Raw genomic sequence first — 134,900 nt, 5'->3', positions numbered from 1 at the left:
TACTTCACTTCTGGTCACGTGGAAGGGGTCACCAAGCAATTCTCTAACAGCTCTGTGGACACCAGCTGGGTATCTTACGATTTAATTCCATTCTGGCACTACCGATGTGAAGAGAGCATCCGATCCCACAGGCCTCAGGCTCAGTCCCACAAGACTGTCCCCACTTCAAAAGCCTGTGTCAAGTCCAGCTCGTCTCCTGGGCTTCTGACCCATTGGTGGAAAAACAGAGGTTCCCACGACCCCCTCCTCAGGTTCCATCATCTTGCTAGCGTGACTCACAGAACCCAAGTTTATTATGAAGGACACAACTCAGGAAGAGCCAGGTGGCAGGTTTGCTGGGGGCAAGGCACGAGCATGGAAGCCTGTGTCCTCTTTGGGGGTGCCGCCCTCCCCGCATCTCTGTTTGGTTCCATCTTTTTGGTTCTTCATGGAGGCTTTATTTACTATGGGGTCATGGTCCATGACACCATTGGTGGTTGGTGATTCATTCCACCTCCAGCACCTCCCCTCTCCCCAGAGGCCCGGCGTGGGGATGGGGTAGGCTGAAAGTTCCAGCCATCTAATCACGTGGTTGGTTTCCCTGGCAACCAGCCCCCCATCCTTAGGTGTTTTCCAAAAGTCACTTCCTTAACAAAGTTAAGTTTGGTTGAAAAGGGCTTGTTATGAGTAAAAGACGATCACTCTTACTACTCAGGAAACTCCAAGGGCTTTAGGAGCTCTGTGCCGGGAAAGAGTATAATTTATTATAAATCACACCACTTGTTTCAGGCAGAACTCCATCTGTGGGACACAACTCCCAAAGCTCCCATAGGACTTCCTGTGGAACCAGAGGGCAGACCGCCCCCTAGTGGGGCTGGCTAAGACCTCTGGACACACCTTCTTTTGGGAGGTGGGCCCAAGGGAAGGGAGGGAGACCCAGGGCAATCCTGCGATTGGAGGTGCCCAGAATCCTAGAGCTGTCCCTTCTGGCTTAAAGAGCTGTCCCTTCTGGCTTAAAGGAGCTTCTCAGCTCCTACCATCACAAGCAGGAGAGGCCACTGGGCAGGTCTGTGCCAAGCAGGAGAGGACTATAGCAGCTCTGACACCGGAGCCCAGTCCTGAGCAGAGAGAGAAGAGAGAAGGTTATTCAAGGATGAGAAGAGTAAACATTTTCCCTGCGCCCACCTGCCCTGTCGTGCCCAGGAATGGCAGCGAGTTCCATGGGTCCTTCTGTCCCCACCTACCATGGCCTAACATCCCAACCTGCATGTCCCACACTGCTTCACCCTGTGGTTCCTTTCTCTGACTCCCTCTATCCTTCTCTAGCTGCCTGCAGTCCATCTGTCTCTTCTACCTTACCTCTCCAAACCCGGGGGGATTGCAGGCTTCCGAGCCCTGGCAAGACCTCGCTGCCAGCTTCAGGTGAAGCGGTGGCTCAGCCACAGCCAGCTGCTGAAGCTTTTCCAGGTCATTCTCTCCACCCATGGGATACCCGTTCACCTCCAGAATCACGTCTCCCATTTGCAGCCCTGCCTGGGCAGCTGAGCCTCCTAGCGTCACCTGGTGGCAAAGAGAAGGGTCACAGAACATGGGATACCATGGAAAAGTTGCTGGATTGTTCTAAGACCTCAGGAGGGAAGCAGATGAAGGCTCATCAGGAGGCAAATGATTGGAAAGACCCAAGGTCCATGGGGCATAAGTCACCTGGGAGATGAAGATTCGAGGCTCACTGGCCACACAGCTAAGTCGGAAGCCATAGCCACCGCCGGGCGCAGGGTATAGGGAGCACTGGCGGGAGCCGCCTGGGACAAGAGGCACGGCTGTGTCTTCAACTGGTAGGTCCTTGGTTTCAACCAGAGAGGCCGAGCAGGTTTCCTGCGGGGAGGCAGGAGCCTCTGTGCTCTCCAAGAAGAGAAGTGGGGATAAGCGAACCTGAAAGGAGGCAGATAGAACAGACCTGTAGCATCTCCCTCTGCCTGAGCCCTGCTCCATTCCTGCCCACACTCCAGCCCCCGCCCCCGCACTCGCACCATGCTGAAGAAGCGGTCAGCTTTAGGGTCGACAACAATGAGGGAGACACAGGAGCCCTGTGCCCGGATCCTGGCCACCGTCTCCTCATGGCCCAGCCCCTCCACACTTTCCCCAGCCACAGCCACCAGCCGGTCCCCAGCCTGCATCCCGGCTTTCTCAGCTGGCAGTCCTGGGTCCACCTCCCACAGGAACTGTCCTGGGACATAAACATCCTCATCGCTCCTCCCCCAACCCCGGCACCACCCCAGGCCACTGTGGGCACACGGAGGAACTGATCCAGGGTGTACACAGGAGGAGGAGGGCGGAGGCTCAGGGCTGGGGTTTTCTGTGCACCATGTCGTGCTTGCCCACCCCCAAGCCACACCCTCCCGACCCATCTCTGGGGCTCCCACTCACCAGGACGACCATCAAGACCTTTCTCCTCACGAAGCAGGAACCCAAAGCCCTGGGACCCTTTCTTTAGGTGCAGACGGCGGGGCCTGGTGGGCAGTGCCCAGCCCTCTGCCAGGGGTGCAGCCAGGGGCATTCCCAGCTGGCGACACCGTTCCTCCACCTCTGGCCCTGCCACCAGCAGGGTCACTTGGTCTCCACTCTGTGAAAGCTGTGGGGACCCAGTGGGGCATCAGCGTCAAGCACCTGGGTGGGGAGGGCAGAGGCAAGCGCTCCTCACAGCCCCAGGAGTGAGGCAGCAAGGTGGGGGAGAGCAGAGCCTAGGACCAATTGTCAAGGGAAGGGTGGCAGGAGGCAGAAGGTCAAATTCAGATGAGGTGCAGGGGGGAGGAACCGGCTGCCTGAGGCAAGGCTCTGGGGCCCAGGTGGGTGAGGATGAATGGGGAAACATACAGCCATACCTTCCTGCTGAGCTGGTGATAAGTGAACTTCTCCACGCTGACCCCGTTCACTTCCAGCAGCCGGGCCCCAGGGGGCACCCCTGCCCGCTCGGCTGCTCCTCCAGTGCTCAGCACCAGCCAGAAAGGACCCTGATGGCCTGAAGCCAAAAAAAAAAGCAAGTTTCGGTCTGCTGTCTGCCCAGAACAGGGCTGAAATCCCCCTCCTGACCTCCCTCCCGAGCCCCTAAGCTCACTGTAGGAGACACTGAAGCCAAAACCACCCTCGTCTTTCACTACGTGGCACAGTCGGGGCCGGACCCCAGGGCCGAGAGGAGGACAGAGGCGGGCGCTGTTCCCCTGCTGAGCTCGAGCGACATCATGCACGTGCTGCGCCAAGACGGTCAGCAGCACGCGGGGCCCACTGTCCCGGATGCAGCGAACCACCTAAACCGAGGGGGCGTGGCATGAGGTGGGGCCCGCCCCTCCTGCCAACGCCCCCTTCCCAGAGCCTACATTTTACTTTCCCTGGATGAAGCTGTCTGGATACCTTCACTCAACCATCCCCACCTGGACAGCCCCAGATCCCCGGAGGCGGGGGAAGCAGAGGCCCGCCTATAACCAGGGAGGGGCCCCCTTGGCTCCTCTCTCCCCGAGGTGCTGTGTAGCATCCTTGGATTCCACAGGGAGACCCCCCGGCCCAATCTCACCACAGCGTAGTCTTCACATTCCACGACTCTGTCATTCACCCCCAGGATCCGGTCCCCTTCCCGAAGGCCCTGGTACTGGGCAGAGGTGCCTGGGTCCACCCTGCACACCACAGGCCCAGCCCTGCCCAGCTCCTGCAGGTGGAAGCCAAAACTCCTGCCTTCCTCTTTGCTCAGCAGACAGAAACGAGGCCGCTGCAGGCGCTGGAGATCTGAGGGGGAGGGGGAAGGCAACAGAAGAGGGGGAGGGAAGGGGATAGGCCCAAGTACAGGTCACCTTGACCTGGCCAACCCTGCCCTTGTGATAGGGCACTGGGCAGGCTTTTACCCAGTTAGGTGTTGGACGGTGAGACTAAATACCACGTGGGCAGAGTGGCTTGGACAGAAGAAAGCAGCCAACGCCCTCCTACCTCCACGCAGTTACTCCCCACCAAGGCTGTTATCAGAGGGAGGCAGAGTGGAGTGGTTACCAAGGAGATAGAAGGCCTGAGGAGCTGTGGTATCTCTGGGGAAAGGGAATGATTGCCCAGGGCAAGGGGGTTACCTGAGGGGTCGAAGTCTTCAGCCAGAGAGAGGACTGGATTATCAATGCCCCACTTTGGGTTAAACTCAAACTTCCTGCAAGGAGGCGAGGGATGCAGGTAGGAGCGAGCTGATGACATCTGGACTCTGGTCCCAGCCTCTACTTGAGGGGCGAATGGCAGCTGAAGAGCCTCCCCACCTTGGAGTCCCTCTGCTCCCAGCCCAACCCTTCCCAGCACCGCAGGGCACTTACCGAGCTGTTAAGGAGGCTGTGTCCCGGAGACCTGCTGTGCAAAGAAGGGATGAGGGGAGGAGGGCTGCATTCTCTCCCCACCCCACTCCTCTTCCAGGGTCATTCACTAAAAGGACTCAGGGGAACCCCCACACTCAGGGCTTGCTCCCTCCATTCTGCTCCAGAAAAATCTTCCCTTCCTCTCCCTTCCCCTTCTCCTCCTAGTCCCTGGCACAGAAATCTGAACATAGCAGGACAGGGCGTGGACCAGGAAGGCAGACCTCTCCACTCACCTCTTCTCTCCTAACTTGAGTCTATTTGCCTTAGGTCTCCAAGTCACAACATCAAGTACACTCTGGTCCCCGAAGCCTCTACCTCCCACCCTGCCCTCTCACTGCCCTAAAGCCCCCACTAGAGGATTTCTCCCGGCCTCCTACCTGTAGCTGCCTCCATAGTTGGACCAGCGACCCAGCGCTCAGGGTAGGGACAAGGTTCATCAAAACCAGCTGACCCTCCCACCAACCCTGCCACGTCCCGCCTCCTTAAAGACACTGCCTTAGAAGCAGCAGGGTAATGGTTAACGGGAGGACAGTCTTATCCTCTGGGGAAGTCTGTGTGTTCCTCCTGCCCCCATTCCTGGGCCCCGGACTTCCTCCGGAGACTCTGCTGCTGTCCCAGCTTCTGCTCTGGGCAGACAAAGGCAGATGGCTTGCTGGTCACTGTAATTCCGAGCCTGGGATAAGTATGTTGAAAAAGGTGATAGGGGTCCTAAGGCCCAGCATGGCCTCCCCCCACCCCCCAGGATTTTGTTCATGCCCCCCACCCCCGCCTCAGCCCTCACTGCCTCTGAACCTAGCACCGGTAACAGAATGTGGTCAGTAGTTTACCAGAACGACCAAACACAGTACCCTTTCCTGAAAGCACCAGGCAAGGAGGAAGCCACAGTAGATGGAAGACACAACTTTTTAATGGAAGCAAGGCACTGCACAGGGCCCTTGGAGCACCTGAGCACAGGTGGGGTGGTGAGGAAGGAGGTGTGAAGGGGAGAAGGCACCAACATGATTGGAAAGTGGCAGGGGGCATCTTGGGCGTCCTGGACAAGCAGCAAGGCAGAAAGGACCTGCCCTCCGACAGCGGGAAGGCTGCACCTTTTGGCAAACGCGATTTAAGAAGTGCGCCCCCTGGTGGCACAGTCAGACGCTCCAGAGAGTGGAGAGGCAAGGTTGGTAGTGCGCCAGGGCAACTGTCGGCTTGAAGTCTTTCTCAGTCTTCCTCTTGAATGGAGATGCCTGTTTCATCACCCTGGAAACTCCAGACCTGGAAGCCATGGATGGACTTGCCCCAGGACAGCAACTGCCACAGGTGTGCTCCTCCCTTTACCTCCAGCCCCAAAGGAGTCTTTCTGGAAGTAGTAATGCAAACCAGGAGGCCACAGAGGGAAGGATCTTGGGGCCAGGGGTCACACCGCTAGGTGACTGCTGCCCCTGCTTCAGGTTCCAGAGCCTCCCAGCTGCTCCAGGAGGACCCTGACCTCACCCTCCACTCGCAGCAGCTGGGCCTTGCGCCAGGGGTTAAGGGTGGCCCCTCGGCTGTCTTCCAGATCACGAAGTAGAAGGTCAAGGTGGCGGCGGACGCGGCCCCGATCCCAGCTGTTGAGGTTCCGCTGGACTTCACTTAGGATCACTGACCAGTACTCAGACACTGCTGTCCCCTCTGTCAGCGACACCACGACCCGAGCACCCCCTTTAGCAGTGCCACCCAAGTCCCGCAGGGCCTGGCGGCCCTCTGAGCTCAGCTCATTGAAGTAGAGGCTGGAAGAGAGAGAAGAGAAGATACCGCTCAGCGGAGCTCTGAGACAGAGGAGAGGGGGTATGGGGCAGAGCAGAGAATTCTCATAACTCATCCCCTGGCTATAGAACTTAATGGGGCAGGTGTCTGCAGTGAGCCAGACATGGGGGCGGTGGCCAACAGGGGGCAGGGATGACATCTGAATTCAGCAGGACCAGGGATAGTAAGACGGGGCCACCAGGATCCTAAGAGAAACGGTAGTAGGGGACCAGGGCAGGGTAAAGGCCAATCACAGACGGGCAGGTTGGTTCAGAAGCTGGTCCACAATCGTTAGAAGGCAAGGAAAGAGGACAAGCCCTACCATAGGAAAAAACAAGTGGAGACCAGGACCTCCCGGCCAGGGTAGGGGCCAGACTTACTGCAGCAGCTCCAAGGAAGGGTGGTCCCGGGCGGCTTGCGCCAGGGCCAGGGCTGCTGTGTCGCCAGCGCTGTTGTAGGCCACGTTCAGCTCCTGTAGCTGTTGATTCCGGTCCAGCTGGGCGGCCAGCAGCTGCAGGCCCTCGTCCCCGAGGCCCGTGTGCAACAGGGACAGGTGCGTCAGCGAGCTGTTCCCCGCCAGCCCCTCCACCAGCTGGGCCACACCAGCCGCCGTCAGCGGGTTGTTGGACAGCCTACAGCCACATGCACCCCAAGGAGATGAGGGCCTGTGGCAGGGCTTGCCACAGGACTTGCCTCGGGACTTGGACCCAAAGCACACACAGCGTGGGGTGGAGGGGAGCCCGGACACAAAGAAATGTGGGGGATGGGAGAAGGGAAGGAAGAAGCAGGGGGTATGGCACACTGCAGGGGTGGGAGAGCTGGGTGGGAGACGGCTTCTCCTCCTCCCTTGACTCCCCACTCTTCATGGTTACTATTCCTCCTCTTCCTCCTTTTCTTACCTCCCACGCAGAGGCCCCTGCCCCAGGGCCCTCCCCCTTCTCATTCACCTCCCCTTCCTCTAACCTAGGAATTTACTAGGAGCCCAGGCTTCTGGGCTCCTAGTAAATCAGCCAGCACTTTGGAAGCATCTACTGAGCACCCAGCATTAGGGTCATCCTTTCAAGGCAACAGGGAACATTCTGGAAGGGCATCAGTGGCACTGTTACCAGGCAACCAGCCTGGGTATTATCCCACCCCCCGCCAGCACTGGGTTTCTGAGCACCTATTCCTGGAAGCATTGTTCATCTACCCTGCTGTTTGCACTGGACCTGGGGAGAGGGGGCAGGCCAGGGTCTAGGCTCCCACCCCCTCTACCACAGCATGGGTGGACCAGTGGCAGGCCTGAGCTCACCCTTGACCTCAGCCTGCCACCAGGATGGGGGGGAACCTCCCTCCGGCTCTGCTTCCGAAACACTTACCGCAGGGTGGTAATTTGGCACTGGTCATGCAGCAGCAGGTCCCGGAGGACACTGCAGGCTTCGGGGCCCAGGCTGTTGAGCTGCAAGCTGGAACAGGAGGTGGTCAGAGGGGAGGGGAGAAGCAAGGAAGGAGCTCAGCATGGAGCCGGCCCACCCACGGTGCCCTCCCTCCCACTGCTCGTCACCTCCACACATACAGGACTTCTTCATCCCACCTTTTGCTCCTTCCTCCCCACCTCTGGCCTCATTAGCACCTTCTCTTCCAGCCTCTTCACCCGCAACCCTCTCCAGCCTTCAGGGGTCCTCACCCCAGCTTCCGAGCACGCAGGAAGACAGGCATGAGCGTGTGCAGCCCGGCGGGGTCGAGCTGACAGGAGGCCAAGTTCACCTCATCCAGCGCATGCCTCCCGCTGCCCAGGACGGCCGCCACCACCGTGCACTTGACGGGAGTCATGCGCACCCCCGCCAGGTTGAGCTGACGCAGGGAGCTGAGCACCTCGGCGGAGAAGCGCTGATTCTGGAACTCGTAGTGGAAGAAGAGGTGGTCAAGGAGCTCGGACGGGGGCAGCACCTGCCGGCCCAGCTTACCCAGCTTCTTCTTGATGGCCTGGGCATTCTCCAGGGCATCCAGGGTCTTGATGGGGCAGCCGAGCTGAGCCAGCACGGCCCGGTTTTGTGCAGAGAGGAGCCCCCCCATGAACATGGGGAAGAGCTCGAAGACCTCGTCCTCGGGAGGCTCGTCCGGGTGCCGCCGCGGGCCCTCCACGCCCAGGATACTGGCACCCATCTGGTCTAGGACGTCATCGTTGTAGTAGTCCTCCTCTCGGAACATCTCCAGCACCATGGCCTGGGCCACGGCCTCGCGGCTCTTACCAACCACACGCCCAAACACTCGCGGCACTACCTGGGAGAGCACACAGGGAAGGTGCTGTAGCCTCGCGCCTCCTGCTCAGCCTTGGAAGCTCAGCCCAAGGGGCAGCTCTCCCTCCCTGCTCCAGCCTCGCCATCCCTCTCAAACCCGCAGTACCATTTGTCTGATCACATTACGCCCCACCCCCACCCCCATAGCATCTGCTCTGGCTCCCCACTGCCCACGTGGACTAGAAAACGGGTCATGATTTGGCCCCAAATGGACCTTTCCAGACTCCTCTCTTAACACTTGCATCATACCCTCGTCATACCATCAGGCCCTTAGGAAATTCTTTTTCCCCAAACGCCCCTTACATTGGCAAGCCCAGTGGTAGGAAGGAATTAGCATCTGCGATGCCTTTTGTTCCGTACCAGGCTAGATGCTGTGAAGACACGCCCACCCTCTGCACCACCGCAGTCATCCCAGCAACGATGACTGGCTTCCCTTCTGCTCCTTCCAGGCCCTGCAGGATCTGGCCCCTGCCAGCCCCACTGTCTCCTTCTACAGACCTCTCACACTCACGCACTCTGCTTCTGTGCTTTCAGCTTTTCTCATTATTAGGATTTTTTTTTTTCGACAGTACCACAGTTCTCTTCCTTCAAAGCTGTACTCTTCCTGGGGTGTTGTCCCCCCCAATTCTTCTCCCAGTAGTAGGGGATCAATCAATCCTCCAGGGATCAGAGTAAATGCCCTTCCTGTAGAGAGATTTCCCCCCCCGCCAACCAAACCAGCTCCCCACTTACACACCTTCACAACACTAGAATTTGTCTCTCCAGGCCCTTAGCACACCTTTAAATTACATGGTTATGGTGACCTGTTTGTGTTCTTACTAGAGGACCAGAAAGGGCAGAAACCCAGGGTTCTCTTCACTGTTTCTTCCTCAGACTCTAACACAGTGCCTAGCACACAGCAAGGGCTCAAATACTTGTTGGAGAAATTAATGTTTGGGTTTGGGACATCAGCTCCCAGCCTGGGGTTGGGGCTGAAAAGCAAGAAGGAGCCCAGACCTCTGGCAAGGAGCCACGAGGCTATTTTGTGGTCTCTTCTCTAATGACTGACTGGTTTTGGGTTTTTTTTTTTGTTTTGTTTTGTTCTTCACATTTTATAGGTGAGGTTCCTGCCATGGAGATTCAAGTGCTTCTCTCTCAACAGTCACCTGGTGACAAGATGAGGAAATGTCACGTGGTGAGGGGGATTCAATAGGGCTGAAGAAACAGATGGGACTAGTCCTCTGCTAGGCAGAGCTCCCTCCCAGAGGGCCTGGAGCTGTGGTGCTAACCATAGGGTGAACCCTGTCAGGAGACCACAGCCTCTTGCCGTGATCCAGAGCAAGCAAGCCCGTCGTCAAAGGGGTGGGCTGGCCTCAGCAACGGCCATGCCCCCATCTGAGGCAATGGTGGCAGAAGGGGTAGGCTGCCTGAGCCTGTTTTTGAGGTTTAACAAACATTGAAATAGAAACTTCCTATGTGCCAGGTCCTGAGGATGAACACATTTAACCCTCATATTAGACCCATGATATACATTGTATTATCCCCATTTAACAGATAAGGACTGGAGGCACAGAGAGGTTAAGTAAGTTGTCCAAGATCACATAGCTAGGAAGCGGCAGAGCCTGCATTTGAACCCACATGGCTGGATTACCGAATCCCTGATCCTAACCCTATGCTTTGTTGCCTATAAAAAAGGAAAACTTGTTAAAATTTTGCCAGCACTGACCAGGGCTCTGCTGCCTTAAGACAAGCTAACGAAACATTCCTAGAGAGGACCAGGGTTACCTAGCAAGGCACGGAAGCTGAACAGCAGGTTTGGCTGAGAGAGCACAGGGTTCAGAATCACAAAACTAGGATCTGGACTCAGATCCTAGCTCTTCTACTATCTGAGTGACCTTGGACAAATTACTTAGCCCCCGTGAGCCTCAGTGTCTTTATCTAAAAAGGAATCATAATATTTCATTTACGAGGCACTGAGAGACATTACTGGAGGGTGCCTCCTTCCTCTCCTCAGAACCCTAGCGCATCCTCCCTGTTCAGAACACAGTCCCCGGGCTTGTAATTGGGATCCTGGAGCAGGCCTGCACTATCCTAAGCCAATTACCAATGCCATTTATCCTCCCGGTATAAATGAATAAAATGGCATCTGCTTTATAAACCTGTCTCTGGTGATTTTGTTAGGATGAGTCATCATTCCCAGAGTCCAACCACCTCTGGGAGAACAGATACAGTGGAGTTTCTGGGGCCCGCAAAGCAGAGCACAGACCCCAGACTGTAGCAACTCCGGCCTCCCGCCGACAAAGACAAGGAGAAGAAACACAAAAAGACAATCGTCATTAGGGTCACAGGACTGTGTGGAAAGGCCTTGCATCCTCCTCCCACCTCCAAGCTCTGCTCAGCCTGTGGTTTCTCTCTCTCCCTCCCTTTGGTCTCAACCCCATGAAAAGCCAGATTGCCTAAATCTGAAACCAGGGTCCGGAAGACGGCTATGCAGGAAGTAGCAGTCGCCTCCTGGGAGGGGAGTAAGGGGTGAAGGGGGAATACGGGGGCGCAGACAGCCTGGCGTGCTTGGGCTCTTACCTTGAGCAGGTTGAAGAGCAGAGGCAGGGCTCGCAGGGGCAGAAGCTTGGCCACGATGCCCAGGACCAGACTGACGTCCTCCCCGACACGGCCCACGAGCTCGGCCACCTCCTTGCCCACCCGCTGAAAGGTCGTCTTCCGCAAGCCCAGCACGATGTAGAGGGCGGCCAGGTACTCCTGCATGGCGGGCACGGTGAACACAAAGGTGCCCCGGTGCCCTGGCTCCACGCATGGAGCCAGGAAAAACCGCAGGGCATCCCGGCGGAAGACATGCAGCAGCTGGAACTCTTCCTCCGTCTTGAGGCCGGCTTCCAGGCAGCCGCGGACGTCGTCTTCGGAGAAGTAGGTCTTGCGGGAGGACACCCCCTCGTAAGCCAACTTGCCCATGGTCCGGGCAGCGTAGGCCATGAGGGACAGGTTGGAGGGGTCAGTGCTGTCCAGCGTCTCCCCACTGAAGTTGAGACGCAGGAAGCTGGTGTAAATGCTGGTTAGGGTCTGCCCAGGCGGCGTGGGGGCATGCAGGAAGTGCAAGGTGGCACACACCAGCCAGCAGTAGGAGGGTAGAAAGCAGGCGGCGGCGATCTGGTGGTGCCCCTCCAGGTTGCGGGACAGCATCTCCACCAGACTGTCCCGCTGAGCCAGCGTGGCCGAGATCCCTGCGCCCCCGGCGCCTGTCCCACAGTCCGGCTGGTTGAGGCGGAGCTGGAAGTAGAGCTTCTGCAGGTTGGTGTCCGAGAAGCCACAGATCTCGCCATATCGGCCCACGTATTTGCTGGGGATTCGGCCCACGGCAGAGGGCCGGGTAGTCACCAGAATGCTGGCCTGGGGAACACCCGGTTGAGGGTTAGGAAGGACCTCCGCATCCTGACTGCCTCACTCCTCGGAAAGCCCCCGCAGACCGAGTGTCTAAGGATGAGGGTGAGCATCATAATCCTATGACTGAGCCCCAGCTGGGACCCCGGGATCTAATCTGATTGGGACAGCTCCAGGAGGGAAGGAAACAAGCTCAGGGAAGTTAGGGACTTGCTCAAAGACACACAGCAGGGATGTGGCGGGGCAGGTCTGAACTGATGCAGAACCAGTGCTCCCACACCAGTAAACACGTGGGCTGGGGACACCAAAGTCCTTAGGGGACAGGTCAGGGGCAGCGGCGGCAGGGTGGGCGGTGAGGACACTCACCTCGGGCAGCATGTATTTGCGCAGCAGGTTGACAATGATGGCAGCTGGCGCCTCTGGCTTCTCGGGGTCACTGCAAAGCCCTGTCCCCGCCAACCGGAAGTCGAGGTTGAGCCGTTCCAGGCCGTGCAGGACAAAAAGCAGGCGGGACCCAGCAGCAGCCATCAGAGGCAGGATCTCCTTCAGGGACGTGTAGCGCTGAGCCACAAGTTGGCACAAGGACGCTGGGGCAGAGCCCAGGGAGGACAGGTCCTCGCAGGAGAAGGGGACAAGCAGCTCGAAAGCCGGCAAGCGCCCGTAACACCAGTCCAGGACCATCTTGCGCACCAGCGTGCTCTTCCCCGTGCCCACTGTCCCGTACAGCACCACTGTCTGTACCCGGCGCCCACAAGCATCGGGGTCAAAGAGCTGGGACAGGGACAGTGGGGGGAGCCCAGCGGTGGGGTGTTGGTGCTCCAGCGCCAGCTGCGCCGGCGGGCGAAGCAGCTCATCTGGGGTGCTCTCGCGGATCACAGGGTCTACGTGGACTGTATCCAGTGCAAAGGTTGGGCCAAACTGGCGCTCTTCTCTGGGCAGCCGGCTGAACCACTCAGCCAGATTCCGGCGGTGGTACTCAATGGCTTCTGGATGGGAGGCAAGGGGAATGGGTCAAGGAAAAGGGCAGGAAGGGCAGGAGCTTAAGGCTGGTCAGGCCACAGAGCAAAATGCAGCACCAGGACACAGAGACCCAGGATGGGGCTGTGTATATAGGACTCTCCCAGGAAGTCTGGAAGCCCCCATGGCAGAAAGGAGCAAGTCAAGAGACCAGTAACACCAAACCTGGGTTGAACGGTTATGTGGTTGTGTGTGCAATCTCCACTTGCCTGTTAGACCCAGTTTATTGAGAGTCAGGATGATGTACCCCTCCCAGTGCTTTGTACATGGCAAGCGTGTGGGTGTGCACTGCACAAGTGTTGCAGGAAGGGAGACATGGATGGGTGGACAATGGGGCAACAGGGGAGGGTTTGCCCACTGATGGATGATGGCAGTGGGTCCTCTATGCCTTCTTCTTCCTGCCTTCTTCTCCCTCCAGACCCAACTCCCAACCTCCCCATCCCCTGCCCCTGGGATCCCAGCCAGCCCCTCCCCTCAGGCCAACCGAGCAGTCAGTCCCTTTACCCGATGCAGAGATGCCCTGGAACAACTTTCCACGGCTTCTGGACGTAGGACTACTGCCTGTTGAGCTTCCACGGTGATGTACAAAGGCCCTAAGAGCAAGGAGAAGGAATGAGCTGGGGGTTGGCTCCTGGGCTCAGCCTCTGGACAGGCTCAAAGCCCAGGCCCATCTGAATTGCTGGACTTCTAGCTTTCTGAGATCTAGGCGTGACTCTGGACATCCAAGTTGAGAGCCTTGTCTGACTCTCATACTCTTCCTGGGGACTGAGGTCTTGCCCCCTGGAACTCAGGCTGGCCACTGCCAGGATCCACCCATTTCCCCCCCCAGATCCTCCCTCTGGCTGCCCACTGTCACTTACACTGTAGATAAAGTAAACCAACTTCCTCTGAGGCCTGGAAGCTGACTCTGTACCCTCCTCACTCCCAGAAAACCAACCTCACCCCGGGGGGTGGGAGTCAAGTTCTTGCCAAGTCCTGACCCTTCCCAGGCTGTGCCCAGATGTGTCCTGAGGCCTCACCTAGGGAGCCCAAGGGGCAGCTTCCCTTTAAGGGGCCAACTCCAGTGGATCAGGAAGGGGATTCGTTCATCTATACAGAGAAAGGGAAAGAAAGAAAGAACATTCAGATCCCACCCACATTTCCCCACCGACACACAGACTTCACATCTATGTCAAATCTCCCGTCACTTGTTCTCATCGCATCATGTACTGCCCCTTTGTAGCAGTTACCATGCAATTTTATATCTCGTGTGATTATTTGATTAACATTCATTTCTGCCCTACCCCCCTCCACGAGAGCAGGGACCACATCTGTTTTTATTTATAATTACATACTTAGAAGTTAGCACAAGGTCTGGCACATAGCATGCACTTAATAAATATTTGTTGAATGCAAAATGAGATCAGACAAGTGATCCTAGACTTCAAGTAGCTATGGGGACGCTTAAGATCATCTAGCTTGACTCCCTTAGTTTAGGATGAGGAAAAAGTGAACCTCAGGCAGGTGAGGTGACTTGCCCAAGGCCAGCAGCATGTGAATGGCAGAGCTAGGGCCAGAACACCTGGTGTCTGGATCCCTGCTCTCTTGAAGACACCATCTGGACTCTGAAAGGAGAGGCAGAAACAGAAACCCCTGCTTCCAGCTCACCTGCAGACTGGAGCGCTCCTCCCAGACCAGAGCCCCACGAAGCCCTGGGCAAATAGCGGCCCCACCTCATGGTAGGGAAGAAGGTCAGAGCTCAGGGCAATTAGCAGGCCACCTTCTGTCCTGTTCCTCTGCAAGAAGACTTGTGTGAAGGGACCATACACACACACATACACACACCTTCCCACCCCTACCTCCTTGTGAGGCTGCAGAAAGGTCTTCCTCCTCAGGGAGCATCGGCCTTTTCTTAAATGTCAGCAGTGCCAGTGCCCTGGCCTTGCTGGCCTTCAGACTGACTCCCTCTCCTATATCCCCCACTTTCCGGATGCCAATTTATCTCCTACCACCTTTGTGTCTCCCGCTGAGCCTCCACAGCTGCCTTGCTCCTGAGTCCCAGCCCCGGTGCCCTGCTGCTTTATTTAGGTGTCCTTTTTTTTCGCTTGGCAGCCAGCAAGCTCAGATGAGTCCTATGTTCATTTTCAACGGCTTTTCTGAACCTACATTTTCAAGTAACAATTATCCACTCTCCTCTGTGTTTTTTTCCCCCCAGCTATCAGGTCCTGTTAGCTGAGTTTTAATGATTTTATCATCTTATCTTCTCTGTGACTTTTATGTCAGATGCCTTTGAGGTTGGCATAAATAATAAATAAATGAAAGAATGAACTTCCTACTTGACATGTCCACGTGGCTATCCTGCCCATGCTTTAAACTCTGCACATACACTCCTCATCCGCCTCCCCTTTTTGTTCCTTTACTGCCTATCTTCCCAATCACACATTTATACTAGGAACCTGAGCTCTTGGTCTTCAAACCCTTTCATGCAGCTGCAACAGTCCTACTGATCCCTTCTCCCAGTGCTTTGCCAGCCTGGTCCTACTGCATGGTCCTATGCCCCTCCTGTGCTACCTTAGGCCCTCTGTGGACTTCTGGGGACCCTCTGTCTCCTTCCGGGCCTCTGCCTTCAGTCTTGCCCCACCCCATTGCAATCCCTCACCGCCCTCCATCACCTCCCTAAAATCCTAGGTTACCTGTAGCGTCCAAACCCCCTGCCTGCCCACATAAGCTATTTTTTGGAGTTTGCCCCCAACCTGTACTTCATTTGCCAGACTCCCCAAATTCATGCTTACACTTTACTGACTTTGTTTATACACTTGGACTTGGAATGGCCTTACTCCCCTACCAGAATGCTACACAATCTTTTAAGACCCTGCTCAAAGGCCCCCTCCCTCGGGAAGTCTCTCCTGATGCCCCTTACACAGAGTGCTGCTATTTGGCACCTGGTCTCCACGGAGAAGTGGCTCCTCAAGGGCAGGACAAGCTCTAGGAAAATCGGCTGCCCTGAGCCCACCCGCCAGCAGGACCAACCAGTGGAGGGGCTGCGGCTCCAAGCAGAGGTCCCAGAGGTTGGAGAAAGGTTAAGAGAGGGCCCTGGGAAGCTGGGAAAACCAGCACAGTGGGATCAAACCGGCTCCCTGGCCACTGCCTCAAGATGGGACTCGCCGCGGGGCTCTTGGGTGGCTCAGTGGGTTTAAGCCTCTGCCATTGGCTGGGGTCATGATCCCAATCTGGGATGGAGGCCCACAAAGGGCTCTCTGCTCAGCCGGGAGCCTGCTTCCTCCCCCCCCACCCCTCTCTCTCTGCCTCTCTGCCTACTTGTGATCTCTGTCTGTCAAATAAATAAAATCTTAAAAAAAAAAAAAAAAAAAGATGGGACTCGCCATGAGGGTGGGGCGGTGGTGAAGGCAATTTCCCAAGTCACCGGAGCTCAGCGGGCCAGAGAGGAAAGGAGGGACGCCGAGTGTAAGAAGGGTGCAAGGGCTGTGCTCCCAGGGGTCCAGAGCCCCCCTCCCCCTCCACACACGCACAGACTGGATCCCAAACAGCTCTCCCCGTTCCCGCTGGCGTCGGGGCCCAAGGGGGTAGGCGGCCGGCATGCCCACCGCTCAGCGCACCCGTTCGATCCTCCGGGTCCGGGGGCGAACTCCCCGCTGCACGCGCGCCCCGAGCAGCGGCCCGGTCGGGGGCGAGGGGCGGCGGAGCCGGTTGGGCCTTCCCCCGCGGCTGCCGGCGTCTCTCGCTTCCTCCCAGAGGCCCCGGCGCCGCGCGTCCCGCCTGCCCCGCCCGCCTGCGCGGAGCCCGGCCAGTGCTTGCAGCCAGCGCCCGCCGCGGGCAGCGGGGAGGACAGCCTGGCGCTGGCGACCCGCGGAGGCAGGGCTCGGAGACCGGGGCGGGGATTTCACGGGCTGTCCCCGAGTCGCGCCCGCCCTCTGGGGCCGCAGCCCTCGATCCAGGCGGGCCCCGCCGCGCCCAGCGCCCTCCGCAGGTGACCCCGCGCCAGGGCCAGCCGGTTACCTCCCGTCCAGGGCAGGGCTCGCTGCTCGGCCCATTGTGCAGATGGAGATGCTGCGGCGTACCGGGGTGACCTGACGTGCCCAGGATGACCTGAGGTGCCCGGGGTTGACCTAATGAGGAAATGGCAGGGCGGGAACTAGAGTCCCTGCCTGGGTCCTCCTACCTCGGCACCCCTCCCCCCACCCCTCCTGAGCCACCTACCGGTCCCCAGGACACTCTTCCCGCGGTGCCTCATCACCCCCTCAGCCTACCTCCTAGCAGAGATCTGAGTCAAGACCTTGTTGGGTGCTCCCTCCGTACCTGGCGCTCTTCAGACCCCCAAACCTCTGTGTGTGGCTTCTGGTCACTTTGACCAAGAAAGGAGCAAAAATGGGGCTGAGGGAGAGTTCCCACCCCAACCTGCTCTTCTTGTCTAGCACCCAGTCACGGCCTAGCCCTGGGGCTTCCTGGTTCCCAGAGCCCTCACCCTTATCCCTCTGCTTCCACACAGGGCACACCCAGGGCCCACGTCACCCATGGAACAGCCACCCACCGCCCACAGCCAGGGCATGCCCCACATGCAGACATAGGTGTGTAGTGAGCACTGAACGGAGGTGTGCAGTGGGGAAGCTGTAGAGAGGCACCTCAGGGAAGGGCTGGGAAGAGGGCTCTGTGATCTCTACTCCCCATCCAGATTGAAGACAGAGTTGATATTTCGTTTACACTTGAAGGTGTGTTCATTCAAGGAGTTCCTACTGAGCTACCGGTGGAAAGGTATGCAGGGGGTGCCTGGGTGGCTCAGTTGGTTAAGCAGCTGCCTTCGGCTCAGGTCGTGATCCCAGTGTCCTGGGATCCAGTCCCATATCGGGCTCCTTGCTCCACAGGGAGCCTGCTTCTCCCTCTGCCTCTGCCTGCCACTCTGTCTCTCTGTGCTCACTCTCTCTGACAAATAAATAAATAAATAAATAAAATCTTTTTTTTTTTTTTTTTTTAAAAAGAAAGAAAGGCGTGCAGGGTCCAGACCATAGCTTCCCTCCAGCCAAATGATGGTCCTTCAGAGGCTGATGGAAGGAAGCCTTTGGAAAGGCTGGGGGAGGAAGCTACTGATTCTGGAAGAGCAGGTGACATTTGAATTAGATCTTAAATAAGTCTGGGAAGGGGTGGGCCACAGAGGGCAGGCACGACTCAGGGGGACAGCCCAGGAAGTTCCCACCCTGGTCCTGTTCCCTGTGGATCCCAGCTCCTGGGTGGCTAGAGTTAAGCATCTGCCTTCAGCTCAAGTCACGATCCCAGGGGCCTGGGATCGAGTCCGGGGATCAAGTCCTGCATCAGGCTCCCTGCTCCTTGGGGACCTCTGCCCCTCCCCCTACTTGTTCTCTCAATCTCTCTCTCTCAGTAAATAAAATCTTTAGGGGCACCTGGGTGGCTTAGTCAGCTAACGCCTGCCTTTGGCTCCAGTCATGATCCCAGGGTCCTAGGATCCAGCCCAATGTTGGGCTCCCTGCCCTGTGGGGGAGTCTGCTTCTCCAGCTTCTCCTTCTGCCTGCTGCTCTCCCTGCTAGCACTCTCTCTCTGACAAAGAAACAAATAAAAGCTTTAAAAAATAATAATAATAATAAAATCTTAAAAAAAAAAAAGAAAAGTCTGGGAAGGGAAGGGCATTTCCCGACAATAGGGGGACGTTCTCATTTTAAGAGAAGCTCTGAAAGGGGAGTAGAATGGGATGAGGAGAGGGGAGAGAGATAGAGCAACGCTATGAATGGGGTCTCAAGGAGACATTTCAGACCTGGGGGTCTTCTAGGTTCACTCCACTTCCCTAGCCATGCAAGACAGACAGGCCTCCGGCTACAGTTACTGGACATGGCTCAGAGCAAGCAGTTCCCCTCCCCGTCCTTAGTGGCTTTGACAGCCATGGAGGCTTTATTAATAACATATAATTTGGCCTCTTGCAGACAGAAGGACTGTGAGTCACGCTGTGGGCATGTGCTCTCTCATCTGACCTCAAGATGGGGCGTCGGGTCCCATAGACCCATAGCATGGAAAACGGCCTGCATCTTCCCTGTCCTCCAGCCCCTCGCACAGGCCCTGACACAGAGGGTGGCTACAGGGAAGGCAGTGATCTCTGAGTCCTGGGGGGTCTGGCCCTCAGGGAGAGGGGGCCCATTTCAAAGCATGCCAGGCCTGGGTATCTGTGCCACACCTCTGTGGGCCGATGGGGCCGGTGGGAAGAAATCGCAGGGGGCTCCCAGCAGCAGGAGCAGTGTCTGGAGCACTTGCTCAAGTCACTTTTCCAAGCCTTGGTTTTCTTCTCTGTGGAAGGAGGAAATGATAATACTCATCCTAGCAACCTCTTGGGGTTATTGCCCGAATCCAAAGAGCTTTCCCTGCAAATGCAAGAGCCACTCTACAGATGTTCTCTGTGCCTGGATGGCCTTTGCTGGCTCCAGAAAGGCTGTTTGTCTCCTCTTGTTCCCAGGGGCACTTGCAGAAGTGTGAATTTATAAATGTTTTACTCTTTTAGGAGTATTTACATTTTGAAAGAGAAAGTAAAGAGGAAGAATCTTAAGAAAGATTACTTAACGGTGGGATTTTGTGCCCATGGCCTTTAAAAAGCCATCTGCAGGCATCACTGCAGAGACAGGGTGGCTCCCGGAATCCCCCCGAAGGAGCTAGAGTTCCAGAAGTTACTACTCTGACTTCTTCCCACTAGCACCCTAAAGCCCTCATGAGAAAGCCCATCTCCAGGCAGACACCCCACCTGTAAAAAATGGGACCCTCATCTAGCCCAGGACACTTAGCTCTGCGTGTACTGCTAGTCAGGTGGAGGCCACGTCCCCCCTTCAGTCCCCAAGCTTCAGGATCAGTAAGGAAGAGGGTGAAACAGTGCGCTGCTGTTCCTTGGGTCATCTTGCTACCAGCCTTCAAGGACTTCTGGACAATTGCTTGCTCCAAACCTCAGACCACCAACCCATCTGCAGTCCTGGTGGCCAATGGCTTGGCCCTGCTAATGGTGACCCCGAGGGTGAGAGAAGAGAGGAAGAAAAAGAGAAAGCTGGGGTAAGCTCAGTGAGGTCCCTGCCATTCTCCTCCTAGAGCTTTGGCTCCAGGATCTTTCCTGGTTCTCACTGCCTTCCATGACCACTGACTATAACCCCACTATGGATACAACCAGGGCTCCGTGAATTCTGAAGACAGAGACGTGTATCACTCCGCAAGAAGAGACCCATGTGAAGATCGGATAGTCCCACGCAGAAGAATGAAACTGGACCATTGCCTTATACCACACACAAAAATAAACTCAAAATGGCTGAAAGACCTAAATGTGAGACAATAATCCATCAAAATCCTAGAGGAGGGGGCGCCCGTGTGGCTCAGCGGATTAAGCCTCTGCCTTTGTCTCAGGTCATGATCTCAGGGTTCTGGGATCAAGCCCACATCAGGCTCTCTGCTCAGCAGGGAGCCAGCTTCCCCCTCGCTCTCTGCCTGCAGCTCTGCCTACTTGTGATCTCTGTCAAATAAATAAATAAAATCTTGAAAAAATCCCAGAGAAGAACACAGGCAGCAACCTCTTTGGACTCAGCCACAGCAAATTCTTGCTAGACACTTCTCTAAAGGCAAGGGAAACAAAGGAAAAAAGGAACTATGGGATTTCATCAAGATAAAGCTTTTGCACAACAAAGGAAACAGTCAGTGAAACCAAAAGACAACTGACAGAATGGGAGAAAATATTTGCAAATGTCTTAACAGATAAAGGGCTAGCATCCAAAATCTATAAAAAACTTAATCAAACTCAACACCCAAAGAATGAATAATCCAGTCCAAGAAATGGGCAGATGTCATGAACAGACATTTCTCCAAAGAAGACATCTAAATGGCCAACAGACACATGAAAAAACGCTCCACATCACTCAGCATCAGGGAGATACAAATCAAAACCACAATAAGATACCACCTCACACCAGTTAGAATGGCTAAAATTGGCAAGTCAGGAAGCCACAAATGTTGATGAGGATGCAGAGAAAGGGGAACCCTCCTACACTGTTGGTGGGAATGCAAACTGGTGCAGCCACTCTGGAAAACAGTATGGAATTTCCTCAAAAAAGTTGAAAATAGAGCTACCCTATGACCCAGCAATTGCACTACTGGGTATTTACTCCAAAGATACAAAGGTAGTGACCCAAAGGGGTACATGCACCCTGATGTTTATAGCAGCAATGTCCACAATAGCCAAACTATGGAAAGAGCCCAGATGTCCATCAACAGAAAAATGGATAAAGAAGATGTGGTATACACACACACACACAAACACACACACGCACGCACGCACAGGACTATTTTGCAGTCATCTAAAAGAATGAGGGGTGCCTGGGTGGTTCAGTGGGTTAAGCCTCTGCCTTTAGCTCAGGTCATGATCCCAGGGTCCTGGGATTGAGCCCAGCATCGGGCTCTCTGCTCAGCAGGGAGTCTGCTTCCTCCTCTCTGCCTGCCTCTCTGCCTATTTGTGATCTCTGTCTGTCAAATAAATAAATAAAATCTTTAAAGAACGAGATCTTGCTGTTTGCAATGACATGGATGCAACTAGAAGGTATTATGCTAAGTGAAATAAGTCAATCAGAGAAAGACAATTACCACATGATCTCACTGATACGTGGAATGTAAGAAACAAAACAGAGGACCATTAGGGAAGAGGACCATTAGGGAAAAAATGAAAAAAGACCAAACCAGAGAGGGAGACAAACCGTAGGAGACTCTTTTTTTTTTTTTTTTTAAGATTTTATTTATTTATTTGTCATAGAGAGAGAAGCGAGAGCAAGCACAGGCAGACAGAGTGGCAGGCAGAGGCAGAGGGAGAAGCTGGCTCCCCGCCAAGCAAGGAGCCCGATGTGGGACTCGATCCCAGGACGCTGGGATCATGACTTGAGCCGAAGGCAGCCGCCCAATCAACTGAGCCACCCAGGCGTCCCAAGAGACTCTTAATCATAGGAAACAAACTGAGGGTTGCTGGAGGGGAAGGAGATGGGAGGAATGGGGTAAGTGGGTGATGGACATTAGGGAGGGTATGTGATGTAATGAGCCCTGGGTGTTATATATAAGACTGGTAAGGGCATCTGGGGAGCTCAGTTGGTTAAGCATCTGTCTTTGGCTCAGGTCATGATCTCAGGGTCTGGGGAGCCTGCTTCTCCCTCTACTGCTGCCCCTGCTGTGTCAAATAAACAGATAAGATCTTTTTAAAAAAAAAAAAAAGCGGGGGGGGGACGCCTGGGTGGCTCAGTGGGTTAAAGCCTCTGCCTTCGGCTCAGGTCATGATCCCAGGGTCCTGGGATCGAGTCCCGCATCAGGCTCTTTGCTCAGCGGGGAGCCTGCTTCCCTCTCTCTCCCTCTGCCTGTCTCTCTGCCTACTTGCGATCTCTGTCTTTCAAATAAATAAATAAAATCTTAAAAAAAAAAAAATTAAGGGGCACCTGGGTGGCTCAGTGGGTTAAGCCGCTGCCTTCGGCTCAGGTCATGATCTCAGGGTCCTGGGATCAAGTCCCGCATCGGGCTCTCTGCTCAGCAGGGAGCCTGCTTCCCTCTCTCTCTCTCTGCCTGCCTCTCCATCTACTTGTGATTTCTCTCTGTCAAATAAATAAATAAAATCTTTAAAAAAAAAATTTTTAAAAAAAGACTGATGAATCACACTCTGAAACCAATAATGCATTGTATGTTAATTAATTGAATTTAAATAAAAAATGTTTGAAAATGGGGCATCTGGGTGGCTCAGTGGGTTAAAGTCTCTGTCTTCAGCTCGGGTCATGATCCCAGGGAGCCTGCTTCCTCCTCTCTCTCTCTGCCTGCCTCTCTGCCTACTTGGGATCTCTAACTGTCAAATAAAAAAATAAAATGAAAATGCTTAAAAATAATTAAAAATTTAAAAAAAGAAAAGAACATACCCATGCCACATACCCAGGGCACCCACTCAGCTTACAGATCCACCCTCATCAGCGCCATTGGCCAATGCCAAGAATGAAGAGTCTGGAGGAAGGAACACCTGGTTACCAGGCCTGCTTTCACCTCTATTAGCTAAGTGTCCTTGGGCAAGTTACTTAACACATGTCAGTTTTCTCATCTCGAAAATGGGTGGTCATGAGGGATAATGCAGAGTGGGTATGGGACTCTACTGAGATCATGCACACAAAGTATTTGCAACGTATAAAGCATAACACGAGTATTTCCTGGGATGTACACTCACTTGCTTGACATTTACTAACTTGCCACCCCCTGCCACAAACTCTCTAAAGCTCACAGACTTCTCTCAAGTGCTCTGAAGACCCACCACAGACCACAGGGCCACGAGCCCCAGCCGGACCCATTCACACACTGTATACTGTATAAATATAGGTTTTATTAATAATGGGCAAAGTCCCACAAATACAAGTGGCATCTCTGGGCGGTGGGGAGAATCTGTGGCAGGGTAAGAGAAGGGAGAGTGGTGTGTACACAAGAAAAAGCAGTGGGAGAGCCCTGGGGGAAGGGGAGATCAGAAGTGGCGTGAGTCTGGACCTACCACAAAAGCCAGACGTGCTCTGTGTCTGTCGCTCTGGTGCCCCGGGGTCACCTCGGCTGATGGGAAGGTAGGGAGGGTGTGCACAGACCCAGGCAGGAGCTTGAATGACCAGCAGACGGCTGGGGAAGGGGCGGGAGAGTGAGAATGCCAGCCTGATGCACAAAGGAAGGGCCACAGGGTGGCAGTGGCCAAGGCCAACTTTTGCCCATGCTTGTGCTTGTGTTGGCTGCGGAGCTCCAGGGAGCTAGTGCCCTGTGCCATCCCTGACTTGGAGGGGAAAGGAGACTCGGGGGGTAGATACCCCGGGTCCCAGGACACCCTGGGCGGCACAAGCCTCATCCATGCCGTCAAAGCTGCATCCCCAGAGGAGGTGGGCACTGCCCTCCCTATGGCACCCACTGCCGCCACCGCCGCCACCTCCACCATGCCACCATCACTCCTCCTCGGAGCCATAAGGGACAGCATGTGTGTGTCGGGCTGAGATTGCCTGTTCGCATGTATGCGCCTGTAACTCTGGGGAGGGGAGGGAGTGTCGCAGGACTGGGCAGGAGAAGCAAGAAGGAGGCTTAGTCTTCTCCTGCTCATGCCCCAGAATAAAGTGCATTCTCCGGTTCCAGTAGCAGGTGGGAGAGAAACACAGACATTATTGCAGCAGTGCCACCAGACCCTACCCCCCACCAAAGGGGACAGGGAAGGGGATGGGGCATCCTAGGCCCCCAGGCCTCTCCAATCCCCAGGATTGGGAGGAATGACCCAGACAGAAAACCCAGCTTCTGTTCCAGCAGATTGCCCAAATCAGATAGGTCTAGGGGTGGGGAGAAGGTGAGGAGGAGGAAGAGACTTCCAGAGCCTTCCCTGCTCCTTTCCAATATCCAAATGGGACTTCCAGGGGACCCCACCAGGGCCCAGCCCTGGAACCCAAACCTTAGATCAGCCCAGTTTACAAACACTTGTGTGGTGGGGACCCCCAGAGGGGGCCACTTTGGTCAGTTGTAAATGGGGGCCCTGGAGAACCTGGGGCTCCCAAGCAGACAGCAGAGACAGGGGATGAGGTGGGGGAAGGAGGGTGGCAGCCTCCTAGTGGTCTTTGCATGCAGATGTTGGAGAGAGAAGGGAAGAAACTATAAATTGCATCAACTGGGAAGACTCCTGGACATGGTGGGGAGGGCTGGAGCCCCCCGTGGCCACGACCATAGCCACGGCAGGGAGTGCAGTCCAGCAGCCAACCCGGGGAGGAGCTGAGAGAGGAGAACGTGGCTGCAACAGCAACCCGTGCCAAAGTCTACAAGGTTAAAAAAGTCCCAGAGGGCTGGGGCTGGGGGCTTCCGCTGCGGGGGCTGGGGCACAGGCCAGGGCGAGGCTCTATCTCTCTGACTTGACCCGGTAACGGAGCACAAGGTATGCCAGCAGCCGCAAGGCCAGGAAGAAGATGCCCAAAACCAGGAAGTCCAGGTAGAGCTTGGCATCCTCCACATCCAGCGCTCGGAGTATACTCTGCGGGTTCTGGAAAGGGCAGTGTTCCTCCAAGCAGGTCAGATCACCTCGATCCATGCCATAGATGGTCAGAATCACACCCTCAAAGCCATACCTGTGCACGTGGGGACATCAGAGCTGGATACAGAGCATAGGGTCCCTGTTCCCTGGGCAGACTGCCGGGACCCAGCAGCCACTCTGTCCTCCCTGGAGCCTGGGCTCCGGCAGGGAGGAGCAGTGATGCCCGGTGTGGGCCGCGGCACTGACCTGACATAGGAGAGGTAGGAGCTCCACTGCAGGTAAGTGGGGATGGTCTTGAAGCTGACAAAGAAACCGGAGAACAAGAGGACAGGGATGGCGGTAACTGGGCCCACAAAGGTGGCCACCTGGATGGGAAGGAAGGGGACCGGGCCATCACAGGAGTGACCGGGACAGGGGTGGCCCTGTGGTTTCCCAGAGATCCCTTCCACTCCTGATGTCAGCCTCTGCTTCCTCCCACCAAACCCCATCCCCTCCCCGGATCCCCAAGGGCCAGCCCTCCCACCTGGAGGGAATTGGAGGCAGCTCCAATCAGCAGCCCCAAAGACTGGGCCACCAAGGCGGTGGCTGCAGCCAGGGCGGAGAACAGCAGGAAGCGGCTGGTTTCGGCCGGCTGGCCTGTCATCCAGTAGATGATGCTGCAGTATACCATCGGGCACACCACCTGGGGAGTGGGCATGGGCCTGAGCAGGGGCACCAGCCAGGGCCACAGAGGCCAAGACCCTCCATGCCACCCTCCACGCCACCTGGGCGGAAACCCCCGGAGCACTAGCTCTTCCTAGAGCGTCCATGCTTGGTCCCGCTGCCCCCATGCTTGGTGTGTGCTGGCCCCCCCGGGCTGGTGTCTGTCCCCTTGTTTCCTCCAGTGACACCATTTCCACTGGACCCCTTCTGACCAGTTCAGTCATGGTGACATCTCCATATCTGAGCTCCTAAACTGGACCAGCTGGTTCTTTACACTGCTGATTCATTAACTCTGCATGTGAGCACATGTCATCCCCCTCTGAGCGGTCAAGTCCAGGGGGCCGGTGACCAAGCCTAGCGCGGACCATCGTGCAGGCTATTCCTTGCACTAGGCACCCAATCAAGAGGCCACCAGACGCCGAGGTCCTGCTGTGCTCTTCTCGGGAGGCCATGCACCGCAGCACGGTGCATCACCCGCCCAGCTTTTTCTCATTTGCACACAGCTGCCCTACAGATTACTGGTGGCCTCAGAACGTGGATCGGGTCGGGGGGAGGGGAGGCTAGTGCAACAAAACCAACCCAAACCAGCTAACGCTTATCAGGCACTTTCGCACGTCCCAAGCGTTAGCCCAAGTCCTTCACGTGTATCAACTCATTGACTTCTCCCAAATAATCCCGAGCTGGATACTCTCATCATTCCTCTTGATAGATGGGGATGCGGAAGCAGTGAAAGGCAGGCAGCTGCTCCGTGTCTTGCGGCTAACAAGTAGCGGTAAAGCTTCAGCACCCGCACTAGCTGCCCTCCATTGCCTCCGATAAGATCCAAAGACCCAGGGCACCTGGGTGGCTCAGTGGGTTAAGCCTCTGCTTGTGGCTTGGGTCATAATCTCAGGATCCTTGGATTGAGCCCCACATCGGGCTCTCTGCTTGACAGGGAGCCTACTTCCCTCTCTCTCTGCCTGCCCCTCTGCCTACTTGCGATCTCTCTCTCTCTGTCAAATAAATAAATAAGTAATCTTTAAAAAAAAAAAGATTCACAGACGCATTCATAGGGCTATTATTTTCATCACTGTCTGTCTGTCATTGGTTGTTCCCATGAGAACATCAGTTCCACAAGGTCAAGATCTCATCTGTCTTATTCATTGCCTGATCTCCATGCCCGGCACAGAGCCTGGTACACGGTAGGCACTCCCCGCCTATTTGTTAAGTGAGGGGAAGGAAAAAAGAGGACACGGCAGGTGACAAGGTTGAAGGAGGCAAGCAAGGTATGGGAGAAGCCAGAGGGGAGGGAGGAAGAGGCTTACCTGAAAGGGCACGTCGGCCATGGTCTTGGCCAGGTAGTACGCTTTGAGGCTGTACCAATAGTTGAGATGCTCCCTCATGAAGACCGCCATCTCTAAGGGGACTGAGGACACAAGCAGGTGAGGCGCTGCTGTCTGAGCCCCTGACCCTGACCCCTGGTACCCCCCCAACCCCGCCCCCCCCCCCCCCGCCCAGGGCAGCTCAGCTCACAGGTGAGCACGGTTGGCATAAGGGCGGCAAACATGAGGAAGAGCATGGAGAAGAAGAGGCAGCCGGTGTTGTTGAAGACCTTGCTGGCATCGTTACCAATGTGCAGGTAAAGGAGACCGATGAGCACGCCGATGACCACGTGGGACACAAACCTCAGGTGGGTGAGGACCTGGTGAGGAGAGGGGATGGGCCACAGGCCAGGGATGGGCAGACCAACTGGGGTAGGAACTCAGAGCCGCCCTCACAGACACACAGACCCATGGGTGCCTTGGGAGATGGCTGGCTGGTGGGGGTGGGGGGGCTTCTCCTCCCAGCTGCTGAGATCCTATGCCCCCCATAAGCCAGGCAGGCCTGTACTGGCCTCCTCTCCCACAACATGATGCCTCACCGTGTCCCTGAGGATGGACAAGAAGGTCCTCTTGAAGAGGATGCAGAACTGTGTGAGGGTGCTGGTGGCAAAGGTGTGGCTTTCAATGGGGTCCACTTCCTGGGGAGAGGACACTGGGTCAGGCAAGCCTACCCCGCCCACCCACTGCACACCCAGCTTGGTAATGGAAAACCCTCGAGCCCTTCCCCAGGCCAGGGCTCCTCCAGGCCCTTCCTGGATGGGAGACTCTCCACCACTGAGGTATATGCCTGGAAGCTGGCCTCAGGGTCATGCATTAGAGCGAGATTCAGTGAGAGACGTAGGGAGCGAGTAAAAACTTGAGGGAGAGGAGAGCGCAAGGACGTCGAGGACACTGTGGGGGCTAAGAGTAGGCCGGTCACTCCTCTTCTTGTCTTCACTTCCTCAAGAAATATTTACCCGAAGGCCACAGTGCTTTTCTGCCCCCTGTGCCACAATCATATTAAACAATGATCATAATGGTGGCAACAACTACAGCCAGCCCTCCTGGGTTTTTTGAAGCTGGCATCCAGCTTGTCAGTTCAGATGAAAGAATGAACACTGGAGGTCACAGGGCCCCCGGGCGCAGTGGACAGACCAAGGGACCTGTAGGAACGCGACCCCGCTAGCTTCCAAGTGGCTCATCAGCACTACCCGAAAGTCATGATAGCCAGATGGACCAAATGAAACCCTGAGCATAAAGAATAAGAGTATTTTTCAGGAGGCAAGACTCTTGAGATGGAAAAAACCTCTGGGGACCAGATGAAACAGCACCGAGCGCCTGCTGGCATGACCAGCTTCTCAAGAGACCTCTGCCCCAAGTCATAGCCTGAAAAACACCCTTGCTTGTGAGCCACTGGCGAGTGTGGGACTTGGGAGAGTTATCTCCCCATTCTCCAGGTGGCCCTACACCTTCACTGCACAAACCCGCTGTCTATTTGTACTGGCTTGCTGCACGAGCTCTCCTTCAGTTCGGGGACGTTTTCCAGGGTCGTGGTATCTCATTTAGGAACGAGAACTGGCATCAAACCAATATCCACTGTACCAGCCCCGGTGCAGAGATTTACGTGATGATCTGGTTAGTTCTCCCAATAACATCAGAGCTCAGCATCATCACCTCTGGCCTGGAGATGACAGCAAGACCCATGAGCCACGAGGCAAGAGATGTAGCATTGGGTCTGCTTACCAGGTGGCCCCGTGCCGGCACTGAGGACAACACACTACAGATGCTTAGTGAGAATTTGCTGAACATGTAAATGAAAGGAGGTTGAGCAATGTGACCAAGGTCACACTGCAGTTCACAGTAGGTCTAGTCCAAGTTCTGAATTCTTCCTAGTCCCTAATGGTTGTGATGCCTCTGGGGGGACAGCCTCTTAAGCAGGGCCATCATCCAGGGTCCCACCTGCCCGCCCCCACTTTTCCCTCTCTGCCCTCTCCAGCCTTACTCACCTGAGGACAAGGAGGGCACGGGGTGGGGACCTCATTCTTCTCAGGGCTGCTCTTCTTCTCGGCCATGGCACAAAGCCCATTCTGCACTGCCCTGAACAGCATGGGGTTCAGGTCTCCATACTCTCCAGAGGCCACCTCGATGACTGGGAGACACAGAGCGGAGTGCGTGGCTAAATCACTCCTTGGTTCCCGAGGGCAAGCCAGCCCCTCCATGAGTGAGACCTCCCCAAGGAGACCTAGGCATGGGAGCCGACCCTCCCGAGTTGGCCCACCACCACAGCCCAGCCCCCCTGCCCTGCCACTCACTGAAGTCAGCCGGGTTGTGGTAGGTAGGGCAGTGTAAGCCAAGCCCCTTCAGGTAGGGGATCAGGTTGGTGACCACGCCTTTGAAGATGCACTGACCCTGGCTCAGGATGTAGAGCTGAGGTGGAAAGGGAGGGGTGAGGACAGCACCACCAGTGGACTAGGTGGGCCCCACCAGCCCTTCCCCCGATGTCCCTCCCTCTCCCCGCCATAGGCCAGTGCCCTGGGAAGCCCGGAGCCACTCACCTTGTCAAACATCTCAAAGAGCTTGGCACTGGGCTGGTGGATGGTGCAGATCACTGTGCGGCCCCCCTGGGCCAGGGACTTCATGAGGGACACCACTTGGAAACAGGACGCGCTGTCCAGACCACTGTCCAGAGAAAGGTGGCGGACAGGGGGTAGGCGGTGAGGTGGGCAGTGCCAAGTGAAGGGAGTGCTTGAGGTGGGGCAGCTGCTCCGAAGGGGCTGGAGCTGGCAGGAAGGGAGTCCCTCTGGCTACCTGACAGCCTGTCCACGCTACACGGTGCCAGCCTTTGGAGGTACCAAGAAGCCCAAGCACCATTCCACTTAACAAACAAATATTTGTTGAATGGCCAGCACTGGGATGACCATGATGGATGGCTAAGACATGGACTCTGGTCTGGAGGGAGAGAGAGAAGCGCAGAGATCAATCGAGATGATGTGGTGTAGAAACACGGGGCGGCGGGGGGCAGAGGGGGGCTTCAGCTCTGCGGCACGGGGCTTGGGGGTAGTCAGAGAAGCTTCCTGAGCACGTGTGAAAGAGGAAGGAGTTGAGTCAGCTGAAGGTGGAAGGGCAGGCATGGTGGCGAAGGGCACAGACAGAAGACACAACATGTGCAAAGCTTAGAGGCATGAAACACATGGCTGGCCCAGGGAATTATAAGCAATTCGGTGTTATTAGAGCATAAAATACAAGCCAGCATGAAGCAAGATGTGAGGCTGGGGAAGTAGGTTCAGGCCGGGACCTCTAAGTCTTCTGACTTTGTTCTGAGGGCAAATGGGAAACGCTGTGTGTTTTTAAGGGGGGGGGGGTAGGGAATATTGCCAGACTTGTCTCTTAGAGAGCTCTCCCTGGCTGCAGCTCAGAGGGAGGACTAGCTGAGAGAGACTGAAGACGAGGGGGTAGGAGTCTATGGCAGAAATGCAGGCGAGAGCTGATGAGGTCCAGAACTTAAGCCCGGGCACTCGGGATGGGGGTGGGGCGAATCTGAGAGACAGAGGAAGGGGGTAGAGTCAGCAGGACTTGATGACGGATTGGCTGTGGGGAAGAGAGGGAGAGGGAGGCATCCATCAAGGAGGACATAGGATTTCTGCCTGCGTGAAGGATGGGGCTGCTACGGCAACAGGATTGGCAGGAACGAATGAAAAGAAGCCCTTATCTTGGCTCCGGAAGGCTGCTGTGCACGGACTCTGGTCTCCAGCCGTGGAGAAGATGTAGCCCTCCTGCCCTGGCTGAGGGGGCAAGGGGAGGCGGCATGCTGGTGGGAGAGGAGGGGAGAACTACCTGGTGGGCTCATCAAAGAACATGACGGGCGGATTGTTGACCAGCTCCAGGGCGATGGCCAGGCGCTTCCTCTGCCCCCCGGAGAGCAGAGCTGTCCTCGTGTGAGAGCAGGACATCAGGCCCAGTGCTGTCAGGATCTCCGTCACCTGGCCCGGTACCCCACCCACCCCAGGTCAGCTTCAGAATCTCCGCTCCTCTCCACCCCCACACCACCCCAATTTAAAGAAGCATTCCCTTGGGACGCCTGGGTGGCTCAGTTGGTTAAGCAGCTGCCTTCGTTCGGCTCAGGTCATGATCCCAGCGTCCTGGGATCGAGTCCCACATCGGGCTCCTTGCTCAGCAGGGAGCCTGCTTCTCCCTCTGCCTCTGCCTGCCATTCTGTCTGCCTGTGCTTGCTTTCTCCCCCACTCTCTCTCTCTCTGATAAATAAATAAAATCTTAAAAAAAAAAAAAAAAAAAGAAGCATTCCCTTAAGCCCACTTGGCCTCCAATGTCCCAGCCTGGGATCCAGTCTCCCACCCCCTGCCCCCAGCAAACTTAAGGCTCTAGAACTCTAGAAGCACAGGAAGGGCAGCTGTCCTGTCCTCACCCCCTTCTCTTCCCCACTCACCAGTTCCTTCTTCACTTCTTGCTTCTCACTCAACTTCAGGTTAGCAGAGACCTGAGGCCCAGAGAGTAGGCAGGTCAGGTAGGAGTGGGAGGAGGGCCCCGCCTTGTCCCCTTAGCCACCAACCGAGGAGGATGGGCATGGCAGGATGGGGACGACAGGCAGAAGCAGGGGTTGGGAGAGGGAGCCGGCCCGCCAGCCCTCACCATCATGGCTTCCAGCACTGTGAGGTGAGGCAGCAGCATGTCGTCCTGCATGATGTAACACGACATCTTACGGAAGGTCCTCAGCTCCCGAGGCCTCCCGTTGACCAGGATCTGCCCCTTCATTCCAGACTCCCTGCAGGCACATTGGTCGCAGATGGGGAGCGGGGGGGTCAAGGCCACCTCAGAATACCTTCTGAGCTCCCCGGGGGATCCTTCTTCCTGGCTCCTGCCCCCATTCCACCCCGCCCTCGTCCTCACCTGTACCCTGCCAAGATGTTCATGAACGTGGACTTGCCGGCGCCGGAGGGGCCCATGATACCAATCAGCTCCCGGCGGCAGAATTTACCAGACAGGCACTTGAGGAGGGTCTTATAACCTGCAGCGAGGGAGGAAGGAGCTTGTGAACAGAGTTACAGTGAACAGAGGCAACAGAAACTCTGAGGAATGGCCCTAGCGAAGGAGGCAATTCCCTCCCAGGTGGGGAGTGGCGATTGATGACGATGGAGAAACACCTTCTGAGTGGCACTGAGATTCACACCATCTCCACCTGTCCCCCTAGAAGGGGCAGGTCCCAACATCAATGTACCAGAGGCCAACATTCTCCTGTAGGCCAGGAGAAGACCGCCACACCTGTGGATGGGCATGGAGAGGGCATCAAGTTTGTAGATGACTCTGCCCCCCCTCTATAAATGCAGTAGTCACTCTCACTCCCTCCAGGAAGATTTTGCCAACCATTGGCCTGAGCAAAGTGGTTAAATGTCCCCTGTGTTTGCACAGCCCCTGCACACACCAGCATGCTTGCTAGTTGCTGTGCCCGTCCCTCACCCCTGTCCCCCAGCCTCTTAGTATGTGAGCTGCTTGGGGCTAGAACCCGTGTCCTACTCATTGTTGTGACCTCAGCAGACTGTCTGGCATGTACTAGAGGCTCACCATGGGTTCTAGGAGAACGGGTTCTCGGAACATTTGTTTCATTCTGAAAAAGCCTTCTTCTTTGCGCTCTCTTGGCCCAGGAGGCCTGTCTCCACAGCCCCCAATATGGCCCGGTAAAAATCTCATGATTCATTCACTCCTTGGGGGAGGCAGCATAGGCATTAAGAGCACTGATTTGGAGTCAGGTGGATCGAGGTTCAAATTCTGGCCCCACACTTAGCCAGCTGTGGGACCTCAGGCAAGTCGCTTAACCTCTCTGAGCTCCAGGTCCCTCATCTGTAAAATGAGGATGATAGTACCTATCTCATAGGGTTGCTATAGAGATGCAATGAGATAATATATGTAAAGCATATGACACAGTGCTTGGCACATGTGACATTTTATTATTAATTATTATTATTAATTAAGGTGGCATTTTATTATTAATTCTATTTGGCAAACACTTATTGATATCTACTACATCCAAGCTCTGTCCCATACACTGGACAAAAAAAGGAAGAAGACACATTTCCTGCATTCAAGAAAGTCATGGTCTAGGTAAAATAATGGGAAACATCTATGGATCTGAGGAGAGATAAAATAAGGTTAAAACAGAAGCACAAATAATGTACAATGAGGATAAAGAAAACAGAATTGAAGAGGGTTGGAGGGACAAGGGAAAAATCAGGAATGGCTTCATGGAAGAAGTGGCATTTGAGGAAAGTCTTGAAGGATGAGCAGCAATCAAAAATGGAGAGGGAAGTCAAGGCTCTCCAGTCCTTGGGAGGGAGAGCTCTGCTACATGAGAGCATATCTAGAAGCGGAGGTCAGAGACTACATGGCGTCGCCTGGGGAAACAAGGTGGTGGAGAGGAAGATGGGAGCCCACCAGGCAAGCCTTGCCTACTATGCTTACTATGCCTACTATGCTTACTATCCCTCAGTGAGGCAGGAACACCAAGCTCTACTGGAGGTTTTGCTCGCCACCATCGTCCTCCGCCCCTCCACAGAGCTCAGTGTCCTCTCCCCTCTACCTGCTTAGCAGAGACAGTGAAGGGATGTGACTTTCACCCTCCCTCCGCAGCACCCAGTTGTCCCTCTGAACACATCCATTCAGCAGGAGACTCAGTTGCTGTCCACTGTGGGGTCCCCATCACACTGGCGGCCCAGATGATGCTACTTCTTCCATGAAGCCATTCCTGATTTTTCCCTTGTCCCTCCAACCCTCTTCAATTCTGTTTTCTTTATTCTCATTGTACATTATTTGTGCTTCTGTTTTAACATTATTTTATCTCTCCTCAGATCCATAGATGTTTCCCATATTTTTTACCTAGACCATGACTTTCTTGAATGCAGGAAATGTGTCTGCTTCCCTTTTTTGTCCAGTGTTTACAAACTCATTACTTCCACTGCTGCTATAGCAACACGGAGGAGCCAGCTGGGACCCAGGGACATCCAGTGACTCACCCAAGGTCACACAGCAAGTTCTTCCCTGGGGGAGGGGAAGTCATAGGCTCCATCCCTCGGCCTCAGGGATTATCACCACCAATCAGAGAGACGTGTGGTTGTGCACTCCAGCAAACACCTTTCAGAGCCACTGACAGGAAGTGATTTTTTTGGCAGGAGAGGAAATAGGCAACAAGGAACCTTCCCTTCATTTAATCAGCCAAGCACCTGATTGAACACTGATGCCTAATACATGTATCATCTTACACTTGCCTCTCACCAAGCATTTTCACAGATAACATCTCAGCTAAGCTTCACAACATGCCTGTACGGGGACGATTATCATCCCTGTTTACAGATGAAGAAAGTGAGTCCAAGAGAGGCCCAACGTCATCCAGTGGACAAGCGGCTAGGAACCCAGTCTTCGAACACCTGCTGGTCCCCAGCTTCTCATCATGGGAAAGACCTGTCAGCCCTTCCAGGTAAAAACACACCAGAGGGGGCGCCTGGGTGGCTCAGTGGGTTAAAGCCTCTGCCTTCGGCTCAGGTCATGATCCCAGGGTCCTGGGATTGAGCCCCACGTCGGGCTCTCTGCTCCACAGGGAGCCTGCTTCCTCCCCTCTCTCTCTCTGCCTGCCTCTCTGCCTACTTGTGATTTCTCTCTCTCTCTCTGTCAAATAAAATCTTTAAAAAAAAAAAAAAAAAAAAACACCAGAGCTCTGGTCCCGTCTCTGTCAGTAACTCTTGCAGTTTTGTCAAGTCCCCTAATCTTTGAGGATCTCCGTTTCCTCATCTATAAAATAAGGACAGTAAGATCTCCTCCCAAGGCATAATAGGGTTATTGTGACTATTGAGTGAGACATTTAATAGTAACTAATGGGAAAGTGTTTTGAAAAACAAGAAACATCATGTATAATTAGGGGAGACCGGTGGCAAGTCCTTACCTGGACAAGGCAGACACCACCCTCTCTCCACATCCCTTGCTCTTCCTCTCTGCCTACCTCTAATGGCTTTCCGTCCTTCAGGCAAGGGGAGAGGGACTCCAGTGAAAAGACAAGTCAAAGAGAGAAGGACAGTGGGCTAGGAAAGGGGCAAGGGACAGAAGAGATAGCAAAATGGACAGTAGAGAGCAGGGGGCTGGCAAGGTCGAAGGAGGGAAGCATCCAGTCAGGGATGCCAATCTGGCTGGTGGGTTGAAGCAACCAGTCCCTATAGCTACATTTCTTTCTTAGCTTCTTAAAACTTATCTCCTCGGGCACCTGGGTGGCTCAGTGGTTTGAGCCTCTGCCATCGGCTCAAGTCATGATCTCAGGGTCCTAGAATCGAGCCCCACATGGGGCTTTCTGCTCTGTGGGGAGCCTGCTTCCTCCTCTCTCTGCCTGCCTCTCTGCCTACTTGTGATCTCTCTCTCTCTGTCAAACAAATAAACAAAATCTTTAAAAAATAACTTATCTACTTAAAACTGAGGAAAAACAGGGCTGTAAGAAATATGGCCACCTCTTCATTTGCCCAGAGCCGATCTCAGGGTCCAGAGGCTGCTCTGGGACAGGGGCCCCTGCAGGGGGCCCAGAGGCCTCAATTGCCATTGGCTCAGGCCCTGTGACCTTTTGGGCACTTGTGAGAGAGCGAGGGTGGGGAATGCAGAAACAGCTCCTGCTCAGCCTTGCTCAGAAGCACCCCAAACTTATTTCTTAAATCTCTGAGAACAATGACCCAGCTCCACCCCTGACCCACACCCAGCTCTGGGAAAAACAAAAAACAAAACCAAAAAAACCCTCAGCTTCTCTATTCCCAGCTCAAGCTGCCCAGGGCAGGAGGAGGCAAGGACTCCAGGGTCTGGTGAAGGTTCCAAGGACCTCAGAAAGTTCCAAGAGCCCAGACCTTACCCACGGGCGCTGATGAGAGAAAAGAGGAGGAGATAGGAATGCAGCACCAGGGACGTTAAGAAGGAAAGAACAATCCACAGAGAGCTGGCAAACCTGGCTTCTGGTCCCAGTTCTGCCACTAATTTGCTGTGTGGCCCTGTCAGGTGACTCAAGTTTCCTGGACCTCAGTTTCCTTACTCGTACCATGGGGATGTCACCCAGCCTGCTAAACCTTCACCCTCCCTGCCTCGGAGGACTTCAGCAAGAATGAAGTAAGATGACAGGAATGAGAACATCTTTTAAAGTTAGCAGTGTCGGGGCGCCTGGGTGGCTCAGTTGTTGGGCATCTGCCTTTGGCTCCAGTCATGGTCCTGGGATTGAGGCCCACATCGGGCTCCCTGCTCAATGGGAGGCCTGCTTCTCCCTCTTCCACTCTCTCTGCTTGTAGTCGCTCTCTTGCTCTCTCTCTCTCTCTCTCTGTCGAATAAATAAATAAAATCTTAAAAAATAAAAATTAAAAAAAAATTAACAGTGTCTATAGGTACAAGAATACTGCTAAGCCCTGAGGAAGGCCGAAACACAGCCCGGGACTTTCTCGTGCCAGGCCTCAAAGGCAGGAATTCTACCTAAAATAAAAGAAACTCCTCCAGGACAACTTAGGGACCAGAGGTTGTTGTCATCTTGGAGGAGGAAAACTTCAATCGACAGCTGAACCTAGTGTCCCACCTCAGAGCTCACAGGTGCAGGGGAGGGGGGAGGCGGGGAGGAGTGGGGGTGTAGCACAGACCTGGCGGGTCAGCTGCGTGCATAGCTCGCGGTGGGCTGAGATTTCAGCCACACAGAGCATCCTGGGGCGGAACTCGGGCAACAGGGGACACCCAGACCTCCAGCTTTCTAAGAAACAACTCCTGGGGGCTCCACAACTCCCCACCAGGCTGCTCCCTTACCCCGTTTGCGCCAGCAGGGCCCTTCCCGCACGGAATAGGACAGCTCCACGAATTCGATGTCCACCGCTGAACGCTTGGGTAGGTGGGAGAAGCGTTGAGCTTCGGTGATGTGGTTCTCCACCTTCTTCAGGTGTGTGGTCAGCATTGGGGGCTCCGCCCCGTCCTCCAGCGCCACGGCCATGGCCACGGCCCCGGGTCCCAGTCCACAGCCCACGGCCTCCAGCGCCTTCTCCGCCATCACGTTGCCGGCCTGCAGGGAGAGGGCCTGCTCAGTTCGGGGCAGACCCCCAAGCCCTGGCTCAAAGCCTCCTTGTTTTCTAATGCTCCCCACCCCCACTGCCCGCCTCCTTCTCAGGGCAGACCCGCTACTGGGAGCACCCCACTTCCCACCGCCAGAGCATCTGCCCACTCCTGCCCCCCACTCCCGTCGTAGCTACGCTCAGTCTCGACCTCTCCTCGGTCCAGGCAGCCCCAGCTCCAGTCTGGCCCCAGCCTGGCCCCGGCCCAGCCCCTAGAAGCCCTCACCCGTTCGTTCCCCCCTCCCCGTGGCGGCTCTAATCTCCTTACCCCGCAGGCCAGCAGCCCCTGGGGACTGAAGGGTTGGGGGGCGGGGAGGAGGGCAGGGGCGGCCGGCCGCGACTGCCCGCTAGGAGGTCAGGGTACCCGGGTGTGCGCAGGGCAGACCCGGGAGAAGGCGGAGGAAGAGGAGGCTCTGGGCCTCGCGCTGCATCCCCCTCCCCATCCCCGGGCGCGTCCTCTGACCAGCCCCTCCCGCCGGCTCCCCTGCGCCCGCGCGTCCGGGACTCTCCCCAAAGGCGGGCGCACCACCGGGACTCGCGACCACCGCCCTCCGCCTCCACCTCCAACTAGTCCCCGGGGGCGGGTTCCCCCTTTCGCTATCTCCCGCATGCCTAGTCACCTTGACGCGCCCCCGGGCCGGTGAGGACCGAGAAGCTTGGCGCTGCCGCGGACCGGGGATGGAGACTCCGGGCCCTCCTCACCTGCCTCCGGATGCGGCACCCACGGCCCGGCTCCCGGTCCCGGCAGCGCGGGCCGGGGCGGGGCCGGGGCGGGGCGGGCGACCGGGGAGGGCCCGGGCCTCAGGTCCGCGGAGAGATGACAACGCTGGGGAGGGGCGATGGGGGCGCGCCCCAACTCGGCTGCGCACAGCCGGTTTCCAGAGCGCGGTGCTGGGCGCCGCGTCCTCCCGAGCCCGCCGGGCGACTGCGCTCTCCTCCCAGCTACTGCTCGCCCGTCCGGCTGTTCTTAAAGGGCCCACGCCGCCCCGCAGCCGGTGGGGGGCGAGCACGGCGAAAGGGACAGCAGTGCCGGCGACGCGGGGCCAGAGCGGGCGCAGTGTGGACCCCGGACTGGGGGGTTGGCGGCGAAGGGCCGACTTGAACACAGTGAGGGCAGGAGAACTGAAGTCGCTCGGTGGGGACAGGTCCCTGGATTACAGACAAGACGATGGTGGTGTGCGTACAGGGAATGGGGTGGGCATTGGGGTGCAGACGCCATCCTTCCCAAGGGATTGTGAAGCTGTCAGACTGTCTGCACCACTCCCCCATCAGTTTTCCCCGGTTCCGGCCCTTGAGCTCAGGCTTCCTCCAGCGATTCCCCAAACTAGATAAAAAGGCTTTGAAAGCTGGAGTCTCGGGAGAGCGTCCTCCCCTTTCCCCACCCCATTCTCCCCATTCTCCACTTCCCTAACTAGTTAAGAAGGGAAGGCCGGTGGACCCCGCTTTGGGAGAGCTTGCAAACAGCTGGGAGGTGACAGTGGTACTTAGAACTCAGCCTACTCCAACTACAGACAAAAGTCCTTACTCTCCCAGGCAAATTCAGACCTTTAAGACAGGCACACGCCTGATGCTGGACGCACAGATGCACCATGTCGATGGCACCTGGCTCACAGACACTGCCTTGGGCATCTTCTAGTACACATGTCATGCTCTCCCTCAGCCCACAAGCCTTCAAACGCAGGTTCTCCAGAACACTCTGGGGCTTTCCCCTGCTTTGCTCCTTCCTCATGCCCCTCTTGGCCCCCGCCTGCCCAGGCTGAGTCTTCTAGGGGTAAGTAGGTTAGCCAGTTGAGACACATGGCCTGAGCTTTTAAGTTCCCACCTGTCACAGAGCAAAGACAGATGGGAGGGGAGGCCGCTGGGGCTGCTGCCACCTCCTTACTGCAGCAGCTGAGAGGTTACCAGCAGTCAAACCTCTCCCCTGCTCCTCAGCCCCTCCTCCTGCCTCATCACAGCCTGGAAGCTGGCGGCCCCTGCAGGACATCTCCAGGCTCCGCCCTGTAACTGTGAGGGTTAGTGTGTTTAGGATCCAGCCCTTCCTACCTTCCTCTCATTCCCTGCCTACATCAGCACCATCCCTCAAGACCAAAGTTCTCACTCTCGAGATGGACCCCCGTTCTCCAAGTTAACCACCCGAAGCGACTCCCCATCCCCAATGGTTGCATTTACCGAGCAATCATTATGGACCTGGCATTGCCTGATTTAATTCTCATCATGCCCTTAGGAGGCAAGCATTACAGCCTCTCTTTGGAAATTAAAAAACAGGGGCATAAGGAAGTTGGTTAAGCAATGTCCCCGAGAGTATGCTTCTAGTCGGCGGCAGACCAGGGCTTGAAACTTGAAGTCTTTGTTTTTACCCATCCTGCTATGGGGGCCTCTCAGAGCCCTATTCTCAGATGGCTTGTCTCCCTCCATTTTCTGGGCAGGCTCTTCTGTTCTTTCAAGATAACCACCACGTCCTAAAGACACTCTTCTCCTTTCCCGGCATACAACTTGCCAGTCCTCGGGAAATATTCCTCCCCTTTCTTGGGAACACCGTGTCCCCTTTTCCTCTGGACAGGCTTCCCCAGCTTCAGAGACCAACATTTCCAAGTCTTTGATTGGCTTTGCACACCGTAGATTCACATCCCATGCCCCAGAGCAATGGTCCTCAGTCTTGGCTGTGATAAGCATCCCTTGGGGGAATTTCAAAAGATGTCCAGATAATATTCCAAACCTGTTAATCCTGATCTCTAAGGTGGGACTCAGGTCTTGGTGTTTTTAGAAGTCCTGAGCTGATCCCACTGGGAAGGAAGTCAAGATCCGCTACCCTTCCTGAACCTTCCATTCCCTAGGTTGAAACGGTTGGCATATAACCATGGAAGTCCTCTCTCTCCCCTAGAACAGGCCTTCCTGTTCTTGAGGATGTCCCTTCCCCACTTTGTGAGCACATATTCCATGTCCTAAATCTGGAGTCGGAAATCTGCATTCTGACCCTTGATGCTTTTACTCATTCCATGCTCTTTTATTTTTTTTTTTAAGATTTTTTTATTTATTTGTCAGAGAGAGAGAGAGAGTGAACACAGGCAGACAGAATGGCAGGCAGAGGCAGAGGGAGAAGCAGACTCCCTTCCGAGCAAGGAGCCTCATGTGGGACTCGATCCCAGGACGCTGGGATCATGACCTGAGCCGAAGGCAGCTGCTTAACCAACTGAGCCACCCAGGCGTCCCTCATTCCATGCTCTTAAGCAAAGTTTTCCACCTCTTTGAGCCTCATCCATGAAAGAGACATGATAAAAATCCTGCAGATCAGGTGCGCCTGGGTGGCTCAGTGGGTTAAGCCTCTGCCTTCAGCTCAGGTCATGGTCTCAGGGTCCTGGGATCGAGTCCTGCATCGGCTCTCTGCTCAGAAGGGAGCTTGCTCCCCCCCGCACCCTCTGCCTGCCTCTCTGCCTACTTGTGATCTCTGCCTGTCAAATAAATAAATAAATCTTTTGAAAAAAATTCCTGCAGATCAGCCTTGAAAGGTTCTTATGAGGTTCAAGGGTCCAAGAGCTTAGTGCTTATTCTCAAGAATCAATGAAACATACTTCATTTTATTTATTTTGATTAACATGCTTCATTTTATTTCCCTTGGAAGAATCTCCCATTTCCTTTTAAAGGAGGGGAAACTACATTTATCGAATGCCTACCATGTGCTAGGTAGCTGGCAGAGAGAGATGATTTCTGGGGAAAGAGCTAGGCTTGCATCTTTCTCCCCTGAATTCTTAGAACTTGGACCCAGAAAATACACTCAATAACTCAATAACTAACCACTGACTGGACGGTCTAACCAGCCCTCATGACAACTCTGTGAGAACAGTATTAGCCTCTCACGTTTCGGGTAAGGAAACTGATGCTCAGAAATGTTAGTTATGGGGTGCCTGGGTGGCTCAGTGGGTTAAAGCTTCTGTCTTTGGTTCAGGTGATGATCTCAGGGTTCTGGGATCAAGCTCAGCATCGGGCTCTCTGCTCAGCAGGGAGCCTGCTTCCCTTCCTCTCTCTCTGTCTGCCTCTCTGCCTACTTGTGATCTCTGTCTGTCAAGTAAATAAATAAATATCTTAAAAACAAAAGAAAAGAAATGTTACAAGTATGAATTCACCCAGCTAATATAATGGCTCCAGGGATCCAAATCCAAGACTTAGTGATTCAAAACTGTGATGTTATCTACTATGTCACCCTTCCTCATTCTCTAATATTTCACCTTCCCATTTTGTAAGCAGATCCATCTCCACTCTTATGAACAGACCTCTTCTCATTCTAGGATATAAAACCTTTCCAACCTTCTAGAGGTCCCCAAGGGCAGACCCTCCCCATTCTAGAAGATTCTCCCACCACATATCCCCCCAGATCAGACCTTTGATTCTCTAGAACACATCTCTAGTTCCTAGAAGAGATCCCATAACTCAAGAGTCGTTGGTGGTCCTCAAACTTCAGCACAAGTCAGAATCATCTGGAGGTCTTATTAAATTGCTAGCTCTACTCTCAGAGTTTCTGATTCAATATGTGGGGTGGGGCCAGATAATCTGCATCTCTAATAAGTTCCAAGGTGATGCTGATGCTGCTAGTCTGGGGACCACACTTTGAGAACCATTGTTCAAGAGAACCTTCTTTCCGCAGTTTAGATCTCACCATTCCCAGAACCAACCCCCCATCTCCTACCATGGACTTTCCTACCCTCGGATGGACAATCCATCTCTTTCCCAAATAGCCCTCCTCCATTCCCTAGATTGATCTTTTCCTTTCTCTAGGAACTCAATTCCCATCCTAGATCCCCTCCCTTCCCAAAACAGAGCCTCCACCCTGAGCAGGTTCCCTACACCCAGGTAAGGGTTGGCGATAATTGGCTTGTAAGGAGCAAGGCAGAAGCAGAAAATTCCTGTCTCAGTTGAAGTCCCAGTAGTTAACCTAGCAGACAGGCTGCGTGGGCCGGGATTTTTGGGAGAAGCAGTTGGTAAGGAGCTTTGAGGACCTATGGGAAAGGGAGGGTAGCTCCTGTGGGAGCTGGGAAGGAACAGAACCGGGGACTCTGGAACCATCTCAGTTCTGCTTCCATCACCCCAGGCCCCCCATCCACGGTGCCTCCCTTGCCCAGCATGTTAGTCTTTCATCTTTGGAAAGAATGATTTTAAAGTGTATTTGTCAACAGACCCTCTGCTGGCCACTGGGGGAAACACAGCCCAGGACTGGACTGGGAATGAGGGGTCCATAGGCAGGGAGGCTGCCAGAGTCATCCTCGGTCCAAGTCCCAGGAGTGAAGGGGTAGCTACTAGGCGAAGCCCTTGCTGTTGCTTTCTAAAAGACCTTTAGTCTTTTAAAATTATAAAAACACAACATATATAACAAAATCAAGCCACGCCGAAGTGCATTTTTAGTGTGTAATGTGTACCTCTCCATCTCTCTCGCTAGGTAGTGCTATTTCCTTTTGCTACAAAGAAAATCAGGGGCTCTCCAAAGCTGTAAAATGCCAGGGTTCTCTGCCCAAGAGTCTCTTTCTCTTTTTCCTTCAGATCCCTCCCATTTCCCCTCTCCCAGTCTCAGCCTGTCGTCTTCCTTCCCTTAGAACTTGAACTCTCCCCACACCTCTTGGCTGTGTCCTTTTCATGGAAGCAGCCTCGGAGCAGGTGTCTGCCAGTGTTTCTCTGGGGCCGGTTCCCTTTGTGAGACAGCGCCCACTCCTCCAGGGCAGGGGCAGAAACGCCTCTTTGGGTAGGCGTTTCTCTTCCACTACAGTGACTTCTCTTCACACAACAGCTGACTTCTTTTAGACATACTGTGAACTCTGAATAGCTCTATTTAACAATGTCCCCTTTCTGGGACTTATGGGTGGCTTAGTCAGTTATACGACACACTCTTGATTTCCACTCAGGCCATGATCTCAGGGTCGTGGGATTGAGCCTGGTGTTGGGCTCCATGCTGAGCAAGGAGCCTGCTTGGGATTATCCCTCTCCCTCTGCCCCTCCCCCCCCTTAAAAAAAATGTCCTTTCTGATCACAAGCTTTCCCTTCTGCTTTCTAATCTCCAAAAGCCTTAATGGAACCTCTAATGCTTTGTGGGGTTCTTTGGGGGGGTGTTTTTGGGGGTTTCTTTGTTTTATTTTTAAGTAAGCTCTGTGTCCAACATGGGGCTTGAACTCATGACCCTGAAACCAAGAGTCACCCCCTCCACAGACTGAGGAACTTCCAGTGCTTTGATTCTAACCACTACCTTCTAGTCTCCCAGGACCTCCCTGTCCCATCTTCTCCAGCTGCTTTAATTACCCTGCTCCTTGGCCAAAGCAATACATGTCCTGGTTGGGGGTCAACCCTGAGGTCTGTCTTCTGCATTTGCTCTGGGGGTGCCAGTGTCTTTTTTTTTTTTTTTAACATTTTATTTATTTATCTGACAGAGAAAGATCATAAGTAGGCAGAGAGACAGGCAGAGAGAGAGAGAGAGAGAGAAGCAGGCTGCCCGCTGAGCAAAGAGCCCGATGCGGGCTCGATCCCAGGACACTGGGATCATGTGATTCGAAGGCAGAGGCTTTACAGGCACCCCAAACTTGACAATTCTTATAAAACTCTTCAAAACCAGGCGCCTGGGTGGCTCAGTGGGTTAAAGCCTCTGCCTTCAGCTCAGGTCATGATCTCTGGGTCCTAGGATTGAGCCCCGCATCGGGCTCTCTGCTCCTCGGGGAGCCTGCTTCTCTCTCTCTCTCTGACTGCCTCTCTGCCTACTTGTGATCTGTCAAATAAATGAACAAAATCTTAAAAAAAAAAATTCTCCTCAAAACCTTAATTCCTGGGGCGCCTGGGTGGCTCAGTGGGTTAAGCCGCTGCCTTCGGCCCAGGTCATGATCTCAGGGTCCTGGGATCGAGTCCCACATCGGGCTCTCTGCTCAGCAGGGAGCCTGCTTCCCTCTCTCTTCTCTCTGCCTGCCTCTCCATCTACTTGTGATTTCTCTCTGTCAAATAAATAAATAAAATCTTAAAAAAAAAAAAAAACCTTAATTCCTAGTTTCTCAAGGAAATAGAGACAACCAGACGTTAAGGCCCTCACCTCTCCCATCCATCCCTCCTTCCCTCTACTCAAAAGGAAGGGGTGTCTCCATTCCTTCCCCCTGTGTCGTCTATCTACTTGTCCTCTATATTACTTGCCTGGTCAAGACATTCAAGCTGGTTAGCATGGAATGAAAAGTTTTCAGTCATCCCCATCAACCTTCCCCCTCAGCCTCAATTCCTGCTGTTGACCATGAAACTGGCATGCTCCTTATTCCCAAAGAGCACCGTGGGATTCCTGGGCTTGAGCAAAACTCATTCATTCATTTACCATTCATTATATGTTCGATAGGTCATAATCTTACAGAAGAAGACTTTATTCTTCATAACCACTCCTCCCTCTCCTCACCTTGGGGAATCACTTCTCTATACTCACTCAGCTCATCTGCGCTCTTCTCTGAGATCGCGGACGTGCCCCAGGTAGGAGAAAAGCAGCATTAGCTTCCACACTCCTGGGCCACTTGCTTCTCTCCTGACCTCCACTGCCCACCCCCAACCCTGGCCCCACTCCTAGAGGAAGAGTAAAACAGGTTCTCTCTTTTATCTTCAGACGCCATGATGTCTGACTCATGGGTTGACGTGGATGAAACCCTAACGCGATCAAATTAGTATTGTCACCCTCCAAATTTCCACCCTCCCCCATCCCATCTCGGATATCCTTCCACAGGCCTCTGGCTGCTTTGACTCAGTAACCCCTGCCACTGGGTCCAGTGCTTGCTAACCCATGCCTGCTGAGCCCAGAAGCCCCTTCTCCTGGAGAATGGGAGTCACACGGTAGCAGGCCAGAATCGCCATGATTCAGAGCATGGTGTGGGCACGGCTAAGACTGGTAGGGAAGGCCATTTACCTCCAGCATCGGCTTGACCCTCAAGGCACTGCTCAACAGAGGAAAGGAAGCATAGGTAATGCTGGATTACGGAGAGGGGGCAGGCAGCCTGAGCCATTCCTTAGAATACCCACAAAACAAGGGCATTTTAAAAAAAGGGAAGAAAAAAACTGAGACCAGAATTTGATCATTACTATATACAGCTGCTCTTGAACAACACTAGTTTGAACTGTATGGGTCCAACTGTACTAAGATTTTTTTTTTTAAAGATTTTACTTATTTATTTGACAGACAGAGATCACAAGTAGTCAGAGAGGCAGGCAGAGAGAGAGGAGGAAGCAGGCTCCCCGCTGAGCTGAGAGCCCAATTCGGGGCTCAATCCCAGGACCCTGGGACCACGACCTGAGCCGAAGGCAGAGACAACCCACTGAGCCACCCAGGTGCTCCTTCATTTTGAATTGTATATGGAAAATGGGACACCACCATGTTTCCAAGGTTTGGAGCCTTCATTTATTTTTAAAAACTTTATTATTTTTAGGTAATCAACGTGGGGTTTGAACTTACAACTGAGATAAAGAGTCACTCATTCTATGGATGGAGTCAGCCAGGTGCCCCAAGGTTTGGAGTCTTTCAAGTCTTTATCTGGGCTTGGTTAGGAGAAAGATCTCTAATGACATGCTTTTGGGGTCTTTGACCCTGTTCTATTCACCTCTTGGATTTTTAACCCACCTCTTGGAGACAGGTGTCCATTAAGTCTAACCACACAAAATTTACTAAGGACAAACACAAGATCCTGACGTTAAGTCCAAGGTAACAGCTGCATAAATCTGAAGTGAAGGGAACGTGGTCTGGGCAGTAAAAAAGTTTGTAAAGACAGGGGTTCTAAAGGGCACTGGCTTCACAACAGAGAGCCTGGTAGAACCACCAAAACACAGGCCTGGAGGAGGTAGGGGGAGGGGGCTCCAAATTAAATGATACAAGGAGGTATAGAAGAAACTGGAGGTCCTTAGCCCAAAGAAACCTGTTGTCTTCAACTAGCGGAAGGCATGTTGGGGGGAAGCAGATTACACTTGTTTGGTGGAGGACAGCGTGTGGGCGGCAAAACCAGTCCAGGATCCTGGAAACCCTGTAGCTCCGAGGGGGCCAACCTTTCATCCATGTCTTCACTGTCCCCGACGCTGCCTTTCCTTGAAGTTGCTCCTCATAAAGGCCACAGGAACATCCGCATGGACACATAACCTAAAGCCCTCATTCTCTCTTGTCTGAAATCTTGCAGCACCTCTTCTCTGCTTGCAACCTCTCACGCTTCCAAATGTATATGCCCCATCGCTTGCAGAATCACCACCCAAAAATCTAACATAGTTCTGGGTGGCCTGGCCTGCCTTCCTGATCTCTGCCCACGGCCTCCTGCCTTCTGGGCTGCAGACCATAAAGCAGTCCTTCAGCTTTACAGACCTAGTTTCCTTGACCTGGAGTAACCTGTCCACACCTCTGTACATGGCAGCTCTATCACTTTCTCTACGACACCTTTCCTGACCCCTCGCCCAAGGGATACTGCTGCCTCCTGCTCGGAGCCTCCTCAGTGAGCCCCACCTGGCTGCCATCACTTCACTGTCCCTGCCTCTCTACCAGGTGTCTTCAGGGCAGATCCTGGGTTTTGTCCATCCTTGTATCTTCAGCCCCTGCCACAGTGCCTGGACTATATTGGAGAAACTCAGTAAATGGTGGATGGAATGAACAGAGAAATATTTCTTTCCTAAATTCTTCCTGCAATAGGCACACCGTTTTTGTGAAGAAAATTACATTTGGTCTTTGGTGGGCAGCTTTCTGTCCAGCTAGGACCCCTGTGAATATTTCCTTGACCTCTCCAGAGTGGAAGCGACCCGAAGCATGGACACAGTGCTGATAAGTGGCTAGACAGGCCAAAAAATTGGCTCTTATTTTGGACGGTTTCAACATCTTTGAGAATCTAGTGAAAAAAAGAACCTTTCCCCCTTTTATTATTTTTTTTCAAAGATTTTATTTATTTATTTCACAGAGATCACAGTAGAGAGGCAGGCAGAGAAAGGGAAGCAGGCTCCCTGCTGAGCAGAGAGCCCGATGCGGGACTCGATCCCAGGACCCTGAGGTCATGACCTGAGCCAAAGGCAGTGGCTTAACTCACTGAGCCACCCAGGTGCCCCCTTCCCCCATTTCTAACTTGGTTCCTAAAACTAGTACCTGCCATTCCCTAGGGCCCCCAGATCCACCTCCCCCCGCCCACCTAGAGGCTTCCCTCCCAGTCCCACAGGTGGAAGCCCCTCCCCCAGAGATACTGGGTATCTAACCAGAACTCAGAGGGCATGTCTGCAGCCAGGTGCTCTTTTCCTGATGAGGCGCGCGTGCGCATTCTAGAGCACTACTTGTGCCCACAAACGGGACCTCCAGGGAGGCGGTAGATGCTTGAAGAAATGGAGAAGTTTCACCAAGGGGTGGGGGGAGGGGAACAAGAAGAAAGTTAAATGAACCTCAGTCACTAGAAGAACAAGCCGAACGATTCAGCTCCTCTTCCGGGCAGCTGCATCTCCTCACTATCCAGTTAACGGCCAAAAGACATAAGGAAGGAGAAATGAGAACAGCCCAAGTGTTTATTACCGAAGAAACTGTTACACACACACTCAGGACCTCCACTCTCATCCTTGAGGATAACCGGGGAGGTCCTTGTGGTTGTAGGAGCCCTTCGGAGGGAAAGGCCTACCTGGCTCACGCTGCCTTGGCTGGTTTTGAGGAAAAGGCCCTTGCAGGGACCAGTTACACGGCATCGCTGGACCTAAGGACCCTTAAAGACGGGACTGGGTACAAGGTGACAGAATTTTGGTCACCATCTCAGCATGACTGGGGGTTACGGGTAAGCCTGATACTAGCCCCTCTACAAGAACACACAGGACCAGGGCATCCCCCTCAAGGAATCCAGACTCCTCAGGATCCCCCAACACATGTGGTCTGGCAGAAAAGGGAAGCCTTCAGAGTCTGCTGCATGACACAGGCCGGGTCCAGAGCACACCGCACTGCTCTTGGCACCACTCTTAAAGGCCTCCATCGGCAGGGGCTGCCCGCTCGGGGCACAGCCAGCAGCCCGGCACAAACCACGGGGCCTGGGGTGGAAACAGTCAGGCTCCGTAGCCTTCACACCATCCCTTCTGGCTCCTCAGCTATTCCCTGAAGCTTTTCCATGACGTCCCCGGAGGGGGACTCAGGGGCTGGGGGAGGCTCTCCCGGGGCTTCCGACAGCACATAGTAGACAATCTCTTGCTCGCCTTGGGCGTTGGTCTGATTCACCACATGGATGACGGGGCTGGGAGTGTCCTGAGAGGCTGGGAGGCCTGTCCCCTGGCTGCTCCCGCCCTCCCCCTCCTCTTCAGCCTCCTCCTGGGGTCCTGGCTCCCCCGGCACTGCTTCGAGAATGATGCCCTGCAGGCTGGTCTCATTCAGCGACGCTCCCAGGCCTGATCCCTCTTGCGGCTGCCGAAGCAGCTGCTGTGTCAGCTCCACACTCTCGTAGCGAACCAGCTGCAGCCGCATGTAGCCGTCTTCATGCTCCTTGTACCTGGTGAAGCAGGAGCACACAGGGCAGCGACCGCGCGCGCAGGGGGACGTGGAACGTCCCGGTGAGCGGCAAGGTAAGGGACAGACATGAGAGGGTGGGACAGGTCCTGGGATTTTAAGCAACCAGAGTTGGAGACCAAAAAGATCTTTAGGGGAATATGTAGAAAACAAGACAAGAGGGAAAGAGCATTACTTACAATGGAAAATCTTATGTAGAAACTTGAGAGGCAGGGAGAGAGGAAGAGAAGGTGGGATAAAGACATGATCTGTGTTGGAGGGTGGGGGGTGTCGCAGGAATTAGGAGACGGTCATGGAGCTAAGGGGCAGGACCCTTAGGCTCCAGTTTTGATTCTGGCTGCAGGGCTCTGGAACCACATTTAAAAATCAAAATAATCATCTTTGCTCCACCACTTTATTCTCAGGGTTCCTTGAACCTGAATGGAGATGGTGGATTATCATCAAATTCAAATAAATTTTAAAGATTTTATTTATTTGAGAAAGCGCGCACAAGCAGAAAGGGGCCAAACGGTGAGGGGCAGAGGGAGAAGCAGCCCCCCACACTGGGCAGACAGCCCAACGCAGGCTGACCCCAGGACCCTGGCTGGGATCATGACCTGGGCTGAAGGCAGATGCTTAAACGGCTGAGCCACCCAGGCATTCCAAATTTGAGATTTTTAACTTGTGGAAAAGGTATGGGGAGGTGCAGGGGGTTGGGGGGGGAGGCCTGTGAATCTAGAGGGCAGGATTGACATACCGAAAACGGGGGTGCCCTGAGGGCCACTTGAACTGGTGCTTCTCACGAAGATGTACAGTGAGGTTGTTGCCCCTCGTGAAGCATTTGTCACACACATGACACTTGTACCTTGGCTCTGAGTCTCCCTGAGAGGGAGGGGAGGACAGTGAGGCCAACTCTCCACCCCGGGTTCCCCACACCTCTGCCTGTCCTCTCCCACCGAGAGCCCCACTCACTTCATGCACTTTTCGGTAATGGGACTTGATAGAGCAGAGGGATCGCGCACTGAAGCTGCAGTTCTCAAAATCACACCTGTAGGCTGGCTCTTTGCTGTGGGTATCCAGGTGCTTCCGCAGGTCAATCAGATTCTTGCAGCTGTGGGGAGAGGTCAGGCGGGGCTGGAGGGCACAGGGGACGCTGGACTGTGAGTTCTCGGACTTCTAGCCCCTTACCTGGTTCCCCTTACCTGTAGTCACAACAGTCACACTTGAAGGGCCGGTCCTCGCTGTGGCGAAAGCGCATGTGGTTTCGGAGGGAGGATGGCAGCGGACAGGTCATATCACATAGAGGGCACTTATAGTGATTCACTGAGAGGAGCAGAGAGGGGGGCCATGACCTGAAGCCTAGTGGGAACCTGGAGGGAGGGCCAGGCGCTTGGGGGCTCTGGCTACTCACCGTGGTTACGCATATGGTCCCGCAAGAGCCGCTCTGTGGCAAATCTCTTGGAACAGTGAGAGCACTGGAAGCGCTGCTCTGGGGCAGAACAGGCAGAAGACAGGGTGGGCTGCGGGGGATGGTGGGGAGGCGCATGGAAGACAGGAAACCCGGGAGAGGGGAACCACCCAAGAAAAGGGGGAGCTTAAGAACTAGGGATAGACACAGTACCACTGAAGGAGCATGGGGCCTTGGAGTCGAGAACTTGAATTAGAATCCCTGCTTGCCCCTTAACTAGCTGTGCAACCTCACATAAGTGATTTAATGTGAGATTCAGTTTCTTCATCTGCAAAAAGAGGGTGAGGGGTGCCTGACTGGCTCAGCTGGTTAAGTGTTTGCCTTCGCCTCAGGTCATGATCCCAGAGTCCTGGGATGGAGTCCCAGGATCGAGTCCCATACCAGGCTCCCTGTTGAGCAGGGAGCCTGCTTCTCCCTTGGCCTATTGCTCCCCCTGCTTGTGCTCTCAGGCCCTCTCTCTCACAAATACACACATACATACATACATAAAATCTTCAAAAAAAAGAGGGGGTAAGAAGCGCACCTCATGGGGCTGAGAATTCACTGGGAAAAGAAAGCACACGGTAAGCACTGAATAAAACATCTAATGATTCTCAGGCAGCCAAGGCTGTGGCAGGTGACTGAGCCCTAAGACAGATGTAGCCAAGCTGCAGATGCCTTCAGTGGCCCCCTCTCCCAGGAATATACCTTTAATCCCCACCCCAAGCAGGACAGCCTGCACCCACTCCCCTTCTTCTCGGACTGCTTACGATCCAAAGAGGTCTGGCGACGGATGTGATCTAAGAACTTAGTGTTGTTGGCAAACATGCCCCCACAGGTGGGGCAGGCCACCACCTTTTCCTGGGTATGGCTGCGGAGGTGCTCTCGAAGCTTCCGGCAGTCCTTGAAGGTGCAGGTACAGCCTGGGAAAGAAAGCCCAGTCAGGCTTCAGTCATGGACCCCCAGAGCAGGCTCTGATCTGAATCTCCAGACAGCAGCGACCCTTACCCCATGGGACTGGGCCCATGCCTAGCTACCCGAGGCCTTCAGCCACCCCAGGCGTTCTTTAAAGGCCCTACCTTTCCAGCCACACAGCACCACATGGTTGTCCTTGCCAATCGCCTGGTACTCACAGCACAGGCTGTGCGCTTCCACGTGCCGATAGAACCACTCAGGATTGTCGAAGGAACTCTGTGCCAGGAGCAACTTGGGGTGAGGATGGGTAGAGGGACTTTGACCCCTACGTGTCCTTGGCTGTCTCCCAAATTAGGTCGGCAGAGGCATGCCCCTCCCTATTTGAGCAAGGGAGCTACCCGGAAATGAGATGCTAGCGGGAACCTGGCATACATAGGGCATCCCTGACAGGGTCAAGGCATCGTGGGCTAAGACCCCCAACTTCCTTCCGCCCCATTCCCAGCACTGCCCGCTGACCTCACAGTGCTCCCACAGACACAGGAAGTGGTCAGGGATGTCGGGGATGATGTTGCGGCTCTGGAAGTCCAGGATGCAGGGGCTGAGGTTGGCCTGGCTCTGCAGGGCCTGCAGCCCCCACTGCTTCAGCTTGGTGTGGTAGCAGTGGAAGTAAACGTGGCGGATGAGGTCAGCTGAACTGTCCATAGAACAAAAGCCACACTCCTGCCACAAGCAGGAAAATTCCTCCTCTGCAGAAAGATGTTTAGAAGAAAGAGTCTGATATTTTGCAAAGCTCAGTTCTCCTACCTATAGCACTTAGCAGCGAGAGAGGAGGCTGGATTCTGACCCAATTACCAGCAGTTCATTTCACAAATACCAGCATTTAACTACCACCAATCGTGCCCCAGGCACTGGGGATACAAAGAGTAAAGAGGGTCCCAGTCCTCGCCCTCACAACAGCTTTCAGTCATGGAGAAAAAACATTAATCAAGTAACACACGTATGCATATAAAACCCCGGCCAGTCCCAAGCTCTGAGGGGGTGGTGGTCTGAGGTACTATAACATCATCAAGCAGAGGTCATCTGATATGGACAGGGATGACTTGGAAGTGTCCCTGTGTTGAGATGTGAAGGGTGAGTATCTGTAAACTAGAGGGAGAAGTGTGGCTGTTGAGGCAGAGGGAAGGGTGTGTTCAAGGCCCGTTGCCCAAAACTCCCAGATGGCAGGGGTGGCTGGCAGGCACTAGTGGCTCCGGATTTCTGCCTCGGCCTCCCAGCTCGGGACACCTCCCACTCCTTCCTTCAGACCAGTCCTTCCTTTCCCTATATTCTCCCAGAGGCCTGTCCTCTCTGGAAAAGCCATCGACTGTTGCAGTCCACTGCGTGGTTCTTAAGCAGCGCTCTCCAAGCACATTTTCTGATTTTTTCTAAAGATTTTATTTATTTATTTGACAGAGATTACAAATAGGCAGAGAGGCAAGCGGCGGGGAGGGGACAGGGGGAAGGCAGGCTCCCCACTGAGCAGAGAGCCTGACATGGGGCTCGATCCCAGGACCCTGAGCCGAAGGCAGACGCTTTAACCCACTGAACCACCCAGGCACCCCTCCAAGCACATTTTCAAATCTTTACAAGGGTTTACTTGTTTTAGAAAGTAGGTACTTAAAAAAATATAAGGGGTGGGTGCCTAGGTGGCTCAGTTGCTTGAGCATCTGCCTTTGGCTCAGGTCATGATCCCAGGGTCCTAGATTGAGTCCTGCATGGCAGCTGGGGGTGAGGTCCTTATTCGGCGGGAGTCTGCTTCTCCCTCTGCTCCTCTCCCTTGCTAGTGTGTGCATGCTCTCTCTCTCTCACAAATAAGTAAATAAAATATTTTAAAAATATCTGTATAAGGGGCACCTGAGTGGCTCAGCTGCTTGAGCATCCAACTCCTGATGTTGGGTCAAGTCTTGATCTCACAGTTGTGAGTTCAAGCCCCATGCTGGGCATAGAGCCTACTTTAAAACACACACACACACACACACACACACACACCCTAATTTCTCTTTCATACAGGGGCGCCTGGGTGGCTCAGTGGGTTCAGCCTCTGCTGTCAGCTCAGATCATGGTCTCAGGGTCCTGAGATCGAGCCCCGCATCGGGCTCTCTGCTTGGTGGGGAGCCTGCTTCTTCCTCCCCCTCTGCCTGCCTGTAATCTCTCTCTGTTAAAAAAAACAAATAAAATCTTCAAAAAATAATTTATCTTTCATACATATATTATTTGACATCTAAAACTATTGCTTGTAGTTCATAGTCACTAGACTTAAAACAGAATTTGAGGCAGGGGAAAGAGAGCTGTCTCTGTACTTTCTGCAGAACAGAGTTCTTTAAACTGTGTTGTGACCTATTAGTGACAGCAGAAATCAATTTAGAGGACTGCAAACCAATTTTTTTTTTAACTTATTTGAGAGAGAAAGAGAGAGAATGAGAGCACGAGAAGGGAGAGATCAGAGGGAGAAGCAGACTTCCTGCCGCACAGGGAGCCCGATGTGGGACTCGATCCCAGGACTCCAGATCATGATCTGAGCCGAAGGCAGCCGCTCAATCAACTAAGCCATCCAGGTGCCCCTGCAAACCAATTTTTTTAAGGAGGCTCCAGGCTCCACATGGGGCTTGAACTCATGACTCTGAGAACAAGAGTTGAGTGCTCCACCGACTGAGCCAGCCAAGCACCCCTCTGCATTTCTTTTTAAATGAAAAAGAACAAGACAGAACACTTCAGAGAGCATTTAATAGAGGTAAGGATTATTTCAAGTATTTTTTAAGTTTTGTGTATGGGGTTGGGATGTAAAATGTATTCCTAACTGGCTGCTGCAGTAAAGAAAAAACCGAGAAGCACTACCAGAGAATCAGACAAGCAGGCTGCTGACAGTATGTACAGTATGATCCTTTTTAAAAAATAAAATCCTCTTTATCTAGTGTACATATATGGGGCACCTGGGTGGCTCAGGGGGTTAAAGCCTCTGCTTTTGGCTCAGGTCATGATCTCAGGATCCTGGGATTGAGCCCCACATCAAGCTCTCTGCTCAGCAGGGAGCCTGCTTCCCCCTCTCTCCTCTGCCTGCTGCTCTGCCTACTTGTGATCTCTGTCAGATAAATAAATAAAATCTTTTTTAAAATGTACATATTTATGGGGCGCCTGGGTGGCTCAGTGGGTTAAAGCCTCTGCCTTCGGCTCGGGTCGTCATGATCTCAGGGACCTGGGATCAAGCCCCACATGGTGCTCTCTGCTCAGCAGGGAGCCTGCTTCCCTGCCTCTCTGCCTACTTGTGATCTCTCTCTCTCCCTGTCAAATAAATAAATAAAATCTTTAAAAAAATGAATAAATAAAATAAAATGTACATATTTATGCACATACAAAAAATATATACATATATACTGCCTTTTGATGGCAGGCTGGCAGATTCGTTCCATTTCCTATACAGTGTCTACCATGTTTTTATAAGCAAAAACAGCACCATTAGGAAAAGTCAGATTTCCCACCTTCCTTGAGCTCTTTCCCCTTCCTGTCCTGCTCCCTTACCAAGTGGGTCCTCCTCCTCCTCTTCCTCCTCCCCGGAGCCGTGCAGGTGCTGCTGCAGGTGCTGAGTGACATGCTCGCAGAACTCCTCCATGGCTGAGCACACAAAGGAGCAGGACCCCCACTCGCACTGGAGCCCCAGGTTCTCCTTTCGGAGAACTTTCGCCGGGGGTGGCATGGCCTTCACCCTAGAAGAGGAAGAGATCCACAGCTACAAGGATTCCATCAAGTGCTGCTTGGGGCGAACGGGTGCACAGCCTGCCAAGAACCGGCAGGCGTTTCTGCCATGACCCTCGAGGAACAGCTACTGCGGCTCGGTTCCTCGAGCCCCTGGAAGCTGCCTGGCGTGCCTGTGAAGGGAAAACACACGCTAACATCACGGAGCGGGTGCCAGGCACTGAGCTAAGAACTTCAACAGCCGATTTCTCATGAAGCTTCAGAGCGATGGGCCAAGAAGGAATTAATTATTCCAACAGAATGCAGAACACTGTGCACAAGTTCAAAGCGATGGCTTTGGACAAGGAACAGACTTCAAACCCACACTCCTCTGTGTCCACCACCTATTAGCTGTGTGACGGTGGCCAATAACTTCACCCTTCGAATCCTGAACACCCTCAGCTTTGAAATGGGGATAACAAAACTCTTTGTTTTTAATTTCACACTTACTATATAGGTCAAGTACCATACTAAGCACATTACATGATGTCACTGAATTACCAACACCACCCAATGAGGGAAGTGCTATTTTTAACTTCACTTACAGGTAAGAACTTCAGGTTCAGAGAGGTTAACTGGTTTGCTCAAGGTCACACACTAGTGGGGCGGTAGAGTCAGGTCAGGCTGAGTCCAAAGTCCATATCCTTTCTAACCCACACAGCTTGCAGATGAGCCCCAAAGCTCTTTATCTCTTACTGCATCCATCCTAAGCCCCTGCCAGAATTTTAAACCACCATTCAATCTGCCTTTGCCTAACCTACCCAGCAGATACTGACCACCCCCCTAACATCCTCAGAACTAAAACGTCCCGGTGACTCTGAACAACAGACACGTGAACTGGACAGATCCACTTACACGCAGAGTTCTCCAACACTTTTTGAAAACACTGGTAAACTTTTCTGGAGGTATGCAACAATTTGAAAAAATTCCCAGATGAACTGTGTAGTCTAGGCATAAGTAAAGAATTAAGAAAAAGTTAGGTATGTCATAAATACATAAATACTAGTCTATTTTAGAAAACTAATTAGGGAAAAAAGAAAAGAAAAGAAAACTAATGGGGGGGGGTGCCTGGGTGACTCAGTCATTAAGTGTCTGTCTTTGGCTCAGGTCATGACCCCAGAGTCCCAGGATCAAGCCCCACATCAGGGTCCTTGCTCGGCAGGAACCCTGCTTCTCCCTCTCCCACTCCCCCTGCTTGTGTTCCCTCTCTCGCTGTGTCTCTGCCAAGTAAATAAACAAAAACTTAAAAAAAAAAAAAAAAAAGAATACGATTAAGATATATCACAAATACATAAATACTAATCTATTCTAGAATACAAGTCTGTTTAATTATTTACTATTTATTATTTAATATCATAAAATATACCCAAATCTATTATAAAAAGTTAAAATTTATTGTTCACCTGGCTGGCTCAGTCCGTGGAGCATGTAACTCTTGATCTTGGAGTCATGAGTTCAAGCCCCAAACTGGGCGCAGATTACTTTAAAAATTTTAAAAAGTTAAAATTTATCAAAGCTTACACACACACGTACATACAATACGTTATCTTTTCTACTGTTAGTAATATGTGCAACATCTCCAGTGTTTTGTTTCATATAAGACAATACTGATGACAGACGACTCACCTTATAAAGAGGCCACATAAAACTAACAGTTTTGATAAATACAGTCCAGTACTATAAACGTATGATTTTCTTAATAACAGGAGGAAAAGTAGGGAAAGACTTCCTAAGTCAGACATAACATCCCAAACCTCCTCTATCTCCTGCCTGCAGGATCAAGTCCACTTAGAACTGCACGCAAGGCTCTTCTCCAACTGCCTCAACTTCTCCAGAAACTGAGAAAGGACACTACCATGACTGAGCATGAGTGAGGGCCTACCATGAGTCAGCCCCTTCATTTTTTTTTTTAATGAAAAATTTATTTATTTATTTGACAGAGAGAGAGAGAGAGATCACAAGCAGGCAGAGAGGCAGGCAGAGAGAGAGGGGGATGCAGGGCTCCATCCCAGGACTCTGGAGATTATGACTTGAGCTGAAGGCAGAGGCTCAATCCACTGAGCTATCCAGATGCCCCTTAAACTTCATTTCATTTGATGTAAGAGCATTCTGACTCTAACCCAAAGATCATATTCTTCCTCGCCGAAACCATGCGGCTGCTCTGGCTTCCTCTCCTGTCCGTTCATTCCTCTCTCTCTTTGATCCAACCATATTTGTCCCTAAACACATTACATACTACTGAAACTCTGTGCCTGAGAAACTTCCACCTACCCTCAAGCCCACTGTCCCTTCCTTGGTGAGTCCTTTCCAATTTATCCTGGTACAGCTGGAAAATCCAGCTGCTGTCCCTGCAGCACTTCATTACAGCGCTGTTACAACGGAATGGAACATCTGTCTCCCCCAGACTAGGGGCTTCTCAGGGCAGGGACCTCACCCCTTCCCTTCCCTTTCCCAGCATTAGCCCAGAGTTCTGTACTCTTCAGACAATGTCAGGATCTGACCATATTCCAGGAAGCCTTCCTAAATTTCTTGCCCTCGGATTACTCCTGCCTTTTGGTTCTATGGCTGCCATAGCTAACGCCAGAAAATCTCAACCCGATTTGTATGCTGCCCATGGTCATTTGATGTGTTCTATTCTCATTCACACAATTGGGACAATATTAGCTGCTTTGGAGCAGAAACCACACCACGCCCATCTGTGTCCCTATACTGTGTCCAGCATGGTGCTGAGCACAGACGCTGTAAACATATACCGGTTGTTGGACTGGGTAAAGCCCAGCAGGTGGGCTATCTAGGCATCTAGATATCTAGAATGACTTGAAAATTAGGCAAAGTTCCCTGAATCCCTTTCGCTGTCCTCCAGTGTTCTTCACTTTCTCTCCTTGTGCCCTGCTGGTCTCTATCCTGGGGAGCTGTGGGACAGTAACTATCTGGACACCATTCCTCCTTCTGTAGGCAAGGAATCCAGTGAGGCACCCTGTATACTGGAGAGGGCGCTGGACCAACTGTCAGAAAGCCTAAGGTTCAAGTTTCCTGTCTCAATTATTTTACTCTGTCTCAAAAAATGTAACATTAAGTATCTACAGTAGGCAAAGCACTGTTCTAAGTGTCCTGCATGTATAAAAACTCATTAATAGGGGCGCCTGGGTGGCTCAGTGGGTTAAAGCCTCTCCCTTCAGCTCAGGTCATGATCCCAGGGTCCTGCGCAGAGCCTGCTTCCTCCTCTCTCTGTCTCTGCCTGCCTCTCTGCCTACTTGTCTGTCAAATAAATAAATAAAATCTTTTAAAACAATTAAAATTAAAAACAAAAACTCATTAATACAACAACCCACCTACCGAGGTATTGTTCTTCCACTCCACAAATGAGGTAATGGGCCCTGATAGGTTAAGTAATTTACCCAAGGCCACAAAGCTAGTGATAGAGACAGAATTCAAAGCCAGGGAGTTTGGCTCCGTTTTCCTCCGACACCCGCCATCTTAACTCTCCTTGTCTGATTCTTTCCTCCCCATAGACCACAATTGTATCTGTATACACAATACCCCAAACATGTTTTATTAAGTAGTTATTCTGCCAGCTTCTCCCAATAAACTGTGAGCTCCTAGAAAGCCTGGCCTATGCCCCATTCAGTTCTAATTTCAGGACCAGCAGCACACCCTCATACAAGCTCTTTTTTTTTTTTTTAAGATTTTATTTATTTATTTGACAGAGAGAGATTACAAGTAGGCAGAGAGGCAGGCAGAGAGAGAGAGGAGGAAGCAGGCTCCCTGCTGAGCAGAGAGCCCGATGCGGGACTCCATCCCAGGACCCTGAGATCATGACCTGAGCCGAAGGCAGCGGCTTAACCCACTGAGCCACCCAGGCGCCCATACAAGCTCTTTTAATGTTTAAGTAAACCTATAACTTATTACTTTACTTTTTTGATAAATAACCTAACTTCCTTGAACCTGTTTTTGTTTTTAATGTAAAATCACAAGTAGTGATAGACTGAACTAACTAATATCACAACTAATACTAATATCACATCTAGTGATAGACTGAACAAACCTGGTTAGAAACCAACAACATTTACTAGCTGTGTCACCTTCTGCAAGTTACTTAAACCTCAGTTTTCCATAAAGCAGGGGAATCATTAAGCCTGTCCTACTGAACTGACTTATGGACTAAACTAAATAATGCATATTAAACATCCCGCCAGAACTCAACAAGTGTTAGCTGTTTGTATCCTTGCTTCTGAGGGGGAGATGATCTAAGCACAATTCTACAAAAAGGTCAACAAAAGGACCACCGGAGAAAACCCTAACACTCTTCATCTGGAATCACAGTAAGAAGAAATCAGGAAATACTTACGGGTATATATTTTAACGCAAGGCACCGACAGATAACCCTGAACGATATTCAAGAAAAGGAGAGACCTACGTCCTGAACATCCTAAGAACTCACAATCTGGCCGAAGAGATGACTCTGACGTATGAAGACAGGCGCCAAAACAAAGCGGCGATGGGGGAAGCCAGGACAGAAAGAAATCCCAGTGCAGAAGCGAAACAGGCAAGACTTGCCCTAAGCAGCAGGGCCCGGGCCCCTGAAACACCGGTCGAATTCGGAGAAAAGGAGACCGTCCCGGCTGGTAAAACCTCTCCCTCGCAGCCTCGCAGGCTTCCCGGAGTCCTTCTCCCACTAAGGCATGGCGGTAACCATGTCTCAGAAGCAGTGAAGCCCCAGACGAGGGAGCTGGGAGATACGAGTCGGGCTTAGGGCTCCGGGGCACTGCAGGCGCCGGGCAGACCGACGTGGCAGAGCTGCCAGAAGAAGCCTCGCGGAGGTGACTAAAGAAGAGCCTGGCCCCGGGAGCCTGCTCAGAGAGCACCCCGACGCTGCTCCGGGAAACCCGCAGTCCAGCTTACCGTCCCTCCGCCGCCGGCTCTCTCCAGCTCTTCCCACCTCGAACCATCTCCGGAAGGGCGCTTGAGCGACGGCCAGCGAGAGCCAATCGCCGCTCTTAAACCCCTCTAACAGCCAATGGCCGCTGCGACTGACGGAAACCGTGCGCGACCAAAATACGGAAGGGGTGGGAGTGAGGACCCGCGGGCTGCGGGGAAAGTAGCTTTGCTGGCGCTGCTGGGTTCCAGACGCGGCGCGGACTGGGATCCCAAGGTCCCGAATTCGCCCAACTGCGCAGACTCCGCGCTAGCATCCACTGGGCCTGCGCGGGGCTCGAGCTGATCGCCGAGCGCGGGCTCTCTTTCCTCGCTTGGCTTACGGCGTTAGCTGCAGGCGAGCGCTGGGGAGAGGAGCGGGAGGCGGTGGCAGCTGCGCGCAGGGCTGCGTGCACCGAGCTGTCAGCCCCTGTCGACCCAAACTGAAGTTCTACCTCTACCCTCACCCCCTTACTCTGATTTCTTAAATATCCGTATTCCAGTGCCATCTTTTCCCTCCACCACCTCTCCTCTTCCGAGACTCAGTGAACAGCCGCGTTATCTATCCATTCCTTCAAACCAGAAACCCAGCAGCAGTCCTCCCTGATTCCTCCCTCATCCGCTACCTACCATCCTCCGCCCAAGTCCTGTGAATTTTAACTTCTTAAACACGGGAGCTCTCAAATTCACGCCCCCCAACCCTTCGCCGTCCCCTCGCTCGTCTATTAACGACGCCCAGGCCCATGTCTACACTACCTGGTTCCATCGCGTGCACTCTCCCTTCCTTACAAGACCTTACCCACGAAGAAATTCTGTTAAACCACGACCCTGCTTTCAACACTTCAAGGCCTTCTGTGGCCCAGAGGCAAAAACCCCAAACCAAACTGAGGCTTTCTAGACCCTTCGATATCTGAGTCCTGCATACTGCAACCGTGTCTTTTGTCCTGGTCCTCTCTTTCTGCTCTCCAGCCCAGTTTCTTGCGGTTTCTCGACCACACCTAGCCGCCTTTTACCTTTCCTGCCTTGTACTTGCTGTTTCCTCTGCCTGATGCCATCTTCCCCCTTCTCCCCCTCTGACATGTATCTGATGGACTCCTACTCATTCTTCTGGTCTCAGTGAAGATGCTTCTTTTCCCAAGTCTTCCAGTAGGGGAGGGCAGGGGTTGTATGTGCTCTTCACCCACGTGACTCCATCACTTAGCCTAGCAGCCCAAACATTAAGGGTTTGAGACATATTTGTTAAATAATGTACCTTAGTAAAGTTCATTGGGGTTGAGATTTATTTTGTTATATTTTTCTGTATTTTTCTAACCTAAAAATAAGCCTGTATGATTCATATAATCAGAAAACACATTAAATGTTCAATATAAATGAAAGACACTGTTAAAAGTGACAAAGTCAGAGTAAAATCAGAAACTTGTGCATGAAGTTTGTTACTAACAGTGGACTATGGCGTTGTCCCTATTTTAAAATCGGGTTTTTTAAAAAATATAATTCTGAAGTAATAAGAATATAGCTTATCAACTTCATTCCTTCAAAAGCACAGTTATAGTAATACACAAAATGCCAACCTTCTTTTAATTCAGATTTACACCACTGAAGATGGTTTTTAGCTTTAATTTAGCAATTTCATGAAGAAAAATTCATTCACAGAGCTATGTAGATTCAAAACAATTTTTACAGAGCAAAAATTTCAGGATAGCTCTGGGATCCACACATGACTCCAGAATTTTAGACCACATCTTGCTGTCTAGCATTATTTACTTCCATCTCAATCTGCTTCTCTTGAAAACAAGCTACAATTTTGGTTTGAAAACTCAGGCATATCCTGAGATTTGTTCTTTATTCTCGGTAAATAAGCTACTTCTTAGATCAAGGGAAACAGATTGATAAATTTCTGAGTTTTCTTGACCTAGAGTTGAGCATTTTACTATATCTAAATTACTCAAACATCCATACTCTGCCACTCTTACTAAATATCCTATATTCAGGGGGCACCTGGGTGGCTCAGTGGGTTAATCCTCGGCCTTCAGCTCGGGTCATGATCTCAGGGTCCTGGGATCTAGCCCTGCATCGGGCTCTCTGTTCAGCGGGGAGCCTGCTTTCCCCTCTCTCTCTGCCTGCCTCTCTGCCTACTTGTGATCTTTCTCTCTGTCAAGTAAATAAATAAAATCTTTAAAAAAAATACTACATTCGGGAGGCGAGGTGGTTAAGTGTCTGCACTGGACTCAGAGCAAGTTCTATGACTGAGCCCCCTCTCAGGCTCCCTGCTCAACTGGGAGTCTGCTTCTCCTCTGCCCCTCACTCTGCTGGTGTGCTCTCTCTCTCAAATAAATAAATAAATAAAATCCTATATTCGGTGATTAGTATGGATGGGACATGGGAAAAATTGACAGTTCCATGCTGCCTACCCAAAGGCATGTGCCCTAAACCCCCTGTGATATAAGTCAGTTAGAATGGTGAGGCTGGAGGTGACCTGAATGATTATCTAGGTCACTCTTCATTTTAGGGATGAGGAAGTGGAGGTCCAGAAGGTCCAGAAAGACCTTGGTCTGTCCAAGGTCACTTGGTGTTGTCTGTGGTACATTCAGGCTTTCTTTCCCCCGTCCAGGGCTCTGTCTGACATCCTGCAGCAGCTTCCCTGGTTCAAATCCTGGGTAAGGTCCCAAAGAACAGGAACCAGGAGTGAAGAATTTGCTAGCAGCCAGAACTCCCTGAAGCTTGGCCATATTTAGGAATGAAAGACTTTTCAGTATGATGAAACCTTTATAAGACTTCCCCCTCCCAATCTGTCTCTTGTGAGGCAACAGTTAGCACTTATTCAGCATTGACCATATGCCAGCAGAATAGTAAGCACTTCATGCATTTACTTCTCAGCCACAACCAAGTCATAGCTACTATCACAGTTCCCATTTTACAGATGAGAAAACTGAGGCACTCTGTGGTAACGTAACTTGCCCGAGGTCACACAGGTAATTAGAAGAGCTGAGACTCAAACCTAGGCCATCTAGATCCAGAATCCATGCTTAGGATCCTATCATATCCTGGAAGGAGCAGCCTATTCAAGAAAGGGGAATGAAGATGCCTGTACGAGTTTTTTTACTTTTTTCTCTGATTGATGTTTTTTGCTATGACTTCACCCCTCAAAGACTCGTTCTCCCATCGTCTCTCCACGTATCCCTTCTTCCCTGCATGAACTTCTTAACAGACCCAACATGTGTGTCATCTACCCCACCACACTATCTGGGCCCCCCGTCCCTGATCTTCCCACCCTACCAATGCCACAGCTTTGCTGCTCACTGACCTTTCAAAGGATAACCACTTTATAAACTCCAATTTGACTTTAATTTAATAAATTAAATTCCAAGCCATCACACAGCAATGGACATCATCATCTCCCAACACACAGAGGTGTAGCCCTGCTCTTGTGCCATTATCATCACAGTCTTTAATGAAGCCCCTGAAGCCATTTCTCTGGGGAAGGCTTCCACCCAGCTCCTGGCTCCCTCCTTCCAACAGAGCCACTGCTCACGGAGAAGGCATCAAGTACAAAAACAGTAATAAAGGGGAGGGAAGGATGAGGAGCAGAAGGGGAGGCAGGGAGGTGGGGAGTACCTGCCCCCCTTCCGGGGCACCGGCCCGGCTTTCTGTGAGCTGCCAATGTCCCCAGAGGCAGACACTGGTGCTGGTCAGAGTGGGGACCTGAGGGAGACATGGGAGTCCTGTCCCAAAGGGAATTAACTGCCTACCCTCCTGGGACAGGAAAAGAAGGGTCACCTGGGAGAAATGCCCTCTCTGATCTGTTCGCTGAGGGTCCTGGACCACACATATAAATAGAAAAGAGAATAAATAGGGGAGGAAGGACCAGCTGAGGAGCTGAGCACCCTGGGGCTCCTCTGAGGGGCCAATGTCAACAGCAGGCAACCAGTTCTGAGGAATGCCCACATGTGCAGGGACGGAGCCCTCCTCTCACTCCCAGCCACCCCACTCCCTCTTCGGCGTCCTCAGCAACGGGTGCCCGCCTGTCTCATGCTTCCCGTTGCAAGTACCCTTCCAACTGGCCCCACAGCCCAGGGTGCACAGGGCTTCCTGGAACCCAGAGGGCTTCCCTGGCCCAGGCTCTTGGGAATCCAGGAAGGGGAATGGAAGAGGATGTGGGGGGTGGGCTGAGAGGACTCCTGCCCTCTCCTAGCTCAGGATGTGAGAAGGGCCCTCAGAGCTGGGGGCTGGGATTGCCATTGGCCTTGGGTTTGGATTTGAAGGAAAAGCGCTTGATAAGGCGGCGAGAAAAGCTGCCGGCCTTCTTTCGGACACTGGGTGTGGCCGTGGTGTTGGAGAGGTCGTCGTGTGATTGGCTCAGACCAGCTTCCTTCTGGCGAGGCCTCCGGCGGAAGATAAGCTTCGTGCCACTGCGCAGGAAACTCACTGTGGGGGAAGAGGGGAGGCTGAGGCAGAAAGAGGGGGCATAGCTCGCATGGGGTGAGATGGGGAGCAGAGAAAGGACCAAGCGCGCAGGGGTTGAAGATACAGAAGCAGTTCCTCTGTCTAAAAGCCAGGCTTCCTTACAAAAGAAAGTAGAGACAAAATATGCCTTCTATCTTTCCTAAGGAGAAAAATGGAGGTGCTTATGGGATTCATGTGTGCACTGCTGGCTACTGCCGCTGAGCACCAGACTGACAACTGGGCTTCTACTATGGGAAGACAAAGGCTGAGCAGAGGGTACTCCTAAAAGCCCATAAAGTCATAGAAGGACAAGGTAGGCACTGACTCAAGTCAACCAAATTCCAGGATGTAAGCAGGAAGCGGGGCAGCTGGAAAACCTCAGGGAGGTAAATTCAGAACCAACATAATGAGAAAAGTGCTTACACAGCGGGCTTTGGACTTAGGAATCTCATTATCCCAAGAAGTGATGAAGGCTTAAGTCACAGTTAAATACATTTGTGGTTGACAGACTCATTGGCAGAGGGATAAAAATGTGGGGGGCAAGCCTCTCATCCTTAGAAGTGAGAAAAGCACCACGCCAATCCCTGGGCCAGCCATGTGGCTGCTAGAAGGACATTTCTAGAGTTGATCCCAGGGTAGGATTCCTTATACTCATAAGGAAGAGAGTACAGAATGGAGGCGGCAGGGAGGAAAAAAAGAAAACCATAGGAGGGGCGCCTGGGTGGCTCAGTGGGTTAAGCAGCTGCCTTCGGCTCAGGTCATGATCTCAGGGTCTTGGGATCGAGTCCCACATCAGGCTCTCTGCTCAGCGGGAGGCCTATTTCCCTTCCTCTCTCTGCCTGCCTCTCTGCCTATGTGTGATCTCTCTCTGTCAAATAAATAAATAAAATCTTAAAAAAAAAAAGAAAAGAAAACCATAGGAGAGAACATATGTGCTTAGACCCAAGAAGAAAAGTGTAGGTAAAGAGAACGACTCCGGCATCCCTTGCTGTCACTGGCGGCCTGTCAGACCCAGGCCAGGAGCCTAGGCAGTAAGTTTTCCTTCTCTACTCTGGCTTGGCTGAAACAGGCTGGGAACTCCAGGGATCCCTTAGCGGAGGAAGGAGAAGGCAAAACTGGGTTGAGAATCCCATTCCCCTAAGTGTCCAGTAGGACCCAGGTCCTGATACTGGGCAAAAAAGAAAGGGAGGGGGTGCTGCCAATGTCTCCCCACCTTTGTGATCCTTGAGGCTGCGGGTCTCCAGCGCACCGGTAGACCCTGTTTCCGACTCAACGTCATCCACAGATGGCCTCTCAGAAATGTCCGAACGTGTTGTCTCATCTGCTTCCTGGACGCTGGTGGGGCTGGAGAGGGCATCGAGGGGTCCTGGGGACGTGGCTGGTGGGTCTGAGGGCGGGGAGGAGGGACCCCCACTGGTTCCTGCGTCCTCCTGCATGGAGGCGTCCAGGGATGCCGCATAGCCCAGAGATAGTGCCAACTCGTCCTGAGCAATGGGCACCTGGCAGGAGCGACATGTTTTAATGGGCAGGAGTGACCCATCAGGGCTTTCTCCCTATCCCAGCTCCTCTCCTCAGAGCCATGTTACCTTGGAAACGCCAGAGATGATAAGAGTGCTACGCTTGGTGGGTGTCTTTTTGGCTGCCCGCCCGCTGGGCTCAGTGAGCTGACGAATCGCTGTCTCTGCGACAGGGTCCAAGCCGTTGGAAAGGTGGCTCTCCCCTGCTGGGGGGGTACAGAGGCTGGATAACCTGACTGCTCCCTGGCTCCTGGGTCCCACACAAAATGGCTTCTTGACTCTGGGGCCCCCGTGCCCTCCGACACTCACACCTCCCGATCCCCCCACTCACGGCTGCTGCTGTGGGAGGTACTGCTGGGGCCGCTGCTCTCACTCAGCACAGTTGTCGTCTTCTCAGTCACCTCCACCTTGGACGGGGAGCGGGAGGGGGAGTCTGGTGGGTGGGGGAGGGTCAGTGAGCTGGGAGGTGCCTTAAAGTGGCCCCCACCCCCTACTGTATTGAGATGCAGGCTTTGGCTGACTCAGAGGGCAGGGGTGCCTAAGGGACAGTTAATCACACGGGTGATTAATAAGATGCCAGGGGGGCAAAAAGACACCACGGGAACCAATGGGAGTGCGGGGAAGGGTCGTGGGGCCCACCCAGGGCGTGGGGAGATACCATGAAGATGCCTGGGGGCAGAGGGAACCCCTTGGGGCCCCCAGAGATGGGAAGAATGTCATGGAGGGCCCCCAGGAGTGAGACAAGTATCACAGAGGTCACTGGGTTAGTTGGCAGATCCCAAAGGTGCTAGAAGGTTGAGGGTAGAGGGAGGGACAACTAGGTGCCTGGGTCTGGGGAAAGGGCTGGCAGGAGACCTGTGAAAAGACAGCAGGGAATGGGGGAGACAGAAGGGCAAGGGTCCTGCAGGAGGGCCCGGCAGACCCAGGATCCCAGGATGGTTGGTGGGAGAGGAACAGTGGGGAAAAGGAAGGATGTAAGGGGAGGTCTGAGAGACAAAGATTGTGGATGGAAGTTGTGGCTGGAAAACAGGAGGAGCTGGAATTAGGGCTTCCCTTGCCCTTCCCTGCCCCACACGGGCCTGCAGCCAGGGGACCCTGGCTCGAACTGGGCTCCCTTCTCTTTACCTAGTTTCCCTTCTACACGGGGCCGGGACTGGACGGTGGTGACTGTGGTCACAATGGTGCCATCAGGCATGATGGTCCGGTCTAGCTCGATCTTCTTGGTGGGTGTGATGCTGGGGCGTGGAGTGGAGGGAGTTGGAGTGCCCAGGTTCCGGGGGGAGCCCTCCTCATACTGAAGCTGCCCAGAAGGGGAAGAGCAAAGAGGCGGAACTCAAAGACTGCCCTTCCCCAGTCCCCGGTGTCCTCTGGTCAACCCCCCTGGGCTCAGCTTCTTACCTCTACTGCCATGGTGGCCGCAGGTCCCAGGGCTTTTCCCGGCCCAGGGGTGAGTGGGCAGACCTGTCTTCGGGACAGAGGTCTGGAAGGGGGGCCCACAGACAGTGTGATCTGGCCCAAGATTTCAGCTGGGGAAAGGGACAGCATTGTGAGCTGGGCCCATGACCAGGCCCCACTCAGCACCCAGCAGAGGGGCTCCTCCCTGCCCCTTACTCACAGTCTCCGCAGCTGCTGCTCTTCAGCACTTTGAGGCTCAGCTCCCGGCTCTGGGGGCCCAGATCCCTGTGGCCAAGGGGAAGTGAGGAAGGGAGACTGACAATTAGCAAACCAAACCCACCCTCGAACTGATCACAAGCCAGAGGCAAAGAGGGATGTACATAAACAAGCAGGAACAAGGGCTCCAATTGGATTAACTCCTGCTCTCCAAAAATATTCTCTCTTCCAGGGGCACCTGGCCAGCTGAGTTGTGGAAGAGCACGTGACTCCTGATGTCAGGGTCATGAGATGGAGCCCCACATTGGGTGGAGAGACCACTTAAATCAATGAAATTTTTAAAAAAATGGAAAAACAAACACCCTCTCTTACCAAGGGAATAGGACAGGGTTCTGCGCAGTACACTGGGCATGGATCCTCCCTGGTCTTGCCCTCCCTGTCTCTCTCTCTCTCTATGTCAAACCACCCCCTTCCCTTTGCTCAGGCTGTTTCCTCTGCCAAAAACACTTTTCTGTCACATTCTGTTGAAATCCTATTTTTTTTTTAAAGATTTTATTTATTTATTTGACAGAGAGAGATCGCAGGTAGGCTGAGAGAGAGAGGAGGAAAAGAGCCGGATGCCGGGCTCAATCCTAGGACCCTGGGATCATGACCTGAGCCGAAGGCAGAGGCTTTAACCCATTGAGCCACCCAGGTGCCCCTGAAATCCTATTCTTGCTGTAAGGTGTGGTTTAAATGCCACCTCCTCCAGGAAGCCTACTCTGATCTTTATTAGCCCACTGTGGGAATTAATCTCCCCCACTTAAGCATGCCCAGGGCAAATCTTGACTGGAGCTCTGATCCCATCTTCTTTATGTACATCTGTCGCTGCCTGGAGCCGGCAATCAACTTGGTCATGTTCGTATCCCCAGGACCTAGGCCAGGGCCTGGCATACAATTGGGGTTCACAAAAGAGTATACTGACAGCAGAGCTGATTCATGCCAGAGCTATGCTGGAAGGGTTTGATCCTCAGTCTGCCCATGAGAGCAGGGGTGGGGGTGGAGGAGTCACTCCTTACAGGGCCAGGTCCTCGGTCCACTCCACCTCGGGACCAGCGCTCACGGGCTTGGTCCACTTCTGTTGCACTGGGTTGTCGAGCTCAGCTACACAGCACAGTTCCCCAGTGCCTGGGAGGAACCAGAAATTAGATGATGCTCAGATCAAAGACAGGAAGCCACTGAGGAATAATGAAGCCACACCCTTGGCAGAAGGGCAGGGAACACCTGCACCCATAGCCTTGGCAGTCCCCCAGCTGCTTCTGGCTCTTACCTTCCAACTCACTTCCCAGGTGAGATGCTCGAAGCTGCCGTAGGAATAACCGTGTAGGTCTGGAGATGGCAGGCTGTGCCTGGGGCACCATGGGTGGCTTCTCACTGGGCACCTAAGAGCAGAAGGAGGTAAAAAGAACAGGAATCCCAACAGAGCACAATGGGGACATTCCGCTTACAAATGATTTGCTTTGAGGACTTACTTACCGGGCCTCCAGGCACAGAGCAAGCCCTGAGGTTGACCATCATGGCCGGCTGGGTGCTGACGATGGCGTCCTCAATCAATTCTTCAATCGTGGAGAGCTCCACCTGCTCCTCGCCTCTCTGCATGGTGAAGAGAACAAAGAGATGGGGCCCCCAGCTCTGCATAGCCTCCCTGCTCTGCCTCTTCCGCCCCAGCCTGCCCCCTTACCTCCCTGGCCTGCAGCTTGGGCAGCACCATCAGGCTGAGGTCTGGGCGATCAGTAAAGGCCCAGGACACGAGCAGCCCCTCGTCAGGGATTTCCTCCAGGCTGACTTCCAACTGCGGGGGATGGACAAAGGGGTGGGTTGACTTGCCTCATGCCTCCAACTGACTCCCTACTCCCCAGGACCCTCCCTTCCCTGATTCTGTCCCAGAGAGGAACCCAAATGCAAGGCTGAGGCCTTGAACCACCCCCTGCCCAACTCGGTTTCCCACATCCCCCTCCACCTGTGTTGGTGGCAGTGTCAGAGTGACGTGGTAGGTCTCCATGGAGACGGCAGCGGGGGACTGCTGGGTCACAGAGACTGGGAACATCACCTCCTCAGCAGAGAGCTGGCAATGCAGCACCTGAGACCAGCAAGGCACGGAGACAACGAGGGTCAGGTGTGATGAGAGGACGGGGGCTCAACCCTGCTTCGCTCTGCCCTATAAAGAGCCCACCCCACCTGCTTTTCCTTGGGACTTCACTTCTTTGGGGTCACAAGCCCATAAAAGAATTAAATAAAACCCAAAGACTCCCTGTCCAGAAAAATGCAGATACATACACATATGCCCCATTACGCATGTAATTTGAATGCGGCTCTCAGACCTCCCGAACCCAGTCCTTGGATGCCAAAGGCATTTAGAGACTCCAAGTGAAGAGCCCTCAGACTCAAAAGAACTCTTGGGATCAGCCCCCCCTCAGGCCCTGTGGAAGGCAGTGCCCCACAAACCCTTACCATGGTGCGGTCCGATTGGTCTACGCAGGTCACATGACTAATGCTGGCTCTGGGTGGGACCTGGGGCACCTCCTCAAAGGCGATTTGGATGGAACTCTGAGAGAGTAATGTGGACAGAGGCTCAGGTCTCTGGAGCTGCCCCCCACAGGGCTGACCTGCTCAGTTATTGGCTGGGCCCTGGCACTGCGGAGGCTGCAGGCTGGCTGCTGGCCCCTCCTTGGCTCAGGGCTTTAGGACAGGAAGTGTTCCCCTAGAACCACACCCCTCTGGGGCCTGCAGTTACTAGGGAGAGCCATGGAGCTAGACCACCTCAAAGATCAAATCACCTTGAGCAGAAGACCCTAGATTTCTCCTGGAATTATCAGGAGCCTCCCTCTTCTCCCCTCACCTTCTTCTTCATCCCCCAACCTACCTCCAAAGAAAGGTGTGCATAGAAAAAAATAGTAATAAAGGATTTGGTTGGTACATACATATAACTGGGGAGAGAGGGACACGGCTGAACTAAGGGTGAAGGAAGCAAGGCCACTTGAATCAAGATAAGAGTTGAAGATACGAGGCTAAGGCTTCTTCCAGATAAGTAGGATGCGGACATTCAAGGGTATGACCCTATCCATATTGTTGGGGTTGAAGACTAGCTCAGCATGGCCTTGGGGAACTTTCCCAGAGGGACTGGGAAGAAAAGCAAGCTCAGATGGCTCAAGGGTCCGGGATCGAGCTAATTCCTCAAGGCAAACAGCAGGGTGGTATTAGGCAGCAGAAAGCTGCTTAGCTTAGGTCTTGAAAGAGCTTCCTAATTCTTACACAGCAATGGAAACAGCCTACTGAAGCACCATCCAGAGAGAAGATGGGAAGAAGAATTGAGGAGGGGGCACAAATTGAGCTGGCTGCCCTTCCTTGGGTCTTGGGATGGGAGGAAACAAATTCACGGGACTCATGAGCCTGGCAAATCAGAGAATACCAACTTCTCTGTTCCTGTTGCTGGCTTGTTTGAAGGCCAGGCCCAGGGAGATGGGGAGATGGATGCTTGGAACCCCAATCTCCCCACCCCCTGCAAGGGAGGCCAATGTCCAGCTGAGTCAGCTGTCCTGAGGAGCCACTCCTGACCTAAGGACAAGGTACAGGAAAAACTGGGTGGAGGGATGAGTTCAAGATGTGGACTAACAGAAGCTGTCTGGCTTTCTGCTGGCTAGCTGGACAGAGGAGACTGGGCAACTTCTTGCGTGGCCACGTTTGCTTCCAGGCATCTGGGGAGCTAGCAAAGCCCTAGTGGGAGCTGGAGCTAGAGAACCCTCTGGGCAGGAGGCTGATAGACAGTGAGGGCGAAGAGAGATCATTGCGCCAGGATGGGAGAGGGCCCCATGACAGGGAGGCCTCTACCTCCCACCCTACCTCAGTCTTATGACCACGCTTCCTGCCCTACTTCCTGGGAGACCAGATGCCCATGGTGCAATGGGAGGAAGTAGGTTGGGCTGGTTTGTGACTGACCCTCAAGGGGCAGCTCCAGGCTCATCCACTGAGAAGGGCACAGATCTGCTCTCCACCTTAACACCTTTTCCTCAATATATATACTGCAGGTCAGCAAAAAGGCGGATGTGCTAGTCTGTATCAGTAAAATTACTAAAGGCTTGGCGGGGTTGGTAATTCAGGCTCCTTGGGGATCTATCTGCCTGGTCAAACCAGGGATTAGGGGCATGAAATGTTAACTGGGTGTGGTGGCATGAGGACCAGGCAAATTCCTTACGCAGGTGCACTTGTTTCCCTGCTATCCCTGTTCCTCCAACACAGCCAGCACCCAGGCTACACGGAAGTGCCTTCAGGCCCAGGTATTAGCGTTGCTATGAGAACAGCAACTTGTGCTGGGGTTTGGAGCCAGAGAGTACCTCCACCACAGAATACAGAATATGGGACACGGTTAGATTTCCACAACCTCCAGCCTCACCTGCACCCTTTTCTCTAATCCCAGAGGGGAAGAGAAGCCATAGGGTTCTCCAGTTGATCCCCACCCCCATCTGGCCCTCCAGGCACAAGCAGACCTCCCTCCCTCCCTTGGAAGGAAAGGCTGAGTGAGGGGAACACTCAGGTGCTCCTTTCCAACTCACCCCGTCCCTGCAGGCCTGCTCGTTCAGCGCTCGCACCCAAGCCCGTTGCCAGTTCTCTCGGAAAGACTTGAAGGCGAAGAGCGAAGCCAGGAGGCCCCGGACGCCCGGCTCCTCGGGGGCGCCGGCCCGAGTCGGCCGCAGCCGCAGCAGCGAGCGCCATACGCCCAGCTCCCGCAGGGAGCCCGCGGGCTCCGCAGCTAAGGCGGGTCCCGGGCCCCGGCCCCCACGGGCCCGCGCCAGCCACAAGCCCCGGGCATACTGTAGCAGCCAGCCAAACACCGTGAGCAGCGAGGCGGCGAAAAGGATCAGTAGAGCCGCCCAGCCCACGTCCTGCTGCCACCAACCCGGATCCATGCTCCGCGCGGGCTCCGATCCGGGCCCCGGCTCGGGCTCAGCCGCTGCCCCGGGGGAGCATGGCCCGGGCGGGCCGCGGGGCTGGGGCGGGCTCCCCCGGGGCTGGGCGCGCGCGGGCTCGGGGGCTCTGCGGGGCTGGGTGTCCGGAACTAGCGGGTGCCACACACAGATCGATGAGAGGAGTCCTGGGGGGTCGCGACGTCGGGGTCCCTCTTTGCGCGGGCCGGTTCCCTCCTTGGTTGGTCCGGCAGTCCGACCTGGGTTAGTCTCCGGCCAGCGCCCGACTCCTCCCACGGCGCGGGCCCTCCCGGACCCGGGCGGGGACTCGTCTGCAGAGACGTGGGGGATCGAGGACCGGCACCGGCTCCGGAAGGGCTGCGTGCGCAAAGCTGACACTGACAACACGGCCGGCGCCCCGCCCCCCCCGCCCTTAAAGGAGCCGCACCCGCGCTGGGCGGGGCTTGGCGAGCCCGGGGCTCCAGGGCTTGGAGGAGGGCGGGAGGACCACACAGAGTGGAGGAGGTTCCGGGGTTGAAAATAGGCGGGATCTTTGACCACCCCGCCCCATACTGAAATCGGGGTACTCCCCTTCCCCTGAGCTCACAGCAGGAGTAACTTCACTCACTTGAGATACCGCCTCTGATTTCCTCTGCGCAGCTTAGATTTCTAGTTTAGACGCGTTGTGGGGGTTAAGAAGGACCTGAACCCCGTGGATAGCGTCGCCCCCTTCTCTCAACACCGTCAGGCTCAGCACCTTCCCATTTCTTGGCTTAAACAAGGCCCTGGATAAATAAGTGCAGAGCATCCCTCCCAGATAGAAGTGCCTGGCAGTAGTCCAGGAGATACTGACCGGAAAGAACCTGAACCTGGTAGACTCTGAGAATAGAACATGGAATATTAAGCCCCCTCCACCACCACCACCTCCCTCCCACTAGGAGCTGGGATTCAGGAACACCCTATTAACCTCCTTGCTAGTGTGGGTTTGTTCTGGAGATACTTCCCAAGCCTGGGGCTGTTGCTGTTTTTAAAAATAATATATTTCCATAGTAACAGCTCCTGCCTATGGAGCACGTGTAGAAGAGGTGGTAATGAGAAGGGAGCTGGCAGTGTAGCAGTGGACTATCAATAGACTCAGCCAGAAAATGTGATGCCATCCAAATATGTGATATCCCAACAAACACACACAAAATGATGCTACAGGTACACTCTGGCTTCAGGATCCATCCTTTTCCCTAGATTTGAGGGAGTCGATTCCATCTGTATAGGACAGGGGCTTGTCATTTCCCTCTGAAGGGAGGGGGAGGGAACGCTTGCAACAGGATTCAAAGGAACCCCCATTCCCCAAAAGACCCTTCTTCTCCAGCTACATATGGCCAAGGGTTCAGCTCCCAGATAGGTAACAGGGAAGGTATTAATCTCTTTCCCCAATACAGTCAATAAGTCCAAGGAATGAGTATCTGGGAATACAATGCCTTCTGAAGTGTGGGGCTGCAGAGCTAGGCAGGATCTGGCAGGTCAGCAACAGGGTTCCTGAACCAGAGGAAGCTGTGGGGTAGCCTGGGATGCTAGGAATTCACTGTAAGGAACGATGGGGAGATGGCTGGTGATGGACAAGCCTTGCTATAGCCCTGCCCGTGCATCATCACTGGACACCAAAAATCATGGAAGATTCCTAGCATTTTTTAAAAGTTTATTAATTTTTAAAAAATTAATCTCTACACCCAACATGGGGCTCAAACCCAGGATCCTGAGATCAAGAATCTCATGCTTCTCCAACTGAGCCAGCCAGATGCCCCGAGAATGAAGTTTCTAGTCATAAAGGGAGAAAAAGACATGCAATGAAGGGAGGAGAGAACTCAGGGCCAGACCCCAAGAGTAAGCTGTTATTGGGCAAAATGGCTAGAGCTAGGGAAGCAGGTTATATAAGAAGTTGCCTAGGTGCACATGCAGACACTCCTCCCCAGGAATCCTTCTTCAGGAACCCTCCAACCTCCTAGGGATCTCAGTTCTCTGAGTTCTTGGATTTATTTCCTGAACTCCTCCACTAAGCGCTGGGCTCTGGGTGGCCAGATACTGCTTCATGGTTCAGTCTCACGTGAGTCTCCCATGTTAGCCCCACTACTCTTCCTTCCACTTGTTACTTAGATCTCTAGCACTTATTCTGTCTTAAAGTCTAGCTGATTGTTTATGTCTGCTTTTCCCACTCACGAGGAAGCTGCTTTAAAGTGGTAACCCTGGGGGCACCTGGGTGGCTCAGTGGGTTAAGCCGCTGCCTTCGGCTCAGGTCATGATCTCAGGGTCCTGGGATCGAGTCCCACATCGGGCTCTCTGCTCGGCGGGGAGCCTGCTTCTCTCTCTCTCTCTCTCCCTCTCTCTCTCTCTGCCAGCCTCTCTACCTATCTGTGATCTCTCTCTGTCAATAAATAAATAAAATCTTAAAAAAAATAAATAAAATATAAAAAATAAAGTGGTAACCCTGTTAGGACACTTGGGTGGTTCGGTCAGTTAAACATCTGACTTCTACTCAGGTCATGACCTTGGTGTCCTAGGATTGAGCCCCATGTTGGACACCCTACTCAGCGGGCTCCCTCCCTGTTCCCCTTGTCTCTCTCCCTGGCCCCCCTCCTCCTTCCCCTCCCCTTGCTCATGCTCTCTCTCTCTCATTCTCTCTCTCAAATATAAAAAAATCTTTGGGTCTCTGGGTGGCTCATCAGTGGGTGTCTGTCTTTGGCTCAGGTTGTGGTCCCGGTGATCTTCTGGGATGGAACCTGCTCAGTGGGGAGCCTGCTTCTTTCTCTCCTTCTGCCTGCTGCTCCACTTGCTTGTGCTGGCATGCTCTCTCTCTCTCTTAAATAAGGAAATAAATAAAATATTTAAAATATATATATAAGATCTTGGGGAGCCTGGGTAGCTCAGTTGGTTAAGCGTCTGCCTTCCACTCAGGTCATGATCTCAGGGTCCTGGGATCGAGCCTTGCACTTCTCCCTCTCCTGCTCCCCCTGCTTGTACTGACTCACTCTCTCTGTCAAAATAAATAAATAAATAAATAAAATCTTTAAATATATATGTAAAATCTTAAGGAAAAAAAAAGAGCGGGGACCCTATAAGGGCACCTTGGTGGCTCAGTTCAAGTCTTGGTTTTGGCTCAGATCGTGATCACGGGGTTGTGGAACTGAACCCCATATCAGGTTCTATGCTCAGCGTGGAGTCTGCTTGGGATTCTCTCCCTCTCCCTCTGTCCCAACCCAATAAAATAAAACAAATAAATAAAATCTTAAAAAAAAAAAAAAGAGTGGGGCCCCTGTCACAGTCATCTGTCTTTTCTCATATTCAACCAAGATGCTTTAATATGCTAAAGCAGACTCTGCTGGGGGAAGGGGAGTGTATTTATATCACTTTGTGTCCCTGCAGTACGTAAAAGTTTCCCACAAATATAGTAGGGATTAGTAAATCCTTTGTAATTTTAAGTCTAACAAGACATTCCCTTATACATGCCAACACTAAGAATTTCTATATTGTTTGCATCTTTTGAAAGCTCATGTTATCTCAATGGAATGGGAGATCTTGGGGCTTGCTTTTCAGCTAACAACTTTTTTTTTTTTTAAAGATTTTATTTATTTATTTGACTGACTGAGAGAAACAGAGAGAGGAAACACAAGCAGGGGGAGTGGGAGAGAGAGAAGCAGGCCCCTCACTGAGCAGGGAGCCAAATCCCAGGACCCCAGGACCATGACCAGAGCCAAAGGCAGAGACTTAACGACTGAGCCACTCAGGCACTCCTCAGCTAACAATTTCTGATACACTGTCAGGGGAGAAGCAGGAAGAAAAGGAAAAAGTAACTCACCTGCCTAGAAAGAGCCACAGATAGGGTCCTGCAAGTGTCATTGCCCCAGACTATCCAAAGCTGTATCATGGACTTTTTAGGCACTGTAAGACATATTTGGGACAGACTTTGACAGGCAATCCAACTTAACAACAGATTGGCCTTGCTCAGTGGGAGGCACTCAGGGCCTCCTAGTAGGAGACAGGCATCTCAGATGTTGTTTACTCAGCCCAAGAAACCAGCAGAAGCCACCGACAACTCACCTGATCTGTGAATTCTAGGACCAGCTTTAACATTCAGGCAAATGTTTGAATTTTTACCAGGAAAGGCACAAAATTTCAAGTGTGGCCAAGTCCTATGTTTGTTTCTCCTAATTAGGCTGGTAATCAACTGGGCATATTCCATCATGGGAACAAAAATACTGTAATGCCAGTACCCCAGTAACCATGTTCTGATGGTAACATGTATATTGGATGAGGAATTTCTAGTGATTTGTCTTTGAACAAGTCCCCTCCCAACCCTGTTCCAGTGGGGGTTGTACGTGGGTTGGGGGTGGCTAATGATCTCTGGAGAAAAGTCAGAGGTTCCTGATGCCAGGTTGGAAGGAAGATTTATTATGACTGAACTCCTAATAAGGAAGGAAATAGATACACTGTCCCTCCAACCTCCAGGGAGTCTCAGCCTGCTCCTGATCAACAAGATAACTGAATGCTGCCTCCTCTGAGGCTCCCACAAGCTCCTCCTTTCCACCTGCTCCTGGAGTCTCACTTCCCCTACTCGGGAGGCCCTTCCACTCTTACCACCTACCGAAATCTTTGGAGAGACTACTTACCTTCCCTGGTCACAACTAATTGCTCTTTCCATGTGCTCCAATTGCCATTTGTCCTTCTTTAAGGCACAGACTCATTGTGTGGGTGCCTTGTATACATATATCTCTGTGTCCTTAGCCCCATGGGGTATACTCTGTGGAATAGAAAACACTTGCCTCTAGGGAGTTTCCAGTCTAAAAGACACAAATGCATGTATGCATGCGCACGTGCGTGTGCGTATGCACACACACACACACACACACACACACTACTTGTGGGATAAGAGGTACTGAAAATCTGGTGGAATACTATCAAGTATGTTACTGGGATTACTTTATGTATATTAAGTATATTTCATACATATGCAGTTTTTGTTGCTAATTAGAGCTGCCTTCAAGTAGGAGGGACATTTAACACGTAGTTTTGAGAGGCAGGAGAGACCATCTTCCGCCTAAAAAGAGTCAACCTGACTTCTGGATTTCCGAGAGCGGACAAAGTGAGGGGATGCTTAAGTTGTCTCCGTAGTCCCAGATGGTGGTTATCTCTCTATGGAACATAAGTCATTTTCCACTGAGACCCCGCTGGTGAATGAAAGGGAATGAAGCTGGTGAACTGTTATTTGCAAGGACACAGGTGCCAAGCAGAAGGCACGGTAACCTGGAGGAAGAGGGCCCGCAGGAAGGCACGTGTGGGGCTGAGTCTCTTGCTTCCTTAGACACAGCCTCCCCTCCTCGATTTGGGAGCTTGGCACAATGGAGGACCAAGGAAAAGCCAAATCCCGGGTTAAATTCAAGACCGGAGGGCACTGCCAGTCCCTTCAGTGGTGAAGTGCCCCGCTGGGTTGCTGGGCAACTACTGCTGCTGCGGGGGCAGAAGTAGGTGGGATGATGAAGGCAAAGTACCTGACTCGAGGACAAGGAAAACATGGAGTAGGAGGAGTGGGAGGAGTGGGAGGAGTGGGAGGAGTGGGAGGAGTGGGAGCAGTGGGAGCAGTGGGAGCAGTGGGAGGAGTGGGAGGAGTGGGAGGGACTTATCAAGTGTCTCGGCTTTAGAATTTGCAGCAGCTTCTGAAGTGTAGCTGCGTTCCCGGGAACTAAGCTGCGTTTACCTTGACTTCCGACTACGTTGGCAACAGGTTTTCTACCGCGAGCAGGAGAGGCTCCTCACCCTCGTCCCTCCTGCCTACCCCGTTGCTTCCAAGAGCCATCTTCCCCGCTCCAGGGGTAGCCCAGAGGAAACGCGGGGTACTGGCCCTTTAAACGTGACCGGCTGCGGCCGGCGGACCTAAAACTGACGTGGAACCAGGAGTAAGCGGTGTCAGACACGTGGGACAGGAGGTGTTCATCTTGGAACCGGGCAGAGTTTGTCCGGTTCGGGCTATACATTTTAAATATGGCGTTAGGAGAGTATCCGCTTTTGTTTGTCTGTATTTAGTTGTTTTCCCAGTACCCTCGTGGTGAACACTCTCAAATAAAGATAGAGTTTAAAGGACAATTTGGGTTCCCCTTCTTTACGTGCCCATATTAAAAATGGCCGCCGCCGCCTTCCAGGACGCTGGTTGCTCTGCGAACAAGATCCGGGAGGAAACACTGGGTATGCAAGTGCCTTGGGGGCACAGCCGAGGTTGCGCTGTAGAGGCTCGCGGGAGTCCTGAGCGCGCCTCAAGTCAGAGTTGTTAGGTTTCGTTCAGGCTGCTGTGGGAAGACCCAGCCTGTGGGGAGCGGCCACTCCTCTCTGCCGGAGGCTCAAGGCTTCCGCCCGGCTTGTCCGTTAGCTGAGGAGGTGGCGGAGCGGGGCCCCTGCCAGGTCGTCATGTGGGCCTTCCCGGAGTTGCCAATGCCGCTACTGGTGAATTTGATCGGCTCGCTGCTGGGATTTGTGGCCACAGTCACCCTCATCCCCGCCTTCCGTGGCCACTTCATCGCCGCGCACCTCTGTGGCCAGGACCTCAACAAAATCGGCCGGCAGCAAATGTGAGCGGTGGCACCCGGGTACCGGGCGGGAGGCAAGGGCAGAGGAAGGGGCCCGCAGGGCACGGGCGGGAACTGGGGTGCCTGACCCCGCGGAGACGGAGCCCTAACTCTGCCGACAGCTCGGGATTCTGGGAGATGAAGGGCAGCACTGGCTAACACTGGGAAGGGATGTTGTGGTTGAGGGGACCCTCGGGTGTATCAGGGATTCCAGCACTGGTGGCCTTCCCCACCCCCTTTCCTCCTTAGATGGGCCCGCACTGGTGGGCCCGCACTAGTGAGTGACCACGCCCCCTTTCCTCTCCCTCCGCCCCCTCCCTTTGCTGCTGGGCCACAGCCCAGAGTCCCAGGGAGTGATCAGCGGTGCTGTTTTCCTTATCATCCTCTTCTGCTTCATCCCTTTCCCTTTCCTGAACTGCTTTATGGAGGAGCGGTGTAAAGCCTTCCCGCACCATGAAGTAAGTGGGTGAGTGGGGGCGGTTGCTTGTGGCCGGGGTCTGGAAGCTACCTGAGAGAGCTGGGGTTGTTTGGGTTTGGGTGGAGGGGCTGTGGATCGAGCAAAAAGACAGGTAGTTTTGAAAGGTGAAGTGGGCGCAGGCTTGAGCTGTGACCTGCCCGAGCCTCCCCCAGTTTGTGGCCCTGATAGGTGCGCTCCTTGCCATCTGCTGCATGATTTTCCTGGGCTTTGCGGATGATGTACTGAATCTGCGCTGGCGTCATAAGCTGCTGCTGCCTACAGCTGCCTCACTACCTCTTCTCATGGTCTATTTCACCAACTTTGGCAACACGACCATTGTGGTGCCCAAGCCTTTCCGGCCCATTCTTGGCCTGCACCTGGACTTGGGTGAGTAGCCCTGCCACCACTGACCCTGTGGCCCCTACTTCAGGAAACCCTCACCCTGGGAGATACCTAGCAGAGCATCATTCCTGGTACTCCAGATTCTCCTCCAAGTGTCCCTGACTTGTCCCTGTGTCTTCTAAGATCCTTTCTGTTGGTCCTTCGTCCAATCCTCTGTCCCCACCACTTTTTTTCAGTAGAATATCCTTAAGTCCTCATTTCTATGGGTGGCACACTTCTGTCTTCTTCCCCCAGGGATCCTGTACTATGTCTACATGGGGCTGCTGGCAGTGTTCTGTACCAATGCCATCAATATCCTAGCAGGAATTAATGGCCTAGAGGCTGGCCAGTCACTAGTCATTGCTGCTTCCATCATCATCTTCAATCTGGTGGAGCTAGAAGGTAGGTGGGTTTGGGAGTAGGGAGAGAAGTCTGAGTGCTAAGGAAGTTGCCTGATACCTGACTTTGAGGAGTTCCGGGGGGAATGTTAAGAAAGAAAAATAGCAGCCCTGTCATTTTTAGTTGGATTGGCACTAATAGGTAGGCCATAGTCTTTTGTTGAATGTAAACCATTTCACAGAACTTCTAAGTCAGACAGCGTCAGTCTATGACCATGATACAGAGTAAACCCAGGTCCCTTCCTAAACTTGTTCAAGTATAGACAGAACCACATTTTGTGCATCCTTCAAAGATGACTAAGGTCTCCCTCTTCTGGCTAACAGGAGCAATTGCTGCTTCCTTCTGATACCAGTTCCTCAAGTTTTTTAGACAAAACTGAAATGCTCACTTATACAATTACTTCCATTGACAGCACCCAGTCTAGGGCAAAACTCCACCCCCTTGTTTTCTCCCCAGAATCACTTAAAACAAATCCTCCTAATACCTCTTTACTGAGGCATCCCATGGTTGCCTGTGGTGTGTGGTCTCCAATGTTTCCCTTGTTACAAGTCAGTAAACCCAGCTTTGTGTGCAGGTGTGTTTCTGGTGGTCTTTGGCTGATGGATATCAATGCTTATTAAAACTAACCACTTTTAGGGACGCCTGGGTGGCTCAGTGGGTTAAGTTGCTGCCTTTGGCTCCGGTCATGTTCCTAGGGTCCTGGGATCGAGTCCCACATTGGTCTCCTTGCTAGCGGGGAGCCTGCTTCTCTCTCTGCCTCTCCCTGCCACTCTGTCTGCTTGTGCGCTATTTTTCTCTCTCTGGAAAATAAATAAAATCTTAAAAACAAACAAAAAAAACAACCACTTTTAAAGCATTATCTCATTTAAATTTTGTAACATGTGGCAGGGATTCTTGTGAACCATATTTTATAGTGGAGGAAACTGGGGGCAAGAGAATTTAAATATGTCATGATCGAGGTCACACAGGAAGTAAAACTGGTATTCAAACCTAGGTCTGACTGATCTAAACTAAACTGAAGACAGTAACTCACTTAGGAAGGGTTCATGAACTAGAGTGGAATATTAGGAATTGCCTGGGTGACAAAAAAGGCGTAGTGAGTTCTTGAATGTGACTTGGGAGACATGGAGAGTACCCCTTGTGACAGAACTTAGAGACAAAAATAGGACCCAGATATGCAGGGACGTACTATCAACTTCTCCTTTCGTTTTCTCCTGCTTCCAAAGGTGATTGTCGAGATGATCATGTCTTTTCCCTCTACTTCATGATACCCTTTTTTTTCACCACCTTGGGATTGCTCTACCATAACTGGTAAGTGGGCCTGTGGCTAGGGGGATAGCTATGTGATGGTAGAATGAGTATGGTCCTGGTCATGACCCAGCTCCTGGAGAGGCTAAACCTGCGCACACCTACGTTGAGTGTTTTCTGGATCTCTCGTTGGAAATATTCTTCAATTGCTCCCTGCCCAGTCGCAGTTAGAAAGAAGTGGTGTGGAGCCCCCGGAAGAGATGAACGCAGGGCCTTGGGTCCTGGACAGTTGCTGGAAGAGCTAGAGTCTCCTCTGGGCCAGAACTAGAGTCAGGGCTAGCCCAGGGCCCAGGGGGTGGGAGAGAATAGATGGATAGTGCCTCCACCATTGGCTCAGATCCTCTCCCCCACACAGGTACCCATCACGGGTGTTTGTGGGAGATACCTTCTGTTACTTTGCTGGCATGACCTTTGCCGTGGTGGGCATCTTGGGACACTTCAGCAAGACCATGCTACTCTTCTTCATGCCCCAGGTGTTCAACTTCCTCTACTCACTGCCTCAGCTCCTGCATATCATACCCTGCCCTCGCCACCGTATTCCCAGGTAGCCACTTTGGGGCTTGAAAGGGACATCGTAGCTTTTTCACTTGGGATGCGTAAAGCCAGCCTTATACATCTGCTGTGCAAAGGGAGTGGGCCCAAAGAAGGGCTCTTTCTACATGGTTAGCCCTTCTAAATTACAGAGCACATCCACCTACATAATTTAATAGCTCTGATCACACAGTAGTAAGCAGAGCCAGAAATAGATCTTAGATCGTTTGATGCCATGTTTGGTGCTCTTCCTATTAATTGACCACAGTGAGGAGAGTTCTTGGAGTAGTGGCCCAGTCACATAAAGCTCTCTTCCCCCTGCAGACTCAATACCAAGACAGGCAAACTGGAGATGAGCTATTCCAAGTTCAAGACCAAGAACCTCTCTTTCTTGGGCACCTTTATTCTAAAGGTAACAGGGTAACAAGGAGGTAAGGCTCTAGGCCGTCATTCGGAATTCAGGGACTGGGGATCCTAGGCCTGCATCAGATCCAAGGGGAGTTTGGAAGTACGAAGCAGATCTCCATTGCTGAAGCAGAGTTGAAGTTCTCTCCACCTCTGGCCCCTCCAGGTAGCAGAGAGCCTCCAGCTAGTGACAGTGCGCCAGAGCGAGCATGAGGATGGCGGCTTCACGGAGTGTAACAACATGACCCTCATCAACTTACTCCTTAAGGTCATCGGGCCCATGCATGAGAGAAACCTGACCTTGCTCCTGCTGCTGCTACAGGTGTGGTCAGGGAAGGGCTTTATAGCTCCTTGTTTCCCTTTCTCCATGGTTCTGACTCTAGTGTGTTTCTCCTCACAGATCCTTGGCAGTGCCGTCACCTTCTCCATCCGGTACCAGCTTGTCCGGCTATTCTACGATGTCTGAGTCCCCCGATGCTTGCCCTTTACTGGACAGTCTGCAGGGTTCCTGACTCAGGCCAACCTCTTTCCTGACCAGGAATGCCTCCTGGCCCAGGCCTCTACCCACCACTTCTTCTTCTCCCCGAGATTTTATACTTAGTGATTCCGTTTCGCTGTGATTATTGACATCTTGGGCATGACTTGCCCTCTACTGACTGTTGGACTTTGCCTGTGGCTTCCTTCAGCTGCCACTCTCCCTTTCCGTCCCGTCTTTACAGCCTCCTGAGGTGGGATACTGCCACTTTTATGCAGTTACCCACGACTCGGACTCTCAAGGAATATGTTGGGCCTGGGGAAAGAACCCTGGCTGCGGGATAGGGACACAGGCTTTAAAATTACTTGATATTTGACTATAAATTAAGTATTCTGATTAGTAAGGGCAGACTGCGGGGGTGGGCGGGAGCCAGGTGCTCCCAGTGGTGACAATAAAGTGTTGTCTTTTTCTTGTTGTTGTTCCTGTAAGTATATTTCCTATATGGGCATTTGAGGGTAGGTTGGGAGGGTTGGTGGAGCCAAGAGGATGCCCATCCCTCTGCCCAGTCCTTTTCCTTTCAGCATAGCAGGCTCCTTGTAACAAGAAGTGAACAGAAAGAACTGAGATCAGACGGAACATGTTGAATAAATATTGAAATCCTCACACTTCAAGTGGCGGGGAGAGCCATAAGGTTAAAGTTACCTTTGTCTGGTGTGGGACAGAACTTTTTGAGGGGCACAGAGGGAAGGGATCCCATTTCCTCTCTCTTTCACTTTCCCTTTGCAGGGTGGGAGGAGGGAGAAAGAAGGAGAGTGACCAGACCTGGAAGGGAGGGCAGTGGCGCAGACCCCGTTCCTTTAAAAATCCTAGGCCCTCACAGATTTCCCAGAGGCTCTTGGGGTGGCTCAGACTCCACCCTCTCTGTCTTCCGGTTCTGGGCTCCAGCTGTAGCGTTTAAATCTGGCGCCCTTCAAGTGGATTGGCTCGCTCAGGGAGGGGTTGGCTGGCTGCGTGCTACCACTCCTCCTCGCCTTTTTCCCCGGGCAAAAGGTTTTCAAATTGGGCCAATCGGCGGGCGCGCTCTCTCAGCCGTGGCGCGTCACGGAAGGGTTAACCGCAGCCAACCGGAGGCGGGTATTCGAGAAAAGAGCCAATCAGGAGGGCGCGGAGGTGTGCCCTGGGGGCTTATAAGGGCGGCCCCTGGGCGCGCGCGGCAGCAGTTGGACTGCGGCGGGCGGCAGTTCGTTGGTTCGGTTCGAGGCGTCCCTTTTCACCGCTCTTCTACCTCGCGCAGCATGTCTGGCCGCGGCAAGACCGGCGGCAAGGCCCGCGCCAAGGCCAAGTCGCGCTCGTCGCGCGCCGGCCTCCAGTTCCCAGTGGGCCGCGTGCACCGGCTGCTGCGGAAGGGCCACTACGCCGAGCGGGTCGGCGCCGGCGCGCCGGTGTACCTGGCGGCGGTGCTCGAGTACCTCACCGCGGAGATCCTGGAGCTGGCGGGCAACGCGGCCCGCGACAACAAGAAGACGCGGATCATCCCCCGCCACCTGCAGCTGGCCATCCGCAACGACGAGGAGCTCAACAAGCTGCTGGGCGGCGTGACGATCGCCCAGGGAGGCGTCCTGCCTAATATCCAGGCCGTGCTGCTGCCCAAGAAGACCAGCGCCACCGTGGGGCCGAAGGCGCCCGCGGGGGGCAAGAAGGCCACCCAGGCCTCTCAGGAGTACTGAGGGGCGCCCGCGCCGCAGCCGGCCCCCCCATGCCACCACAAAGGCCCTTTTAAGGGCCACCACCGCCCTCACGGAAAGAGCTGAGCCACGTCGGGCCTGGGGCGGGTGGCCGCGGCGCTCGGCTCCCCCTCTCGCGTCGCCGCCGCCGCCCGACCCGCCCCTCCCCCGCGCGGGCCCGCGGGTTCTCGCGCCCGCTGCCGCCAGGCCGGGGGGCGGCCCGACTTGCCTGGCGCAGAGGCCCGAGCGCCGCCGCCGGGAGAGGGCCGGGGGTGCGCGGCGCCCGTGACTCAGCCGCCCGGGCTCCGGAACCGCCGATGGGCCGCAGGGAGGCCGCGGCGCCTCCTGGAAGAGCTGCTCGCCGCTCTGACGCAGGGCCGAGGTGCGCGCCGAGGCCAGGACTCTCCAGACGCGGCCGGGAAGAACCGTACACTGTTGGCCCTGGCGACCCCCGCCGTCTGCACCCGCGGGCCGGACGCTTCGGGGACTGCCGCCTGGGCCTCGGCGGGGGAGGGGCGGGGGCCCTGGTTTGCGCCCCGCGGGCAGTGGGGACCACAGGAGGTGTGCGCGCGCCCGCGGTGACCGCAGCTGGGCCCTCGGGCTCTGCCGCTCGCCCCACTTCCCTCCGGGCCACCACTCCGCGGGCCACGCACCTCCGTACCAGCACCGGCCGGTCCGCCCGCGTCTGCACTGAGCCTCCGATTGCTTCGGAACTGGAAACTCGCAGCTACAACCCACCCAAGACTAGGACCTCACTGTAAAGGGGAGTTTCAGATGGACTAATTTTATTAAAGGATTTTTTTTTTAAGCAGTGTCTATTGTCATTCTTTAAGAGTTGTAGCACTGGCGACTTTGTAGACTCCTATTCTGAGGGAGGGGTGCGCGGGGGTTGGGGACTCCTTGACACATGGCCCACCTATCGGATGTCCATATGGGCTAGCTGGAGAGGGGCAAGTCCTACGTTTCTCCGATCACCACTCTTTTTCATGGGAGACCATTTGTTGTTTGAAATGAGAACTGTGGCAGGAACAAAGAACATTCCAGGAGAACTTTGCACAGAGGTCCCAGCCTCTGAAGAGTACAGGCTTTGTGTCTGTCCTTATCTTTGCTACAACCCCACCAAAAACAAAGTCACCTTGAGAGCTGGTTTATTAGTTGAGTTGGTTACATTCGAAGGCTGTGGCTTGAACTTTTTCTCTAAAGAGATAAAACCCCCACCTACTGTGGAGGCAAGGCACTCCCCACAGCCCCAAGGTGAGGCAAGTCTCTGACCTTGCAGTTCAATCCCCTGGGGTAATCACTCCCAGGAAGCAGTGAGGATGGGGCACTGAGGGCTGGGAGGTAGGCACTGAACAATAGCGACCCAGGCACCTGTGTGCCCCACAGACCAGTTAGTGGGCATCATTAAGCTGCCGTGCAACATCCAGTATGTTCTTGGCTCCTTTGTTCAGCAACAAACTGGCCAGGCTGATGCCCAGGTTCTCAGCAGCCAGCTGGGCTTCTCGTGGAATGTTCCGGGCAGTGATCCCCACCAGCTGCGGATCATCCTCGGGGCCATCTTCCTGCTAGGTGAGGGAAGGAGGTGGGATCTGGTCAGCAGGATAGAGGAGGTACCAGGCAGGTCTGTTTTCTCCCCCTCTCCCTCACCCTCCAGCTTTGGCACCTGGGCAGTGACCCGGATGGTGGCCTGCATGGTCTCTTGCATGCTATCTGAGCCGTCTAGACTCCAGACTCCTCCAGTCAGGTACAGCTGGCAAAGAAAACAGGTTACCTCAGCATATTCTGAGAGAACTATTAGAAACCCGGGCTCTCGCGGGCAACTCGAGATACACAGAACGTGTCACGGTGCTCCCTTACCAGCCTTCCCTCCCACCTTCCCCTGCGTACTTGCCCATCCTTCATAGCCGTATGCACCGCCACTGGCACACTGCAACCTCCTTCCTGCAATGAGAAGTTCTCCGTGTGAGCTAGGGACTCAACAGCACCACTCGGCCAGAGCCGTCAGAGATAGAGACCTCAGAAGACGTAACTGAGACAGGCAGGGGCCCAGACTTGGGTCTTGTCCATACATTCAAGAATGAGTTACCACTCAATAAAGAGCATGAATATGAGAAATCTCCTCCTCAACTATTCCCAACTCCTCAAGTCCCCACCCCTCCACCGATGGAACATGGACCCTACCAGATGCCTCAGGAAGGCTCGCTCGGCAATGCAGCGAAGCAGAGTCTCCGGGTCATGCAACACACCCACCAGATCCAGCATGTCCTGGTCCTTGGCTCGGACTTCCACGCCCAGGGCTCCCTGATGGAGAAACCCCCAAGATATCAGGCCTAATCTTTCCCCAACCAATGGAGGTGAGGACAGGAACCAGCCCACCTCTAAATGCTCCCCACCGTCCCTTTCAGCCCAGAAGCCTCCCAAGGCCTGCCCCTCCCTAGAAATGTTCATGCTGGGAGATGTAGATGCAGAAGGTTCTGAGACCAGCTTTTTGGTTGACAGCAGAAGAAAGGGCACATCAACCCATGGCTTCCCTGGTCAAACATACCTGACCCACAGCATACATGCATTCCTCTGGGTGTAGGATCTGCAGGGGCAGAATAGGCAGTCAAAAGGGTGGAGATGGGGGTGGCTAAAAGCAGACAATAGTGAGAAGGGGTTTCCCTACCACACAGAAAGCTTAAATAGGCAAAAGCGGGACTCTGACATTTGATCCCCAATCTTCACAGCCTGGGACCCATGTCCTGCTTATACTGTTAGAGACAGGGTGTTCAGAAAGAGAATACAGGCAGGAAAAGGAAGAAGATTAACTGGGGTTGGAACAGGGACAACCCCTACCTGCCCCACGCGGTGCTGCCAGCCCATGCGCTGTAGGCCAGCGGCGGCCAGGATGATGGCACTGAACTCCTGCAGCTCATCCAGCTTCCGTAGCCGCGTGTTGAGGTTTCCCCGCTGTGGGAAGATGCTAAGGACCACAAGCATTGGGCAGTCCCAAGCCTCACACTGCTCCCCCTGCCTGAGTCTCTCTATATCTAACATCTCTCCTTTGGTCTTCTGCTTACTGATTACAGCTAACATTTACTTCATTACACTTGAGCTACACACCAGACGCTGATAAAGTCCTTTACAGGGACTCACTGGGTGGCTCAGTTCATTAAGCGTCTGCTGTCGGCTCAGGTCATAATCCCAGGGTTCTGGGATTGAGTCCTGAAATGGGCTCCTTGCTCAGCAGGGAGCCTGTTTCTCCCTCTCTCTGCTGCTCCCCCTGCTTGTGTGTGCGCTCGCTCGCTCTTTCTTTCTGGCAAACAAATAAAATAAAAATAAATATACATAAAATAAATAAATATTATAAAATAAAATTAAATAAAATAAATAAACAAAAGTGCGTTACCTACTCCTATTTAATTTCCACAACCCAGTGAGGTAGGTATTCTAATTACTTCCATTTTACAGATGAGGAAAATGATACAGAGAAGTTAACTAACTTGACAAGGTTATAAGACCTCTGAGAAGCATTCCCTGACCCCCAAGTCTGTTACAGATGTTCCAGCTAGAAGCTTCCAGAGAATTCCCTACTTTGTGCATGGGAGTGCTTAACACATACTATTTTGAAAATTAGCTTTATAAAACACTCGATATGCTTAGAATATCAAAATACAGTAGAATATGAAATAAAAGGGAAGCACCCTCCTCCTCCCCCCACTTCCCAAGTAATCACTGTTCAGTACCACTCTGTATTATCAATGCTCATTTGTCGTCAGAACAAAAATGTAAAACTCTATAAGCAAGGACAACGTTGGTCTTGCTCACCATTGTCCCCAGTGCCAGGCACTGGCCTGGGGCTAAGAAAACATGAAAGGATTATGAATGGATGGATGGATGGATGGGTAGATGGAATGACAGGGCAGACACTGGAGAATAGACACTCCACTGGCCCATGCCCACTTCCTCTGGAAGCTCCTTTTGCTCTCATGACTCCCTGGGTCCTCTGGACCCAGCCTTCCTCCTTGACTACGGGCCCCTCCCTCCTTGGAAAGGATACAATGCTCTTGAACTCCAGGTGTGGGAACTTTCTCTGCAGTTGGGCTGCTCTCCGCAGGGAGCTGGTTCCCACCACACTGCTCAGAGGGTTTAAAATGAGATTTCCTCCTCTTGCTCCCAGCCCTCCACCATCTGTGCATGTCCCACCAGGATGCTTATCCAGGCCCCACTCACCTCTTCTCTGGCAAGGTTTCTAGGGTTTTCCCAACAAATTTTGGGTGAAAGACAACAGCATCATAAGGGTTCTCCCGCCTGGAGACAGAGGGAAAGTCAAAGAATGAGGACGAGATCTCAGTGCAGGTCACTTCCAGGCTCTCTCCATAACCAACTAGCTGGCATGTTCTCAATTTCCTGCCATGCCTGACACTCCTTGGTCCTAGAGGCACAGGGCAGAGTCCCAAAGGGAAAAGCAGAGCTTAACATGATGCCTCCCCCCACCTCACGCCCGACTTCATGGTTCTTACTTGCAGATGGCCCCGATGGTAAAGCCAGGAGGAAGCACAGTGGGCAGGTCCTTCAGGGAGTGAACGACCAGGTCCACTCTAGAGAGATGGAAGAGGGAGGCAAGGAGAAGGGATCCCAGCAGCAGGCTCCCACCCCTCCTCCACCTATGCCCACCTCTACTTTAGTGGTGTGCTTAGAGCAGATCAGGAAGCGGGCCTGCCCAAGACCTCAGGACCCTGAGCCCTTCACCCTCCCTTCTGTCCCCCTTCCCCAGCCAATCCTGCCTTCCAGGCAGCCAGATCGCTCAGAACCAGGACACTCCCCTTTTCTGAGGCCTGAGAAACCCACATATGAGCCTCCCTCTAGGCTATCCAAAGGTGGAAGCCCCATAGTCTAGCTGATATCCAGGTGTGATGTGCACAGGGGTCCTAGCAAGAGACTGTGTAAGAACGGTCTTTCACTTACTCATTCTTCTCCAGCGCATGTTCCAGCTCCTTGGTAAACAGACTCTTCTCTCCAATCTGCCAGTCAAAAAAGAGCCTGAGAGGGGCATCTAGGTGGCTCAGTCGGTTAAGTGGCTGCCTTCAGCTCAGGTCATGATCCCAGGGTCCTGGGATCAAGCCCCATGTTCGGCTCTCTGCTCAGGGAGGGAGTCAGCTTCTCCCCCTCCCTCTGCCCCTTCCACCCACTGTGCTCCCTCCCTCCCAGACTTCTTTCTTTCAATTAAATTAACAAATCTTTAAAAATAAAAAATAAAGGGCGCTTGAGTAAGCTCAGTCAGTTAAGCCTCTGTCTTCCACTTGGATCAAGATTTTGGGGTTCTGGGACTAAGTGCTGCCTTGGGCTCCCTGCTTCTCCCTCTCCCTCTGCCCTTCCCTTGTGCACACGCTCTCTTACTCTCGTACTCTCTCAAATAAATAAATAAAATATTTACAAACAATAATTACAAAATAGAAAAAGAAAGAAAGAAAAAAGAAAGAGCCCCAGAGTGAATCTCTTGGGGGAAGGAAAGAGGAGGGAGGGAAAAGGACTGGGGGGAATATGTTACCTTAGAGAGTGCAGTATCAAGAATCTTGTCCCCTGTGGTGGACATAGCAACTGAGGAGAGAACCAACCAGAAGCTCACTGATCAGTATTTCCTGAGCCCAGCAGGGTGGATGCAGAGGCACATATACCCCAACCCCTGCCCTCTAGGAGTGTAATGAGCTAGGAAGAGGACTAAACACCCCAATAGAAAGACCCAAAGCAGAAGTGTTAAACGCCAGGCTGGCCCAGCAAGTCAGAGTTGGAAGTGTTCAGAGGAGGAAATGGCCCTCCAACTGGGGACAGCCAAAAATTCTCGGAGGTGGGGCGCCTGCGTGGCTCAATGGGTTAAGTGTCTGCCTTCAGCTCGGGTCATGATTTGGGGGTCCTGGGATGGAGCCCCACATCAGGCTCCTTGCTCCGGGGCCTGCTTCTCCCTCTCCCTCTGCCTGCTGCTCCCTCTGCTTGTGCTGTCTCTCTGTCAAATAAATAAATAAAATCTTAAAAAAAAAAAAAATTCTCAGAGGCAATGGGATGAAGCTTTGAGCCTAGGGAAAGCCAGAAATGCTGTGTTTGCCTCTCTGGGGGCAGAAGGGCTTCCTTCCCTTTAGCTTCCACTCCTGTCCAGAAAACTCACCGATTTCGAACTGCAGACCTGGGTAGAAGGCTTTCAGCATTGCCACCACACTGTCTGTCTGTATGCGAGCCAGCTGGAGGCAAACATTCCGATTAGTCCTATCCTTCCCTGCCACTACCCAAAGCTCACACCCTCACTGGGTGAGGGACATACTGAAGGAGCCGGAATTCAGAGAAGGGTTTGAATGCCTACCTGGGAAGGAGAGGGGTCTGGTCTGGGACCTCTCTATACCCCGACAGCTTGCCCAGACCCTCTCTCCACAGAATGCAATATGCCATTCTCCATGGGATTTAAAACCCCGCCACTCCATTTATCTTCCATTTCTGAGATCCTGGGAATTAACCCTCTGGGCCCCCCAGCTTGTGATACCGCCAGCACAGAACTCTTCCCACCAACTTCCTCCGCCTGGTAACTGTACTAACCTGGCTCTTTCGGGTACCCACACGAATCACTCTCATCTTTGGGCCGTTTTCTTCCTGCAGAAAAAAAAATCCCCAAGTCACAATCCCCTCTGTTCCTTGTGTTCTTCAACACCTTGTCCAAGAACCAGAATCACGGGCCTGGAAGCAAAGGACCTCAGCCCCTGGCCTGCGGCCTGCTGAGCCTTGGTGTGGGGAAATACTCTGACCCTGATCCGTTTACCTTCCTCAGAACCTTCTGCCCTCCTCACGGATCGAAAGAAACAGAGACCTGAGGGAAGCTCCAGCAGGACCCACAGTTGCTGTTGCGTTAATAACCGGACACTGAGCCCTGAGGCCCATCCTGGCTAAGCCTGTGGGAGTGCTGCACACAGACAGGTGGGTAAAGAGATAAGGCCCATCAGCCTGGCCACAGGGAGGGAGGCTCCCGCAGCAGACAGGGGCAGGGCAGCTAGGGCTGCCGAGACTGCGCTGAGTCACTGAGGACAAGTTCGGTATCCACAGCACAGCAGGCACAGGTGTGTTGCCACCTTGATGGGAACAGCTACCCCACAGCTGCCACACCACGGATCCCATAATCCGGTTGGAACACAACAGAAAGGATTGGGGTCAACAGATCTTAGGGAGAGTCTTGCTCAGCCTCTTGGCAGGCTGACCTTGAGCACATCATCTCCTCAGTATCTGTTTATCTATAAAATGAAGAGGTTTGGACCCTAGTATTTTCTGTCTCAGATGTTCTACAAGACTTAAAAGGCTAAGCTGCCTAACATCCATTCACCTCGAGTGCGACCTCTGGTCGCACCAACCAGAAATACTGGAACGTTGCTGACCAAGCTAGGAACTCAAAGGGACACACCTCTTCTTCCTGCCAAGGCACCTGTGACAAAGCTGTTCAGTGCCATGCAGGTAGAACTGCGTGCTTCAGTCTGAGGTCCTATCTCTTTCTAGATCAGAGAGTAGGCACTGTACATAATGTCAACTTTCCCTATTCTGAGATCTTCATCCCATGGAGGTGCTTTGCAGGCAAGCCTCTGGGCCCTCTGTTGTTGGAGGATGTGACAGCTGGCTGCTCCTGGACCCTAGTCTAAAGCATTGCTATCAGTTCTCCCATAAATAAACCCTATGGACCCTATGGACCCTGAGCCAGTCAGGTTAGGCCTGAAATGCTAAACATGGCCCCTAAAATTCTGGGCCACTGGGAGCCCACAGAAAGTAATCTAAGGTTCCAGAAACTGCTAGGTTGAAATAATCCCTTAACTGCATCGATTCTGCATGGCATATTTTATTCCATTAAAAAATATTTATTAAACCTCTATATGCTGGAACAATTACTTTTAATCTTCATGAAAACTCTTATCAAGTAGACAGGGCAGGTATCTCGGGGACCATGTTACAGGAGAAACTGAGAAGTGAAATGACTTGCTCAGAGTCACGCAGCTAATAATGGGAAAAAAGCTGGAGCCAGAATCCAGATTTTCCTACTCCCCGTCCAGTGCTCAAGAAAGTCCGTAGTGGCAAAAAATCCGTCTCCTCCCCAGCAGGCTGCACGTCGGGAGATAAGCAGCTGCCCCATCTCTTTCTTATCTCAGACTGGCAGTGGCCTCCACCCGCTTTAGTTGCATCTATGCAAGCCCAGAGATCCTGCTGCGAGCTAGGGAGAAGACTCAAGGGCGCCGCGCCACCCACCACAGTAACCCAAAGGTGTGTCTCAGCTGGGGACCTTAAGAGTAGGCTGGGGCTGGGTGACCGCTAAAAGAGAAAAAAGAAAGAAGGCGCACTTCCAAGAAGTTTGTGTGCAGGTGGGGGACTTGCGGGTACGCTCTCCTCTCGGGATCCAAACTAAAACAGATTCCCAAAGTGGCCGAATCCCGCCTCGGCCCTGTCTCGTTGTGAAAGGGTCCCGGGGATAGCACCTCCTCTGGGGGAGAAGAACTTTCCTGGGCTGGGTCATTAAATCTAGGGCCGTGGATGCCAGGCACGGACGGCGGAACCCCACCCAGATGCCCGCAGGGATGCGGGTTTCGTTCCAGACGAGCCTTCCACTCTTAACCCCGCCCCCACCGCTCACCCAGTTCCCCTGTCCTTCCTAAGGGCAACCCAGCTACTGGCCCTTTAAAAACTGTTTGGGGGGGGGGGGGAATGACGGATAGTCGCTCCGACCAATAGACGGCGGAGGGTGGCAACCTGGAGCCAATCGTTGGGCCTCCAGTCCGGAACGCCGAAGTTGCGAGAGTCCCCCGCTCAGTACTCACCGCTGTCGCGGCCCCGTTGCCGTTGCCAGACATGGCTGTGCTCGGGAGGTAGGTCCGTGGGCGTGCCGCCGAGGTCCCCCGGGAGCCGGGGGAGCCGGAGGGCCCGGCCAGCGGGCAGCGGGTGCACGCGGGACCGACCTCCTCCTGCAGCCTCAGACTCAGGGCTCTGCGTCACTTCCGGCGCCCGCCCTCAGCCGGGAGGACCACCCTCGGGGCGGGAATTAGAACGGTTGCGACAGAGACGACCTTACCCACCTGTTACCGTCTCTGCTCCGTCAGGCTGGTGGAGACGGTGGATTCTCGTCCGCCCCAGTCTTCCTACCTTGAGACCCAGGCCTCACTGTTCATTTCTTTTACATACACCTCATTTTAATCAAGAATGCTGATGGTCAGGGACTAAGATTTGCTCCTCAGATTCACCCACAGAGCAGCCCCCCGACCGCCACCCAAAGGGATAGTCAAGCCAAAGTGAGCCCTGCCCGAAGGGAGAGTATTAACCCTAAAATGCTGTTTGAAAGTAACGCGTCCTTGAGCCCCGTCCACGCCCCTTGGCTGGATTAGACACCTCCAAACAAGAGGGTGCTCCAGAAAATTGGCGCCCCGGAATGCTACAGCTTTCTCCTAGCTGTGGCACAACCAAGGAGTGCAGCTCATGTGGTGCTCCTCTGGTTCCGTTAAAACTTAGCTCCGCTACAACCCCGAAGTAGGCTAACATTCCTACTTTTTAATTGAGGAAACTGGTTCAGAGATCAAAGACAAATAACTGAAGAGGGAGTGCCAACACTTTATTAATGTTAGTGGGAAAGGGCGTGTTAGAAAAGTGCTTTATCCACTAACAGTATTAATAACCATGTACTGAGCACCCGTGGGCTAACCACTATCAAAAGAACTGGACACCTGATTGCTCCTTTGGCCTTCGTAACAGCTGTACGAGGAAGGTGTTCTCATTCCTGATGTACAGAGGAGGTAAGAAGAAACAGGCTCAGAGGAGGTAAGAGATGCCCGAAATCAAACTAGGATTCAAACTTGGGTCAGCTGACCCAAAGTCTCTATTTTTAGCCATGATAAATATAGTGTACTCTACCTCTTCTGAGTACTACCTAAAGCACAACGTCCAAGGTTACTTTCTTGGGCTAAACAGCCCCATAGGAGCAGTTTTCCTTTTAAAAAAATGTTTTAAGTAGGCTCCATGCTGAGCTTGGAGCACAATGCAGGGCTTGAACTCACAACCCTGAAATCAAGATCTGAGCCAAAACCAAGAGTTGGATGCTTAACCAACTGAGCCACTCAGGTGCCCCAGAGCAATTTTCTGACAGGCAGTGTAACGCAAATTATAGGCAGACACCTAGCAACACAAACTTCAGCTGGCAAATTTGAAGAGGTTGGAAATAAGTGTTTTAGTCAAGGGCAAAGGGCTCTTTATCCTGCTTATCATCTGGTACTAAATCCAGCAAGGCACCAACCTACTGCTGGAAGGCAGGCCTCGACTCCAGGATCCCCACCAGAATCTGTCTCCTGCTTAAAGATGTGATTGACACGAGAGCCACAGACACCAGCCAGGCTACAGAGCAGGTGCTGTTTTGGGTACCTTGGTCCAGGCTGCTCTTGGAGCAGAAAGGTATCAGGCCTTTTGCAGAGGTTCCTAAATCAAAGTCTACCAGGTGCCACAGGCTCCAACCACTACTGGAATGAGGTTTTGTCCAACACGGTCTTCAAGGAACTGTGCAGGAAAGGAAGCGGGGGTCCTCCAGAGCAGAGGAAAGGTACAGTTTGCACAGCTACGAATCACCATGAAGTCCCCAGAATAAACCCTTCAACCCCCAAACTATTATATTCTTTTATTTATAGACTCTGGGAGCAAGGACCCAAGCACAGCCTGGTGCTCTTGGAGAGAGAATAAAGCAGCTATTGTTCATACTCAGAGGTTGCTGAGGTACCCTCCCCCGCTGGTCTGGAATGATCCACACTGCTCAAAAAGTCAACAGGAGGAATGGCGGGCTGGCCAAAGAAGGAAGGAGAAAAAGTCCCCTTTACTCCTGAGGGCCATGGCATTGGATCAGGGTGTAGTCCTGGTCATGTGTGCCTGATTCCTGTGCAACAGCCCTCCCTCTGTCCCCCGAGTCTCCACTGCTGCACCCCTATTCTCACACCTCGCCCCCCAAGCTGCTTAAGTGCCCCTCCTGGAGTGCATGAGCAGGTCCCGCTGCAGTCCAGCCTCCAGGCTTGCAGTCAGCCGGGCTGTGGGAGGGTCGGTCAGCAGAGTCAGTTTGTTGAAAACACCTCGGCCAAAGTAGTCTGCGATCACAGAGAAGCTATCGTTGGAGCACTTGAGCTGCAGGGAAAGAGAGAAGAATCAGAACTGTAGGTCTCCCAGTCCTCAGTGAGAGAAGGAAACCAGCTGATGCTCTGGTGAGGCTCAGGGAGTGGGGCAGCTAACCACACACTCACACCCACCTGGTGCTGGAACTGATCATGCAGATCGCGTTTCTGTTCCTGGGCCCGGATCATATCCATGACCTTCCGGTTTTCAGGGAGGCAGGTGGGACAGTCAGCATCACTTTCTGAGTAACTCTCAAAGCAGTGTTGGTGGAAGGAGTGACCGCAGAGAAAGTGCACAGAGGGCAACTCCAAGGCACTGTTACAGATGCTGCACTTGGTCTTCTGGAAGATCTTCGGACTGCAGGCAAGGGAGACCAGAAGGGAGTGGCAAAGAGTGAGAGCAGAGCTGAGAGCCAGGAGCAGAGAGAAGGCAGCTGGAGTCGTCAAGGAGGAGAGAGAGGTCCCTGGAAGGGACTGCAAGGCCCTGCCCTTGTCACCAACAGGGAATCAAATGAGGACACCCTGCCTTGGACCTGCAGTCTCAGCACGCTCCCTGCAAGGCCAGCTAATGCTTTCAGTTTTCACAACTACCACTAAACTGTCCTGCATATCTTTGTTTTTTTAAACTGCAGCATGGCTGACATAGGTCATGTTAATTTCAGGTGTACAACACCATGACTGATGAATCTATGTCCTGCTGCGCCCACCACGAGGATAGCTACCATGTGTGTGTGTGTGTTTTTTTTAAGATTTATTTATTTATTTGACAGACAGAGATTACAAGAGAGGCAGGCAGAGAGAGAGGAGGAAGCAGGCTCCCTACAGAGCAGAGAACCCAATGTGGGGCTCAATCCCAGAACCCTGAGATCATGACCTGAGCCAAAGGCAGAGGCTTTAACCCACTGAGCCACCCAGGTGCCCCAGTAGCTACTGTCTGTTATCACACAGCACTATTAGCACACCACTGGTCCTATTCCCCTATGCTGTACCTTTCATCCCTGAGATTTAGTCATTCCATAATTGGGCGCTTATACTGGTCTTTCAGGTCTCTACTCAGATGTGACCTTTCCGGTGAGGCCTTTCCTGGCCATCTCCTACAGGAGAACGTTCTGCACCCTCCTCCCCTTCCTGAACTCAATTCTTCCTTAGACCCTATCATCATCTAACATAACATTTTGCTTACTCAGTGTCTGTTTCAATTTCTACATTGTAAGCGCCATACAGCAGGGCTTTTTGTCTGTGTTGTTAAGAACAGTACTTGAGGAGCGCCTGGGTGGCTCAGTGGGTTAAAGCCTCTGCCTTCGGCTCAGGTCATGATCCTAGGGTCCTGGGATCGAGCCCTGCATCGGGCTCTCTGCTCGGCAGGGAGCCTGCTTCCTCCTCTCTCTCTGCCTGCTTCTCTGCCAACTTGAGATCTCTGTCAAATAAATAAATAAAACCTTTAAAAAAAAAAAAAGAACAGTGCTTGAGACGTAACAGGGGCTCAGTAAATATTTGTGGGATGGAAAAACTCTTATTCTCTAGTAAATATAATTTTTTTTAAAGATTTTATTTATTTATTTGTCATAGAGAAGCGAGAGCGAGCACAGGCAGAGTGGCAGGCAGAGACGGAGGGAGAAGCAGGCTCCCTGCCAAGCAAGGAGCCCGATTCAGACCTCGATCCCAGGACGCCGGGATCATGACCTGAGCCAAAGGCAGCCTCTTAACCACCTGAACCACCCAGGCGTCCCAATATTTTATAATGTTAAGGGCAAATTAAAACTTAAAAGTAGGAGATTAACATACAGTACAAATACTTCTAATTATCCACTTCCTCTATCTTCTAAAGCCAAGTTTTTTTTTTTTTTTTTTTTACTTCTGATGGCTTCCAACCACAACTTAGGTGTGTTGTTAGGAAAAGTAAAACACAGACTCCTGGGGTACCTGGGTGGCTCAGTTGGTTAACCAACTGCCTTCAGCTCAGGTCATGACCCCAGAGTCCTGGGATTGAATCCCGCATCTGGCTCCCAACTCCATGGGGAGTCTGCTTCTCCTTCTTACCTTCTCTGCTCTCATTCTCTCTCTCTTTCCCTCAAATAAATAAATAAAATCTTCAAAACAAAACACAGACTCCTATAGAAAGAAGAGTACCTGCCATAAGTAACATTCTCCAAAGTCCAATAAATAATGATCTATGGGATAAACCATTCTTTGGAATTCCTCCATTAAGACAGATCTTTAAGAATGAAATGTCTGAACACGCTCCATCTAACCCTCTACGGAAAGTATTTAGTGACACCTGGTGAAGAACGAGGCCATCCCCTGGGCCTCTACATGTATCCAGTTGCCAAGTACCTCGCCTTGAGCTCCTGGATCTCCTGGCGGATGCGGGTGGTCTCCTCTCGGTACCGCCGCACCCGGAGTTCATCCTGTGCAATCTGCTGGCTCTGTTTCTGCAGTTTTTGGACCAGGTAATCCCGGATGACAGACAGGGTGGCTGTGGAGTTGTGGGCCAGCGTCTGCACCACTGAGATTGGGTCAGGAAGGAAAGGAGACAATGAAGCACGAAGCACCCTCTGGATGGAATGGAAGAGCCCCTGCCGGGAGCTGTTGGCGGCCCTCACCCCCCTGGGCCCCACTACCCCGTCCTTTCAAGCACCTAGTAGGGGCGGCATGAGGTTCTTGTTCTCAATGTGCTTGAGCACAGCGGCCACGTACTCCTTGCAGTCCTCCTCCTTCCGGGCGAAGTAGCTGAGCGCCTGCTCCCACAGGGAGGGCTCCTGCTCCCCGTGGCGCTCGCACACGGCCACCACCTGCCGGTACTGCTCGTGCTGCATATGGTAATGCATGATCTGCTGGAACCTGGGGCCAGGGCAGGGCACACTCAGCGGCCATCCCCGGACACCGGGACCCTTCCCCCTTCCTCGAACTTGGCCCACATCTTACAGCTTCCCCTGCTCGTAGAGGTAAAGGACCCCATCCTGGAAGTCGTGCATCTGGCAGAGGACCAGGGCCTTGTCAAAGACATTGCAAAAGCGGCCGCTCTTCAGCAGGGAGATGGCCTCCGCATGAAGCTTCTCTTTGACCTAGGGAAGGAGAAGCGTGCTGCTGGCCAGAGGGCAGAATCACAGGGTCTCCGCGACAAGCCCAATCAACCACGTCTTCAACCATCTCTTCACAAGGGACCACTCAGCCCCCCGGGGGGTGAGGTGTTATTGGTCTTAATAAGGCAGCAAAAGGCCACCACAGAAGGTGGAAGAGGAGCACCATAGATCTGCCAGGCCTCACCTGGGGATCCTTCTCATGGGCCCAGTTCTGCAGTCGCAGCTCCAGAAGTGTGTCGTAGATGCCCTGTGGTGAGTCGGGCTGGACCTCACTCATGTGTTCCAGGAAAGCTTTCAGCTCTCGAGGGTTATTGGCAAAGATGGGGATGAACTCCTCAGAGTTGGCCTGGGGTGGGGAAGAGGGGGAGGGAGGAGGCCGAGTGAATGGGCATGGTCTCCTTGAGGCCCCCCGAGGTGATCCCTGATGTCCAAAAGCCATTCTCCCTGAGGTCTCACCCTGCAGCCTGGGGCCTCCCGATCTCCTCGACCTTCAAGGCTAGGCTGATAGTCTGTACATAGCCCCTTCAGCAACTGGGTCGTCTGCTCCGGTATATGGTGCATGAGAATCTTGCCATAGCGTTTCATATTGCTCTCAGCCTGCTCGAAAGGCAGCTTGCCGATATACCGGAGGGCTTCCTGATAATTCTGGAGAGAGGTAATGGGCAGAGGAAGCGCGTGCTCCTGCCTCACCCACCAGGAAGCACGCTCATCTTTCCAAGAATGTCCTAACAAAAGAACAGGTCTCTGTCTCACTTACCTTGATGTCTTCTAACTGTATCTTTAAGTACCACTCGTGATGGGCATGGTTCTCAGCTAAGTAGAGGGCGTGGGAGTAGTAGCCAGCCTGACGGAGGACCTTGATGGCTGTTTCCACATCGAAGTGGACTTCACTCTCACTCTTTGTCTGACAGGGAGACATGAAACAGTCATTCACAGAAATGGGGTTGGGGAACGGAGAGGAAACCTGCATCTGATTCTAAGACCAGATTCTTCTTCTTCTTCTTTTTTAAAGTAATCTCTAGACCTAATGTGGGGCTTGAACTCACAACCCAGAGGATCGAGAGTCACATGGCTCTACTGACTGAGCTAGGCAGGTGCTCCCAGATTCGTCAGATAACAATAAAGTCAAGGCCAGGTCGGTGGGAGACCAATAATAATAATAATAGTAAAGCAAATAAATAAAGCCCATTGTTTTAGAACATTATGTCCTCTTCTCAGAAAGTCTCTAAGAACCAACGTCTTCCTCTGCCCCTACTATTTCAGGGACTCCTGTGGGGACCCAGGGGCCTCCCAATGTTAATTCCAGCTTAGATACTATGGCAAGTCCAAGCATCAAAAAACAAGAGGGGAGCTGGGACAGAACTAGCAAAGGCTGTTCCTCTTCCCAGTTTATAGACCAGAGGATCCTGTTCCCCACATAAGGTCAGCTCCTTCCTTTCCCAGCATCTGCTGAGGGGCAAGCCATGGTAGTGCCACCTCATGCTCAGTGGGACCCTTAGGGACTCTCCCACTAACACCCCCCACACCTTGATGAACTCCTCTAGCTTCGAGCTGTCCTTGAGCTTGGTATAGCAGTTGAGCAACAGGGTGGTGTGGTCGGCATTGGCCAAGGACTGCCGGTGCAGGGTCTGCAGGTAGGCGGTCAGGTTGTGGATGCGCTGGGCGTCCAGAAACTTGCGGATCACATAGGATGGCTCCAGCTTCCCAATGGTTCTGGAGAGACACGTGCATCACACAGTATCTGCATCAGTGTACTTTTCAACCTTTCACGTGCATAGGAATCGCTTGCAGGTCTTCTTAAAATGCAGATTCTGTTTCAAGAGGTCTGGGGTAAGGCCTGAGTCTCTCGTTCTAACAAAGACTCAGATGATACCAATGCTCCTGGATTATGGACCATGTGAGAAAGCAAGGCTCCAGAGCACCGATTCTTAAACTTGGCTAAAAACAAGAATTCTAGAAAGGTAGGGAAAGGAGCTAGACAGGGTCCTCAAACCCCTTATTAGGGCAGAAAATTCCAAGAATTAGTACCAAGAGAAAAAATTGTGGAAGCCAAGAGATGAATATCCTTTTCTCTTAAAAAAATCAGATCAAAACACATTTTTTTTTTTTAAACTAAGCTATATGACCAACGTGGGGCTTGAACTCATGACCCTGAGATCAAGAACTGAATGCTCTACCAATTGAACCCCTGGCCGCTCCCAAAATGATATTAACAAAGGCCAGGCTGAAGTATAAAACAAGAGGTTCAACTTTAAAACTCATCGGCTCAACTATCTTGGTCATGTAATATTTAACCCTTTGCAATTAAGTGTACTGTCTTCTCACCAAGGCCATCCCAGTTCCTGCAGGAAAAGGTGGTTACTGGTGAGTCTGCTCCCCTCACTGAAGCCCAGGCATCAGCCTGTCTGGCTGCATGCAGAGCTATAGCCTAAAGCACCCCAGGACTGACCGGATATACTGCTGAACAGCCCCATCGTGGTTGCCCTTGCTGTAGAGATGGTCCCCATACTGCATGAAGATCTGGGCCAAGCCATCACTGTCCAGGTGTTGGCTCTTGGCCAGGTTAATGGCCATCTCAAATAGGTTCTTCTTAAACAGCATCTGGAAGGGGAGAGATTAAAAAATTGGTAGAAGCCATCCAGAGAAGACACCTTCCCACAATGCACCTACAATACACAAGTCAGGCAGTCCCGGACTTCTGGTCGGCCTAGATCCCAGATAGGTCAAGACCTCTCTGATACCCCCAAGACCAACACTGCTTTACCGCGCAAGTCTCTCGGCAGAAAGAGCAGACCCTGAGAATGGACTCGGGCTCCTAGCCATTATCTTCCTCTAAGATCCCATCCCAGGTCATTTACATTGTAATTCTGCCCTAAGGGACCTGGGTAAGGCTGTGCCCCAAAGGGAGGGAAACACCCTGGCCAAGGTGACTTGGGGAGCCTGTTACTACAGCTGTGTCTGGGTGCCTGTGGCCAGCTCTGGGAACCTGGTGGCCTTGCCTCCAGTTTGGTCTGTGTGTCCTTCTCCTGCAGTGCGTGGACCCGCCCATCCCGCGTCAGCACGTACAGGGAGCCCCACTCAGCAAGCACATCCACTACATCCTCAAAGACGGCGCTATAGGCTATGAACTTGTTGCACAGGTCATAAATGTTGAGAATCTGCTTGTCGGAGCTCTGGGAGTCCCTACTGGTAAAGTCCGACCTGTGTGGAAAAGAAAAAGCACCAGGTATTTCTAACCGCTCTGTCTCAGCAACCCCTTACATCGCAACTTTAGTGCTGCCCATTCCACCCCTGACAAACCGCCCTTCGGCCCCTCTAGCAGCACATTTTGTAATTGCAGCATTGCACTGGCAGCTGTAGGAAGAGATCTTACCCTTCAGGATCCTATGACTAACATAAGCAATAGATTAAAAAACTAAGAACATCCAAACACTCATTTGTTTAACATAATTAGCACCTGGTAAATATGAGATGCTGCACTTCGTGCTGAGTGAAAACAAACACTGACAGGGATCACTTCCCTCATGCAGAAGATCCTACCACCCCTTTCAGGTTGCTCAGGATAAAAATACCATGTCCTGCACACCCAGCCCTTTCCAACTTCTCTACTACTTGTTTCCTTGTTCCTCCTCCCAATTTATATTGATGGAAGAATTAAAAAAAAAAAAAAAAAAAAAGGCAGTCCCAAATCCTCTGGAGTGTTCTAGTGCACCAGGGCTGCTTGGCAAACATCTGTAGCAAAAATACTTTTTTCAGTAAAAACATTACAAGTGAATCTAGGTATAAGCATAATTTACATAAACAAAAGTAGGAGATTGACAAGATGCAGGCATTAGGATTTTAAAAATCATGTGAATTTGGGAGACCGAGGATAGCCCTATACCCTCTTCCTTCTCCCTGGAGTCCTTACTTGGGAGAAACCTTCCGGTCACGGGAAACAATGACAAGGTAGCCTCTAAACCAGTGAGCGATGAGTTTATGGCCCTCAAAGGCAAAGCAGGGCCCACGTTCATCAGGCTGGTACAAATAGACACATTCATCTCCGGCCACTATGAATTGCAGATCCTGTGAAGGGTCACTTAGGGCTGAGCAGCGCAGGCCACAACCATGGGTGTCCAACTCCACACGAGGGTAATCCTTTCCAGAAACTATATAGGACTGTGAGAAGAAAGGAGTTAACAGGCTCCCTTTCAGGAGCGGGCATCTAAGCCTTCCCAAAGGTATTCCCAACTCCACATTGGCTCTCTCTCTAACTCACAGCACCCTAAGACTTTCTCTGGCTGTTTGCTTTGTCCATTAATCATCATCCATCTACTATATATATAAGCTGGTTGGGGGGAAGGTGTGGGGTGCCTGGATGCCTCAGTCAGCTGAGCATCTGCCTTCAGCTTAGGTCATGATCCCAGGGTCCTGGGATCGAGCCCCATGTTGCGCTCCCTGCTCTGTGGGGATGTGTGAATGCGTCTCCCTCTCCCTCTGCTCCTTCCAGCCCACTCATGCTCCATGCTTGTGTATGTGCGCACTCTCTCTAATCCTCTAAATCTCTAAATCTAAGGTTTTGTTTAAGGAAAAAAAAATCTATATATAGATAGATATCTATATATATAGGTAGATACATCCTATCTATAGATACATATATAAGATCTATATATATAAAATCTAATCTATATAAGGATATATAGATATATCCTTAGATACATATATATAGGAAAGCAAGGACCACACTGCCTTCCTCTGTGTATACTATCACTACCTACAAATGGAATCCTGCCACCATTAGAAATACAGTAATCTTGTACTGTTTTACCAAAAGATTATTTCTGAGAGTAGGCTGTTAGAAATAAGAAGAGCACCAGGAACCAGCAAAGTAAAGCAACCTGTCAAATGTCACTTAACAAGTCAGGAAGAAAATTCACGTCTTTAACTATAAGCTCTAGCTCTTTTCCTAATTCTGACTTTTCCTCCTCTCTTAAATGAAGAAATAAAATATTAAGCAGGGGGCGCCTGGGTGGCTCAGTGGGTTAAGCCACTGCCTTCGGCTCAGGTCATGATCTCCGGGTCCTGGGATCGAGTCCCACATCGGGCTCTGCTTGGCAGGGAGCCTGCTTCTCTCTCTCTCTCTCTCTCTCTCTCTCTCTGCCTGCCTCTCCATCTACTTGTGATCTCTATCAAATAAATAAATAAAATTAAAAAAAAAAAATTAAGCAGGGCAAATGACTCAAGGCTACACGATGAAAAATTTAAGAATTCTACCTCTCTTGTCACTTCCTTACTCTAGGCCCCTGAGCAATGGAGAACCCTCCCCTGCCTGCCCCTAACTCATACCTGAACATTCTCAGTTGTCACAACAAACAAATGAGTGGTTTTTCCCGCTTGGCGAAAGGCCAGCCCAGTTACAGGATAGTTGCCCTTGTGCAGAATCTGGGTCTTGCTATGCCGGTCCCGGGTGATGTCTCCTTTGTTCAGTGTAACACTGCCATCAGTGAAACCTGTAGGAGAACAGGAAACAGCACTTCAATGAGACTGAAAATATCAGGAAGAACAGAAAGGGAAAAAGACCATTTGAGGCACTTGTTGGAAGTGACAAACTTTCTTCTCATACCCAGCTTTCCCGGTGGTTAACATAAAAATCGGTACTCACGGACTCTTTTTCAAAGAACAAAACTGAATGAATGCTTTCCCACTCCAAACTTTAATATCTCAAAGGCCTGAGTTCAGTACAAAATGATCTCATTAAAACAGCGAAGACAAGGTGCAGAAGCAACTCTGAAGAAAATCTGTAAAGAATCACGGAGCGTTACGTTTGCCTTCTGCTTACCGATGGCCATAAAGTTGAGATTTTCATGGACAGTCAAACAAGACACAACTGTCGGCTCTGTTCCTGGGATGGCAGGGAAGATTCGGGTGCAGAGTGGATTGCCACCATCTCTCTTCTCCAGGTTCCAGATCTTTACCTGTGAACACATCTCGGATGTGTGAATGCTAGTCCCCTCCAACAGTCTTTCTAGTCTTCTGGTCCTTTCCCACTTCCCTTCTAGGACTCACCAGGGGGTTGATGCCTTCTTCATCTTCACCAACAGATGCCAAAATATTGTGCTGCTTCAGTTGGTACAGGTGTGTCACCCGCAGTTTGTAGGCTTGGAAGCCTGTCAGCTGTAGGGAGCGAGGTAAGAACCAGATTTGGCCTTCCATATGTGCAAAATAGTCAAGGAGCCTCCTTTTCAAGGAGATATATTTAGACCAGAACCCAGATAACTACTAACATTCATCCAACTCCTTAAAATTTTCCAGGATTTTCCCACATATCATCTCTGGAAAGTCCCTACCTTTAAAAGAGTGAAAAAGGCGGCCAGAGTTTAGTACCAACAATGTCAAGAACAAAGCAACAAACTTTAGCTTTCATCTATCTCCTTGCCCACGATCTAGGCAGGGGAGGTAATGACATCTAGCACCTTCATCTTGTAAAGCCTACTTGCATTCATCGTTCTGACTGATCTTAAAAATAACCTTGTTGTGGCCTGGCTGGCTCAGTTAGTTAGGCCACTGCCCTGGGCTCAGGCATGATCCCGGAGTCCCGGGATCCAGTACGCATCACGCTCCCAGCTCCACCGCGAGTCTGCCTCTCCCTCTGACCTCCCTTTTCATGATCTCTCTCTCTCTCTCTGAAGTGGATAAATAAAATCTTTTTTAAAAACGACCTTTCTAAGTTGATATTTCATACCCTTTTCACAGATAAGTAAATTGAAGCCCAGGGAGGTTAAGTGACTTGCCCAGGATTGCTCAGTTGGTAATAAGAGAATGGACTTCCTTCTTTCTTCCCTCAAGCCGCAGAAGCAGCACTGGGCACCCATCTAAAGAAAAGTGGCACGCAACACGAACCCCTGTGCCCGACAGATTCCATCCCAGCAGGATCTCTTCAGGGATCTGGGAAGGGAACAGACAGCTCCAGAGGAAGGATATCTCCAAAGACTAGGCTCCCTCGGCCGGAGTCGCAGACAGTGATGCCAGGAGGGAGGCAGAGGAACTTGGAAGCAGCGGGTCCTGAGGCAGGTGCAGCCGCAGGAGCAGTCCCATCATTTCCTATCGGCTCCTTCACCAGCTCTTTGTCGAAAAAAACGAAGCGCCGCCACTGCAGGTAAGCCGCCATCTTGGCCCAAGGTCCCCGCCTCTGGGAGAGAGGTCATGTGAGAGGCGCGCAAGGATCACGTGATAGGACCGCTTCCTGGAGTCAGACTGCACATGCGCCCTGAAGTCCGAGTGACAGCTTCCCCAGGCCGGTGGGTGCGGCCCGCGTGAGGTAGGACTCCTAGCTGGTCACTCACTCGCTCCTCCGGTTGCTAATTTATTGACTCTGTACGTGCACTGGGTAAAATGCTTCTGAAGTGCTAGACCCTTCACCTCTTTGAGCATCAGGTTCCTCCCTTATTAAATGCATGGACAATGAAGGATCAAGATGAGGCATATGGATAAAAATATATGTATATAAAAAATGAAAAATAAAAATAAAAAATAAAAAAAAATTAAAAAAAAAAAAAGATGAGGCATATGAGGGCGCCTGGGTGGCTCAGTCGGTTAAGCATCGACTATTGATTTCCGCCCAGGTCTTGATATCAAGGTCGTGGAATCGACCCCCGCCTGGGGCTCTGGGCTCTGCGCAGTCTGCTTGAGATTCTCTCTCCCTCTTCTTCTGCCCCTCACCCTGCATGCTCTCTTCCTCTCAAATAAAATCTTGAAGGAAAAAAGGTGAGGAATGTCAGGCGCCTTGTGAATTGTAACCCACTGTGCTTAAGTGCATTATGTCCCGATCTCCCAGGGCTGTTTTGAGGCATAAATGAATGAAGGTATATGAAACTGGCTTTTCAGCTGTAGGAGCGGAGAACTAAAATTAGAAGTTTGCATCTGCCACCAGATACAGATTGCGAACCACAGAGTCTTAACGTTCGTTTTTGTGTCCCTCTGTTAGAGTGTGTGGCATGAAGTAGACGCATAGAATATGTTTATTAACGAAGCTAGGAAATACTCATGGTGCAGGAACTCTCAAGAACGTAGGCTTTCTTTCCCTTTCTATAGTGGGAGGGTATGGAACATAAGCCCAACACAGGGAAAATGCCTGGAAGGGTTAGCTCTGAGAGCCAAGTGATTTAACAAGTGGCAAGTGTCCAAGATATTTCATGGCCACCCACCATTTCCATCTCTGGCTAAACCAACTGTTCACATGGAAAACTGTAGGTGTACAGTTTGGTGTCACAAGGAGCTATGTACAGGAGTGTCATTTTGAGATATGGACGTGTGAAAAAGTGACCATGTGGTTAGTATTTGTGGAGTTTGTTTTGCACCCCTCTCCCCCACAGCTTTTTATTTCCAGATTATTTTACTCTTTGTTCCCACCAGGAGTTCCCAGAGAGTGGGGGCTGTGTTTTATTTACCAGGAACCAGGCTTAACAGAGCTGGTAGATATTCCACGTTTGGTTGAAGAAATGAATGTGGATCTTCCCCATACCCCTTCCTCTCCTCAATCTGGTTGAGAAAAAAGGTAGTGCCCCATTTGCTGAAGGGATAAGTGAGAGAAAGAAACTGTCTAGTTCACATCGATTTCTGACGTCCAGCTCAGATTTCTTTCCTCTGTCACAGTTTCAGGATCTGAAACCATGGGCAGAAGCACAAATGGGGAGTCGACTCTCTTTCATCTGTTGAGTATATTTTGTACCATTCCTTAATTTTTTTGGATATTGTGTGTATTTCATTTGTTAAGCCTATGAATAATAGATGTTAAAAGAAGCAACATGGGGAGTGCCTGGCTGGCTCAGTTGGTAGAGCATGTGGCTCTTGATCTTGGGGTCATCAGTTCAAGCCTGACATTGGACACAGAGCTTACATTTAAAAAAAAAAAAAAGGAGCAATGTGAGGATGTGAGGAGAGGGGGTGAGAAGGACGGTGAAAGAGGTAAAGGGGATTGTCTTTTTTTTTTTTTTTAAGATTTTATTTGACAGAGATCACAAGTAGGCAGAGAGGCAGGCAGAGAGAGAGGAGGAAGCAGGCTCCATGCTGAGCAGAGAGCCCGATGTGGGGCTCCATTCCAGGACCCTGGGATCATGACCTGAGCCAAAAGCAGAGGCTTTAACCCACTGAGCCACCCAGGTGCCCCTTGTCTTTTTTTTTAAGATTTTATTTTGGGGGGCACCTGGGTGGCTTCCTCCTCTCCTCTCTCTTTTAAAAAAAGATTTTTTTAAAAATTTTGTTTATTTATTTGACAGACAGAGGTCACAAGTTGGCAGAGAGGCAGGCAGAGGGGGGGGGGGAGCAGGCTCCCTGCTGAGCAGAAAGCCTGATGTGGGGCTCGATCCCAGTACCCTGGGATCATGACCTGAGCTGAAGGCAGAGGCTTAACCCACTAAGCCACCCAGGTGCCCCAAGATTTTATTTTTGTTTAAGGGAGAGCACGCAAACATGGGGAGGAGCAGAGGGAGAGGGAGAGTCCCAAGAAGACTCTGGCCCGAGCACTGTACCCCACATGGAACACTATCCCAAGATCGTGACCTGAGCCAAAAGTAAGAGCCAGACATTCAACAGACTGAACCACCCAAGTGCCTCAGGTAAAGGGGTTAAAATGTATTTATACAATACACAATACATATATAAGGATGTAATGTACAACATAGGGAATATAGTCAATAATATTATAAAAACTTTATATAGCAACAGATGGTTAACTAGATTTACATGGTGACCATTTTGTAACATATTTAAATATCAAATCGATAGGGTATATACTTGAAACTAACACAATGTTGTATATCACTTTTCAATAAAATAAATAAGTAACGTGAACACAGAGATGTGAACAGCAGAGGGGCATCTTTGTCCTTGACTTGGGTGCTCCCCCTACTATCCAATGGCATTGGCCCAGAGTCTTCCTATGATACTTGAACCTGGTAAAGCCTGTGTCCATTTGGTCCTATTTATGAGGGTACAAGGGTACGAAGGCAGGGATTCACAATCCATTGCACCTTACTGCCTTCCTTCCTCCCCCCCCCCCTTTTTTAAAGGCTTTATTTATTCATGAGAGACAGAGAGAGAGAGGAGCAGAGGGAAAAGCAGGCTCCCCACTGAGCAGGGAGCCAGATGAGGGACTGGATTCCAAGCCCCCAGGATCATGAGCCGAAGGCAGATGCCCTACCATCTGAGCCACCCAGGCGTCCTCCTTTCCTCCTTTTGACAAACATGTATCAAGTACTCACTATTCCTGCAATTGTACTAACTTCCCAGAACGTAAATATGAACAAGACATGATTCTTGCCCTTTAGGGAGCTCAACCACCGCAAGGAACAGACACAGAAAGGACTGACAGGGATACCTGGGTGGTTCAGTTGGTTAAGCGTCTGCCTTTGGCTCAGGTTGTGATCCTAGGGTGCTGGGATAGAGCCCTGAGTCAAGTCAGGTTCCCTTGCTTGGCAGTGAGCCTGCTTCTCCCTCTCCCTCTTCCCGCTGCTCCCTCTGCTTGTGCTCTCTCATGCACACGCTGTCAAATAAATTAAAAAAATTTTTTAAAAGATCTGACAGTAACCAGTCCTTAATTTTATATAATGAATTATACCTAACAGGGTGCTTGCTCTTTTTATGGACTTTTCATAGCAACCATTTGCAGAAGTATCATTATCTCTGGTGGGAAACGGAGTCTCCAAGAGGTTCAAGTGACTCTCCCTGGGTGAGCACATCAAAGTTCTTCCGGTCCCTAACCTTTAATTAGACACTTTTCTGAAGCGTGAAGCTGGGCTATACTTGTCAGAACAGACACCAGAGGAGCACCTGGGTGGCTCAGTCATTAGGTGTCTGCCTTTGGCTCCAGTTGTGATCCTGGGGTCCTGGGATTGAGCCCTGCATCAGGCTCCCTGCTAAGCAGGGAGCCTGCTTCTTCCCCTCCCTCTGCCACTCCCCCTCCTTGTGTTCCCTCTCTTGCCATCTCTCTGCCAAATAAATAAATAAATAATTTTTTTAAAAGTACATAAACAAGGATCTATCTTTTTGTGATACTTGTCTAAGTCCAGGAACTTCAGTATAGTAAGGAAGATAAGCAGGCAAACTGCACAGAAAATGATGTACTAATTCAGTTATAGTTCTGCATATGGAGACCTTGAGGTCTGAATGGACTGAAGATAAAGAACCAATTCAAGTCTTCAGCTTGAAATTAAAGAGATCACAATTCAAAATCAAGGAGTGCTTAGCCATGGCCTCTTTTCCTCTTCAGCAAACTGCTGTCCGTGACGTACAGAACAGTCATATCCACTGGAGCAAAACAGGAACACTTCTTGTTCTGGCTGCGAGTTTTTATTTTCTATCAGTTTGTTTTGTTTTTTTCTCATCTGGCTCTCGGGGTAGAAACCATTTTCCAGAATACTGAAAGGTCTGGTTTTTTTTTTTTTTCCCTCTTAGTCCATATGAGGGCTAGCAGAAGTTTCCACTTTAGCAACAGGAAGGTCAATCTAAAATAAACTCAGAAGGACGCCTGCATGGCTCAGCTGGTTGGGCGTTTGCCTTCGACTCGGGTCATGATCCCAAGGTCGTGAGATCGAGTCCCACATGGGGGTTTCTGCTCACTGAGGAGCCTGCTTCTCTCTCTGCCTGCCACTCTCCCTGCTTGTGCTCTTTCCCTCTCCCTCTCTAACAAATAAATAGAATCTTAAAATATACTCAGAGGCCTCCAAATACAGGAGAGCCCAACTTCCAAAGCTATGGTGAAACAGGAGGAAGCAATTAGCTGATTATTGATTGTGAAAATCTGGCCCCCTAAAGAGAAAGGAAATTCCCCATGAACTTGGCAGAACACTTAACCAAGCTTTTAACACTGCAGTAGTGCCCATTTTTAAGATGTATTTCTCCCCACTAAGAACAGGAACAAGTAGTTAACTAATGTCTATTTGGTGCTTAGGGCGTCCCAAGCATTGTGCTAAGCACCTTACCCCCCTCTGCATCAGCCCTGTCAGGCATGTACCAGCAGGTCGCTTTTAATGCTGTAGAAACTGAGGCTCAGGAAAGCTGAACAACTTGCCTGGAGTCACACAGGTAGAAAGTGGTGTTTACAGGCAAATCCAGGTTTGCCCGACTCTAAAGACCCATATTCTGGGTGCTCGATTTATTTATTTATTTTTAAAGCCAATTCCATAAATTTGTTCATAATTCTGAGCAATTCTCTATGCGGTCATGAAATGACAGAATTCAAGAAAACTGGACGTCTTGCTTTCTCTTGACACATAATCATCCCCATCTTAATGCAAACTGTGAAATGTTCCCAATCTTTTGCCTTCTCTTCCACACCTCCCATCCTATTCAAATTCGTAATACCAGGACCACAGAAACACGTCAGTATTCTTACTAGTGTCTATACAGACACTGTCATTCACTGCTGTGGGGAGCAAAGATAATAAATCTTTCTGGAGCGCAACTTGGCAGAATATATCAAATGCCTAAACAGGAATTTAGGTCTGCATAACCACTTCTAGGAATTTATCCTAAGTAGATTATAAGGGGTAGATCTGAATAAAGATTTGTCAATTAAGTGTCTATTGCAATTTTATAACAGCAGAAAAAAAGAAACCACCTAATTGTCAAATAGTAATCTTGATAAATACATTATAGTTCTTCATGCTGCAATTCTATAGATAGCCACTGAAAATTCTGTAGAGAAAAAATGACATAGGAAAATGTTCTCAGTAAATTAAATAAAAAACAGTCACAAAGTATTATTTCCATTAAAGTTTAAAGTGTGTGTGTGGATACACAACATAATGCTAAAAGTATTTAATTTAGAAAATTCAATTGTGGGTGGTTTTTATTTTATTCTTTCTTTTTCATATTCTTCCAGTTTTTTTCAGTAACCATATTTTTGTAATTCTAAAGCCACTGGTGAAGAAGTAGGAAAAAACTCATCTGGTGCAGCATCTCCTGATAAAAGTTTTCCCCTGCTTAAGGTTTCCAGCAAAAATCAAACCCTCTAGTTTTGTTTTCTTTCTTGAGAGAGAGACTGAGAAAGAGAGAGCAGCAGTGTTGGGGAGGGAGGGAGAGGGGAGGGGTAAGAGAGTGACGCAGAGGGAGAGAATCTTAAACAGGCTCCATGCTCAGCGTGGAGCCTGATGCAGGGCTTGATCTCACGACTCTGAGATCATGATCTGAACTGAAATTAAGAGTTGGACGCTTGACCGACGATGCCTCCCAGGCGCCCCAAGTCTTCTAGTCTTTTGTGCAACACATATAAAATATTTTTAATTTTTAAAATTTTTTTTAAAGATTTATTTGACAGATCACAAGCAGGCAGAGAGACAGGCACAGAGAGAGAGAGGGGGAAGCAGGCTTCCTGCTGAGCAAAGACCCAATGCGGGGCTCAATCCCAGGACCCTGAGATCATGACCTGATCTGAAGGCAGAGGCTTAACCCACTGAGCCACCCAGGCACCCTATTTTTAAAATTTTTATTGAAGTCAACATATACATGGAAAAGCGTACATAAAGCAGCCCATTAAATTTTCACAAAGCCATTGCAACAAGCATTGCAAACAGCACTGCCAGGACCCCAAGAAACCTGTTAGGCCCTCTTCTAAACACTACCACTCCACAAAATTAGAACCATCTCCATTTCTATCACCATTGCTTAGTTTTGCCTGGTTTTAAACTTTATATCTAAAGTGAAATTGGGGGCTCCTGTCTTCTGTCAGTTTGGTGTATGTTCTGCAAGGTGGCAACTTGTGGGTTCCTGCTCAGTGTGGGGGAAAGGATGTAGTCCTCAAATGTTATTAACAAGTTATTTGAAATAAGAACTAGCGAATTCAGCTGCTCTAAATCTAAATCAGGTGTTTTACTTTTAAACGTTCCCATTGTTTTACGACATGTCCTTATGAAACACTTCTCCCCTCTGTTCAGGACTTGCACCTGCTACATCTCCCAAGGGGCAAATTCCCAGGTTGAAAACCATCACTGCAGCAAACCTGTGCTGTCACCAAGGATATTCTGGGGATGGGAGCTCAGGAGCAGGGCACACTCATCTTTCTGCTTTCGCAATTTGCAGCCATTCAGTAGGTTTTTAGTAAGTGCATTGAAACCATAAGCCTATTTGTTTCCCAACAGACTGTGACTTTTCCAAAAGCAAGGACACAGTCATTCCCATCTGTGGAATCCCATACCTGGTACTGTGCTTATATGCGACAAAGGCCCAATAAATCTTAAAAATGCAAAATCTGTTTAAAACAGAAGGAAAAAAGGGCACCTGGGTGGCTCAGCTCGTTAAGCGTCTGCCTTCAGCTCAGGTCATGATCCTGGAGTCCCAGTATTGAGTCCCACATCGGGCTCTGCTCCCTCTGCTCTTCATTCTGCTTGTGCTCTCTCTCGCTCTCAAATAAGTAAATAAAATCTTTTAAAATAAATAAATAAAAATTTAAAAAACGAAGAAATGGATGGAAAGAATCTACCGTCCTACATAGCTACCCAAAAGTAGAGTCAGTCATACAGATACAGAATCTTTCTTAGTGGGACTGAAATGACAACATTATGTGTCCATCACTGTGGCTAACCAACCCCCATGCTGTGGAATGTTCTACAGCAGTAAACCATGAGGTGAATCTTTACACACAGCTATGGAAAACCCTCACGATTTGTTCTCAGTTACCAAAAAAGAAGAAAAAAGCAGGTTGCAAACAATCTAATTCTATAACGTTCTATCATTTACAAAAACACAAAAGCCACATCTTTCAAGATACCTATGGAAGTAAATGCACAGAAGAGGCCTGGAAGGTTACACACCACACTGATAACAGCAGATAGCTCCAGAGATGAGGTTGAGGATGGTATAAAAGGGATTTATTCCTCCTTGTTTCTACCAAGGTCTCCAGATGAAGACTGAACAACCCACAAATTGAAGAAAAATCGACTTCTCCCTTGTACTGCCAGTTGGTTTATCTTCTAAGCATAGAAACCTGACTCCTCTGTCCCCCTAAACATCATGAAAAATGTAGGGAAAGAACAGGTAAGAGTTCCTTAAACAAGCCATGGCAGTTACGGCCAGGGCCTTTAAGGAGACTTCTGTGAGGGGAGCCCTGGAGTCGACTTCGGGAGAGGCAGGAAACAGGAGATCCATCTTCCACATTTAAGAAATTTGAGCTCATGTCAATAAAACGGGGAGCGGGGCGCTTTCCAAGGGCTGTGCACACTTCCATGGGGCTGTAAAAATACAAAGGAGGGAGGGAGAAGCGCCAAATACCTGTCTGAGGTACTGTAATTCGGACAGAAGCAGGAAAAGAGAAGGGAAGCCACATAAGATTTAATGGAATGAAAACATAAGGTGGTGCCTTTACGCCCAATTACAGCCTCAGCGCTTTGCATTCTGGAATATTCCGTTTCATAAAAATGGATCTTAGAGTAAGGAGTCCAGGCCAAAGTCTGCCACCGATAACAAGCGTCATCTCCGTCCCGCTAGCGAACATCGTCTTTTCTGGTGGCTTTAGTGTCATCGGTGAAACGGGGCGGGTGAACTAAGCCTGTAGCGCAGCCATTCTGATTTCTATCCAAAGCCTAGAGCAGTTCAATACCAACCAGCAAGCGAGCGCCTCTTCCGCGTGGCTACAGAGGGGATGCGGGTCACTCCCACTCCTCGGCCGGGGCTCCCCAGGTGACCGGAAGAAGGGGGCCGACTGCGGGACTGTCCGTGCGCCCACTCGCACCGGCCTCGGGTCATTCCCGACCCCGGTAGTCCGGCACCCAGAGCCGAGGCCGGAAAGGTCCGGGAGCACACGGGGGCGGGCGCCGAGCCCCGTGACGTGGTCCAATCCCCAGCCGGCGCCGGCGGTTTCCCCCCAACTGGCGGACGGGCCCCTCCGCGGCCTCCGAGGCCCGAGCCGGCGACGGAGGAGGGGGCGGGCGTAGGACGTGGCCCAATGGGAGCGCGCGCCGGGGCGGCGGGGGCGGGGCCGGGCGCGCGGCGCAGGGCCGGGCGGCGGAGGCTCCAATGAGCGCGCGCCGCGTCCGGGGCCGGCTGGTGCGCGAGACGCCGCGGAGAGATTGGTGGCTAATGTAACAGTTTGCAAACCGAGGGGAGTTGTGAAGGGCGCGGGTTCGGGGGCGCGCTGCCGGCCTCGTGGGTACGTCCGCCGCCGCGTTTGTCCCAGAGCTGGGGCCGCAGGAGCGCAGGCAAGCGGTGTGGGGGGGGGGGTGGGGATGGCGATGGGAGCGGGCCACCCCTCCGGGAGGAGGCAACGTGCTAGCTCTGGGGGCGGGTCGGTAGCGGGAGCGAGGGCCGCACGGACGCCGGTGCGCTTGGCCCTGGAGCTCGGTCCCTGGGGCGCACCCACGTCTTAGAGGTGGGCCGGGCTGCGTTTCCGGGAATGGGAGCTGCCGCCTTCGCCAGGTGAGGCTTAGGTAAACTCGGGGGACTCGGTGCCCGCCCGGCAAAGAATCTTAGCGCTCCTGGCACGGCGTCTGTGTAGGCAGTGGGGCCGGGGGTTGGGATGGAGAACGGGGGGCGGGGTGGGACACCCCAAAGGGATACCGAGAAGGAGACAGGCCCTTCTAACATCCCAGCCTCCTCCAACGTCACCACCTCTCAGTTCCCCTCCAAGTCCGGCCTGGCTTTCCCCAGCCAGCGGGGGAGCTCCAGGTGTAGGGAGGTAGTTGAGCCCTGGGCGGAAATCCCTGGTCTCCCCCCAGGTGTCTGACAGCAGGGGCAGGGCTAGGGTGCACGGGTTATAGCCTATGCAGTGGACGGAAGGTTCTGGTCTCCTTTCTTCCGTCCTGGTACCTTCCTTGTTTAGGGATGTACTGGATGGAGCCCAGGACCCTTTGTGTGGTTAGAGTCCCGGGTCATTATCAGAAGGGAGAGGAGGGGGATGTAGGCTACTCAGCCCCGGGGAGACCATGGAGTATGAATCTTAAAGCTTCTCTGTTCTGGGATGAGGTTCTGTCTTCTTCACACAGGGCATCCGGTTACAAGTGTTGTTTTTCTTCTCCCTCAGAGGCACAATGGCAGCCACCATCAGGAGGCAGAGGCCGGGGAGGCTAGCCTGTTGGGCTGTGATGGCTGTGCTCTGGGCCGACCTGTTGGCACTGAGTGGTGTGTACCCCAGGAGCAGGCTCAGAAGAATAAATGAGTGAATGATGAATGATCCATGGTGGGAGGGAAGCTTCTGGTTGGAAGCCTCTGCACTGGAGTTACTGAATCCAGTCCTTTATCTTTTCACTTTTTTACCTTTTCTGTGGAGAGAGGTGTCCTCTGGTTAGAGGGGACTCAAGAATGTGGGGGAAGAGGGGTGAATTGACAAATCTGTTTCCTTTGCAGACACACTGGCTGTGATGTCTGTAGACCTGGGCAGCGAGTCGATGAAGGTGGCCATCGTCAAACCCGGAGTGCCCATGGAAATTGTCTTGAACAAGTGAGGGCTATCCCAGTATCCAGGGTGGGGAAAGAGGGGAGTCTGTGCTCCAAGCCAGTGTGTATGCTTCCTAGGGCCCCCAACAGTCTGGTGTCTGAGTGGTTGTATTTGAGGTGTTGGGGCTCCTGAGTCCACACCCTGCTATAGGCACCTGGGCCCTGCGTCTCCTCTTTTTAGGGAATCCAGGAGGAAAACCCCAGTGACTGTGACCCTGAAAGAAAATGAAAGATTCTTTGGAGACAGTGCAGCAAGCATGGTGAGCTTAGCAGCCCACCCCTTCCCAGAGTGGTGGGCAGAGGGGAGGAGATGATAGACACCAGAGCCTGAACCCTTATCAACCTCTGATGTGAGAGGTAGGTGATGGTGGGCTTGGAAGCCTCATACTCTATTCCTTTTTTTTTTTTTACCTCCTCTCAGGCCATCAAGAATCCAAAGGCGACACTGCGTTACTTCCAGCACCTCCTGGGGAAGCAGGAGGGAAACCCCCACGTGGCCCTTTACAGAGCTCGTTTTCCAGAGCATGAGCTAGGCTTCGACCCACAGAGGCAAACCGTGCACTTCCAGATCAGCCCGTGAGTGCTCTGCTGGGGACGGTGGGCTCAGCAGGGCCGATAGGCTCCTCTAGTGCTCACAGTTGTCCTGGCCTTAATGTCTAGCTGTCCTTGCCTCTAACTACCCACTTTCCCCCAGGCAGCTACAGTTCTCACCTGAAGAGGTGCTTGGCATGGTTCTCAACTACTCCCGTTCCCTGGCTGAGGATTTTGCTGGTGAGTAGCTAAGGTGGGGTTGGTGGTGGCCAGGTTCCCTAGGGTCTCCTAGCTGGGCAGCTTTGCCTCCCAGGGAATCTTCATCAGTGTTAGAAAATATCTTTGCTTTGGTTATCTGGGGAGCTGCTCCTGGCATCTACTGGGCCGGAGACGCTGCCAAACGTCCTACAATGCGCAGGACAGCCCCACACAGCAGAGAGTTATTTGGCCCAAAATGCCAATAGCACCAACACTAGGAAGTGTCGTCCAAGGCATGGAGCTGGTGGGAGCCCCGTTCTGTTGTCCTCTGTAGAGCAGCCCATCAAAGACGCGGTGATCACGGTGCCGGCCTTCTTCAATCAGGCTGAGCGCCGGGCCGTGCTGCAGGCCGCACGCATGGCCGGCCTCAAAGTGCTCCAGCTCATCAACGACAACACCGCCACGGCCCTCAGCTATGGGGTCTTCCGCCGGAAAGATATCAACACCACCGCCCAGGTGAGCCAGGGAGGAACTTCCGGCCAGAGGGTGGCTGGTTCTGAGGATGGAGGCCACTTGGAGTGTTTGGCATCTCGTGTGCATGGCTGGCCCTTGCCAGGATGCAGCAAGAGAATGGCCCTCTCGGCCGCTATTAGAGCTTTTCAGCCTCAAGCAGAGAGTGGGTGTAGCAGCTGGAGTTAGATGAGGTTCCCGTGACCGTTGTCTTGGTGTCTGTGCAGAACATCATGTTCTACGACATGGGCTCTGGCAGCACTGTGTGCACCATCGTGACCTACCAGACAGTGAAGACCAAGGAGGCCGGGATGCAGCCGCAGCTGCAGGTCCGGGGTGTGGGGTAAGTCGGTGCTGGGCTCGCTGAGACACCCTTGGGTCGGGGCTTCTTGGAGTGGCAGCCGCCACATTTTCCTGCACGAATTCTCCTGAAGTATCGATCATCACGGGGTACCTCTTGAAAGAGCCAGGGGAAGACGGGGAGGGAGGAGGACTGTTTGGGAATTTTGAAAGACAGGGACCTTCCTGAGTGGCTTCTAAGGAAACCCGTAGACCACATGCAGTCATTTCGCTGTTCTTGTCTTTTCTGGCGTACTTGTTGACAACATTGTCTTCTCTTTCAAACCCATTCCTTTCTGGCCAGCTCTCCTGCCAGTGCTTGAGTCCAGGCTACCATCATTTCTGACTTGCAGGGTTAGGAAAGGTCTCCTTGCCTCCAGTGCGGCCTTCTTCCAGTTTTTTCTCCACATTGCAGTGAGAGAGTTCTTTTCAAAATGCTGACCTGATTATAATCTGTTTCTTTAAAAAAAAAACCCTCATACCTTTTACATTAGCCTGTGAGAGCCCTGGCTCCTCCCACTTGTTTCTACCCAGAGCCCCTTGCTCTTTGAGCACCAGCTGCACCTGCCCTCCATGGGAACGTACTGGGCTGGCTCCCACTGCGTGTCCTTTTGGGTACTGTTTCCCATCTCTCCAGTTGTTTTCCCTTTTCTTCGCCTCGTTACCTCCACTCATCCTTCAAATTGCAGCTCAATTATCACATCTCCACAGAACCTTCCCTGACATCAGCAAGTAGGCGACACTTCCCTTTTCCATCTTCTTTTTTTTTTTTTTTTTTTTTAATTTTTTTTTTTAAGATTTTGTTTATTTATTTGACAGACAGAGACCACAAGTAGGCAGAGAGGCAGGCAGGAGAGGAGGGAAGCAGGCTCCCCGCTGAGCAGAGATCCTGATTTGGGGCTTGATCCCAGGACCCTGGGATCATGACCTGAGCCAAAGGCAGAGGCTTCAACCCACTGAGCCACCCAGGCGTCCCCCTTTTCCATCTTCTGACACTGTTGCTTGTCTGTTCCTCATAACTCACGGGGTGGTACATGCTTTCCGTTCATGTGTTTGTTCAGTGCTAGATTGTAAACTCCTTGGCCGCAGGGACCCTGGCTTTTTTCTCTCAGTCGCATGCCCTGAGACCAGCACATACTTGACACCCAGTAAATACAGTGGACTGGAGGAGGAGGCGAACTATCACTGAGGTGTCGCCACGTCCGTGGAACAAGAGTCAGGGACCCTGTGTGTTCCTCACACTTTTCTCTCTCACTTTTTCCTGAATAGATTTGACCGTACCCTGGGGGGCCTGGAGATGGAGCTCCGGCTGCGTGAGCACCTGGCTAAGCTTTTCAATGAACAGCGCAAGGGCCAGAGAGCAAAGGACGTGCGGGAGAACCCCCGTGCGATGGCCAAGCTGCTGCGGGAAGCGAATCGACTTAAAACCGTCCTGAGTGCCAACGCTGATCACATGGCACAGGTGCCCACACGTGGCTACTTGAGGGAAAATATGAGCTAGGCCGCTGGCGTGTGGTGTGGCCCATCCCTTCTTCCTCGGCCTCCTGCCGTCCCCTCAAAGTTCCAGTCCCTCAGTTTCTGGCCTGCCCAGCCAGAGGAGGACCTGGGTGGGAACTCTGACGTGCCTCATCCTCCCCCAGATCGAGGGCCTGATGGACGATGTGGACTTCAAGGCGAAAGTGACCCGAGTGGAGTTTGAAGAGCTCTGTGCAGACTTATTTGAGCGGGTACCTGGGCCCGTACAGCAGGCTCTCCAGAGTGCTGAGATGAATTTGGTGAGGGGGAGTCAGGCGTGGGCCTGGGGTGGAGAGGCGGGTGGGAGAGAGGGTGACAGGTTGGCGGGCTGGAGGGGGCAGGAGTGTTAAGGAACAAGTCAGCGCTGAGGAGGAGGGCTAACACCCAGCTCTTGTGTGTCCCATTCTTTCTCCACAGGATGAGATTGAGCAGGTGATCCTGGTTGGCGGGGCCACTCGGGTTCCTAAAGTTCAAGAGGTGCTGCTGAAGGCTGTGGGCAAGTGAGTGTGGGGGTTGAGGCAGTGGGGCTGGGGCTCCAGGGCTAGGTGGCTGCAGGGCTGAGGAGAGGGCGGCCAGGGCGGCTGCTCCAGAGATGACACGCTGAAGCCCGGGACTTCCACAGGGAGGAACTAGGGAAGAACATCAACGCAGACGAAGCAGCTGCCATGGGGGCCGTGTACCAGGCAGCCGCGCTCAGCAAAGCCTTCAAGGTGAAGCCATTTGTAGTCCGAGATGCGGTCCTCTACCCCATCCTGGTGAGTAGGCCCGTCTGATCAGATGACAAGCTCCCTTTACCTCACTGAGCACACTCCCTCTGTCTGCTCTAGCCTGTCCCCTTGTTTCTCTGCCCGCTGACATTCTCCGCGTACCCTTACCCCCGACGTGCTCCCGCTCTCCAGCATGCCTCCTCTCTGCCTGCCGTGTAGGTGGAGTTTACAAGGGAGGTGGAGGAGGATCCTGGGGTTCGCAGCCTGAAGCACAATAAGCGTGTTCTATTCTCCCGAATGGGGCCCTACCCTCAACGCAAAGTCATCACCTTTAACCGCTACAACCACGACTTCAACTTCCACATCAACTATGGCGATCTGGGCTTCCTGGAGCCCGAGGATCTTCGGTGAGGGAGGTGGTCGGGATGGGAGGTAGGATCTGGAGCCACAGGGCTGACAGAGGCAGCAGGCTATGCAGTCAGGGTTGGGGTGAGCATCTTCTGGGAGGAAAGGAGAGATATTTCATGCCAGGAAGCTACGTAATCTAGAGCTGGAGGAGGCAGGCTGGGTGAGCTCCCTGGAATGACTCTCTCGTCCCCCAACCAGGGTCTTCGGCTCCCAGAATTTGACCACGGTGAAGCTAAAAGGTGTGGGTGAGAGCTTCAAGAAGTATCCCGACCACGAGTCCAAGGGCATCAAGGCTCACTTCAACCTGGATGAGAGTGGCGTGCTCAGCCTCATCAGGGTGAGAGCAGAAGGAGGCCCTGGGTACAGGCCAAGGGCCCAGGTCCCACCAGCCTTCCCAGAGTGGTTCCTCCATATGGTATCAGAACATAAGAAACAAGAAGAGTTTGGGAAATGGAAAAGTCTTGCCTCTGAACACAGCTAACCAAGGATCTGCTGTGGTGTTTTCAGAGTCTATAAATGCTTATGAGTGTTGTAAAGTTCAGGTCCTATAGATGGTTAAGTAAGTCATTCTCAAAAAGTAGGTCTGGGGTTAATATCTTTTAAAACACACTGTGGGAAATAATGGTCCATTCTGTATTCGAGTAGAGAAGCGCAGGGTTCAGGGGAAAGGAGCTAGGAGTCTGTCTTCAGAGGGCCCATAATCAAAGGGGGCAGAGGTGACTTGGCTCAAGAGCCAGTAGAAAGAGGCTGGTGAGGGACTAGGCCAGCGCCGTAAGTCACCCGGATGCACGTCAGTAGACGCCCACGGTGACAGGATATTTCCAGGGGAAAGATGGCTTAGCGTGTGTGTTTCTTCACCCTGTTTTCAGGTGGAGTCTGTGTTTGAGACCCTGGTGGAGGATAGCCCCGAGGAGGAATCCACCCTGACCAGTAAGATGAGTGTGTGTGTGTGTGTGTGTGTGTGTGTGTGTGTGTGTGAGGGAGGCGGTGCTTGTATGCATTGGGGGCGGGCAGGCCTTGCTTTTGGGTGAGGTGGCGTCACTGCTGTGGCCCTTTTGAGTTTTGGGGCTTTCTTCCTGGCAGAACTTGGCAACACCATCTCTAGCCTGTTTGGAGGGGGCACAACGGCAGACACTAAAGAGAACGGTACAGACGCCGTCCAGGTGAGGCCAGCATGGAGCCAGGGGAGCTCGGGGGAGGGAGTATGTGCCCCAGGAGTGGCAGCAGAGGCAGGGATTGGGGTGGGCTTTCCAGCTGCCTGGGACTGGCTAGACTACCCCTTCCCCTGCCCAGTGAACCATACCATCCTCTGGACTCCAGGCGGCCCCTGTGCTCGGAATCCAGGGCACATTCCCCTCCTCTCTAAGCCCTTGTCCTTTGTCCGACTAGGCCACCGTTGCCATCCAGTCGTCTGTCTGCCCCCACACTGTGCTGGCAGCCGCAAGCCTAGGGGACGCGACCTGGCTGGGCCTTGGGCTCTGCTACAATGACGGTTTCCTACGGGGGTTGGGGGCATCTGTGATTGTTTCCCAGGAGGAGGAGGAAAGCCCTGCTGAGGGGAGCAAAGATGAGCCTGGGGAGCAGGCAGAGCTCAAGGAGGAGGCTGAGGCCCCCGCGGAGGACACTTCTCAGCCCCCACCTGCTGAGCCCAAGGAGGATGCAGCCCCTGAGGAAGAAAAGGCTGCAGAAAAAGAAAATGAAGAAAAGTCTGAGGCCCAGGTGAGTTGCAGGTGCCGAATAAGGCCAGGGTGGCCCCAGGGGCTAAGGGAATAGATGCCTGCCTTGTTGCTTGTCCCCAGAGCCCTGCCTGTGGAGAATAGAAGGGCCTAAGCTTTTCCTGATATGCTCCTCTCTTTCCCCACTAGAAGCCAAGTGAGAAAAAGGAAACAGGGTCTGAGGGTGTTCCTCCAGCCCCAGAGGAAGAAAAGAAGCAGAAGCCTGCCCGGAAGCAGAGAATGGTAGAGGAGATTGGGGTGGAGCTGGTGGTCCTGGACCTGCCTGACTTACCTGAGGAAGAGCTGGCCCGCTCAGCGAAAAAGTGAGTAGAAATTCTGTGTGTGTGTGTGTGTGTGTGTGTGTGTGTATGTATGTATGTATGTATGTATGTATGTATGTAGGGTGGGGAGGGTATGTGTGTGCCGGGTATGGAATCCCTCCTCTGGGAGGGAGAACTGTCTGACCCAGGCTCCAACAACATGCTCTCTCCTTCATGCTTCTTTTTTGTCCCACAGACTCCAAGACTTGACACTCCGAGACCTAGAGAAGCAGGAACGGGAAAAAGCTGCCAACAGCTTGGAAGCTTTTATCTTTGAGACCCAGGTTGGTAGGCTGGGAGGCAGCCTGCCCTGGGCCCGGTGTCTGAGGGGTGTCTGGCTCTGTGAGCCTTGCCCTCAGGGGCTCGGTGCATGCTTGGGCCTGTGCGCTCCTCCCTAGGACAAACTGTACCAGCCTGAGTACCAGGAAGTGTCCACTGAGGAGCAGCGTGAGGAGATCTCTGGGAGGCTCAGCGCGGCCTCCACCTGGCTGGAGGACGAGGGCTTTGGGGCCACCACCGTGGTAAGCGGCCTCCCAGACACGGTGGGTGGGATGGGAGCCCTCGCTTTCCTCTCCAGGGTCAGAGAAGGTGAGGAGAGCTGGGGTGTGAAGCTGTGACTGGGATGCAGGGCTGGCTGCAGGCCGGCCTCTCCTCCTTTCAACACCTTTGCCCACTCCCGCCCCACATCCCTCAGATGCTGAAGGAGAAGCTGACTGAACTGAGGAAGCTATGCCATGGGTTGTTTTTTCGGGTGGAAGAGCGCAAGAAGTGGCCTGAACGGTTGTCTGCCCTTGATAATCTCCTCAACCATTCCAGCATGTTCCTCAAGTGAGCAGCCCCTTTGCTTTTCTTCCTAATTCAGTCCTGCCGAGCCTCATTGTCCTTCACCTTCCCATGCCCCGCGTGCACACCCCTGACCCTTCTTCCTCTTGGGCTCACCATCTCCTTTCTGGCTTCCAGGGGTGCCCGGCTCATCCCAGAGATGGATCAGATCTTCACTGAGGTGGAGATGACAACGTTAGAGAAAGTCATCAACGAGACCTGGGTAATCCGGGTGTAAATTCTCACGGGGATCCTCGCCCCGGCAGGGTGTCCGAGCTAGGCAGCATGGGAGATGCCGAGTGATGGGGACTGAGCAGCAGCCGCCACCTCCTGGCCTCACAGCTGATTGCGAAGGGGCCATGACAGATTAGCCCCGAACAAGGGTCATGGCCATGCCCGAGTTGTCAGACTGGAGTAGCAGCAGAGCCCATTCCCATGACGTTAGAGCTCCGAGGAGCTGGGGCTTGAGCTGTACTCAGCAAGTGGGTCTGGGTTCGGGGAGGTGAGGAGGACTGGTCACAGGAAGCAGAAACTTCCTTTTTGGATGTGTGGGGAACGTCTTTGAATCAGAGCTCTAGAAGCGCAGAGACAAGGGAATAATCGAGAGGTTTGGCTAGTCGGTTCCAAGTAAGCCCCAAGCGTGTAGTTTGCTACTCCTTTGTGGAAAGCCTCGGATGCTATTTTGAGGAGCCTGCCTCCCCTTGTGGGGGCTGACAGCCAGGTGGAGTGGACTGGTTTGTGATCTGAGGGCAGAGTCTGAGGCTGGTTGGGGTATATTTCGTCTGTGGCAGATTTCTGAAGGCTCCGGGGCTAGCTCTCAGCTTGTCCTGGCCTCACCCACAGGCCTGGAAGAATGCGACCATGGCCGAGCAGGCCAAACTTCCCGCCACAGAGAAGCCCGTATTGCTCTCAAAAGACATTGAGGCCAAGATGATGGCCCTGGACCGTGAGGTGCAGTATCTGCTCAATAAGGCCAAGTTTACCAAGCCCCGGCCCCGACCCAAGGACAAGAACGGGACCCGGGCAGAGCCTCCCCTCAATGCCAGTGACCAAGCGGAAAAGGTCATCCCTCCACCAGGTGAGGGCAGGGTGCCTGCTGCGGGTGCTACTGGGCAGGAAGAGGCCTCTCCTTCCTGGGACTACATTTTACCCCTGGTTTCCTTCCAGGCCAGACTGAAGATGCAAAGCCTATTTCAGAACCTGAGAAAGAGACTCGTGAGTTGGGGAAAGTGATTGGGAATATGGCTGTTGCTTAACCTAAGGGTTGGCACACTGGCAGGCACAGCTGGTTTCTGGAAGGTCCACAAGCTGTGAAAGACCATTACATTTTTAGGTTATTAGACACACACACACACACGAGCTGTGGCCCAGAGCTCCTAAAACATTTACGTCTGGCTTTTTACAGAAAAAGTTTCCTAACCCCTCTATTAGCCCCTTCCTCCCTTCTGCAGAGGCTAACCTCTTCCTTCCCCAAAGCAGGATCTGAACCGGCAGATGCTGAGCCTCTGGAGCTGGGAGGTCCTGGAGCAGGTGAGCGTGGAACTGGGGCTACCTGGGAAGCCTGGTGGGAGGTCCTGGGGTCAGGGGGATCTGCACAGAATGGGGCCAGGTCACCTCGACTTCACCTGCCGGCATCCCTTTGCTCTTCCCCACTCCCAGCAGAACCGGAACAGAAGGAACAGCCAACAGGACAGAAGCCAACTTTGAAAAATGATGAACTATAACCCCCAGTTCCCATTCATCCTGCCCCCTTCTCCTACCTCCTCTATTTATTAAACATCAAGGGTGGGGGGAGGGGTTGCTCCTGCCCTCACAGGCTTCAGTTCCTTTTCTCTCACCTTGATCAGAGGTGTGGAGAAGGGGACGGAAGGGACAGCTCACCAGTTCCTTCTGCAATGGTTCTGTGGTAAAAACTGAAATTGCTCGATTTCCTAATCCCACCCCTGGTTCCCTACCCATCCAGGCCCTAATTTGGGAAAAATCACTATTATGTCTTAATTCTTTGCCTGTGGGTAGGTGAGAGATTGACCGTGAGGCGTCAACGGACCTGGCAGGGGGAGGGGTGCCCTGGGATATTAGAGAGTCTCCAGTCTTCTCTGTCCTCCTTCCTGCTCCCTCTTCCACCACGAAGTCCGCCCTACAGGGGCCAGTGTCTACAGAGCCTTGGTTACCAGGTCTGGTTTCTGAGTGCCTATCTCTGCTCTTTTCTTCTCCACGGTCTTGTCTTTCCCTAAAAGGCCTCATCCCCAGTGACTCCTCTTCCCATGGTTTCCTTGCCTTCCTGTGGCAAGTTAGGCAGCTGCTCCTCCTGCCCAAGCCCTTCTATCCAGGCAGGCTGCAGCAAAGCTAGATTAATCCCCGCCTGCTTGTGCACCGCACCCCCCCGCCCCCCAGCATTCCCCTCTCCGGTGGCCAGAGTAGGCAGGGAGAAAGCGGAGGAGGAGAGAGATGTGTGAAAAATCCGGAGCTCCCACTTGTGGGCTCTCAGGCCCAGGAGAGCGTGCGGAATGGCTTGCGTGGGATGCCGGCCTCCTGTGAGCACTGTCGGAGTCTGCATCGGCCCAATAGCCTGTTCCTCCATGTCCCTATGACTCTTGGCCCCCTGCTCTCTCCCCTTTTACCCCCCCAGACATAGCCTTTCCCTGGCCCCCTAGCCCCCTGGGCTGACCAAAATGTGCTTTCTACTGTGAGCCCCTATCCCAAGACCCTGGGAAAAGGAGAGGCCGTGGTGTGAATGTAAAAAGGCCACCTTGCCCTTTTCGCGACAGGCCTTGTGGGGGACGGAAAGGGGTAGGGGCTGGCCTGCCTTTCTTGAGTTGCTCTGTTGAGATGGGGGCTCTTGACCCACCGTGCCCATGTTGGGGAGCCTACCCTCCGTATCCCGAATGGAGCAGGAGCCACAGCTGCCACCCAGCTCCCAGGGTAAGGGGGAATCTGGTTGTGTCTGTCTTCTGTCCTTTTTTTTTTCCCTTTTTTTTTTTTTTTTTTTTTTTTGCCACATTGGCAGAAATGAGACTGCAGGGTCCCACCCCGTCCTGTATGTTTGAGTTCTTTCACTAGCGGTTGAGGCTGGTTGGACAGGTTTGAGTCAAATTGTACTTTGGTCCATTGTTAATTGAGAAACTGTTTCAATAAAATATTCTTTTCTACAGTTTTTGTGCCGTGATTTTTTTTAAGTTTTTAAATTTTATTTGTCAGACAGTGAGAGAGCACAAATTGGGGTGGGGGGCAGCAGGCAGAGGGAGAAGCAGGCTCCCTACTGAGCAAGGAGGGTGATGCAGGGCTCCATCCCAGGACCCTGGGGTCATGACCTGAGGTGAAGGCAGACGCTTCATCGACTAGGCTGCCCAGGCATCCCTTGTGCTGTGATTTTTTTTTTTTTTAAGATTTTATTTATTTGACAGAGATCACAAGCAGGCAGAGAGGCAAGCAGAGAGAGAGGGGGAAGCAGGCTCCCTGCTGAGCAGAGTACCCGATGTGGGGCTTGATCCCAGGACCCTGAGATCATGACGTGAGCCAAAGGCAGAGGCTTAACCCACTGAGCTACCCAGGTGCCCCTGTGCTGTGATTTTTTAAACGTTTGTTTCCTGAGTTTAGACAGTCCCATGTTTATTAGAGAAAAATTTTTTTTTTTAAAGATTTTATTTATTTGAGAGACAGAGGTCACAAGTAAGCAGAGAGGCAGGCAGAGAGAGGAGGAAGCAGGCTTCCTGCTGAGCAGAGAGCCCGATGCGGGACTCGATCCCAGGACCCTGGGATCATGACCTGAGCCGAAAGCAGAGGCTTTAACCCACTGAGCCACCCAGGTGCCCCATTAGAGAAAATTTTTAAGAGGAGTTTGAATCTCAACATTACATACACTGGTACCACCACAATATTAACATTTTGGACTTAGTTGAGATTCATATGTATTAAGTTGTTTTGTTTTTTCATGAAAACAAAACTGGTTTTATTTTTCCGCTGACATTTTTTGGACCTCTATGTCCCAGACTTTTTTAGGTGACAATCACTTTTTAAGATGACAACTCCGTTTTGCAAATAAGAAACTGACAGTTCATGGGGCTCCTGGCTGGCTCAGTCAATAGAGCAATGTGACTCTTCATCTCAGGGTTGTGAGTTCAAGCTCCATCTTGGGTGTGAAGCCTACTTACTAACTAGCTAGCTAACTAAATAAGTAAGAAGTTGACAGTTGACAGTTCATAAAGGTTTCAGTTACGGACCCAAGCAATCAGGTGTTAAGTCCCACAGCTATGTCTGAACTTAATTCTGATCTGTTAGCCCTCTCTGTTAACTGCTCTGATAGGAGAAGGTGTTGCTAGACATTCACCACTCTATTAATTCACCAGCACAACTAATTTGGGTTGTTCATCAGTCTTGATGGAACAGTATTTTACCAAAGGAAGATCACTCCGGTCATGAATCGCTTACATATCTAAGATGTTTTTCTCTAAAGGCTAGACAGGTCAGACAAGTTTTAAGCCTGGAAGTCTTTTTTTTTTTTTTTTTTTTTTCTCAATAGACTATTTTTTTGAGCAGTTTCAAGTTCACACCAAAATTGAGCAGAAAGTACAGAGACTTCCCATATGCCCTCTGGCTCCAGACAAGTAGAGTCTCCCCACTGTCACCATCCCCCACCAGAGTAGTATAGTCATAATAATCTATGACTCTATATTGATTCTGTCATCGCTCAAAGTATAGTTTACGTTAGGGTTCAGTCTTGACATTGTACATTCTTCGGTTTTGGACAAATGTAAAATATATGTACCCACCGTTACATGTCATATAGAGTAGTTCCACTGCCCAAAATATCTTCCATACTCAGTCTCCCTCCCTTCCTCCTCCAGCTCCTGGCAACCACAGACCTTTTAGCTGTCTCCATAGTTTTGCCTTTTCCAGAATGTCATCTAGTTGGAGTCAGACAGCCTGTATAGCCTTTCAGACTGGCTACTTCTGCTTAGCAACATGCAAATGCATTTCCTCCATGTCTTCATGGCTCGACAGCTCATTTCTTTGTAGCTCTGAATAATACCCTCTTGTCTGGATGCACCAAGGTGTAGCCATTCACCTAATGAAAGACATCTTGGTTGCTTTTCCAGGTTCTGCCCATCATGAACAAAGCTGCTATAAATCTCTGTCCAGGTTTTATGTTTTTCAACTTGTAGCGGTATGTAATTTTACATATATTTTTATTTTTATTTTTTAAAGATCTTATTTATTTATTTGACAGAGATCACAAGTAGGCAGAGAGGCAGGCAGAAGAGAGAGAGAGGAGGAAGCAGGCTCCTCACGGAGCAGAGAGCCCAATGCAGGGCTCGATCCTAGAACACTGGGATCATGACCTGAGCCGAAGGCAGAGGCTTTAACCCACTCAGCCACCCAGGCGCCCCACATATATTTTTAAATTAATGTCGTAAGCATGCCATTAGCAATTCTTAAATATAAAAGTAGTGGGCTTTTAGTAGCCACTCTTTTGGAAGGATTGATTTTTACATTTTGAGTTTACATTTTGAGTTCTCTAGTTTCTACCATCAGATGGGCATTATTAACAACTCTGTAATACATTGAATAGATAGTCTATGGTTTCCTTAATCTTTCATCTGTTGCTTTCATCTGATAATCTTTCATCTGTTTCTGCTTTTCAGTATTGCAGGTAACAATGACTACCTTTGGGCTCAGTGGTGTTTTCATGATCTCTTAGGTTAGGTTAGAAGGTAGGAATATTTAAGGCAGTGGTTCTCAATTGGGGCAGTTTTCCAGAAGACCTTTGGCAATGCTTGGAGACATTCTGGGCTGTCAGAATGGGGGGCGGGGAGAGGAGGAGAGATATTACTGGTATCTAGTGGACAGATGTCAAGAATGCTGCCAAGCATCCTACCATGCACGGAAGACAGCCCTCCCCACCACAAAGAATTACCTCGCCCAAAATGTCAATAGCATTGATATGGAGAAACCCTAATCTAAATCCTCAAGTATCACCTTCTTTTAATTCTTTGCCATTGTGGATGGGAAGCAGCATCATTCATTGATTAAGGACATGGGTTTTGGTGTCCAATAAATTAGGAACTAGGTAGTAACCTATTCCTGAGACAAATCATTTGGCTTTGATTTTTCTTTTTGAAGGAAGATGAGACCCAACCTCACATTGTTTCTTTCTTTATTTCTTTTTTTCCAGATTTTATTTATTTATTTATTTGGAGAGAGAGAGAGAAAACAAGCAGACAGAGTGGAGGGCAGAGGCAGAGAGCTCCCTACTAAGCAAAGAGCCCAATGAGGGACTCAATACCAGGACCCTGGGACCATGACCTGAGCCAAAGGCTGAGGCTTAACCGACTGAACCACTCAGGTGCCCCCCTCACATGGTTTCTAAAACCAACACAACATTAGTACTTTAATTTTGCCAACCTGATAAATCAAAAAGTGGCTTCGGTTTTATTTTAGAATTGAGGTTGAACATCTTAAGTGCTGCTTGTATTTTCTTTCTCTGTGAGCTGTCGCTCCTTACCTCTTGCCCCTTTTTTTCTGTTAGGTTCTATTGGTCTTAATGACCTTTCAGGATTCTCACTCTATTAAGGAAATCAGTCCTTAATCCATGAATTGTAAATATATCTTACCCAGTTTAGGTTTTGACTCTGTATATGGTCTTTCGAGTAAATTTTATTTTAGGTAGAATTTACCATTATTTTTGAATGGCTTTTAAACATTTGTTGTGGTGTGTTCATCGCCATTCCAAGATTATAAGAATGTTTCCATGCTTTTGTCTAGTATTTATGGTTTTTTGTGTCTACACTTTGGATCCACCTAGAGTTTATGTTACTGTAAGGTATGAAGCCATGATCTGATTAGCCAGTATTCCAATACAATTTAAATCTGGGGTTTTTTTTCTAGGCTGTTAGGGAGAGCCACCTTTTTTTTTTTTTAAGATTTTATTTATTTATTTATTTCACAGACAGAGATGACAAGTAGGCAGAGAGGCAGGCAGAGAAAGAGGGAAAAGCAGGCTCTCTGCCGAGCAGAGAGCCTGATGCAGGGCTCGATCCCAGGACCCTGGGATCATGACCTGAGCCGAAGGCAGAGGCTTTAACCCACTGAGCCACCCAGGCACCCCAGAGAGCCACCTTTATTATCTAACAAGTTCTCAGATGGATTTAAGCTTATATTAGAATTTTTAATTATGTTTCAATGATACTTTTTAGTACTGCACAGCTTTAGGGCACCTGACTGGCTCAGTCAGAAGAGCATACAGCTCTTGATCTTGGGGTGATGAGTTCGAGCCCCATGTTGGGAGTAGAGATTACTTATATAAATCAACTTAAAAAATAATGTATGGTTTTAATTATTATAGTTTTATTCTCTTTTTAAGATTTTATTTATTTATTTGAGAGAGAGCATAAGAAGAGAGAAGGTCAGAGGGAGAAGCAGACTCCCCATGGAGCAGGGAGCCCAATGTGGGACTCAATCCTAGGGCTCCAGGATCATGACTTGAGCGAAAGGCAGTCGCTTAACCAACTGAACTACCCAGGCGCCTTGGAGTTTTATACTTTTTAATAACCTCATTATACTTTAAGAAATGTCTTGGGCATCTTCCTTATTTTTTTCCCAACAGCTTCAGAATTGGCTTATCTGAGAGGCAGCAAGAATGCGTGACTTAAATCCTGACTGCCGCTTATTAGCCCTGTGATGTGGGTGTTTCTTTGCCTCTTGCCTCAGTTTTCCCATAAAAATTAGACCTACCTCATAAGGTTGCTTGGGAGAGTTAACAATATATATCTAATATATCTAATAATATAGAAAAGCTCTCAGAGCAGGGCCAAGGACCTAATGAACACTGTCTAAATGTTTGCTATTGTTATTAGCCAGTTCAAGAATCCTGCAAAAAGGGGCGCCTGGGTGGCTCAGTGGGTTAAAGCCTCTGCCTTCAGCTCGGGTCATGATCCCAGGGTCCTGGGATTGAGCCCCGCATCGGGCTCTCTGCTCAGCAGGGAACCTGCTTCCCTTCCTCTCTCTGCCTGCCTTTCTGCCTACTTGTGATCTCTGTCTTTCAAATAAATAAATAAAATCTTTAAAAAAAAAAAAAAAGAATCCTGAAAAAAATTATAAATGATGGAAACTGGAGATAGTAAGCAGAGGAATTGAGACTAAGGAGTTTACTTTGTTAAGGGGACATTATCAATTTTTTTAAAAGATTTTATTTATTTATCAGAGAGAGAGGGAGAGCGAGCAAGCACAGGCAGACAGAATGGCAGGCAGAGTCTGAGGGAGAAGCAGGCTCCCTGCTGAGCAAGGAGCCCGATGTGGGACTCAATCCCAGGACACCGGGATCATGACCCGAGCTGAAGGCAGCTTCTTAACCAACTGAGCCACCCAGGCGTCCCGGGGACATTATCAATTTTGGAAACCTTACAGAATAGAGAAAAAAGTAAATGTAAGTGTGGTTCTTAATAATTAAGGATATGCTGCCTCCGGAAGGCTCGCTTTATTTTATTTTATTAAAAAAATTTTTTTATTTGTTTTGGGAGGGAGAGAAGCAGAGAATCTCAAGAAGACTCCCCACTGAGAGTGGAGTCCAATGCAGGGCTTGATCTCACAACCTTGAGATCATGACCTGAGCCAAAACAAGAGCTGAACACTTAACCACCTGAGCCACCCAGGTACCCCAACTCACTTTATTTTTAAAAAAATATTTATTTATTGGGGCACCTGGGTGGCATAGTTGGTTACACATCTGCCTTTGGCTCAGGTAATGATCCTGGGGTCCTGGGATCAAGCCTCTCATCAGGCTCCCTGGTCAGCAGGGAGCCTGCTTCTCCCTCTCCCACTCCTCCCCACTTGTGCTCTCTCTCTCTGTCAAATAAATAAATAAAATCTTTTAAAATATTATTTAATCTCTACACTCAACATGGGGCTTGAACTCATGACCCTGAGATCAAGAGTGACATGGTCTACCAACTGAGTCAGCCAGGCGTCTCCAAAAGACTCACTTTGGATCAAAGACACCAATAGGTTGAAAGTGAAAAAATGGAAAATCATATTTTATGTAACTAAAAAAGAGCTGGAGTGGCTCTATCAATTCAGACAAAATAGACTATAAGTCAAAAGAGACTTAAGAAAGACATTCTTGGGGCATCTGGGTGGCTCAGTGGGTTAAGCTTCTGCCTTCAGCTCAGGTTATGATCTCAGGGTCCTGGCATCGAGCCCCACATCAGGCTCTCTGCTCAGTGGGGAGCCTGATTCCTCCTCTCTCTCTCTCTTTCTCTCTGCCTGTCTCTCTGCCTACTTGTGATCTCTTGTCTGTCAAATAAATAAATAAAATCTTTTTAAAAAGACATTCTCCATATACTTTTATTACATACATATTTTTTCCTTGTTATAAGAGACAAACGCAGTATGTTAATAAGAGAGTCAGTTAATCAAGGAGCTATAACAATTATAAACGTATATACCAAACAAAAGAGGCCCCCAAAATATAAAGCATGAAAAGACATTCAGTGAAAAATTAAAGGAAGAGGGGCACCTGGCTGGCTCAGTTGGTTACATGTCTGCCTTTAGCTCATGACATAATCTTGGGGTCCTGGGATTGAGCCCTGCATCAGGCTCTCTGCTCAGCTGGGAATCTGCTTCTCCCTCTCCCTCTCCGTCTGTACCCCACTCCCCCAATCAATCAATCAATCAATCAATAACTTAAAAAAAAAGAACTGAAGGAAGAAATAGACAATTCCACAATAATAGTTGAGATTTCGATACCCTATTTGCACTGATGGATAGAACTTCTAGATGAAAGATCAGTAAGAAAACAGAGGACTTTAACCTCACCATAAATCAATTAGACCCAAAAGACTTCACCCAATAATAAAACATTCTGCCCAACAACAGCAGAATAGTCTTTCTTCTCTATTGTACATAGAATATTCTTCAGGATGGACTATATTTTAGGTCACAAAAAAAGTCTCAATAAATTCTAAAAGACAGAAATCATACAAACTATCTTCATGGACACAATGAAGGGCAGCTAGAAATCAATAACAGATGGAAAACTGGAAAACCCACAGATATGTAGAAAGTAAGTGGTACAATCTTAAAGAACCAATGGGTCAAAGAAGGAATCACAAGGGAAATTAGAATATACCTTCAGACAAATGACAGTAACAAGGGAGACAGTAAAAAGATCAGTGGTTTCTAGGGGCTGGTGGGGAGGGAGAGAGGAACAGATGGGGGACAAGCTTTTCAGGGCAATAAAAGTATCCTGTAGACTGTAATGGTGACTGCATGGTGTTATTTGTCCAAACCCCAAAAATGTACTACACCAAAAGGGAGCCCTAATGTAAACTGTAGACTCTGGGTGATAATGATATGTCCATTCAGATTAATTAATAAAGTCTACACACACACACACACACACACACACACACACTTGCATGCACACATACATACACACAACATACCCAAACCTGTGGGATTCACAGAAAGCAATGCACAGAGGGAAATTTATAGCAGTAAATGCCTATATATAAAAAGAATAAACATCTTGGGGCACCTGGGTGACTCAGTGGGTTAAAACCTCTGCCTTCAGCTCAGGTCATGATCCCAGGTCCTGGGGTCGAGCCCCACATCAGGCTCTCTGCTCAGCAGGGAGTCTGCTTCCACCTCTCTCTCTCTCTCTGCCTGCCTCTCTGCTACTTGTGATCTCTGTCTGCCAAATAAATAAATAAAATCTTTTAAAAAAATCTCCAACACAGAAAACTCCAAGACCAGATGTTTTCACTGGTGAATTTTACCAAATGTTTAGAGATGAATTAACAGGGCACCTGGGTGGCTCAGTCAGTTGAATGTCTGCCTTCGGCTCATGGCCTGATTTTGGGCTCCTGGGGGATTGAGTCCCACATTGAGCTCTCTGCTCAGCAGGGAGCCTGCTTCTCCCTCTCCCTCTGCCTGCTGCTCCCCTTGCTTGTGCTCTCTCTCTCTCTTTCAAATAAATAAATAAATAAATTTAAAAACTTAAAAAGATAAAGACAAATTACCACCACTCCTTCTCAAACTATTCAGAAATCAAACAGGAGCAAATACTTCCTGACTCATTCTATGAGGAAGACAGTAGCTTGACACCAAAGCCAGAACAAGGCACTACAGAAATGAAAACCATAATCAGTATGCTTATGAATAAAGAGGCAAAAATCTTAAAAAATACATATACTGACAAAACAAATTAAGCAGTATATTAATCGGACCATATTGCATGACCAAATGAGACTTATCCCAGGCATACAAGGGTAGTTTCATATGTGAAAATCAATCAGTATAATGTACCACCTTAACAGAATGAAGAGAAAAAACACATGATCATCTTAACTGCTGCAAAAAAAAGCATCTGACAAAATCCATCACTCTTCCATGATAAAAAAAAAAAAAAAAAACCACTAAAATATCTAGGAGTAGAAAGGGATTATCTTAACATGATAAAGGCCATATTTGGAAAAACCCATAGTGAACATCATACTCAATGACGGAAGCTTTCCCTCTAAGCTCAGGAATAAGACAAGGGTGTTTGTGTTCACCACTTACATTTAATATAGTTCTAAAAGTTCTAGACAGAACAATTAAGTAAGAAAAGAGATCAAAGCCATCCAAGTTGGAAAGGAAGTAAAACCATCTCTGTTCACAGATGACTTGATCTTCTATGTAGAAACTTTATGGAAACCACAGAAAATCTGTTAGTATTTTTTTTAAGATTGTATTTACTTGTTAGAGAGAACACAAGCAGGAGGAGCAGCAGGCAGAGGGAGAAGCAGGCTCCCCGCTGAGCAGGGAGCCCAATGAGGGGCTTAATCCCAGAACTCTGGGATCACGACTGGAACTAAAAGCAGACACTTACCCATCTGAACCATCCAGATGCCCCTTCCCAGATTAATTTAGAGATTCAAGACAGTATCTATCAAAATTCCAGTGAGTTTCTTTGCAGAAA

The 134,900-nt window shown here is 51.8% G+C and overlaps 10 protein-coding genes across 43 annotated transcripts; 3 read left to right on the top strand and 7 right to left on the bottom strand.

Annotated features, from left to right (window-relative positions):
* Positions 1–353: 353 nt before the first annotated feature.
* Positions 354–4,784, bottom strand: NHERF4 (NHERF family PDZ scaffold protein 4). Of its 5 annotated transcripts, none has more exons than XM_082682798.1 (11): positions 4,736–4,784; positions 4,320–4,350; positions 4,089–4,162; positions 3,548–3,756; positions 3,095–3,284; positions 2,862–2,998; positions 2,407–2,611; positions 2,010–2,206; positions 1,684–1,911; positions 1,339–1,539; positions 354–1,097 (listed from the first exon to the last, which is right to left on the bottom strand). In XM_082682798.1, exons 1-11 carry the CDS (start codon positions 4,749–4,751, stop codon positions 1,068–1,070), a joined length of 1,518 nt encoding a protein of 505 aa, XP_082538924.1. In that variant the 5' UTR covers positions 4,752–4,784; the 3' UTR covers positions 354–1,067. The 5 variants fall into 5 exon arrangements, with proteins under 5 accessions (XP_082538924.1, XP_082538927.1, XP_082538923.1 ...); XM_082682801.1 differs by having other exon boundaries at positions 4,089–4,226; positions 4,736–4,770; XM_082682797.1 differs by having other exon boundaries at positions 4,320–4,353; positions 4,736–4,766.
* A 459-nt stretch (positions 4,785–5,243) lies between these two features.
* On the bottom strand, positions 5,244–16,950 carry NLRX1 (NLR family member X1). 4 transcript variants are annotated; one of them, XM_082682788.1, is made up of 10 exons: positions 16,790–16,950; positions 14,441–14,568; positions 13,813–13,882; positions 13,298–13,386; positions 12,143–12,762; positions 10,964–11,785; positions 7,792–8,387; positions 7,484–7,570; positions 6,506–6,757; positions 5,244–6,109 (listed from the first exon to the last, which is right to left on the bottom strand). In XM_082682788.1, the coding sequence occupies exons 2-10, from the start codon at positions 14,508–14,510 to the stop codon at positions 5,788–5,790; spliced, it is 2,928 nt and encodes a 975-aa protein (XP_082538914.1). In that variant the 5' UTR covers positions 14,511–14,568; positions 16,790–16,950; the 3' UTR covers positions 5,244–5,787. The 4 variants fall into 4 exon arrangements, with proteins under 4 accessions (XP_082538914.1, XP_082538913.1, XP_082538916.1 ...); XM_082682787.1 differs by lacking the exon at positions 16,790–16,950 and adding an exon at positions 16,390–16,677; XM_082682790.1 differs by lacking the exon at positions 16,790–16,950 and adding an exon at positions 16,303–16,647.
* A 6,180-nt stretch (positions 16,951–23,130) lies between these two features.
* ABCG4 (ATP binding cassette subfamily G member 4) lies at positions 23,131–37,729 on the bottom strand. Of its 3 annotated transcripts, none has more exons than XM_082684216.1 (15): positions 37,663–37,729; positions 36,662–36,911; positions 31,754–31,871; positions 31,496–31,628; positions 31,293–31,343; positions 30,683–30,828; positions 29,404–29,527; positions 29,161–29,275; positions 28,855–28,997; positions 27,409–27,507; positions 27,021–27,189; positions 26,813–26,913; positions 25,330–25,488; positions 25,053–25,171; positions 23,131–24,900 (listed from the first exon to the last, which is right to left on the bottom strand). In XM_082684216.1, the coding sequence occupies exons 2-15, from the start codon at positions 36,897–36,899 to the stop codon at positions 24,675–24,677; spliced, it is 1,941 nt and encodes a 646-aa protein (XP_082540342.1). In that variant the 5' UTR covers positions 36,900–36,911; positions 37,663–37,729; the 3' UTR covers positions 23,131–24,674. The 3 variants fall into 3 exon arrangements, with proteins under 3 accessions (XP_082540342.1, XP_082540341.1, XP_082540343.1); XM_082684215.1 differs by having other exon boundaries at positions 37,581–37,723; XM_082684217.1 differs by lacking the exon at positions 27,409–27,507 and having other exon boundaries at positions 37,581–37,688.
* A 9,083-nt stretch (positions 37,730–46,812) lies between these two features.
* HINFP (histone H4 transcription factor) lies at positions 46,813–60,211 on the bottom strand. 7 transcript variants are annotated; one of them, XM_082683604.1, is made up of 12 exons: positions 60,096–60,211; positions 59,454–59,817; positions 55,407–55,498; positions 54,339–54,523; positions 51,300–51,529; positions 50,948–51,059; positions 50,639–50,791; positions 49,833–49,910; positions 49,624–49,744; positions 49,394–49,532; positions 49,179–49,303; positions 47,453–48,425 (listed from the first exon to the last, which is right to left on the bottom strand). In XM_082683604.1, the coding sequence occupies exons 4-12, from the start codon at positions 54,511–54,513 to the stop codon at positions 48,005–48,007; spliced, it is 1,554 nt and encodes a 517-aa protein (XP_082539730.1). In that variant the 5' UTR covers positions 54,514–54,523; positions 55,407–55,498; positions 59,454–59,817; positions 60,096–60,211; the 3' UTR covers positions 47,453–48,004. The 7 variants fall into 7 exon arrangements, 6 of the variants coding, with proteins under 6 accessions (XP_082539730.1, XP_082539734.1, XP_082539732.1 ...); XR_014298864.1 differs by lacking the exons at positions 55,407–55,498; positions 60,096–60,211 and adding an exon at positions 46,813–47,409 and having other exon boundaries at positions 47,577–48,425; positions 59,454–59,635; XM_082683608.1 differs by lacking the exon at positions 60,096–60,211 and having other exon boundaries at positions 49,833–49,941; positions 59,454–59,812.
* A 2,576-nt stretch (positions 60,212–62,787) lies between these two features.
* Positions 62,788–72,409, bottom strand: C2CD2L (C2CD2 like). Of its 2 annotated transcripts, none has more exons than XM_082683577.1 (14): positions 71,626–72,409; positions 69,527–69,622; positions 69,036–69,155; positions 68,757–68,867; positions 68,552–68,668; positions 68,346–68,457; positions 68,095–68,203; positions 67,041–67,105; positions 66,824–66,951; positions 66,551–66,725; positions 65,757–65,858; positions 65,495–65,631; positions 65,122–65,407; positions 62,788–63,890 (listed from the first exon to the last, which is right to left on the bottom strand). In XM_082683577.1, the coding sequence occupies exons 1-14, from the start codon at positions 71,977–71,979 to the stop codon at positions 63,679–63,681; spliced, it is 2,124 nt and encodes a 707-aa protein (XP_082539703.1). In that variant the 5' UTR covers positions 71,980–72,409; the 3' UTR covers positions 62,788–63,678. The 2 variants fall into 2 exon arrangements, with proteins under 2 accessions (XP_082539703.1, XP_082539704.1); XM_082683578.1 differs by having other exon boundaries at positions 65,495–65,628.
* Positions 72,410–77,671: 5,262 nt separating this feature from the next.
* On the top strand, positions 77,672–83,012 carry DPAGT1 (dolichyl-phosphate N-acetylglucosaminephosphotransferase 1). 4 transcript variants are annotated; one of them, XM_082683637.1, is made up of 9 exons: positions 77,672–78,584; positions 78,919–79,039; positions 79,212–79,425; positions 79,675–79,821; positions 81,045–81,129; positions 81,482–81,670; positions 81,982–82,069; positions 82,229–82,384; positions 82,463–83,012. In XM_082683637.1, the coding sequence occupies exons 1-9, from the start codon at positions 78,424–78,426 to the stop codon at positions 82,526–82,528; spliced, it is 1,227 nt and encodes a 408-aa protein (XP_082539763.1). In that variant the 5' UTR covers positions 77,672–78,423; the 3' UTR covers positions 82,529–83,012. The 4 variants fall into 4 exon arrangements, with proteins under 4 accessions (XP_082539763.1, XP_082539766.1, XP_082539764.1 ...); XM_082683638.1 differs by having other exon boundaries at positions 78,212–78,584; positions 79,228–79,425; XM_082683639.1 differs by having other exon boundaries at positions 78,483–78,584; positions 78,831–79,039; positions 79,228–79,425.
* Positions 83,013–83,832: 820 nt separating this feature from the next.
* On the top strand, positions 83,833–85,067 carry H2AX (H2A.X variant histone; the record flags this gene model as incomplete). The annotated part of the gene is made up of 1 exon (XM_082683671.1): positions 83,833–85,067. One exon carries the CDS (start codon positions 83,833–83,835, stop codon positions 84,262–84,264), a length of 432 nt encoding a protein of 143 aa, XP_082539797.1. The 3' UTR covers positions 84,265–85,067.
* A 325-nt stretch (positions 85,068–85,392) lies between these two features.
* Positions 85,393–93,265, bottom strand: HMBS (hydroxymethylbilane synthase). Of its 2 annotated transcripts, none has more exons than XM_082683641.1 (15): positions 93,075–93,265; positions 90,826–90,879; positions 90,404–90,476; positions 89,792–89,841; positions 89,209–89,264; positions 88,764–88,841; positions 88,474–88,551; positions 88,301–88,376; positions 87,097–87,210; positions 86,807–86,845; positions 86,443–86,562; positions 86,149–86,202; positions 85,925–86,011; positions 85,484–85,826; positions 85,393–85,438 (listed from the first exon to the last, which is right to left on the bottom strand). In XM_082683641.1, the coding sequence occupies exons 1-14, from the start codon at positions 93,105–93,107 to the stop codon at positions 85,653–85,655; spliced, it is 1,086 nt and encodes a 361-aa protein (XP_082539767.1). In that variant the 5' UTR covers positions 93,108–93,265; the 3' UTR covers positions 85,393–85,438; positions 85,484–85,652. The 2 variants fall into 2 exon arrangements, with proteins under 2 accessions (XP_082539767.1, XP_082539768.1); XM_082683642.1 differs by having other exon boundaries at positions 85,484–85,823; positions 93,075–93,259.
* Positions 93,266–93,838: 573 nt separating this feature from the next.
* VPS11 (VPS11 core subunit of CORVET and HOPS complexes) lies at positions 93,839–114,356 on the bottom strand. 6 transcript variants are annotated; one of them, XM_082683569.1, is made up of 18 exons: positions 114,052–114,356; positions 108,831–108,995; positions 105,437–105,644; positions 104,522–104,670; positions 104,295–104,430; positions 103,802–103,965; positions 102,387–102,634; positions 101,476–101,677; positions 100,926–101,077; positions 100,003–100,189; positions 99,234–99,380; positions 98,933–99,121; positions 98,661–98,822; positions 98,319–98,458; positions 98,032–98,234; positions 97,728–97,899; positions 95,529–95,751; positions 93,839–95,406 (listed from the first exon to the last, which is right to left on the bottom strand). In XM_082683569.1, the coding sequence occupies exons 3-18, from the start codon at positions 105,621–105,623 to the stop codon at positions 95,242–95,244; spliced, it is 2,826 nt and encodes a 941-aa protein (XP_082539695.1). In that variant the 5' UTR covers positions 105,624–105,644; positions 108,831–108,995; positions 114,052–114,356; the 3' UTR covers positions 93,839–95,241. The 6 variants fall into 6 exon arrangements, with proteins under 6 accessions (XP_082539695.1, XP_082539696.1, XP_082539699.1 ...); XM_082683570.1 differs by lacking the exon at positions 108,831–108,995; XM_082683573.1 differs by lacking the exon at positions 105,437–105,644 and having other exon boundaries at positions 101,543–101,677; positions 104,522–104,629; positions 114,052–114,352.
* On the top strand, positions 105,681–126,095 carry HYOU1 (hypoxia up-regulated 1). 9 transcript variants are annotated; one of them, XM_082683565.1, is made up of 28 exons: positions 105,719–105,773; positions 107,909–108,069; positions 113,344–113,485; positions 115,467–115,564; positions 115,790–115,883; positions 116,061–116,139; positions 116,301–116,455; positions 116,574–116,650; positions 116,943–117,124; positions 117,346–117,461; positions 118,727–118,919; positions 119,098–119,232; positions 119,390–119,472; positions 119,595–119,727; positions 119,899–120,086; positions 120,286–120,424; positions 120,957–121,017; positions 121,171–121,250; positions 121,621–121,806; positions 121,953–122,125; positions 122,319–122,406; positions 122,521–122,643; positions 122,817–122,950; positions 123,083–123,167; positions 123,788–124,022; positions 124,112–124,159; positions 124,424–124,474; positions 124,607–126,095. In XM_082683565.1, the coding sequence occupies exons 4-28, from the start codon at positions 115,474–115,476 to the stop codon at positions 124,666–124,668; spliced, it is 2,991 nt and encodes a 996-aa protein (XP_082539691.1). In that variant the 5' UTR covers positions 105,719–105,773; positions 107,909–108,069; positions 113,344–113,485; positions 115,467–115,473; the 3' UTR covers positions 124,669–126,095. The 9 variants fall into 9 exon arrangements, with proteins under 9 accessions (XP_082539692.1, XP_082539689.1, XP_082539691.1 ...); XM_082683566.1 differs by lacking the exon at positions 107,909–108,069 and having other exon boundaries at positions 105,681–105,773; XM_082683563.1 differs by lacking the exon at positions 107,909–108,069 and having other exon boundaries at positions 105,712–105,773; positions 124,604–126,095.
* The last annotated feature ends 8,805 nt before the right edge of the window (positions 126,096–134,900 follow it).

The sequence above is a fragment of the Mustela nivalis genome (assembly GCF_964662115.1).
Source record: "Mustela nivalis genome assembly, chromosome: 9".
NCBI classification, from domain to species: Eukaryota; Metazoa; Chordata; class Mammalia; order Carnivora; family Mustelidae; genus Mustela; species Mustela nivalis.
The sequence above is the reverse complement of the archived record's forward strand: the minus strand, read 5'-3'. Positions and strand labels throughout refer to the sequence as shown.

Coding starts and splice junctions, on each gene's coding strand:
- DPAGT1 (XM_082683637.1), top strand. CDS start 78,424: ATGTGGGCCTTCCCGGAGTTGCCAATGCCGCTACTGGTGAATTTGATC. Junction 79,822..81,044: donor CAATCTGGTGGAGCTAGAAG/GTAGGTGGGTTT, acceptor CTGCTTCCAAAG/GTGATTGTCGAGATGATCAT. Junction 82,385..82,462: donor TGCTCCTGCTGCTGCTACAG/GTGTGGTCAGGG, acceptor TTCTCCTCACAG/ATCCTTGGCAGTGCCGTCAC.
- ABCG4 (XM_082684216.1), bottom strand. CDS start 36,899: ATGGCGGAGAAGGCGCTGGAGGCCGTGGGCTGTGGACTGGGACCCGGG. Junction 30,829..31,292: donor AAGAAGTGAAGAAGGAACTG/GTGAGTGGGGAA, acceptor GTACCGGGCCAG/GTGACGGAGATCCTGACAGC. Junction 28,998..29,160: donor CCACAACCCGGCTGACTTCA/GTGAGTGGCAGG, acceptor TGTGTCTCCCAG/TCATCGAGGTGGCCTCTGGA.
- VPS11 (XM_082683569.1), bottom strand. CDS start 105,623: ATGGCGGCTTACCTGCAGTGGCGGCGCTTCGTTTTTTTCGACAAAGAG. Junction 104,671..105,436: donor AGGGAGCCTAGTCTTTGGAG/ATATCCTTCCTC, acceptor ACTATTTTGCAC/ATATGGAAGGCCAAATCTGG. Junction 98,459..98,660: donor CCCATGAGAAGGATCCCCAG/GTGAGGCCTGGC, acceptor CTCCTTCCCTAG/GTCAAAGAGAAGCTTCATGC.
- C2CD2L (XM_082683577.1), bottom strand. CDS start 71,979: ATGGATCCGGGTTGGTGGCAGCAGGACGTGGGCTGGGCGGCTCTACTG. Junction 66,952..67,040: donor GAGCAGCAGCTGCGGAGACT/GTGAGTAAGGGG, acceptor CCCTTTCCCCAG/CTGAAATCTTGGGCCAGATC. Junction 65,859..66,550: donor CCGTGTAGAAGGGAAACTAG/GTAAAGAGAAGG, acceptor CCCACCCACCAG/ACTCCCCCTCCCGCTCCCCG.
- HMBS (XM_082683641.1), bottom strand. CDS start 93,107: ATGTCTGGCAACGGCAACGGGGCCGCGACAGCG. Junction 87,211..88,300: donor ACCTGGAGTTCAAGAGCATT/GTATCCTTTCCA, acceptor ATCTTCCCACAG/CGGGGAAACCTCAACACGCG. Junction 86,012..86,148: donor CGGCTATGAAGGATGGGCAA/GTACGCAGGGGA, acceptor TTTCTTTGCCAG/CTGTACCTGACTGGAGGAGT.
- HYOU1 (XM_082683559.1), top strand. CDS start 114,840: ATGGGAGCTGCCGCCTTCGCCAG. Junction 114,863..115,466: donor GGAGCTGCCGCCTTCGCCAG/GTGAGGCTTAGG, acceptor CTTCTCCCTCAG/AGGCACAATGGCAGCCACCA. Junction 117,125..117,345: donor ATATCAACACCACCGCCCAG/GTGAGCCAGGGA, acceptor GTGTCTGTGCAG/AACATCATGTTCTACGACAT.
- HINFP (XM_082683603.1), bottom strand. CDS start 59,500: ATGGTTCGAGGTGGGAAGAGCTGGAGAGAGCCGGCGGCGGAGGGACG. Junction 54,524..59,453: donor GAGCCGGCGGCGGAGGGACG/GTAAGCTGGACT, acceptor TTCCTCTTCTAG/GGTGAAGGCCATGCCACCCC. Junction 49,533..49,623: donor TGTGACTGTTGTGACTACAG/GTAAGGGGAACC, acceptor CTCTCCCCACAG/CTGCAAGAATCTGATTGACC.
- NHERF4 (XM_082682797.1), bottom strand. Junction 3,757..4,088: donor TGAAGACTTCGACCCCTCAG/GTAACCCCCTTG, acceptor CCTCCCCCTCAG/ATCTCCAGCGCCTGCAGCGG. Junction 1,540..1,683: donor CTCGAATCTTCATCTCCCAG/GTGACTTATGCC, acceptor CTTTGCCACCAG/GTGACGCTAGGAGGCTCAGC.
- NLRX1 (XM_082682788.1), bottom strand. CDS start 14,510: ATGAGGTGGGGCCGCTATTTGCCCAGGGCTTCGTGGGGCTCTGGTCTG. Junction 11,786..12,142: donor GCAAATACATGCTGCCCGAG/GTGAGTGTCCTC, acceptor GGTGTTCCCCAG/GCCAGCATTCTGGTGACTAC. Junction 8,388..10,963: donor TGCTCTTCAACCTGCTCAAG/GTAAGAGCCCAA, acceptor GTGCTCTCCCAG/GTAGTGCCGCGAGTGTTTGG.